This window comes from Zingiber officinale, chromosome 4B (assembly GCF_018446385.1).
Source record: "Zingiber officinale cultivar Zhangliang chromosome 4B, Zo_v1.1, whole genome shotgun sequence".
Classification (NCBI taxonomy): Eukaryota; Viridiplantae; Streptophyta; class Magnoliopsida; order Zingiberales; family Zingiberaceae; genus Zingiber; species Zingiber officinale.
In genome coordinates, this window is record NC_055993.1 from 130,554,212 (window position 1) to 130,660,474 (window position 106,263).

At 36.7% G+C, this 106,263-nt stretch overlaps 11 protein-coding genes and 1 pseudogene across 18 annotated transcripts; 3 read left to right on the forward strand and 9 right to left on the reverse strand.

Annotated features, from left to right (window-relative positions):
• Window positions 1–14,534: 14,534 nt before the first annotated feature.
• Window positions 14,535–18,588, forward strand: LOC121976757 (transcription factor SRM1-like). Its single transcript, XM_042529074.1, has 3 exons — window positions 14,535–14,774; window positions 15,119–15,599; window positions 17,760–18,588. Exons 2-3 carry the CDS (start codon window positions 15,229–15,231, stop codon window positions 18,253–18,255), a joined length of 867 nt encoding a protein of 288 aa, XP_042385008.1. The 5' UTR covers window positions 14,535–14,774; window positions 15,119–15,228; the 3' UTR covers window positions 18,256–18,588.
• Window positions 18,589–21,996: 3,408 nt separating this feature from the next.
• Window positions 21,997–22,350, reverse strand: LOC121978692 (mediator of RNA polymerase II transcription subunit 32-like). The gene has a single exon (XM_042531000.1). It carries the CDS (start codon window positions 22,348–22,350, stop codon window positions 21,997–21,999), a length of 354 nt encoding a protein of 117 aa, XP_042386934.1.
• A 964-nt stretch (window positions 22,351–23,314) lies between these two features.
• LOC121978693 lies at window positions 23,315–27,720 on the reverse strand (annotated as a pseudogene).
• Window positions 27,721–27,971: 251 nt separating this feature from the next.
• LOC121976758 (protein ALP1-like) lies at window positions 27,972–33,227 on the forward strand. 2 transcript variants are annotated; one of them, XM_042529075.1, is made up of 4 exons: window positions 28,009–28,279; window positions 29,357–29,884; window positions 29,971–30,196; window positions 30,301–30,917. In XM_042529075.1, exons 2-4 carry the CDS (start codon window positions 29,363–29,365, stop codon window positions 30,768–30,770), a joined length of 1,218 nt encoding a protein of 405 aa, XP_042385009.1. In that variant the 5' UTR covers window positions 28,009–28,279; window positions 29,357–29,362; the 3' UTR covers window positions 30,771–30,917. The 2 variants fall into 2 exon arrangements, with proteins under 2 accessions (XP_042385010.1, XP_042385009.1); XM_042529076.1 differs by lacking the exons at window positions 29,357–29,884; window positions 29,971–30,196; window positions 30,301–30,917 and adding exons at window positions 30,970–31,345; window positions 32,483–33,227 and having other exon boundaries at window positions 27,972–28,279.
• Window positions 33,228–38,110: 4,883 nt separating this feature from the next.
• Window positions 38,111–39,581, reverse strand: LOC121976759 (DNA-binding protein MNB1B-like). Its single transcript, XM_042529077.1, has 8 exons — window positions 39,425–39,581; window positions 39,285–39,342; window positions 39,059–39,169; window positions 38,921–38,978; window positions 38,779–38,823; window positions 38,633–38,713; window positions 38,432–38,551; window positions 38,111–38,342 (listed from the first exon to the last, which is right to left on the reverse strand). Exons 2-8 carry the CDS (start codon window positions 39,332–39,334, stop codon window positions 38,322–38,324), a joined length of 486 nt encoding a protein of 161 aa, XP_042385011.1. The 5' UTR covers window positions 39,335–39,342; window positions 39,425–39,581; the 3' UTR covers window positions 38,111–38,321.
• Window positions 39,582–42,214: 2,633 nt separating this feature from the next.
• Window positions 42,215–51,768, reverse strand: LOC121976760 (phosphatidylinositol transfer protein CSR1-like). Of its 3 annotated transcripts, XM_042529079.1 has the most exons (8): window positions 51,654–51,768; window positions 51,361–51,570; window positions 51,118–51,295; window positions 45,547–45,699; window positions 44,558–44,704; window positions 43,799–43,951; window positions 42,639–42,761; window positions 42,215–42,495 (listed from the first exon to the last, which is right to left on the reverse strand). In XM_042529079.1, exons 3-8 carry the CDS (start codon window positions 51,250–51,252, stop codon window positions 42,418–42,420), a joined length of 789 nt encoding a protein of 262 aa, XP_042385013.1. In that variant the 5' UTR covers window positions 51,253–51,295; window positions 51,361–51,570; window positions 51,654–51,768; the 3' UTR covers window positions 42,215–42,417. The 3 variants fall into 3 exon arrangements, with proteins under 3 accessions (XP_042385013.1, XP_042385012.1, XP_042385014.1); XM_042529078.1 differs by lacking the exon at window positions 51,654–51,768 and having other exon boundaries at window positions 51,361–51,645; XM_042529080.1 differs by lacking the exons at window positions 42,215–42,495; window positions 42,639–42,761; window positions 51,654–51,768 and adding an exon at window positions 42,954–43,138 and having other exon boundaries at window positions 51,361–51,645.
• Window positions 51,769–54,301: 2,533 nt separating this feature from the next.
• Window positions 54,302–55,971, forward strand: LOC121976762 (la-related protein 1C-like). The gene is made up of 4 exons (XM_042529081.1): window positions 54,302–54,820; window positions 54,923–55,481; window positions 55,566–55,713; window positions 55,812–55,971. Exons 1-4 carry the CDS (start codon window positions 54,551–54,553, stop codon window positions 55,945–55,947), a joined length of 1,113 nt encoding a protein of 370 aa, XP_042385015.1. The 5' UTR covers window positions 54,302–54,550; the 3' UTR covers window positions 55,948–55,971.
• A 5,954-nt stretch (window positions 55,972–61,925) lies between these two features.
• Window positions 61,926–74,376, reverse strand: LOC121976763 (secretory carrier-associated membrane protein 2-like). 2 transcript variants are annotated; one of them, XM_042529083.1, is made up of 12 exons: window positions 74,216–74,376; window positions 69,995–70,057; window positions 68,675–68,737; window positions 67,691–67,724; window positions 67,389–67,511; window positions 66,455–66,517; window positions 66,292–66,385; window positions 66,149–66,194; window positions 65,993–66,060; window positions 64,172–64,220; window positions 62,503–62,568; window positions 61,926–62,354 (listed from the first exon to the last, which is right to left on the reverse strand). In XM_042529083.1, the coding sequence occupies exons 1-12, from the start codon at window positions 74,270–74,272 to the stop codon at window positions 62,268–62,270; spliced, it is 813 nt and encodes a 270-aa protein (XP_042385017.1). In that variant the 5' UTR covers window positions 74,273–74,376; the 3' UTR covers window positions 61,926–62,267. The 2 variants fall into 2 exon arrangements, with proteins under 2 accessions (XP_042385017.1, XP_042385016.1); XM_042529082.1 differs by having other exon boundaries at window positions 69,995–70,060; window positions 74,216–74,375.
• Window positions 74,377–75,952: 1,576 nt separating this feature from the next.
• LOC121976764 (pentatricopeptide repeat-containing protein At2g38420, mitochondrial-like) lies at window positions 75,953–77,931 on the reverse strand. 3 transcript variants are annotated; one of them, XR_006110687.1, is made up of 3 exons: window positions 77,829–77,931; window positions 76,276–77,710; window positions 75,953–76,189 (listed from the first exon to the last, which is right to left on the reverse strand). XR_006110687.1 is itself a non-coding variant. In XM_042529085.1 (2 exons), the coding sequence occupies exon 2, from the start codon at window positions 77,665–77,667 to the stop codon at window positions 76,492–76,494; it is 1,176 nt and encodes a 391-aa protein (XP_042385019.1). In that variant the 5' UTR covers window positions 77,668–77,710; window positions 77,829–77,931; the 3' UTR covers window positions 75,953–76,491. The 3 variants fall into 3 exon arrangements, 2 of the variants coding, with proteins under 2 accessions (XP_042385019.1, XP_042385020.1); XM_042529085.1 differs by having other exon boundaries at window positions 75,953–77,710; XM_042529086.1 differs by having other exon boundaries at window positions 75,953–77,731; window positions 77,829–77,921.
• Window positions 77,932–78,859: 928 nt separating this feature from the next.
• Window positions 78,860–84,383, reverse strand: LOC121976765 (protein DETOXIFICATION 44, chloroplastic-like). Of its 2 annotated transcripts, none has more exons than XM_042529087.1 (13): window positions 84,061–84,383; window positions 83,833–83,942; window positions 83,461–83,619; window positions 83,216–83,379; window positions 82,730–82,865; window positions 82,430–82,526; window positions 82,218–82,315; window positions 80,236–80,399; window positions 80,059–80,130; window positions 79,827–79,943; window positions 79,653–79,748; window positions 79,456–79,577; window positions 78,860–79,393 (listed from the first exon to the last, which is right to left on the reverse strand). In XM_042529087.1, exons 1-13 carry the CDS (start codon window positions 84,282–84,284, stop codon window positions 79,321–79,323), a joined length of 1,632 nt encoding a protein of 543 aa, XP_042385021.1. In that variant the 5' UTR covers window positions 84,285–84,383; the 3' UTR covers window positions 78,860–79,320. The 2 variants fall into 2 exon arrangements, with proteins under 2 accessions (XP_042385021.1, XP_042385022.1); XM_042529088.1 differs by having other exon boundaries at window positions 83,833–83,985; window positions 84,061–84,180.
• A 758-nt stretch (window positions 84,384–85,141) lies between these two features.
• LOC121976766 (ran-binding protein 1 homolog c-like) lies at window positions 85,142–87,818 on the reverse strand. Its single transcript, XM_042529089.1, has 4 exons — window positions 87,572–87,818; window positions 87,339–87,490; window positions 87,134–87,259; window positions 85,142–85,715 (listed from the first exon to the last, which is right to left on the reverse strand). Exons 1-4 carry the CDS (start codon window positions 87,745–87,747, stop codon window positions 85,486–85,488), a joined length of 684 nt encoding a protein of 227 aa, XP_042385023.1. The 5' UTR covers window positions 87,748–87,818; the 3' UTR covers window positions 85,142–85,485.
• A 1,729-nt stretch (window positions 87,819–89,547) lies between these two features.
• Window positions 89,548–95,192, reverse strand: LOC121977972 (protein IQ-DOMAIN 3-like). Its single transcript, XM_042530369.1, has 5 exons — window positions 94,891–95,192; window positions 91,651–92,080; window positions 90,611–90,817; window positions 90,367–90,486; window positions 89,548–90,251 (listed from the first exon to the last, which is right to left on the reverse strand). Exons 2-5 carry the CDS (start codon window positions 92,035–92,037, stop codon window positions 89,670–89,672), a joined length of 1,296 nt encoding a protein of 431 aa, XP_042386303.1. The 5' UTR covers window positions 92,038–92,080; window positions 94,891–95,192; the 3' UTR covers window positions 89,548–89,669.
• Window positions 95,193–106,263: the final 11,071 nt, after the last annotated feature.

The following is a 106,263-nucleotide window of genomic DNA, read 5'->3' on the forward strand; positions in this document are numbered from 1 at the left end:
CGCCGAAGGCAGGCCGAGCAGCCGCGCCTGGTGTATACGCCGAACGGCTTACAGGACATTTTGAAAAACGGTGAGGCGACGGACACCCGCTCGGACACATAGTCCAGTCAGTCGGACTAAACGCCTCCTTTGACTAGACTTGAAGGGAAGGCAAGTGATCCGGTGGTAAGAATGGGGGACCCACTTCCAGAAGGGTCCCAGGCCAAGCTGGACGCTGAGAGGACTGGCCGATCGACGGGTGGAACCGAAGGGCCGAGCGGGTGGTCCGTTCGGCCAGGATAAGGGCGAGGATACAAAGATTAGCCGAGCGGCCTATTCGTTCGGCTCGGGATAGGGGATGTCAGCAAAGGCATGTCTGATGATTAGGCCGTACACAAGATTGCACGATGGAAGATCTCGCCGTCACATCATGGAGAGGTTGATACAGTAGTGGTATGGCCTTATGGATGCCCTTCTGACAAACCCATACCTGGGCATGGTCGAAAGCAGGTGATTGCTTTGATTGACGCGTCCAGGCTCCTTCGAGAGGTCTATATAAGGCCTCCATTTCTTCACCGGAGGTACGCTGGGTTTTTGCATCTCGGAAGCCACCTCTTTGTTATTCCTCGCCTGACTTGAGCGTCGGAGGGCCGTCGCCGGGACACCCCTCCCGGCTCGGTTTTGTTGCAGGTTCGCCGGAGCACTCGAGGATCCAGCAGGGAGCGTCACATCCCCAGCGTCCTTTGACTTCTGATTCGGACAGGATCACCAATAAACATAAATAAACACATATATATTCATAAATATTATTTACATGGTTCATAAACATTATTTACTAATGTTGTTCATGAACATTAATAAGTATGTATTCAAACTTTTTTACTTAGTTTAATGAGCTGTTCAAATTTGTATATTTAATAAATATAAATAAACTCCTACCAAATCGAATACTAAGTTTATTCATAAATATTTTATTCATTTATAGCCCTAGGGCACTGTTATATATAAGTTTACCATATTAGCATAATAACATCACTTATGAATTTTTGAACTCTTTCACTTTGATAATATTCAATTTTTTTTTAAATTTAAATTTTATATAATCATCAGTGAGTATCAAAATTCATTAATAAACTTAATAATCTAAGTTTTTTTAAAAATAATAATAATTTAATAAACAAAAAGTATGAAATAATGTGGGACATTAAACACAAGAATTCTGGCTAGTTTAATACTGCTAGAAAAATAGATTTTTGAGACAAAAATTTTAAGACGGTAATAAAATTAATCTCAAATACTAAGTTTACTTAAGATAGTAATAATAGATATCTTAAGATTTTACATGGAGACATTAAATTTAAGACAGTATTAAGATTTTATCTCAAATTCAACTAAATAAGATATCTAATAAAGATGATTAAAAATATAATTATATAAAACATTCAAATAAAAGGGTAAAAAAAATTGTTAAAAATTATCTTGAATATGGTTCGTCAGAACGGTTGTGATAATCGTCACGGATTCTATTGTTCCAGTTCCAATAACATTTTTTAGAACGGTCATGGCACGGGGATTGTATTATATATATATATATAACATAGGAAAATACATTTACAAATTTAACTTAATGAAAATTTTTAATTTATAATTTAAGAATTATAAAAATAAAATATATTAAAATGCATAAGTTCTTCATTTTTTTTTAATCATTTTTGCTCTATTATTAATTATATCATACAACCGATATGATTAAGTAATGTTTCTAATCTAGTTATAATAATTATGTTTATAATTTTTTTTTAACAAACTGTTCATATATCTCCTATAAATTATATAGGAGAATATTAATGTCCCTCTAACATATAAGTCTAAATATCTTAAATCTGTTGTGACAAATGGAAAAAGTGGAATAATCGAATTAAAATTGATAATTTTAATGGAAAGATGCATGACTCATTGTTAACCAATGTTCCTAATCGTGTTGAACTTGAGCAATAGAGGATTCTCATCGAGTACTAGAGCACATCAAGTAATTTCTTGTCTCAAATAACATTGTTTATGATTTTTTTTATTATTGCCATTATAACCTATTCAAAAAATCTCTATTTTTCTATTTTAAAGGAAATTTTAAAGAAAAATGCACTCAATAGAGAACTTGCGGAGCCAATACATAGGACCGGAAGGACTTCGATGCATAACTTCAAAATAAAAGTATGTATAATTATAATATACTATGTTTTTCTGGTAACAAATGTATAAGGATTTGTCATTTTTATATAGTTGGCAGTTCATGGAAAGTCAACTGATCCCTTAACAACATAAATTGAGGCTCATTGCAAAAATAGAATTCCAACTGATGCCGAAGCTGCAAAATTTAATAGTAAATACATTCATTTACAATTCTTAGATTGTTAAGACATTATCATTCTGTTTACTTGTGAAGGATCTATATTTATTGATGTTAATAAATATCTAGGTCAAATACAAGAAAAGTTATCAGCGGTACTTGTTGAGGATCAAACACCTAAGTTGAGATAGAAGGTTTTCAATAGTTTCATAGGAAATGAAAGTCATGATTATGTTCGTACTATGGGTTTAGGTCCTAGTCCTTCCGACATGCATACTCACCCCTTGTTATTCAATGAACATTCAAATGAGTTAATAAAAATGGCTATAGAGAAACTTGTAGCAGATTGTATGAAAGTAGTGACGCCTAGTCTAAATCAAATAAAATTCCAAATAGATGCACTTCAATCAAAGTTAGAAAAGCATGAATCCCCATTGACTCATCTTCGTATGGAATCTAGTGAATTTAGTAATCAAAAGATATCTTTACTTTATTTAAATAACTGACTTTTATAATGAATTTTGATATTTTTGTGATACGTACACTATTTTTTATTTAGGTTACAGATAATATTATTTCACATGTACAGGGATTGGATAACCAACAGGTACATTGGTAGTTGTTTCATAAGAATTTTTTTTTGCTTTATTAACAAATTTTGGTGATGTAGTAGTGTATATATTTTTTAAGTTGTAGATAAATCTATTTTACAGGTACAACAACTTGAAAGACATAAAGATATTGAGAAACACATGAATCATCATTTTTTATTATGAGATGAAGAGGTTTGTTTAACTTGGGGTTGTTTATGTTGTATATACACATAGTTGTAAGATAGAGGATTATATGTTGGATGATGAGATTTCTTATTGAAAAGTTCTATTTATTGATTTTTTTGAACAATATATATTGATCCGGTGGTAAGGACGGGGCCCCACGTCGGCGGTGGTCAACGACACGTGAAGGTCAAAGGTCAATATAGGTGGCCTCAAAGTCTTACCGAGCTGACAGAACATCTGACCGGTCGGCAGGGTGTCCTCCAGGCCGATCGGAATATAGCTTGACCACAGGTCGAGCTTCCAACACTTAAGGTAAAGGAGCTTATGGGCCGAGCGGACAGGCCACTCGGTGGAAGTACAGATCATTGAGGTGCGATCCCATCCGAGCACAGGACCGAGGATCTTCTCGCTCGGTCCAATACATACACGTACTCGAGTGCTGGGAGCGCCGAGCGGCCGGACCGCTTGGTCCTGGAACCGACAAGAGATGCAAAAAGACGAAAGGGACAGCTGGTAACATCTTCCTCGAGACGCCTGCCACCGACAAACAGCACGATCGGCGGCCAGACCGGACAGAGTATAGTACGGTGGAAGTTTCCACCGTCACGTCAGGGATATGCTCGGACGATTGCGGAATGACGTCAGACATGTTTTTCTGACACACTCATTTGGAGGTATGTTTGGGGAAGCGTGCCTGCGCCTCCCCGGGGTCCTATATAAGGACCCCAGACTTCATCGGAGGTATGCAGAATTCTCACCACTGTAGCCACAGTTACTCTGTCTGTTTTCTTCTTCGCCTGACTTGAGCGTCGGAGGGTCGTTGCCGGAAACCCCTTCCCGGCTCGGCTTCTTTGCAGGTTCGCTGGAGATCCACATCACCAGTCGGAGACAGCGGAGAGCGCCACGCCCCCAGCGTCTATCGACTCAGCGCTCGGATAGGATCAAATTGGCGCCGTCTGTGGGAACGCACCTGAATCCGAGCCGAGAAGATGGAAGAAGCTGGACGCCAACTCATGGTAACGCTCTCTCCCGAGGAGCTCGAAGCACTCATTCAAGCGCGAGCCGCAAAGATGGTTGAGCAACAGCAGAAGACCCAAGCAGAAAGAATAGCGCAACAGGCCGCCTCGGTCTCTGGAGGTCGAGCGGCCATGGAGGACCGACCGGAACAATATTCTACGTGGGCTCAGAACAAAGGGCAGACCGGCACACCGGGAGACACGCCGGCCGCCCCCATTCCGTTTCATCGGGCACTGTTACAGAACCCGTCGGAGCTGGCCCTAGCCAACCAGGGATCGTCCGATGAAGTGCCCGTGCGAGACGTCAGAAAAGGGAAAGCACCGCGTACAGAGTTATCCCCCGAGTGGGTCAATCGCCAGTTCTCTGAGACGATTTTACAAGACCCGCTCCCGAAGCATTACGCTCCAATATCGATCGGGGAGTATAATGGTGTAACTGATCCGGACGACCATCTCGATAAGTTCGATAACGCTGCCACTCTTCACCAATACACCGACGAAGTTAAATGCAGGGTTTTCCTTACTACGTTGTCCGGTTCGGCGCAACACCGGTTCCGGAGGTTGTCGGACGGATCAATTAAGAGCTTCAGAGATTTCCGAACGGCCTTCCTCCACCATTTCGCAAGCAGCAGGCGCTACCAGAAGACCAACGTCAATCTGTTCGCCATCAAACAAGGCTTGAAGGAGCCACTCCGAGCCTACATCCAGCGCTTCAACTAAGTGGCCATGGACATCCCAACAGTCACTTTAGAAACTATGATGAACGCGTTCACACAGGGACTTGTGGACGGTGATTTCTTCCGGTCGCTCATTAAAAAGTCACCTCGCGACTACGACCATATGTTGCACAAGGCCAATGAATATATCAACGTAGAGGAAGCCCAGGCGGCCAGAAGGAAGGAAGCACCGTCTGAGCCACCAGGCTCAGCCGAGCGGAAACCTCCCACTAGCTACCATCCACCTAGAGGACCTCGGGCGGAAGCAGCCCGACCTCATCAACAAGCAAGGTCCCACGCCGTTCAACAAGTAGCGGCCGATCGGCCTAAGCCAAAAGGGAAGATATGGACTCCCATGTTTTTTTCGCTCCATCAGTCAGCAACCCACAACACACGCGATTGTCGGAGCCTCCCCCCAATCGCTCATCCTACGCCAAGGAATTATCGCCACCGATCACCTTTGGCGAACCGGTGACACCGACACCAGAGCCCCGGTCGGCATGTAGAGAGGGAATCCCCCCAGCGGCAACGTCATCAACAGCCCAGGACTCAACCTCGGGCATCGCATGAGCATCCTAGGCAATCCGCTCGGGAGGAAGAGAATAGAAGCAACGCGTCCTGAGGAGAAATCAACATTATCGCTGGTGGACCAACCGGAGGTGACTCCAACAGGGCAAGGAAGGCGCATGCGAGGCAGCTTACGATCCATGCGGTTGGCTGTAGTCAGGAGCGGGCGAACGGGCCCGAGATCAGCTTTGGACCTAGGGACCTCGAGGGAGTCGAAGTCCCGCATGATGACGCCCTCATCATCCGAGCGATAATAGCTAACTATACTATTCACCGCATCTTTATTGATACAGGCAGCTCGGTCAACATAATCTTCCAGAAGACCTTCGACCAATTACAAATCGACCGAGCCGAGTTGTTGCCGATGACAACCCCCCTCTACGGGTTCATCGGTAATGAAGTTTTGCCGGTCGGACAGGTCCGGCTAGCTATCTCGCTGGGAGAGGAGCCGCTCAGAAGAACGCGGACTGCTAACTTCATCGTAGTCAACGCTCCCTCCGCGTATAATGTGATCTTGGGGCGACCAGCTCTCAACGAGTTCCGAGCGATCTTCTCCACCTTCTGCTAGAAAATCAAGTTCCCAGTAGAAGATCAAGTAGGGGAGGTCCGAGGAGACCAGCTGGCAGCTCGGCGGTGCTATATAGAGATGGTCCGAGCCAAAGCTAGAGGCGCTCGGAAAGTGCCACGAGTCGAGGTAAACGTTATAACTGAAAAACCCCCCACATTAATTTACAAGGAAAAAGAGGAAGTACAAATCCACCCTACCCGACTGAAGGCCACGACTTTCATAGCGTCCGACCTGAAGGCAAGCCAGAAGGAGGAGCTGATCAAATGTCTCCAACAAAACTGTGACGTCTTTGCTTGGTCCACTCACGAGCTACCGGGGGTCTCACCGAGCGTAGCGCAGCACGAGCTTCATGTCCGACTGGACACCCGGCCAGTGAAGCAAAGGAAGAGGGACTTCAGTACTGAACAGAATGTCATCATCTGAGCGGAAGTAGAGAAGTTCCTGGAGGCCGACCACATACGGGAGGTACAGTTCCCGAGCTGTCTGGCAAATGTGGTACTAGTCTCCAAGCCGTGCAACAAATGGAGAGTCTGCATCGACTTCCGGGACCTGAACAAGGCATGCCCGAAGGATTTCTACCCTTTGTCCCGGATTGACCAACTAGTAGACTCTACCGCCGGGTGCGAGCTGATATGCATGCTGGATGTCTATCATGGTTACCACCAAGTGTCGCTCGCCCGAGAAGACCAAGAGAAAGTCACCTTCGTCACCGCAGACGGCACTTACTATTACAACGTGATGCCGTTCGGGCTAAAGAATGTTGGCGCAACATATCAGCGGCTGATGAACAAAGTGTTCTGGGGGTAGATCGGGCGCAACTTGGAGGTCTACGTAGACGATATACTCATCAAATCACTTCGAGCGGCGACGTTAAACTCTAGAGTCGGACCGGCGACTATAAACCCCCCGGCTTGAAGACCGTCGAGCGGCGACGTTAAACTCTAGAGTCGAACCGGCGACTATAAATCCCCGATCGGAAGATCGTCAAACGACGACGTTAAACTCTAGAGTCGGACCGGCGACTATAAACCCCCCGGCTCGAAGACCGTCGAGCGGCGACGTTAAACTCTAGAGTCGGACCGGCGACTATAAACCCCCCGGCTCGAAGACCGTCGAGCGGCGACGTTAAACTCTAGAGTCGGACCGGCGACTATAAACCCCCCGGCTTGAAGACCGTCGAGCGGCGACGTTAAACTCTAGAGTCGGATCGGCAACTATAAACCCCCCGACTTGAAGACTATCGAGCGGCGATGTTAAACTCTAGGGTTGAAGTGGTAACCATAAACACTTCGCTCGGAAGGTCGTCGTGCAGCCGCATTAAAGCTCGGCACTTAAGGGCAGGCGAGCGGCTATCCTAAATCCCAGAAGGGATCAATGAATAGAAGCATTTTCGCATAAATTCCGCTCGGGCCATAAGGTTATTAATGACAACCAGGGGAAAACAAGATAACAGAACAAAAGTTGTATTCAGAAGTTGCATTCAAAAGTTGCATTCAAAAGTGGCATTCAAAACAAGAGTTGGCCGACTGAGCGGTAGAAATACAAAAGGCACTTCATTCGAGATAATCAAAAACGCTCTTCGGTATGGTGGTAAGAAGCATTGCATGCTCCTGGGTGGGGATGACAAAGGACTCCGGCAAGTGACCTTGGGCTTTCAAGTGGTCCGCAGTGGCAGTGATGGCCAACTCGAATGCAAGGATGAGCCGATCGCACACCTTCTGAACGAAGTCGATCGAGCGGATGTAGGACTGCCTCATTAAAGCAAGCGGCTCGGCTCAGCCTCCTAGTACTCTTTAAGGGCAGCGCGGGAAGCATCGAGAGCCTCTTGCAGGGCCTTCAGATCGTCCTTGAGAGCCGTCACCTCGACCGAACGACCCTTCCTTTCGCGGTCCAGCAGATCCGCCAACTCCTTTACTCGCTGTTCCAGGGGCGCGGGCCTCCACATTCTTCGCCTCCAAATCGGCGATAGCGGTATTCTTCCGAGTAGTTGCCAGTTCTATCTTACGGTCATAAGTTTTGACATGCTTTTCAAGTTGGTCTAGCATGTATGCCTGATCAGCCATCTTCTTCCATTCGGCCTCTAGCTACTCCTTGGTCTTGGCCAGCTCCTTTTGTAGCTCGGCATATGAAGGGCCCTGAGAAGAGGATGGTCCGCTAGAAATCTTGAGATGCTTCAGCTCATCTTCCAACAGCGCCAGACGAGCGACAACCGCTACGTCTTCCACCCATCGCTGACCAAAAAAAAAGGAGCTTTTTAGTGCCGAACGGGGGAGCGATACAAAGAAGTTTGAGGGGACAGAAGACTTAAGCCGGTGGCATGCTTTATGTGACTGTTAGCCAGCAGGCCGGGAGGCATTGTGGCGACGCGGGCTCGGGCATCTGCCCATACCTCGACGAGCGGCCCCCGGATGGCGATCATGTGCTCAGGGGCCTTGGGCCGATCCGACTCCACGAGGTAGTCCTCAGTAGGAAGATGCAGAGTGGCCTTAATGGTGCGGCGCCCGCCCGGTGTCGTATGAGCAAACACAGAGGGTTCAGATGCGAGGGCGGACGACTTCGAAATTATGACCGGAGGCCGGAGGCAAGGAGCAGACCGGCTGAGCCGCAATGGGACCTGCCGGCGATTCAAGCTGGGAGGGGGTCCGGTCGGAGGAAAGGGCTTTGACAGAAGGAGCCTTGCCTCGGGGAGACAGAGGGCTCGTCCGCTTGGACACTTGCACCGCGGAGGTAGCCGAACGAAGTGGCATCTCAGCGCACCGCCTTTTCCTGTTGAGTGGGAGCTCGTCCTCCGGATCGGAGTCTTCCTCCCAAACGGTCGGTTCCCTGCTGGAGGCTGCGCCACCCGTCACCTCCACGGGAGAAGTCTGAGCGGTCGACTCCCCCGCATTGGTCTCACTTTCACCCTCGTGAGAGCCGACCGGAGCAATACCCATATGCTCCATTTCCTTGGCCGCTGCCGCTTCGATCGCCTCCGCCTTTTTCTTCAGAATCCCGAACAGTACATATTCCATTACGATGTTCGCTGCAAAGAAAAGAGAAGGAAATCAGTTAGAACTCAAGGCAAAGGCTCAAGTAAATTTCTTACTAAAGCTGCTCGGGAGTTTGATTCGGCTCGGGCTCAAGCCGAACATGTACATCACTCATTCAGGGAGGAGCTTGTTGATGTCGAGCTTCAGACCGGCTAGCATGTTCACCGCTTGAAGGTAGTCCGGTCGGGTCTTATACCTCTTCAGTTCGGGAGAGGTGAGTGGTCCGACCTGCCACTTGGTCAAGAAGGGGAGCCGTCCGGGAACACGGAGGAAGAAAAAGAATTCCTTCCAATGTTTGTTGGAGGTGGGCATTTTATCGAAGAAGACCAAGCCGATCCGAGACTGGAATAGGTAAGTGTCCAACTCGGATTGCTTGGGGTAATAGAAGTAGTAAAAAACCTCCGGACAGAGGGGAATGTTGTGGATTTTGAACAACACAACAACTCCACACAGAAGGCGGAAGGAATTTGGCACCAGTTGGTCGAGCGGAATACCGAAGAAATTATAAACTTCGACGATAAAGGGATGAAGAGGAAATCGCAGACCGGCTGTAAACTGATCGCGGAAAAAACAAATAGTGCCGGGCGGCGGTTTGTACGGCCGAGCGGAAGGCGAGGGCAAAATAAGTTCGAAATCAGAAGGGAGATCGAAAGGCGTTAATTAAGTTCTCTGCGTCACGCCGATCTAACCGTAACTCCATGGTAGTATACCATGGGCCAGGAGTGAGATCTGCGGGCTGGGAAGAGCTAGTCATCGCCGGAACAGTACAGAAGGCAAAGGTCGAAAGGAAAGGCGAGGGGCTTGAGGAGAAAGATGAACGGAACAGTAACCGAAAAACACGACTACGGCGATGAATGCAAAGAAGAGGCGGGAACCAGGGAGCAAAAGACAAAGGATCTTACAGAAAGTATGGCAGGCAAAAGAAGGAGACAGAAGATCGCCGGAAGGCCGAGAAATCTGGTTCGCCAGAACGCTGAACGAGAGGAAGCAGAAGCCTTCGGATGTGCACGCGATATCGCGAAGCAGCCGAAGAGGAGATATGCTTATAAACATTGGGCTCAATCAACCGGAGCCGTCCGATCCAGGTTACGGGATCCAAGGAGGGGATCTGGCCATCGAATTCGAAAAAGCCAGAGGTCACATCAGACCTAACGGCTCGAGTGAACGGTGACGGATGCACGACCACGTGGCGCTCACTCACGGGTCGCATTTAATGGGCACCATCATGCGAGCATGGCCGCATGCTCAGCATTAAAGACGGTGATTTACTCAAATGCCGAGGAGTTTTCCAGGGATAATCAGCGTGACCGCTGTCGGAGCGACGGGGCAACGACAGGCAAACAAAACTTTCCAAGTACCAGCCGGGGACATGCCGAGCGGCGTTACCTACTTGCGTAGTCCCCGGACGGCTGAACACTAATCTCGGTGGATGAGTGGCAGACACACCACCAAGACTCACAGTCTAGTCAGTCGGACTTAGCGCCTCCTTCAACTAGACTTGAGGGGAAGACATGTGATCCGGTGGTAAGGACGGGGCCCCACATCGGCGGTGGTCAACGACACGTGGAGGTCAAAGGTCAATATAGGTGACCCCAAAGTCTTACCGAGCAGACAGAACATCTGACCGGTCGGCAAGGTGTCCTCCAGGCCGATCGGAATATAGCTTGACCACAGGTCGAGCTTCCGACGCTTAAGGTAAAGGAGCTTATGGGCCAAGCGGACAGGCCGCTCGGTGGAAGTACAGATCATTGAGGTGCGATCCCATCCGAGCACAGGACCGAGGATCTTCTCGCTCTGTCCAATACATACACGTACTCGAGTGCTGGAAGCGCCGAGCGGCTGGACCGCTTGGCCCTGGAACCGACAAGAGATGCAAAAAGACGAAAGGGACAGCTGGTAACATCTTCCTCGAGACGCCTGCCACCGACAAACAGCACGATCGGCGGCCAGACCGGACAGAGTATAGTACGGTGGAAGTTTCCACCGTCACGTCAGGGATATGCTCGGACGATTGCGGAATGACGTCAGACATGCTTTTCTGACACACTCATTTGGAGGTATGTTTGGGGAAGCGTGTCTGCGCCTCCCCGGGGTCATATATAAGGACCCCAGACTTCATCGGAGGTATGCAGAATTCTCACCACTGTAGCCACAGTTACTCTGCTTGTTTTCTTCTTCGCCTGACTTGAGCATCGGAGGGTCGTTGCCGGGAACCCCTTCCCGGCTCGGCTTCTTTGCAGGTTCGCCGGAGATCCACATCACCAGTCGGAGACAGCATAGAGCGTCACGCCCCCAGCGTCTATTGACTCAGTGCTCGGACAGGATCATATATTATAAATTATCTTTACATCTAATTAGAGTTTATTTTTAATGTTCAGGATTCTGATGAAGAAGGATTATAAAAGTTATCTTTAGATCAGTTGTTTAGACTTTCTTGTGTAACTTTAATGGGAATAGTAATTTTTTTCTTATCAAATTAATGATGCATATGTAGATATTTCTATTATTGGATGAATGTTTAATGATTGTAGAATTTTATATTATGTATATCACTTTTAATTTATAAAGAGATTTTTTCTTTTATTTTAAAATGACAATTCAATAAATCTTATCTAGATTAATTTGTATAGTAAATATTTTTTAAGATTATTATTTCTTGTCATAATTATTGTATCTAACAAGTTAAAATATTGGGGACAGTAATTTACTATCTTCACTTTTATTTGAGACAGTACATTACCATCTCAATTTAGTGTCTCTAGTTTTTTCACAGGATAAGAAATAACATTTGAGATAAAAAAAATAACTGTTTTAAATACTTTTGAGACGATTGAACAACCATCTCATCATAGTCTTAAATAGTATTTGAGACCGTACGACTATCTCAATATTTTTTTGAGACGCTTGTATTGGGGACGACTGCATTACTATCTCAAAGACATTTTGAGACATTAATTTTATAATTTAAGACATATTTTGTTGTGTCTCACAAGTCTAGTTTTCTAATAGTGAATGCGAATGAATTTACTGGTTTAGATATGGAGTTGGCATTTTTATTAATTCTAAATTATTATTTTATTGGGATTAACTAAATAAGCGTTATATAAGACATCAAAAATTGGTATAATGCATTAAGGAACCATTTAATCAAATGAATTGCTAGAGGTAATTATCACGGTACAATTTAAGTGTAGGCAAAATGATATATTAAAATCGAGACTGATTTGTCCATCGTAAACTCAACAATCCAGATCGCATTTTATTTGAGCTATCGTCAGGGGAACCTGATCCATCTATTTTGAATTCAAAAATCTATAATGTCTCCCCTGTTATGCAACGGCAGAGCTCTCATATGATCTCTTATGAATATTCTGTATTCATAGTATAATTTTTTATTTAGACTTAAATTGAGATATTTTTCTCCTATGAGATAACATACATTAAATATTGGATTGTTGGACTATCTGTTAAAAGTATTTCTAAATTTAATTTGACGATCGATAGAAAATTTTTAAGAAATCAAATCCATCATTTTTGGTATTAATCAATCGGAAGGATTGAATATATGATATTAAAAAAAATTGATCCGTCCACCTAAAATCCAACAAACTAGATTATGTTCTTTCCCATGTGCACTAATTGAATTATGTCATATCACTTATAAAGATAGGTTTCTCAAGCTCTTTACAAGGTTTGTTCGTACTATCCTGACTCTTTTTTGTTTATACGGGTATATCACATAAGGTTTTATCTTAATATTTAAGAGTTAGGTTATGATATGAACTATAAAATAAATTTAGATGCTCACGAGATGTATAAAATAAGAGATGTGGCAAAATTATATTGTTGCCTAATTTTTTTTATTTTTTTTATTTAATATTATAATTCAACTTCTAAATACTGAGATAAAATCTTAAATGGTATACTCATAACAATTTTTTTTTTAAAAAAAAAAAGACACACAAAAGAGGATTGGGACAGTCAAGTGACTGTAGGTGCAAAATCGAATGAACCCTTTACAACAACACAAACAATTTTTAAAATTTTTAAAATAAATAAATAAATTTATATTATAAAATTCAATAACTAACCAACTATTTTAAATATAAAAATTTAAAACAATCCAACATAAAAGTTTAAAATAGTCAAATAAATTTAAATTGAGAATTTGATATTATTTAAATAAATCAAGATCAAACTAAGTTTGAATCCTGCTTATAAAAAACATACCAAGTTAAACTTACATTTCAACAACCTAATTTATTTTAGGTTTAAATTTATTTAACTTCATTTTTTTATCAAATAAACTTGAACTCCATAGAACTTAGCACAACTTGATTCACTTATGCCCTAATTAGTGCTACACATTTCCCTATACCTCACTCTTTAGATAATTTCAGTTAGTCTTATTGGCTATCTCTGGGATGATCGGTTTGGTCCAATGAAAATTTTTCATCGATCATCAAGGTAAATCGGGAAGTACACGGGACAGTCAGGCCAGAAGCCCAGCATCCTTTGATCACGCCCCTTATTTGGAAGAAAAATTCCTACAACTACATCGTAGCTAAGGTTCGAACCATAAATATTCAGATGATAACTTAGATATTCCATCACGACACCATACCCCGAGGCACTACACATCTCCCTTGTAGGATATGAACATGAGTTAAATTGAATCGATTAAACTATAACAACATAAAAGATTCATGCCCTTTCCTTTCTAAGATAATTTTATATTCCTTCAGTTTCTTTTCTAAGTGTTTTATTATCTATAAATTATTTTAAAAAATCAATATTCTAAAATTATCTATTAAAAATATAAAATTTAATTTTTTCCCCATCATTTTCGAATTTTATTGTATAGAACTTACTCGAATTATTTTCCAAAGTTTTATTGATGTCAAACCCAATTTTCCAACGTTACAACTTCTGTGTGAACGAAGTTAAATTTTATTATCCTAAAAAATTATATTTAAGCTAATTAGGAATCAAATAACATAATCCATATAAATAAAAAAAAAGTATTCAATAATGTTAATAAATTAACAAGAACAATATTTACTATCTAGAATTGCACACTGTTTAAATAAGGAATTATATAAAATTTAATTAAATACTTTCTAATTAATTTAGTTTATTAAATACATTTTATTAATTAATTAACTTTTTAAGGGGAAAAAACGTATTTTGATGATTTCCCTTTTTTGATTCATAAAAATACTTGTTTTATTTTTAGTTAAAAATGATTTAACTAATCTAAATTAAAATCTTTCTTTATTTGCTTTATTTTACATGTTTTCCCAGTGTGTGTTGACTTTGATATATGGTCAACGAACAGAGAACACGAAAATCAGTAATAAAGAGCCCGTCTGAATTTTTATGGCTAAGATGGCAAAGAATTATTTTCGTGATCTTTCAAGATTTTCCATTTTTACTGCGGTAAAATGTCAACGGTAAGATTTACTCCCACAGCATACAATTTTCTTTTTCTTTTTCTTTTTCTTTCTTGGATTGTGCTGGAAAGTCCTTATCCACTGGGAGAGGCCACACCGGAGCTGTTGGACGTGTGACATTGTCCCTCCCTTGATGGGTGGATGCTCGGGTGGACCTTCTTTTTCCTCCATTGGCGACATTGTTGCATTCATTTCTTACCGGTTGATGTCGAGCTGCTTGGACTCTTTTGCTTGGGAGCTTCCGATTCAGAAAGCAACAAGTACTGAATGATTGGAGTAACAATCTCTGTAAAGATTTCCGCTCCCGATTGGATCAGTAGGTAAAAGTTTCGATTTTTACTGCAAAGTTCGCTCCTTGGATCGATCCCTAGGGTTTCGGCGACTGCGAGCATAAAAGAAATAGGTTTTCGAGCCCATTGACGTCGTCCACAAGGTTGCATCGACCTGGTCGTTACTCTGGTTTCTCCACTCCGTTTCGTTCTCCAAAACCCCAATTTTTTTTTCTTGATTGCAGAAAACCCTAATTTGTTGCCTAGTGCTGGTTGTTTTCTTCCTGGTCTTGTTTTAACCTAGTTCCACCTACCTTTGATTCCTCCCCGTAAATACTCCTTCCCTGCAGTTTACTCAGATATCTATAAACCCTAGGTCTTTGTTTGCTGTTCAGAAAGCCGTCAGATCTGAAATCGAAGCAAAAAAATCCCACCTTGTTCGCCGGAGTCGAACGATTCGAGGGCATCCCCCTTTCTTCCCCATTTGGTTTCCCGATTTAGCTCCATGGTGATGGAAGTGGAAAGTTGTGGCTCGTCCTGGACTAGAGAGCAGGAGAAGGCATTCGAGAATGCGTTAGCAACCCATCCAGAGGATTGCAGTGATCGGTGGGAGAAAATCGCAGCTGATGTGCCTGGGAAAACTGTTGAAGATGTAAAGAGCCACTATGACCTTCTAGTAGAGGATGTCAATAGCATCGAGTCCGGCAGAGTCCCTCTACCTTCCTACCCGTCTTCATCGGACGGCGGTGACCATGCCACTGACACCGGCGGCAGCGGCAAGAAGGGTGGGAACGGCGATGGCAGTCACAGCGGGAAAGCATCTCGGGCAGAACAAGAGCGCAGAAAGGGAATAGCTTGGACTGAAGATGAGCACAGGTTAACTCACTCAATTCGTTCCGTCTTCGTACTTGTCCAGTTAATTTTTTCTGATTCTCAATTGAATACCACTCGACTATTAAGCTCTGACTTCTCTGCAAATTTAACTTTGCGACATACTCTGAGGATATCTGAATTGTGTTAGTTTGCTACCTGAAATCTCTAGTTATTTGGTGTTCTTGGGCTACAATGGAATTTTCGATTGCTTCTGCATCATAACCAACTGTGACTTATCAGTGCCACTTAGATCTGTCTGGTTCACTTAAGACTTACGGTAAGACGGTGCTACGACACTTCTTAGTTATTGTTTGGTACGATAAAGATAAGGGTAAGCATTAGAAAATCTTGCTTTCCTGAGTGCTTACAAGGTGGATTGTAGGTTTTTTAAATGTCCGTGTTGAAATGAAACCGTAGGTGTAGATCCTTATTGTCTTGGTTGTAATAGTCCTACGGAGCATAAGTTTTGAAATGTTTCTTTGTTTATTTCCTTCGAAAGTTTCAAGTTAAATTATTCTTTTTCTATATCAAAATCCTACTTAGAAATTAGTGGTACGAGTGAAAATAGTTGAGGGATAGTAGATGGTTGCCTCTTATTTAGCTGGTACTGCTGCAAACTTCCTTGTTTACTATTTTGAGCAATCTTTCACTTGATCAAATATCGTATCTGCTATGAGTTTATTGTTGTAATGTGAACCAGTTTAAAACCCACACTGTCGATCGTTTCTTAGTGTTTAGATTGTCTTGCTTGACTTGCAATAATTTAATTCACAACACATATTTGTAAAATTTCTTCACACCAAGAAATAGGGCTATAAATGAACCGAACGTTCATGAACAAGCTTGGCGTTCGGCTTTGTAAGAGTTTGTTTATGTTCGTTTAATATACAGAAGATCAATTAAATGAACAAGCTCGAACAACTCATTTAACTAAACGAACAAGCTTGAACACATATGTGTTCAGCTCGTTAACGTTCATGAACCATGTTCGTGAACAACATTCGTGAACAATATTCATGAACCATTCATGTTCATCAATAAATTTTTTTCAACTTGCTAAATAAATTTAAAAAAAAATCAAAATGAACAAATAGATTTGTACTATCAAGCTCAATAACTAATCAAATAAGCTTAAAATTTAAAAGTTTCAAACAATCAAACAAGCTTGAATTTAGAGTTCGATAACATCTAAACGAACCAAACATAAGCTAAGTTCAAATCAAGCTCAAGCTCATTAAAAAAGAAACCAAGTCAAGCGTAAACAATTATTTTAACAGTTTGGTTTATTTTAGGCTCGGTTTGGCTTGGTTACCTTATCAAACAAGCATGAACACCGCAAAGCTTGGCTCAGCTTAGCTTGTTTATAGCCCTACCAAGAAACTTGGAATCTTATTGCTCTATCCAGTCATCCGCGGCTGAGTTCATATTTGAAACATAACTTGTTACAATTATCAACTTTACGTCACTAGAAGTGCTAGCCAAGTACTTTGCAAATATAATGATGCTTAGATACATCCTGTAGTATGTTCATTTATCGACTTTATCTAGCTAGAAGTGCTAGCCAAGTACTTTGCGAACATGATCAAACACACAAATGCTGCATATCATCTTGGTAATTTAACTGTGCGTTTATATCTTCAAAATTCTACAAACTTCTGTAACATGAATCTGCAGTTATGACTGACCATTACGAGTGGAACTGTATTTTGTTTAACCATTCCACGGGAATTATTCATGAATATCTATCGATCTTGGGGATTGGTTATCAAGATGTAAACGAATAGTTTACTACTTGTCAAACTAGATCAGATTAAATAAAAGAATGAACCATAGTAGGCCTCATTCTTGTAACTTGTGATATTAACTCACAGAATATGAGTTATGTCCCAGAGGCTGGTACGATATCGAACTGTTTTTGCGATAACGCAATTAATAGGTTATAGTGAAAGTATCGATTTTCATACACGGTATTTACATGGCAAATGCACAACCATCACGAAGGTAGTTTTTTTGTAGATATCAAACTACTAACTCCTTGTACAGGGTTTTTTTTTCCGATATTCTTGTAATGTACGGTTGATTAGTTGCTTTTGTGCTGTCGTTAGATGTTTCACTGTTTCATTGCCCGTTCTTTTCGAGTTCTAACTTTTGAATCAACTACAGATTATTTCTCCTCGGACTTGAAAAATACGGGAAAGGTGATTGGAGGAGCATTTCTCGCAACTTTGTGATATCAAGAACACCAACACAAGTTGCAAGCCATGCGCAGAAATACTTTATTCGGCTCAACTCGATGAACAAAGAGCGTAGAAGGACCAGCATTCATGACATTACGAATGTCGGCGGCGATGGAGATGTATCAGCTCCTCAAGGTCCAATCACCGGTCAGGTTAGCGGGTCGGTTACAAGTACAACGAAGCCCATCAAACAATCTTCTCAGCCATCAGGTGTGAATATGTTTGGAGCAACGATCGGGCAGCCAGTGGCCGGAGTGGCCGGCCCTCTTGGTCCAGCAGTAGGCACTCCAGTTAGTCTTCCTGGAGCACCTCACTTTGCATACGGCATTCGAGCCCCAGTTTCTGGAGGCGCAGCGCCCGGTGGCCAGGTGAACAGGCCCCCTATGACAAATCCAATGCCTCCAACATCGGCTAATAGATAGTAGTTGTAGCTTGCCAGGTTGCTTGCAATGCATCTCCATCGATTGTTTCAAAAATAAGTGGATAGACTGCAACAGCATCGTTTCTGAATTTCTAGTAGTTGCCGGAGAGTTCAAAGGTGCTTAATTACTGATTGCTTCTTCTCGCCGGCATTGAAACATAAGCATCGATCCATGTAGTCGATGTATCCAAAGCTTGTAACTCTTGTATTCTTCTTGTTACTTGTATGGTGACCCTCTCTCATCTGTTGTAGAACACAAGTGCAAAATTGAGATGTTAATGTTATTGCAGCACTTCACATGCAGTTTCTCAAGTAAGCATCAGAGTTTGAATCACAATGATGATGAATATTTTGAAAGTCGGCCTTTAAATGTGCATAAGTTTTGTTTTAGATTTACTTGATAGACAAATTAGGAGAAAACATCTTCTAACATCATGATTAGACGGATTAAATTGCTTTATACTACATAGTATCATTTTAGTAGGGCTGTTAGATCAAATTTTAGAGAATATTTGTAGTAGCTAAATTTAGTATGATCAAATTTGAGAAAAGAAGATCAACAGAAAATTCTCATAAGCTTCTGAGAAAAATAAAACTAGGATAAAAGATAAGAAAATGAATTTAAATCATTTATAAAAGAGAATTTTTGGTAAATGAAAGAAAAATACTAATATCATGTATAAATTACTTACATATTTTTTTTAAAAAAATAATATATTGCCTTAGAATTAATTTGAAAAGCTGTTATTGAAAATTGAAAAAAAAAAAAAATTAAGCTCGCGGAGAACATAAAACTTTTAAGAAAAAAATATCCTATATTTAAAAAAATCTATTTTCCTTCAAATTATCGTTGATTTAACACTCGATTACTATAATAAATATTTTTAGTCAAAACTACTTCATTTCAACTGAATTAATCAAAATTAATAGCAATTTAGTTAAAATTAATTAGATTTTTTCGCCTTATAGTAATGAAATTTTAATAAGTTAAACTAGTGTTAACCAGTAATTTTTAGTTAATATTGGGACAGTTTTATCAGCATTAAAATAATTTAATTGGGCAGTAACCATTTTTTTTAATGAGGCGTCGACGCGGAGCTCTTTTTCCGACGGCGGCTCTTCACTTCCTCGGCTGCCGCCGCCTCTTACCTTCTGTTTGGAAGGAGAGGGAAAGATAAACATGGGTAAAATGAATTTTTATTCTTGTTTGAGAGAAAATGAATTATGAAGGGGAAGGGGAGAGAAGGGTAAAGCCTCCCCTTGCATGCTCGGGAATAAACGAAATTCCTTACACCCTAAATTGGGGTGTAAGAAAGGGTAAGGAGAAATTATTACAATTATATCCTTATTTATTTTTTCACATACAGATTTATTAAAAAAATAAGAGGATATTTTTATAAATTTATATATTTAATCTTCATTTCATTCCTTTCCTCTCACATGAACTTTCCCTCCCTTCCAAATAAGGATAAGATAAATATATTACTTTCCTTTCCTTTCCTTCCCCTTCCATCCCTTTCCTTTCCCTTCCCTCCTCTTCCATTAACGAACCTTACCTCACCAGATCCAAACAGGCTTACGATCCCGAATCGTCCTCCTCTTCCTCCTCCGAACTCGTCTCCTCTGTAAACTCCACCATTCGATCGAGCCCGAGCCCGAGCCCGAGCCCGAGCGGCTCGTTGACCTATTCGAATCCGCCGCTTACCATCCCTCCTTCTCGGCGGCCGCCAAATCTGCAGATTCTCGATCCAGAAGCTCGTTCGTTGCTGCCGCCGCCTTGACCTCATCGAGCACATCTTCGAGGGCGCCAAGTTCGACTCCAACATCCCCAAGTCGAAGGCTTATCGATCCGGCTTCTCAACCTATCCTCCGGTGCCGGAATGATCGACCACGCCGTGCGCATTTTCGAGGCGATGCCCAGCCTCGGCTGCCGGCGATCTGAGCGTTCGATCTGCACTCTCTTGTCATCTTTTCTGAAGAACGGTCACGTCGACCGCTCTGTCGAAGAGCACAGCATTGCCCCAGGCATGACAATATCCTCCTCAAAGCTCAATGTTCTAGCAACACGGTGGAAGAAGCATTTACTTCGCTTGATGAAATGCCTGAAAAAGGACTCGAGCCCGACATTATCTGATATAACATTGTTTTGGATGGCTATTTTAAGAAGGGAGGCGATTCTGGATTGGATAAATTTGTCAAGGAGATTGCAGGAAGAAATTTAGCCCAAATGTGGGCACTTATAATTGTAGGATTGTAACTCTTGGAGCAAAAGGCAAGAGTTTCCAGGATCAAGAATTGTTGAATGTGATGCGACCGAATGAAATCTATCCAAACAGATTCAGCCTCAATACCTTGATTGATGGGTTTTGCAAAGAACGGAATGTAGATTCTACTATGGAGGTATATGAGAACATGAAGGGTATCAAAAGCCTGCTAGTAGTGGCAAGCCACCTGATTTCAACACATACTTCACTCTACTGAAGTGTTTGATCGAGAAAGAAGAGTTTCAGAAGGCTGTGGGGATTTGCGACCAGTGCTTGAACAAGAAATGGGCACCTCCATTTGATACTGTAAAAGGATTGATTGATGGATCGGTGAAGAGTTCACAGTTAGATGAGGCAAAGGAAATTATTGCAAGTGTGAGAAGGGGGATAATCAAAGGTGATGCTAAAGATGCTTGGAAGAAATTTGAAGAAGGATTTGCCTCATGATGTGTGTTGAGTTTATTGATGTTTGCAAGTAATATAATATTCATTGTAGCAAGTAATACAATATTCATGAAGTTAGTGATAGTGGATAGTAGAGCACCCAAATAATATGGTTGTTTCAAAGTCCCCTCATTTGGTTGCTGCACTTGTTTGTGGTTCCTGAAATGATATCAAGAATATTGTTACGTGCTATATAACTCATGTTGCAGAGTGTTTTACACTCTGGATACTGCATGAAATAGCTACAAATCTTCAGGTGTAACTGCTTGTAGTTTATGTATTTGCAGGTTCACTGTAGATTCAATGTGGTTCCTGATTTGAGGATGATTGCATGGAACAAGATTGCTTCCTGAAGACAAAATGCTGCACGCTTATCATTTTGGTAGTACACTCCAGTTTTGTTGCTGCTTTAGTTTGTTTTTATTTTACTTATCATAAGCTTTTCCGTGATTTATCAATTTTAATATGTTGCTAATACTGATTATACTGAACAGAACCATTCGAATCCATGATTTTTTTTTTTTGGCTTATGACATCTAATATATTAGATTAGATTAGATTGGGCAGCCTGTTGTCAAATGCTGCGAAATAGACATCTAATATATTGCTAATAGTGTGACACATTATTGTTTCAATGTAATTCTACAAATGCTAAACCTTTACATTTTGTGTAACATGACTGTCTCTTCCAATTAGGATTCTGCAACCTGTTGTCACATAATTTTGAAAAAACATCCAACATTTCTCAAAGTTAGAACTTTATTTACTTGAGGCTTGAGTTATGGCAATGATGTATTGGTTGAAGTAGCACTAGGGAATCAACGCCATCTTTTTCAGTACCATATTTTAAGTTTAGGCAAGGTATTAATTTATACTTCTTAAAGTTCTGTAAAGGTAAACCTAGTGCATAGTTTCAGTATTAAGATTTTTTAACGATCAAGTTGTTTATAGCAAATCCCACATACATACTTTATTTGGCACCTAGCATAGCTTCTCATGTAATTGCCCAACTGATCAGTTGAAGCAGGGGTAGCTCAATCCACCTTGTGAACCGGCAGCGGTCCCTGTTGGAGATTCCCAGTGAGAGAGTTAACAGTGTGGATCACCTGTTCCAAGTGGGGAATGCTAATGTGTGGTAACGGCAGTTCCACCAGTCCCCCTGGTGCCATCCCGGAGGCCATGTCCATCACATGATCGGCTGTGATTCTCCTCCTTGCCAACTCCACCATGCCCTCTGCCTTGTCACATGAGGCCATGAACAGCTGCCATCTCTGCTTGAATTTCTCAAGTCCTGTCCCTGACCGACCGCCAGACTGCTCAACCACCTCCATAGCTGCTGCTACAAGCTCCTCGTACTCCCTGCTCATTGCTTCAATGGTGGTGTCCATGACACAAGTGTAGCAGGTGGCTTCCTTGATCTATTCTCTTTATAGGAGTGGGTATGCATTACAAACTGTATCTTCAATGATTCTTAAGAAGCTCACGCAACTTTCTCAGCTTAACTTGCGCAATGGAAAAAAAGTTTACTGAAGTCTACTCAATAACTGCATTGGCTTCGATTGGTGGAGGCCAGTGAGATTGTTTCAGGTAGGCTTGTGAACTTGTGATCGAGTTAGCCAAGGATTGAACAGTGTTTCTAAAACCAAACTGGATCATCCAGTTGAATTGGGACCGACGATCAAGTTGATCGTAGAAATGACAAAGCCATCGTGGTTCAACTGGAGTTACCAAATGGTCCAATCCCCCTGCCCAGATTTGGAATATCTGGCTCTGCTGATTGCCTTCCATGGGATGTTTATTTGCCAAGTGTTGCTTTCGTGCAACAAACAACACGTTAGGTTGAAAGGGAGAAGCTTTTATCTATCCATGGAAACGTAGGAAAGTGAAGTTGTTTTATGCTTCTTATGGAGGCACACTTATTAATATTAATTATTAAAATATTTTCGGACCCAAAACTAAGAATGACTCAACTTGAGTTAGGTTGATTCTGGAGTTTTAGATCACCATCAAAATATTGACATTAATAAAAAACTGCTTAATGTAACCAAAGTAAGTTAGTATATAATAAATCAGAAATTCATAATTAAAATATTACAATACCTATCCTACTCAATACAATTTAATTTTAAACCCAAAGATATAAAATATATAATTCAGTAGAGACTGCAAAATTAGAACCATATGATTTTTAACTTTTTAATGATACTCTTTCAGTACTTCAATACTATTAACAAGTTGCATAATTCATGTGTTGTATGAGAAATATGTAAAAATAAAATTAAAAATAATTAATATTTGTAAAATTTTCAAAATTTTAAATATTTACTGATTGCAAAGAAGCTACTAGTGAGGTTAAAATCTACAGTTTGTCTCTGACTAATATTTAACAAAAAATAATAGGATGAGTTTCTCTGCCGTTTGTTTTACTTAGTGATTACTGTGCATTTAAGAAAGATTCAACATTGTTTGCTTCCATTTCACTTCAACTTTATACAAAGCTATGCATCAATGCACTATTACATGTTTGCTAAATGAAAAGCACTTCTCAGATGCCTGCAATGAAACCTGAACATTTTATGAAGCACTTTTATTCTTGTCAGTATTTGGCATCATCTCAGATTTCTTCCAACATCTAAAGGCTACTCGAGATACAAACTATAAGCAGAACACCTGAAGACCCACTTTATTTCCAGTTCTGTTTATGTCCTCCTTCACCTGTTTCATGAAGTCTCTGAAAGTGGCCCCCACGGGCTGGATCAGCTGGTTAGGTGCCTGCAGCTTGCCAATGAAGTCGTGGGGTCGAAGGTCGCCAATTGTACTCGGGGATAAAATCCTGGTCTGCTGTGCCAAAAATTCCTTTGACCCCCAGTCACCTATCCTGTCCAGCATTAACCGTGATTTACTCCCTCTGGAATCTTGTGGGGCCGGGGCCAGGGGGCCGCTAGGGTGGCGGTTCCACCTTTGCCAATGAAGTCTCTGAAAGTGAACTGCTTGTAGAAGGAAGGCTCACTGCAGCTCTCTATGATGGAATCCATTGGCGGGCAAAGGAAATAGGCAAGTGAGTATCTATCCGCCTCTGCATTGCTCATTACCTTGTGCTCTACACTCTTGTAGAAATCATTGCTTCATGCCTGGAACAAAACAGATTAATAATCTACATAAAGCTAAAGGGTCGATTCTCATCAATATCAGTTAGGGAAAAGAAAGGCTTTTGTTCTGTGGGTTAAATTCTATGCATTCGTGGATGAAACTACTACTTAATTCATGTCATGGCCATGGCTTGCAGAGCCCTGCAGCAATTATGGACTGTGCAGTTCCCCATCACTTCAGAAAAGTCACCTCAAAGATTGTCAATCAGTGAAGTGATTTGAAAGTTGAAAGTGCTACCTGAAAGAGATCGCCAATGTTGACTATAAGAGCATCTTGGTTAGGCTTGACAGCATTCCAAGTGGAATCCTTCCTCAATTCGAGGCCTCCAACCTGATCTTGACTGAGGATGGTGAGAAAGGCACTGTCTGTATGAAGCATTAGACCAAAGGTACCTTGTGAATGGGGGCACGAAAGATAATGGTTTAGGCTAAAATAGCTTGTGCTCATACTGCATTTCTCGGTGATAAAATCCCCTGAAAACTCCAAGTGCTCAGCTCTAACTCTTGCAAGCAGGTGAGCAAGCTCTGTCATTGCACTTCCTAACGTTTTCATTCTCCCTGAAATAAGTTATTTGCTGTTACTTTAACTGTATTTAAGTATTATGATTTGTCATTGTTTGATCATATTGATCATAAACAGTTTGTTTGCCGTTTATTTTATTGACAATTACTCTAACTTCCTAAGAAGAAGTCTTGCAAGTAATTGTTACCATGACTCAGATTATGTTGTCTCATATATCAAAGAAACCATGAAAATGTCTAACATAGACAATGGATAAGGAAATGAAAAGATGAAAATAATGTTTCTGGTTGCATAGGTTGTTGATGTGCATTTTAGACAGTTATATGGATGCAAATTGAGAGGGAAAGAATACCCAAGAGACCTGAACTTCAAGCTGCACCAGTCTTGCTCTTTAATAATCTTGCGAGAGGCACATGAAATTTTTCCATCCGTGACAGTTGAGTGAGAGATGTTTCCCCAACTGTAGGTGCCTTGTAGAATCTTGGAGCTCTTCTCATGGGAGCCAGGCGAAGAGCTGTTGCTGCGCTTCCCTCATCAACTCAAGTAGCTCAGACCTGATCCCACAGCTCACCACCATAAAGAAGCCCCATTGAGTTGCTGCCCTTGTGACGGCTGAAGCACAATGCTGCAGTGCTTTTTCATCAGTTGTCATCCTCAGCGTGCTTATGTCAATCAACGGCAGCTCATACTCTTCCATGACTTGCAAGCATTGCAGGTTGGAGGTGTTGAGAATCATACAAGGCTTTGGGGTACGGATCATGGTTAATTTTCCTAGTTTCAAACAAACACTATATTCACTTAGTGATGAAGGTTAGTAATGATTAGAGCCGTCAATTTAGGTGGAGCCCGTCAGATTAACCCGTCCCGCCAGACAATTTAAACAGATTAGATCGAAATTTATCAACCCATTTAAAGATGGGTCCAAGCGGGCCGACCCACTTGTTGTCCGCGACCCACACGGGTCAACCGCAGCGGGCTTGAGTTAGCCTGTGAGTTGAGGAAATAAAAAAATTATAGACAAGTTACCTTGAAATTGTAATTTATGAGGCATAACAAATTAAATTGTCTATGAATTAGGGACAATCATGGAACAAAAGTTCAAGTTGGTAACTAATTTAACAAATATGAATTATAGAATGAGTGAACATTTAGAATAGAAAGTTAAAATAATTTTTCATCTTCTAGAACCAACTCGCCTATAAATTGGATAATCCGTATAACTAGATTTCCAAATCTAGTGGTAGAGATTCAAGAGTAACTTAAAAAAAATGCAAGGGAAAATAAATTTCTCAATCCAACATATTTGGTTAGATTTAGATTAACTAAATTTTAATTTTTTTTCTATATATAGTTTTTTTTGTAGGCTCGTGGGTTGACTCGCCTAACAACAACCTACCTTGAGTTGGGTTAGGGATTTTCCAAGCTGCCCGACCCGCCTCATCACCGGCTAGCCCGCCCCGCCACGGGTCCCCCGTCCGACAACTCTAGAAATGAAGATGGGTGATCTTCTTCAAGACGATAACCCTCGTCCCCAGACCCTCGTCAGCTGACCCCACTTCCAACACGAAGGAGATAAATCATGATAACTGTTGAGGCAACTGGATGGCGGGGCCGAATATTTCCACCACAAGGTGCAGGGGTATTATTCCTTGCCAGCCCTGTGAATCTTCTTCTTCAAGAGAGACATCTGAGGGAGGATAGAGAGATGCAAAGAAAATTGATATGCCAAATTGGGATATCAAAATATGCTTCATTTGCTTTAGTATGGTTGTAGGAATTGGGATTGTGACAATTTAAAAGGGTGGATGAATTTGGATTGCCATTATCGATATGAGATGAATTGGGATAACGTGTGGAGGATGAAATATCGTTTTATTACAAGTCTTGTGTGATTGTTAAGCAAGTAATTTATTGGAGAAATGGCCTCAAAAACTTGAGTCATATCTATTTGGAAAGATGGAGGAAAAAGGCGAGTTAATGGGGATTTGGAATTTGAGGGGAGGTATTTGCTTTCTCACCAATGCACCAAATTCTGCACTTTCCCTAAAACACAAGGCAGTGTATCTAAACATATTTTGTTAAAGGGTACAGTTCGATTTGATTTAATTGAAAAGATGTATTTGTGAAGAGTTTGGGATTAGTACGAGACTTCTTAAGAAATCTAATCTGGGAGTAGAAGTTTATTAGAACTGCTTTGCAATTGGTCTACACATTTTGGCAAGAAACATGTGTCCTAAAGCTGATTCGTGTGAGATTGTGAATCTGATTTTGAAAAGGAGTCCTAAAGCTGCACGACATTAATCTTTGTTGAGGTCTTATCTCTCGTTTCATTTAGGTAAAACTGAAAGTTTTTTGGATTGTTAGTCTCGCTGCCCATTAACTTTCAGTAACACTGAGGACCTTTCAGAATACGTTTGATGGTCTACTGTGCAGTTAAAAATCTATATAGGCATTGGGCTCATGGTTCACTTGATCTTATTGTTCCAGCTGATCTGTCGAATAAATATTGAAATAACTTGATCATTTCTTTTCAATTGTTTACGCGGTTAATCCACCTAAAATGCTTTCATGATGCTCTCACTTCTCTAGAAAGTCTCTGACTTTGTTTATCCATAGAGACATTTCATCGAACACCCGCAGGTTGCGACCCGGATTGAGCGAAGCAGTTCCCTTTTTCTTCTTCGTCGTCAAGGGTGGGAGGGAGGCGGGCGCCTGGAGCGGAGGTAATCTTCTAGCGCCTCGATCTGCTCCCTCGAAGGCGGCTGGTCGTTGTTCTTGATGGATCTGTGCACGTCGTATGTGGTGGCTCCCAACACCAGCAGACTGCAACAAGTGCAAATCAAACGAAGGGAGGAGAAGAAGAAAAATTGATTTGGTGAATTTGAGGCTGACCTGCAAGCAAACATCACCAACTGCCTCGGGAAGATGTGTCTTCCAAACAGCTTCATCCGTTTGTTTGTTTGTTTCTGGTTGCGCTGCTTCAGTGGTAGCTAACTTTTAAAGTGACTTGAAATTTAATTTCAGGTTCGCACCGGCTCAGTTGATAATGTAATAATCAGGAGGTCAAAATTCGGTAAAGGCTTTCATTATTTCTATGGTCCCGTCTACGTCCTTATCAATTTAGGGAGTGTTTGGTTGGAGGAAATGAAAGTGAGAAATGGGAAAGGAATTGAAAGTTAGGGGGCGTTTGGTTTAAGGGAATAAAAGTAAGGAATAGGAATAGCAATCAATATTAATGTTTGGATTACAACAATGGGAATGAAAATGAGGGAATGATTCTCTATTAATGGGTAATGGCTTATTCCGGTGTCCCACCCCTTCAATCACCGATTCCTGAATTTGCATCAATCAAAATTTCTCATTAATTCCTAAAATGCCCTTAACCTAATATTCTCCATCGCATTTCTCTCCTCTCGTTGCAACCTGTTCCCAAACGACGCCAACGCCGCACCTCGCCCGACGCCGAACGTCGCCACCTGCCGAACGCCTCCACCTCGCCGAACGTCGCCACCTCGTCGGGGATTCGAAGATCCCCTTCCTCCCCGAATCTGAACGCCTCCACCTTCCCAGTATCGTTGTACCGGTGACCTAGGTTTTTCGACCGGATCACGAACCGTTGAATCTCCTCCCCACGCTCACCACCAGGTAACCCTTCAATGCAATGTCTTTTCCTCTCGATTCGAAGATATCTGTGTCCTCGAACATAATCCCTTCTACAATCGTTTAGAAAAGTTTGTGAAGTTAACAGAAAACCTACTTGTTTAGAACATAATCCCACGCTCCCCACGCTCACCACCAGAAAACCTGCTTGTTTAAAATGTTGAAGTTAAGTGCTTTGGCAACGTTCACATTCAGATTTTGGCTGTGACCTGATACGCTACTTTAGCAACCAAAGCATGACTGATGAAAAAAAGAATAGTATGTTGATAATCATATAAATGAAAAGTGGGAAGCGTGTACACATGAATTACATGTTGGTAATTCCTTTTTTTGGAAGTGTAGATCATCTCATTTCATGGGGCGGTGCTGTAGATGAATGATTAAGCAATCACATGTGCCAAAACAGAAAGGAATAAAGGCAAATTGTTAAGTGGTATGAAGTATATATGAAGTGCTAGGGCAAGGATATACAAGCAAATTAATTGCTTTAACTATCAGGATGTTACAATTATAGTACGAGTTCAGGTTTTAGAAAGGGCTTCAAATGTTTTGATCATTGCAAGCCAAAAAGGCTGGGTGGTAGGGCCCTCTTTGGATGGGGCAAGATCATGAGAAATGATGAGGATTTGAGACCCACAGTCAGATCTAGACAAGTGAACACCATTATTTAATCTACCTCTAAAAAAATTAGCACTTCCTTTAGTCGTTTGATTCAAGAGATTACATTTGAAACTAGATTATAACAAACATATAGAGTCATGACATTGTGTGAGATAATCTAATGTTGCCAACATAACTAACCAGTAGATGATTTAATAGGTAGAGTTTTATTAGGAACTATTTCAATATATGCTAGCTTGACCTTAATCGTGTTTAACTTGGTTCAAGATGCATGGGTCATACTTTAGATGTTAACATAATTTATTTTATCCAAGGCAGAAACACTTTATATTAAGATCAATTGATCTTTATTATATTGATCATGCATTTTTTTAATTCTTCTATTTTTTTTTGTACTTTTCAATCCCTTAATTGATGTTTTTTTTACTTGTATTGTTGTAGAAAAGCATGGCACGACCTCCTTTTAATAGCAGAAGTCAAAATTTAATGTGCACATTGTGGGTTACACATATTATACTTATGGCTGTTATGGTTCTCATATTCTATCAACATTCGTATCGAATATATCGACGTACTAAAATTTGCCGAATAAAAAATAAGGAAGAAAAACGAATTAAGCGAATGCAATGGATATTTAGCCTTACAAAAGAGAGTGATGCATTTTGTATTAGTGAACTCCGCATGGATAGACGAACCTTTGAGATATTATGTGATATGGTAAGAGACATTGGGGGATTAAAAGACACAAGAAATGCGTCTGTTGATGAAATTGTTGCATTTTTTATCTATGTTCTGGCACATCACAAGAAAAACAGAACAATTAGTCTACTTTTTCATCGAAGTCAAGAGACTGTGAGCCGTCACTTCAATCTGTGTCTTCATGCAATTTTGAAGCTTCACCACATATTACTCCAAACACCAGAACCTATATCCGAAAACTGTGAAGATGACAGATGGAAACCATTTAAGGTAATAATATATGATAAATATTTAGTAACATGTTAGGGTCATTATGTTTTAGTAGTATTTCTTATTAATTCATTTGAATAATATAGGGTTGCTTAGGCGCGTTAGATGGTACTTTTATTCCAGTAACACCTCCTAAAGAAGAAAAACAACGTTATCGTACAAGGAAAGGAGGTATAGCGACAAATGTGTTGGGAGTATGTTCCCCAAATATGCAATTTATATATGTGTTACCTGGATGGGAAGGTTCTGCTCACGACGGTCGTGTTCTTCGTGATGCCATTAGTAGGCCTACTGGGCTTAAAGTTCCTCAAGGTATATATAAAAAAAGTTGTGAATTAACTAATTACCTTAATTTTAAATTTCTAAATTAAGTTGTTTATTGTAGTCTTACATTTAATATTGTTTTATTGCCAAAGGTTGTTACTACTTGGTGGATGCTGGTTATTGTAATTCTTCTGGATTTCTTGCGCCTTATCGTGGACATAGGTATCATCTTAATGAGTTTGATGGTCATCGACCCGAGACTCCGGAAGAATATTTTAATATGAAGCATTCTCGAGCAAGAAATGTAATTGAGAGGTGTTTTGGTTTGTTGAAGGGGCGTTGGAAAATTCTAGCATCCCCTTCTTTCTTCCCAATACAAACCCAAGTCCGTATTATTATTTCCTGTTGTCTACTCCATAATCTGATTCGCAAATTTATGAGTACAGATCCTCAGGAATCTATAGAGGATGATGAAGAAAGCGAAGATGAGGAAAGCGATGATGATGATGAAGTGGAATACATACGAACAATTGCCCCAACTGACCAGTGGAATGCGTTCAGAAATAATATGGCAATTGAAATGTTTAATAATTGGAGAAATGGAGTTTTTAATATGGGATGACTATTGCATATGTTTGTGATTTTATTGTATTTTTATTAGAACATTTTCAATTTGATGTGGGATGTTGTATGACTCTGCTAGCTGTCTTATGTACTGCCTAACTGTTTCAACATTATTTGATATTTATATTTTTGAGTTGTTATATAATGTGTATAATTACATTATTATGCTTTTGGAATTTGTATTTTTTGAACCACAGTATGATGAAAAGTAGTACAGTGGATGTGCATAACCAAGAGACAAATGAAGTGGAATACGGAAGAGGCAAGAATAAGCGATTTTGGACAGAGGAGGAAAGTTGGGTTTTAATTAGATGTTTACAAGATATGGCCACTGATCCTCTTTGGAAAACAGATGGTGGTTTTAAGAACAATTACATGAATGAGATAAGAAGATTAATGGTGCAAAAGTTACCCCAGTTGATAATTGAAGTGAAACACATTGACTCTAGGATCAAGTTCTTGAAGGGAAGGTACCATGCTATTAATGAAATGTGCAAGCAGAGTGGATGTTCTTGGAATGATGTTGAAAAAAAGATTGCTTGTGAATTTACATGGTATACCGAATGGATTAAGGTATGTCAATTCATGTGTTTTAATTTGTAATTTTATAATATTGTCTGTTAGAGGTATATGCTGATGTTACTTTGATGTTGTACCTTTTTTTTTACACAAATTCACAATTGGTTTGATCCAAATCTAGCCCAATCCATGCAGTCTCTACCAAGGATCACCTTGTATGCTATCTACAATGCTTCTATTTTGACAAAACATAAAAATGCTCTTCTGACTATGATTTTTAATCCTGTGAGATGAAATATGCGCATGAATTTTAATGTGATTGACTCTTATAGATTGTGACATACCTCAGCCAATTAGATTTAGGTGAAATGAACAACGCTTATTTTGCTCTTGAAAACACATCAATTTGCTAATGTTCTTGACCCGAAATTGATTCATTCTAGCTTTGTAGAGTAGAACTTCATCACCAAATGTGGTGTGCTCATCAATTTACTATGATGTCAGTTTCATCTACTTTCGAGGGGAACACAATCTCGGATGCTTAAATTTTATAGGTTTGTTCTTTTCTTTTTTTGTTAGTAGTAATCCTTTGTATTTCCATGCTCGTAATCACCTTCCGACGTTTCAATTAATTTTGTGCATGTAATCGAGTCTTTGGTCTTTGTACATGTAAGTGAACAAGTGAAATTAATCTTTTTTTGATGATTTGTAATTTGTCAAGTTTGCTAAATCAAGTTGATGACATTTCTCATCTGATATTTTTTGCCGCTGTAGACTATGATTGGCATCCTCTTTTTCCTATTTGAGTTCTTACATGACCAACCACTAGCAATCCAGGTCTTAACTCTTGTATGGCTGTGTGAGTTATTTACGATGATGATCGGTAATATCTCTGTTTGTCTTGTTGTTAATGACTCTACTGTATTGACTTATGCCAGGTGTGCAACTTTAGGTTATACAGTTTGTAGCAAACAGAGTTCTAATTTTAAGTTGGAGTAGTAGCCATAATCAGTTATGTGTATTAGGTCCTCAACCTTAGTGTGCCTCCAAATGATGCAAAAGCTAGCATCTGGATATGGTGTATCAATTATGTGTTCAGCTATTCATGAATCTGTACTTTAACATGGCTATGTTGTTGTTTTTTTTTATGTAGAATCTAATTATAATTTTGGCTTTGTATTTTTTTTACAGATTCACAAAGATGCTAAGGGCTTATATAATGTCTCATTCCCTTACTTTACGGATTTGGATATGGTGTATGGCAAGGATCGAGCAACGGGAGATGTGGCTGAAGATCCACTTGCTGCTGAGCAGAATTTAGGAAATGCTACTGTTACTTTGACTGTGACAGATGAGAGTGATTCCAACACTGAAATTGAATTTTTATCTACCATGGAGTCACTGCCATCTAATTCTTCCAGTTCATCTGCTGCCAAGAAAAAATGCACTCATCAAGTTCATAAAGCTTCAAAGAAAACCAAGTTTGCACCAGTGAAGAATGCTGAAACTGAGTATAAGGAATTTAATGATGAAATTCGGGGTTTTATGAAGAGTCTTGATGGTCACCTTAGCACAATGTCAACTTGGATGCAAGGTACAACCTCAAGAATGCCACAAGTTCTTGAACTGCTAGAAAAGCATGGGTTCAGTGGTCCAGATAAGTACAAGGCTTCTAAAGTAATTTGTCAAGATCCTTTGAATATTGACTTGTTATTCAGTTTAGATTCCACTGAAGTGAGGGAATATGTGCTCACTTTAATATAACTAAAGTCGGTTAAGATCCTGATTTTGGCATTGTTATCCTCAACTATTGAGGTTAATGTTTATGGATAGGTTTATATTTTGCTTCTCATAGTTGGTTTTGCATTGAGACATTTTATTTTGTATTAAACAAGTAGATGATGTTTAAAATGGATATGGGCAGCATTATTATTGATATTGTTTTTGGTGATATTTTGAATATGTTACTTGATAATTGTTTAAAATGGTTTGGTGATATTTTGAATATGTTACTTGAAGAGAGACTCGGTTTGATGTGAAGTTGATTTGAACAGTGTTGCTTAAGTCTAATCTCACATATTTGTTTTCAAGGATTTTTTTTTATATTGTGAAGATGAGAACCTGAGCAACTACGTGTTGATGTTCAATATTTTACATTTTAAAATTGTGTGTTTCTATTTCAAATTAAAATGAATCAAATTTAAATACATAAATAATTAAAATAAAAAAATTAAAATGTTTTTGTGATTATTATAACATGTATGTTATTTTTAAAAATATAGATATTATTTTTTTTAATAATTTTTAATGCATTAACTAATAAGGGTAAAACTGGAAATTTATTTGATTCCCATTACTAATGTTGATTCGAAACAAACATTATCAATTATAATCATATCCATTCCAGATTTTGAACCAAACGCTGATAATGCAATCCTGATTCCCATTCCCATTGACCCTATAATCAAATCCATTACCATTCCGATTGATAAATTTAAACCAATGTTTGGAATGTTAATGTTTGGAATGGGAATGGTGGGGCCCATGGATTCAAACCCCTAAATATGGGATTTGGCCATTACCAAGTAAAATGGGGGGAATGGGAATGGTGGGGTCCACGGATTCAAAACTCCTCATTCCCATTCTTACTTCAATGAATCTCATTCCTAATCCCATTCCCTTCCACAAACCAAGCACACCCTTAGGGTGTGTTTGGTTCGGAGTTATTCTTGATAACCTTGGTTATCCATCCAAGGTTATCAACAAAAACCTTGTTTGGTTTAGGTATTCGATGATTCCCAAGTAATGTTCCATGCCCGACACGTTAGCAAAAGGGTCATGTAGCCTGGAATCGGAAAACCTCAGAAAACTAAGGTTTTTCTTGATTCCGGGGTTAACGAATTTTTTTTACCAAAAATATCCTCCGATAAGAAAAAAAGATGAAAAAAAAAGAAAAAATGTAAAAAAAAATAAAAAATGTTTTAAAAAATTTTAAAATTTAATTTTTTTTAAAAAATAAATAATTTTTAAAAAAAATAAAAAATAAAAATTTAAAAAATTTAAAAAATGTTTAAAAAAATTAAAATTTTTAAAAAATTTTAAATTTTTTTTAAAAAATTTTAAATTTTTTTAAAAAAATTTAAAATTTTTTTAAAAAAAAAAATTATAAAAATTTTAAAAATAAATAAATAAATAAAAATTAAAATTAAAAAAATGTAAAAAAATAAAAAATATAAATATAAATAATATAAAAATATAAAAACATTAAAAAATAAAAAAAAACACATAAAAAAGTAAAAAAATATACAAGAAAAATAAAAGTAAAAAAACATTAAAAAATAAATTAATAATAATAATAATAATAATATTATTATTATTATGTATAGTTAGTTTTGTAACTGAGGGTAATACGGTAAAATATTAAAGTAGGGTATTCATTAAAACCTTCAAACAAACAAGTTTTTGTTGCATTACCTAAGTTGAATCAAACAATATTTGGTTATATTTTATTCCCTATAACCTTGGTTATGTGATTACCTGGTAATCACATAACCAAGGTTATACATGATGACTTGACCAAACGCACCCTTAGATTTTTGTTAAACTCCTTTGCCGGCGTCACGATTTGAAATTTAATTTCTAGAAGAAAAAAATAAGAAAAGGAGAAAAAGATGCCCAACTTATATAAATGCATCCTTTTTCAAAAGAAAAATCAAAATTATCCACTATTAAATATTATATTTTTAAAATATCTCTTATTATAATATTATTATAATAATTACAGTCAGTTGATACGTTTAATATGCTAGTGGTGCAACCGTCTCAAGTTGCTCTTGAACGACTTTTCCCGGGGTCATGGAACGACGGTAGAATATTTAAATTATCATTCAAATATTCATGATTCGAACTTTAGATATAATGTATTTATAGAAATTTTTTCTTTCAATAGAGAACGCAACTAAAAGATACTGAGCTCCTGGACTGTTCACTGCGAGCGCTTCCTGATTTATCCTGATGATCGGTGAGAAATTTTCATGGAACTGAACCGATCACCCAGACTCGACATTACCTAGTCTGATTAATCGTTTTTTTTTCTTAAACGACTTCGTCAAAATTTGAAATCGGTGGAGCTTAAACCGACTTCATTTGAAGTCGAATTGTGTTTGAACTTAATTATTATTAGTTCAATGATTTATTGAGCCAAGCAAATCAATCAGTAATAATATATATTTTTATAATAAATAATATATAAATTTATTTACTAGAAATATTTTAATAAAATGAGTTATCTATAATTAAATATCAAACTCAAGCTTAACTCGAACGAATTCGAACTTGAGTTGGTATAAATCGAACTGAGCTTGGGGCATAGGCTCATTTACAGCTTGGAACATAGATGTAATATTTACCATTTAAAGTTTACAATTTAATTTTACTAAAGAAAAATAGACACTTTTTTTTAATGTTATAATAACTACCGATAGGTGATTGCAAATAAATCTAAAATTTTAAAATCTTATATTTTAAATTTTGAACATTAAGTTAATTAAAATTATTTTAAAATAATTATAAAACTACTTAAATAACTAGTATAGTTACTATAATAGCACAGTAAAAAAAATAATACTTAGTAATTAATGTCAATAGTAATTAGTAATAATTACAAATAGCTACTTTAATTCCGTCGAAATAAGAAATATTACGATAAAACATCTAAAGAGGTGACTTTTGACTCTCTCTTTTAATAACGTCTTTTACTTTTTGTAAAACATAAAAATTAAACATCTAAGTCTTTTGATTTAATTTTTTCATATCTTTAAGATTTTTACCTTATGAAATGTTTATTTTACTCTTTTATAATTTATAAAAAAACTTTAGAAAAATATTGGCTGATAAAATAGAGTGTATTATATTTATAATAAATATTATGAATTTCATTTTATAGATAAAATATAGAGCTATACTGTCCAACCTTCTAAAATACAATATAAAAATCTATTAAAAGGACATGTCGTGCAGTTTTTATAAATTTCTTTACAAAAAAACAGAATTATTAGATAATATAAAGATTAATTTCGCTATTACATGAACTCAAATAGAGATTTTATTTTAAAACTTATTTTTAAGAACACAACTTCAAACAAGAGAAGTTAGCATTTGACAATTTTTCGGAAAAGAAATAATTGAAAAATATTTTATGAACCAAAAATCAAATTACATGGAATGAAATTAGTGAATAATTATTTTATGAAGTAATGTAATATTTCAACTCTATTTAATTATTTTGTGAAGTAATGTAATATTTGAGTACGTATACTCACGCCACCATGATTCGGCTAAAGCTGCCAGAATTACATTTCTATAATTCTAAATTTTAATCAAAATAATTTCTATATTTAATTTTATAAAGAGCCCGCTCCTATGCCATATCATTGGTTATGCCCTATCTCTTTGGAGAGAACAGATTAAAACATTTTAAAAATATTTTTCATTCATTCAAAAGTCTAGCCGAATAAATTTTACCGAATCTCACAAATTGGGATAAATGACAAGAAACATTTCCCTGACAAAACAACCCTTCGTCCAGAAGGTCAAACCCACTGAAGCATTTTCTCGCCGAATTTTAGGTGAGAATTTCAAATTGCCTTTTGCATGATCACGAGATAATCAGTTACGCTGGCAGCACAAAACGAACGTCCTCATTTAAACACTGGTTGCATGTGAGTGAGTTCAAGGAATCAGATAAACTCTTTTTTTTTTTTTTGGCCTGGGTAAACTACCCACCTGAACTTGGTTTTATGAAGTTCGACACGTTTCTTATCAACCAGGAATTCATCAAATGTCATGCCTTAACATAAGCCCTATCAGATCACTCAAAAATGGAGGTAAATCAGAACCAACTCATTCAAATTATATAACTAACTGGTTAGCTCAACAAGTTTCATGGAGGTAGAGTAGCACTGCTGATGGAAGAATTTGGGATGTGGACTCTGTGGCACTGCTGGTGGAAGAATTTGGGATGTGAACTCTGTGACAACCAGTTGGTGTATTGCAAGTAGAAAGTTAAGGGAAATCATGGCATGGAATCTTTCTGTACTAAAGTCTCTAAATCTTGATGAACATGCCATTACTTGGTTCAGACCTCTTCAATTCAGTAAGTTCCTTCTCTTGTCACAGCAACAGAAAGACTTAGTAAATGTCGAAGGAATGGATGATGAATCATTGGATTGTCAAAAAGTTTAGACTAAACTACGACCTCAGGTAGACCATTAACAGAAATAATTGGCGTGCCCTTATCAACATTCTCAAATTCCATGGCTAGACAGTATCCATTGTGTTTACATGCTCTATTGTAGTTATAATCAGTGACCCTCTGGGAAACGGAATCCATTGTCACCATTGCTCTTTTATTGTAATTCCTTGCCTCAAAGGAATTTCATTTAAAGTTGGCACAGCTCTGCCACTGAGGGCATCTTTATGGGCATGGACAGAAGCTTATGACAATGCAATTTGCAGATGATAACACTTCTATTTTGTAAAAGCTAAACAATCAGAGAGAGATGCTCAATAACAAAGTCATTCTAGCTACAATCTCCCAGTCGCATGACTGGATTTAGACTACCTGGAGAACATGGAATGATAAACTTTTTGATAATTAGAGTTCAGGGAGCCTGAACCAATCTGTGAATAGAGAACTCTTGCAGAAGGTTAGGCAAAGCCATGGCCATGAAACACCACATGGATGTAACAATCTAATAGAGCAATAGATAAGAAATGAAACACATTATCATGGAAGACCACACAGATGATCAACAGACAAGAGCAAAGATCAAGTTGGCACTACATTAGATCAAATTAGACAAAAGTTAAGTACATTATGTTAGTTGAGAAAAGCCGTGACATGGCCTTTCCCATTAGAAAAGAGAAAGATAGTTTCTTCTGGTCACCAAATAGAAACTCCAACAAAGTAGGGAGAAAACAGAAAAAGAAATAGAGATACCGAGATTCAAGAGCTTTTGCTGCAACTCCCTCATTCATCATCATCCTCATCCTGTTCATCATTGTTTAACAAGAATTAGTAACAAAATTATTATGCAAAATACAATTTTTCTTTGTGTGATAACTTAGTACGTTTCTGACCTCATCTTCTTCATCGTCCTCATCGTCCTCATCATCATTCACCTCAGATTTGGACTTGTCGGACTCCTCGTCATCTTCTGCCGCTGCAGCAGCAGCAGCAGAACGACTTCCTCCTCCGGCCTATGAACCAATCAAAGGCAAAGAATTAAATGATTCGATAATGGAACTTTTAAACGAAAAATGGCGACTTTCGATCAATACCTGACCCTTATTGTAGGCAGCCATAGTTTTGGTGTAATCGGCTTTGAGCTTTGCTGCCTTGGCTACATATGGGGCTTTCTCCTGCAAAGACAGTTTGTAAAAGGGCATTCGATCGAACTGGTAAAGGAAGCGTAGCGATAAATTACTTCTTCCGACAAGGATTTCCACTTATCTCCTCCAGCTTTCCCAACCTATTTGGATGAGATTGATGCGTTTATACGGTGGAGAAAAACGAAAAAGGTAATACTTTAGAGCAGAAGAATCTGTGTGAGAGGAAAAGAATCTAACCGCTGCGACCGATTTGTTATTAGGGTTCTTTTCCTTGAATATCTTCCGGAATTCCTCCCTGTCAAACCGATCAACGTGTAAATAACTACGCGCAAAGAATAGCAAAACAAACCGATCATACGAGAAAAAAAATCTTACATGAAAACGAAGAAGGCACTCTGGGGCCTCTTAGGTTTGTTAGGATCCTTGTCGGCCTTCGACTTCCTCGGCTTTTTAGCCACCCTTTCAGATCCCTTTTTCACCGAAAGCCTTCAGGGCAAAAAAAAATAGTGTTACATAACCCAAAATCCAACCTTTCCAACACCGATCGATCTATTAAAAACACACATAAAATGAAAAAATAAAAAATAAAATCAGTTCTTACTTGGTATCAGCCTTCTTGGGAGCGTCGGTCTTGGATTTACCCCTCTTCATGGCGAGATCTGCAGCAAAAACAATCGGATCTGCCCAGGAAAAAAAACTACAAAACTACACAGATCATGAAAACACAAAACAAAATCTTACCTCGAGATTAGGCTTCTGCGACGTTGGAGAGAAGGAGAAGAGCCGATTGATGGGAGGCGAGGGCGGAAGCGAAGGGGATAAGAAGAGGAGGCGTGGAAGAAGAGGCAAAAATTGGAATCCGACGGCTCGAGATCGGGAGGCGCGAAGAGAAGGGGTTGCAGCCGAAGATTTTGTAGTTCGACACGTCAGCGATCCGTGGGATCGTTGCTCATTGGCTATCCGCTTGTGCTTTTCCCCATCTCCTGTTTATCCGGATTCGCTGCACCGCTCTGGCTTCGCAATATTTTAAACAGCCAATTGGAAAGCTGCTTTCCCGCTCCCCTGACCTGGTCCTCAAAATTGATTTTAAATTTATTTATTCTTGTCAAATTTATTTAGTAAATTTTTTATTAGACTTATCTAAGTTTATGTCTTTTTTTATTTTGTATCAATAATTAATTAAAATGTAAAATTTATAAATAAAATATACATTGTATTATATATTTTTAATATATTATAGATCTTCTGAAATTATAAAAAATATAGGCATTTTTAAATAAAAATAAAAAATCAATGTTAAAACTGTTAAATATATATGAATAATATAAATAGGATAAATGGTTAGAATCTTGTCAGTCAAAATCTAAATATAAATTTTTTATTATTACATATAATCTTAATTAATATATGTCAATAAAAAAAAAATGTAAAAAATTTCTTGACTATTTAGCATTGTCCAGGTAAATATATGAAATTACGTGTCTTATTTTAATTAATCGAGTTGGAATTTATAGTGTTAATACTAAGTTAATCCAAACAAACTCCTTTTGTAATCTTGTGGATTGGAGTTGCCTTGAGTATCCTAATGAAAATATTTAGAGAAAAATATTTCTCAAAACATCTCTCCTCGTAATTAATCTTTAATATAATAGGATATTTAAAAGATATTAAAAGTCACCGGACATAAATTTATATTCAATATTCTCTCTCTTGCAAAATTACATTTTATATTCAAAATTTTCATTTTTAGTGGTATGCAATCGCCCACTATAAAGTGGGCAATGATTTTTTTTATTTTTTTTATTTTTGTTTTTTAAATAATTATTTGGGAAAAAAATAAAAAATGAACGCTGCCGTATTTTTGTTATTTAAAAAAAAATCAGCTTTTTTAAAAAAAAATCAATTAGGAAAATACAATGAACATTGGAAAAATGAAGGTGGTCAACGTTCATTTTTGGAACAGGCAATTTCATTTTTTTTTCATATATATATATAGGTAAAAAATATCTATTTTTCGCATTAAACTCACCATTTATTAAAATATTCTTGAATATAAAAAATATTCTCAAAGACAAGTTATACAATATCATATCCCGATGAAATGTTATTTATAATGATAATATATAATCAACTTAGAGTGATTGAATTCATACCAGATTTAGGATCGCAGAGAATATGATATTATCACAACTAACCATGGTTCAACTACTGAATTTATTGAATACATTCGAAGAAATTCGGAATTATGTGATATTTAGATGCATCATCAGTTTCATCATGATTTGACTCAACATATTTGAAAAAATATGTCTGTCTAATTAATTTATCTATGAAATATTTAGTTATTTTAATTTTGAATTCGTGAAATATTTGTCTTCATAAATCGTATTATTTTTTTTTAAATTTGTACTTCTATATTGTAATATTTATATTTAAATAAAAAATAATATTAAAATACTTATATTAAATAATTATTAAAAATATATAGATAAATATTAAATAAAAATATTTATCGATAAATGACCGACGAAACATATTAAATTGAAGAATTAGAAAAATATAATTAATTTTATTTAAATATATAATTAGATGTAAATTAATAAAATGATCATTGTACCATAAATATTTTATTGATGAGATATTTGATTGTGAAATTTGAGATATTTAAGTGATATATTTGATAGATATTTATAAATATTTGTGGAGATTACATATATTTAAAAAAATATTTGGTATTATTAGGAATGCTTTAAGTACAATCAATCTAAATTTTCCACTTATTTTGCATTTTGTACTCTTAACATTTGCTCCAATATTCATCGATTGAATTGGTCATTCATAAATTTCTTCGGATACTCCAACTCAATCAGTTGTTTGATCCATCCTGGGACTATAATTCCATGATAAAATATTTTAAATTGTTATCCAAATATTTATAATTCAATCCTCAACTATAATTTATTTGTAAAAATTGTATCTTAAAATAGATCGTGTAATTAAAAGATATTTGACTTTGTATTATCCGCTACACGCTTCCAAATTTATTTTAATAGTAGATGGAAAAATTTCATGAGATCGATAGAAAATTTTCATAACACCAGATTGAATATCCTAGGACTAAGCTAACTGAATTTATCTTTTGTTTTTTTCTTTGATGCAACTACAGAACAACAACATCACAACGACCCAACTCGCAACATTCAACTTCGAAACAAAGACCCTAACCGCCAGAAAAGAAATTCAATTACCGCGAGATGTGTCTGGCTTCGAGTCATGCCCGATACGCGTATGATCTATTCGCACAAAAGTGAAAGTACTTTGACCTTGAAATGAGAAGGAGATCTAGCAACTGATAAACTAGGCAGAGACTACCTTGAAACCATGATGGATTAAAAACTCTGAAAAACATTTCGACAATCTAGTTCAATAGATGAGTTCAATAATAATTCGGATATTCTCCTAATTTTCAATTTGAATTGGGAATTGATCTTGTTTTCAACATGGATAATACTTTACCTTGTGGACCGCATGAACCGCATTAAGTCGTACTTCATGGAAATAAAAGGACATAATGATTTGAATAGTCTGATCTCAAATAGCACAAATATGACTTGACGATAATCAAGAATCGTGACAGATTCAAAGAAACAGCTGAAGGTTTCGAGGTTGGAAGGTGTCAACCAAAAATTTCCCGGGTCTTTGGAATGCAATAGAACTCAACCTTTCATCATAATTCAATCAAGGAAGTCTGGTGGAACTGTTGATTCTGTGAAGTACTCCTTTCTGACTGTCTCCATGTCGCAGAACCGAGCCTTGCAGAAGTTAAACAAGGATATACATGTAAAACAATGCGTAGAAGAAGAACAGGAAATAGTGTCCTTATTGCTTTTCGGAACACCAGCTCAAAAAGATTCAACTTTAAAATCAAAATATATTGTAGTGAATGATTACTCACCAATGAGGCATATGACTTCAATAAAGGTTTCATAAGCTGCCAAACAGGTCGAAACACCAAAGGAGCATTAACGAAGAGAACCTGCCCTAGCCTTTTCGGATAGTAATAATAGAACACATCAATCTGTCGAAAAAGATAACGAGTGAAAACATCGATCTTGTTGCATATGTTATAACCAAGACAAAGTTCTTAGCTTTCGTAAACAATTTGGAAAATTTTCAATCTTTAGACAATTCTCCATCTGCGAGCTGGATAATGCAAGAAAGCATGTGTAGACTAAGTTGATGGCTGCAACAACTGTAGCTATCATTAATAGTTTGCTAATGGAAAAAGTTCAATATGTTTAAGAAAAATCATATTGGTGTTGTCATAACTAAGAACAAGAAAATGAGTGAATTAACTTATTAACAATTTGCCTTGCAATATTGTCGAAGCAAAATTCCTGACAATAGCTTCTCATCAATTGCCATTGCAGGTATGGATGCCAATGTGGAGTAGAGCTGACAATGTTGAAAACACTTCACTTGTCTAATTGACATGCAAGAATCTTTAAGATTTATCTAAAGTATATATGTGATATGTCTTTTAGCGAAAAGAAACAAAATTCTTTAATTCATGCATAAGCTCTGAAGACTTTCTAACAAGCTTCCGAGAAAGAAAATCATCTCCTTACTGTAACTTTATAAGGATTCTATTAATGTAGATCTTGATTACATAGATGCAAAGAAATGAGGAAAAATAATGGATCCAATTTGCATCCTCTGGTGACACTCCACCCATAACCACATAGTCCACAATTACATCATGTTTTAACTGAATTGAATCTCCATCCTTTTGGTCTTCCTCACAAGTAAACAAAGAAAGAAACACTTCAAAATAATTTTATATCCTTTATGGTGGAAAAATTTAACCACATCCATCCTCAATACTTCCATCTTTTTTGTAGCTTCTATTCGTCCTATTTTGTATTTCACAAATAAACAAGGACTTAAAGTAGCAAAAGTGTGGTGCAAAAGTCATGTAGATTTTGCAGTTTTTCTGAATCATAGAAAAATACGTTCTTAATGAAAGTAGTACTCCTAAATGTGCCAATAAAACAATTAGTCAAATGCTCAGAACTTGCAATGGGAGAAGTGCTACTGGTAGCTAGCAGAAAGTACCAGAAACTTCAAAAATTTGATATCTGTGTTTTCTATTCGAAAGCCTCTTAGATCAATAATGCCCAGAATTTGTTCAACTCCAGGAGGAAGTTTGCTCAATGCATTCTCAATCATATGGACACAGAGTCTCTCATCCTCAATGAATTCCTGTTTCTGTTCACAAATTATATGGTGCATCAGAAATAATACTAACAGAAAACGAAGCTCTTAATAGAAAGAAAGGAACCAACACCACAGAGCTGTTATAGTAACTGATTCACATCAAGAGTTCAAAATAAAATCAATAACAAAGTTATCATTGTGTACATTCTTAGTGAAGTTGAGAATCTTCTGCAAAAGAAAAGAAACAGATTAACAAAGGGAAGCCATCAATAGAAGAGAATCAGACTACCAACAACTAGAAAATTTCTTTAACACTATGATTTCAACATAGAACCAGATAATTCAGTAAGGGAATTCATCCTCTCACTTCTTACAGTCTAGTAGACAAGCAAAATCAAGCAGCATGGTAAAAAAAAAAAAGAAGGAAATTTGTTAATTTTAATTCAGGCGATATGAAAGGTCAGATTCACCCAATTTTAACTTAAAAACTGGTCCATTATTTTGTATAATAAAAAGAAAGATTATAGCATCAACAAAAAAACTACAAGGGCACAAGTAGTTCATCAAACGTAATATTATGAGTTTATGACAATGAGAATACAGCTTGTTGTTCCTGAAAAAAAGAAAATAGAAATCATAGTTTACACTATTACCTACCCCAGGAAAATGTTTCCGTGCAACTACCACAAATACGGGTCTGCCCTTATTGTCAGGGAAGTCATGCACATAAGCCTTGCCAGTTGCATATAACTCCTGAACCGATTCCTGACACAAATTCGATACACCAAAATCCTCACGCCATTTCTGGATCAAGAGAGAAAATTTCAATGCATGTCAAAGCATGAAATAGCTTCAACATATAAAAGACAATTTAGAACTTAAGTAAAACTTGTAGTGATATGAAATAGCTACACAAGTATATATGTTGTGGACAGAAGGCAACTTGATGTAAAGAGGATCCAATATATTTCTAAGCCATAAAGACCTTTAAACAAATAAAGACAAACCTTCACCGTAGCATGATTAAAGTGAATTGTTATTCTTTTTGACATCAGAACATGCAAAGGTGCTACATATTTTACTCAAGCACATACCATTCTAAAATGTAACTTAATAGTTTATAAACTGAGAAGTTAGGAATTTGAAGGATAAAAGGAATCAATCTACTTACAACATCAAGGTTCTAAATTATGCAAGAGCTCATTTATGTTTTCTAAATGATAAGCAAATAAGCTGGGTATATTGTACAGACTAAGTAAATGACAAGCTCAAAGAGAAGATGGGTAAGATTGTCCTGGGAGACAAGTTGTGAAGAGTTCATAAATGGGAAGCTGCAATACATATATAAGCTCATTTTAATACAATCTATACACGTCATTGTTAAGGACCCATTTGTAAAGCAAAACCTAGAATATATATTATAGATATTCGTTATACTGTCTGATTGTCCAATTGCATGTCTTGCATAACTGCATTGTCCTCTTTTAACAAGCTCTTGAACATGATCGCAAATGAACTTTTAACAAATAGTATAAGTACTGGTCTCCATATAGATGCATCACTGGAGAGATACCAATTAAACATGTCATAAAAGATACAGAGAACATTAATGTTTAAAAGAAGAATTAGAGGTGACTGAAGATTACAATAGCCATAGACAATTTCATGGCAGCCTCTTCAACAGAAAACCTTCGATCCTTCAAAAACCAAAGGAGCATTTCTTCATCGTCTCTACCATTCTTTCCAATTGGGAGATTAGCATGCTCTCTTTGAAGTTTTTCCTTGACCTCCAACACAAGCTGAAGATTCAGAATATATAGAAAAACATAGGTTTATAAGCACAAGCTGAAGATTCAGGATATATAAAATAACATGGGTTTATAAGAACGTTTCAGATCTAAAATAAAATAAGAAATGGAGGACAAAAACATAGTAAATTAACCGCCTCATGCAATTATCACATATCAGGAAACAACATTGTATTATTTGCAGAATTACTTTAACTTATGACTAAAGTTATAAACATAATATTCACAAATATTGTGCCATGGAAAACACCAGATGCAGTTTCTTCCAAGACTGCAACTTTCCATCAATCATACATGTCAAGCAATTTTTATCTCAGAAAAATTTCCCTGTTTCATCTCTATTCTCTTCTAACCAATTTTACTAGTTGTCGAGGTTATTAGGATAGAATAGTAAAAGAATCTGCCATTTTCATCAGATTGCTAGGATTTGCGAAATCAGAATGAGCATGAAAATAAAAAATAAGAGATATAATGAAATTAGTTCATATGTGAGATTACAACATATGTTCTAAAATATTAAGAATCTAACATACAAATAATGTCATATTTATCAATATAAATTAGTAAATAATAAAATAAAATTATAATATTAAATATTCAATGTTATAGGTTTAATTAGGTCTCCAACTATGTTTGAATTAGTTTTTAGTTGAAGGAAAGGACAACTTTAGAAACGTTGTTGATTGAAAAAATATCAGTGCATCCTCTCTTATCCACAATAACCTCAACAATGAACGAGAGAAAGATGTGTGAGTTATAAAGTTCCAATGAGTGAAGGCAAGGAGCTTCAATGAGTGGTCCTTTATCTCTTGGTAAATCTTGAAGTTTCGCAAGGATAAGTAATTTAAAATAAGGGTGGCAATTAGGGTTAGATTCGGGTTGGCAGGTTGACAGTTTGGAACATAGAAACCCGAACCTGACCAAATTAATATTTCGAGTCAAATTGTTCAACCCGAACTCGACCAGTTTATCTATATTTGACCTGAACCTGACCTGAAATGACCCATAACCCAAATCCAACCTGAATCCGACCTGACCCGAAATGACCCATTTATAAAACATGTTCATCTTAATCCGAACTCAACCCGAACCCGACCTGAAAAGATTCATCTTATAAAAATATGCCTATTTTAACCCGAACTCAACCAAAATCTGACTCAAGCCTGACCTGAAAATATTTATAAACGAGTTCGCGGGTTGTAATCGTGTCATTTCAGGTTGACTCAAACCCGACCCGTTTATTAATTGTGTCATTCGAGTTGACTCGAACCCGACCCGTTTATTAATCGTGTCATTCAGGTCGATCTGAATCCGACCCGAACCCAATAAGACCTGACCCTAATCTATTTTTTTCATGTCCGGGTCATATTTTCGTGTCGGATCAGAAATTGCCACCCCTAATTTAATAGAACTATGAATAATGTTTGAGTTCTCTAAGAATTAAGGGGACGATTAAATTGGTCAAGTTTTTTAAACACATAACAATTTGACCAAATTTTAACTTGATTTCATCGATTTCGAAACTCAATTTGACCAAATTCCAATAGATTTCATCAATTCTCTCATATAAAGCTATGAACTCGTGTATAAATACAGACAATATTCTAGTACACAAGATCATATGATTTGATGGTTTGTTCAATTACAATTCTAGACCTTCAATCTCAAATAAGGAAATAAACGACAACCATGTCGTGAATTTCAATGCCTAGAATCATTGAACTCGAGTCATCTACACAATTTCAAATAAACTGTTCAGAGGCACTCAAAACTATATCAGCATATCCACGTACTGGTATGCATACCAAAAAATCTGGCAAAAGGAAGCCGTGTTTATTGGCACCAACAAGAACCAATCCTTGTGAAAATAGAACTAAGAATGGTAGAAGGAAGAATGCTAAAGTAGAATCATCTGTGCCCTTTTATTTAACTATCACAATGCTAGCATTCCAAACAAAACTGTCTTCGGGTCCAAAACAATCCCTCAAAACTCCAGGAAAAAACACTATTTAATGCTGCAATCACCTACTATGTAAGTAGCTCTAAGTTTAGCATCTACACAATGAATCAGCAAAACTCCAGATCATTTTAAGTGCAATGCAACCAAAAGGCAATCAAATAACTTCTCTTCCTATGATGGACCAGTTATCTTCTACCTAGCTCATCTGTAGTAGTGATTTGTGTTCTGTGTTCTATGTCAGACCGATCCAAGAAGATAGAAGGTAGCGTGCGATGAAATTAACTCTAGATAATGCTGGAGCATAGTTTCTTATGTACAGAATTCATGCCCCCGAGGCAATGGTGCAATGGTTAGACTCTTCAACAGATAACCAAGAGATCTATGTGTTAGAATGTATACTAAAAGCCTAGCTTTTGGTATAAATATTTATCTAGAAATAAGAATCACATTGGTTAAATGTCTACATTTATGATAAATGTAGTTGTTCAATTAATTTATATTGTAGATAACATGGTGTGTGGTGTCACACACAGAAGATCATGTTATCAGTACCTTATAAATTATAAACAGTAGCTCACGACCAAGATGGAAAGGAACAAACCATTGGAAGGTCGTAGTGTAATTAGGTATTAGTTTATCTTAACTATATAATTACACTAGTACACTTAGAGTGTATTGAGTAGGACCATTAGAAGTCGTTTCTTTTATACTGACTTTATAAAGGAACAAAGACCTCAGTTATTATGGAAGTGTGTGCTCTTAATCCTAATATAATAACAAACACATATATTTGATATTTATTTCTTTAATTTATCAATGGGTGAGATTTAGTTCGATAAATCAATAAGTCCGATAAGTTGGGAAATGATATCACTTATAGTGTATGTTGTTGATTATAGAAGGAAACTGTGTCCTAGTAATCTAGGTTGAGAATGTCCCCAAGAGGAGCTCATAAGGATTGTCATGTTAAGTCCGATATGACGATAAGGTTGAGTGGTACTACTCTTGGACTAAGATATTAATTAAATGAGTTGTCAGTAACTCACTTAATTAGTGGACATTCGACATCTTAAATACAGGGAGACTAACACACTCATAATAAGAAGGAGCCCAAAATGTAATTTGGGATTGGTGCGGTAGTTCAATAATATTTCTTTAGTGGAATGAATTATTATTGATGAAATTAAGTTGTGTGTTCGGGGCGAACACACGAAGCTTAATTTCATCGGGAGACTAAAACCAATTCCTCCTCTCGGTCCCTATCGTAGCCTCTTGTATATAGAGATTTATACCCACCACATACCCACCTTCTTACCCATCCAATGGGGTTGGCCAAGCTAGCTTGGAACCCAAGCTAGGGCCGGCCAAGACCAAGTGGATGAGCCAAGTTGGTGGCCGGCCAAAGCTTGGGTCCCAAGCTTAGGTGGCCGGCCACTAGAATATTAAAAAGGATTTTTTATTAAAATTATTTCTTATGTGGATATCATGTTTTTAAAAGAGAGTTTAAAAATTAAAAATTTTCTTTTATAGCTTTCTACAAAAGATTAAGAGAAGAGATTAATCTCTTTCCTTATTTGTAGATTAAAATGATGGTTTTAATTTTTGGTAAAAACTTTCCTTATTTGTAAATCATCTACATGTTTAAAAGAGAGTTTAAAATTTGAAATCTTTCCTTATTTGTTGATTAAAAGGTGGATTTTAAATTTTAAGAAAACTTTCCTTTTTAACCATGTTCATGATTTAAAAGAGAGTTTAAAAATTAAATATTCTCTTTTATAAGTTTCTACAAAAGATTAAGAAAAGATTTGATATGTTTCCTTATTTGTAGATTAAAAGAGATTTTAATTTTTAGAGATAATTTTCTTTTTATCCACATATTTAAAAGAAATATTTTAATTTATAAAATTTCCTTTTTACTAACCATGAATGGATTAAAATTATTGGAGAATTTTTTATAAATTTTTGGAGACAAATTACGAAGTTTTAATTAATTAAAACTCTCCTTGTTTTGGGGAGAAGAGTGACCGGCCAAATAAATTGGAGAAGAGAAAATTATTTTTAATTAAATAAATTTTTCTTTTCATGACAAAAGAATTAAGGAAGTTTTTATTTAAATTTCCTTATTTGCCAAGACCAAGGATTATAAAAGAGGGGGTAGAGGTGCCTTCATTGTGAACGACTCTATTCTATTTTCTCCCTCTTTTCTTCCTTGGTGTGGCCGGCCCTTCTCCTTTTCTCTCTTCCTCTTGTGTGGCCGAAATCCTTTATCTCTTGGAGCTTGGAGGAGGTGGCCGGATCTAGCTTGAGGAAGAAGGAGAGAAAGCTTGCATCCCTTGGAGCTTGGTTGGTGAAAAAAGGTTCTTCATCCTTTAGAAGATATGCTTGGCCGAAACTTGAAGGAAGGAAGAAGAAGGTGTCTTGGTGGTTCTCGTCTCGGAAGATCGTTGTCCACACAACGTCCGGGATTAGAAGAGGAATACTGTAGAAGACCTAGAGGTTTTTGTTTGCAAAAGAAAATGTATACTAGTATTTGAATTCCGCATCATACTAGTTTTATCTTCATGTAAAAATACCAAATACAAGAGGCATGCGATTCTAGTATTTCGAATTTGTTTTCGATGTTGTGTTCTTTTGTTTTTCTTTTCCTTGTGATTTGATTGTTCTTTTCGGTTGACCTAAAGTTATTTAAGGAAATTAAATATTAGCTTTCCTTAAAAGGCTTTGTCTAGGCGGTGGTGGTTGTTCCCATATCCAAGAAGGTCATGTGCCTCGCCATGCAGTCCTGAAAGTCAATTTTGGAAATTAATATTTAATGGAATTAATAACCTAGGTGATTTGGATCAAACGTGTTAAGTTCCGCAGGAGATCCAAGTCTAAACCTAAAAGAACAAATAAATTAAACTTTGGATCAAACGTGTTAAGTTCCACAGGCGATCCAAGTTTAATTTAAAAGAACACATAGTAGCTAGGAAAGGTTCAGACCTTTGTACAAAATTTTTGTACAGTGTAATCATTAGATTTTCCGAGTAGCAACCAACACTATGGTCCGAGTCTTAGCTGCAGCGCACTAAAAGGGATTTTCCCAATTTAGATACCAAGTGCCAACTAAATAAAATAAAATAATGTACAAGAATTCACAAACAATAAAAATAGCTGGATGACGACTTCCAAGCTTAAAGGCCAAAATTTCTAGATGGATCTTGATTTCTTGAAGCGAAAGAGCAGGAGGAAGGACAGACTATAACATGTCTGATAGGAGAAGGGAACCCAGATGCGGAAGATTGAAGACCGGGAAGGATAGCCAATAGGACTACTTCCACGAAGATGAGCAGAAGAATCAATAGAAATTCGAGAAAGCAACTGGCAGTGCAGAAGCGAAGGAACTCACTTCGTGAGAAATAATGTTAGGGAAGCCATGCTGCTTGGAACTAGAGCATAAAGTAGAATACCTTGTTAGTATCGAGGGCAGCGGGAGCCTGGTTGTCGCCGGAGCACCTCAAGCGCCTACTGCCAAGCGAGGAAGAGGATGAGTAAGAAGAAAAGGGAAGGCGAAAAGTGCAGCGGAAAGGATGAAGAGCCGTCATCCGCCACACTTCTCGCGAATCACAGCTCCTTTTTTCCTCCTTCCTGCGAGAAAAAACAATCCAAGATAACCCGACATGAAGATGGTTGATTAAAATCAAAGCTCGTACTTTTCTTCGTTATCTAGTCAGATCTGGCGTTTGTGACGGAGATAGAAAGGGCCCATCAAGCTTGACTCGCGCAGGACGCAACCACCAAGCTGCTGCAGCGTCCCTTTCGTTCGCCAACCGCACCGCCCTCTGCGAGAGATCTCCGGGCAAACTCGAGCCCTCCGCCGTCGCCATCGCCATCGCCGATCTCGACCGCCGTCACGCCGACGCCTAGTTTTCAAAATCCGTCCAAACGAATCGGTCATCAAAACGGCAAAACCGAGAATTAGATCAGTATTTGGCCTAATACTTACCAGTATTTAGGAGTCTAACTTAATCACTTGATTCATATAAAATCATCTCTTTGATAATTCAGTTATTCGAGCTGTTCGACTAATTTAAAAGGGCGACAGTCTTTAGATAGTAGAAGGTGACGTTTGATTGATAGATTTAGGAGTGACAACATAAATTTATTTTTAAATTTTGTGTTTGGTTGATGGGAATAAAATTAAAATTTTGAAATGAAATCTAGAATTTTAGATATGGATTAAACTCACCCTTCTCTCTTGGGTTTTTATGGAATGAGAATGAGAATTAAGTTTTTGACGGAAATAACCTTAATATATTTGTTCAATTTTTCTTTCACTTCACTTTCTCTTTTTGTTTTCTCTCATCATACTTTTTCTCTCCTCATTCTATCATCACACTTACATATTCTTTACAATTTTCTCTCTATATTATCTCTCATCACATACTCTCTCTCGCATCATTTTCTCTCTCTTCATTCGCTCCTCATTTTTCATCAAACGTTCTCTCTCATCAATCTTTCTTACCATACTCTCTCTCTCCATATTTTCTCTCATCACACTTTCTCTCTCTTCATTTTTTCCCCAACACACTTTCTCTCTTTAATCTCTCGTTTTCTCTCTCTTCATTTTTTTCCCATCACTCTTTCTCTCTCATCAAACTTTTTCTCTTCTCAATCTCTCATATCACGCTCTCTCTCATCGCACTTTGTCTCTCTTAATTTTGTTCCATCATACTTTCTCTCTCATTATTCTCTCTAATCATATGTTTCTCTCACGTTCAACTTTCTCTTCTATCTAGTTTTTTCTCTTATTTTCCTCTAAGGATAAAAAAAAAAATTAGGTTCATTCCGATTGAAAATATTTGACTAATCAAATATTATTTTTAAGAATGATACCCAAGCTTATACCCGTTATCATTTCATAATACTATGATACTCATTCTCATTCTGATTCCTAGGAGAGAACTAAATGTCACCTAAGTAAACTTAACTTAAGTATTATTTATTAAGACTAGTCATGACACACATGCTATAAGGCCCCGTGTTAAGTGCTAAGGTTGAGTTGGTTAGTACGGAATAAAGTTATTATCATAAGCAAAGATTTGAATCTTAGTAAATTCGAGGAAAAAACCTTTCCTTCGCATTGGCCAACTATAACTTCCTGATTTACCTCTTCACATATGGTCGTGGGGCCGCTTGGATAATAAATTTCAACTTTTACTACCATATACTTATAAAAATAAATATTATACTAACATACTACATTTGATTAGTCAAAATGCCATAGAAAGCTGTCTTCTAACATCACTAACCCAAAATATTTATAGAATTTGCTCTCAATCTTAAAATATGGGAATAAAAAAATTGATGATAATACATATTTTTTTATATAAAAAATGGGAAAACATATTAATAAGTCATAGAATTTTTTATGTGAAAAGTAAAAAAATATCAACATAATTTATTTTAAAGTTCATAAAAATAGTTAGTAAAGGTCCATATTCATTTTATTATTTAAATATATTTATGTTTTTTATAAACTCAATTATCTTATACTCTTAGATTTAGTTAATTATATTAGTCTACAAACATTCATCATAAATATTTCTCTCAAATATTTATGATCTATTTATATCATCAATCAAATGTCTTAATCCTTTTTATAAAATTTATGATTTAGAAATATTTAGAGAAATATTTTCTCTAAAATTTCTAATTAATCTTGGATTGTTCTTCATGAACATTTTTTAATTTATCCTGATAAATAGTAGAATTTTTTTATAAAATCAAATCCATCGTTATTTTGTTTAATATTTTTTATATAGAAAATCGATTGTTTTTCTTTGTCGGGTTAATCTATTTTGTCCGACTTCCCAAATTAATTAAATAAAGAGCATTTCTTTAAAAAAACTAAATCAAAAGACATCTCATCATTAGAACATGTAAAAGTTATTAGATAAGCGTCTAAAAATTATTAATAACTTTTACAAATTACAGTAACTATTTAATATTTATTATAATTGTTTTTCAAGTGATCTTAATAGATTTAAAATTGTTTAGATGAAGTTTAAAATATTTTGATTAAATTGGTAAAATATATTTTGATATGATAGTCTTTAGGTTTATGATTTAAAATCTCAGTAAAATTAAAATAGGTTTCAAATAGTTGTATTGCTTAAGATGATAATAGATCAAATTTAGGATAGATTTTATATCTTCTATTTTTATACCCAACTAAGAATTAACTATCTATCCATATACTTATACCCATTATAAAATTAAATATCTTCTATACTAATGTTTGTCGTTATTCAACTAAAACATATTAAAATTAACATATTATATATATATATAATTAAAAATAGTTTAATTATAGCTTGTTTCTAATATTAAAAAAAATAATTAATATTTTTTTAAAAAAATTATATATATATATATATATATATTATTTAATTAGATATTCAGTAGAATATTAGATATGACTAGTACTTCCATACTAGGGGATATCAGATTTTTCATTGAATTAGGAGGAAATTATATATATTAAAGAGTCAAATTAGAATAAATAAAATGCTTAGGGCTTTAAAATAAGAACCCGAAAAATTGAAAATAGCATAAGGGCGAAAACAAAAAAGAGGTTACCTTTAAATACTGTCGGGTGCGAATTTTCTCCAGGCGTGCCCTAAACCAGGGGAGGAGAAGGGCAGGGAAGAGCGCACGCGGCGGAGTTCTTTCCGCCGCTTCGTCTCTCGTCCAAGATTCCAAATCTTTGGAAATTTCCTCATTTTGACCATTTTTGTGACTTGTAGATCTTTTATTCTTTGTAGATTCAAATTTTCCGCTCTCCTATTCTTGGAGATCCCTGATTCTCGCAGAGGCGGCACAACCCTGAGTGACTCGGTTATGTCTCCCATTGACTCCTCGTCGTCCCCGGCCTCCCGCCAGTTCGCAGCTCCACCGCCGCCGCAGGATGGCGAAGATCGCGCTTGCGGTGCAAATTTGACCGGAAAGAAGCCGGCCTGGAATGTCCAGATGAATGGGGCGAGGAATGGTGCAAGCGTGATCAGTGACGGTTCCTGGCCTGCTCTATCCCAGTCCGCTACAGGGATCTTCAAATCTTCGCTATCGGACGCCACCAAGCCGATCCAGGATCAATTGATCTCTGCGCCCTTAGTAAGTCTTTTGAAAATTTCGTTGTTAGTTTATTCTATTACGTAAAATGTGTCATCTTGATGTTTCCTGCTCGTTGATTTCTTTGTCTACGTGTGGTTTTAGGGTTCTGTTATGACGGCATCTCAGCCAGTACCATATTTTCCCCTCCATGATCCTAGTTCTAGCCCAAGCTTGCTGAAACCCGATGCAAAACTTAACTCGGTGAATACGGGTGATTATGTCTGTAGCACTGGTGTGCCAGCCATTGTTACACCTGAGCCACCTCAACTGGCTGCTTTGGAGCAGAGGACTAAAATTTGTTTAGATGTAGTTTCAGACTCTTCTCTCAAGAACCCCCCTAAGGGGAAAAACAACTGGGATAGGAATCTGGGCGGCAGCTTTGCACCACAGAACCGTAACACTACTGATCACTACGGTAGGTATAATGGAATCAGGAGGACACAAAATGGTGGTCGGGTTTCCCACCAGGGAGGCTATGGGAAACGACAGGACCACAAATTGGGACGTTATGAAAGGAATTTACCCCCACATGCAAATGTGCTACTACCTCCACCGCCTGGTTACTTCAGGCATTTCATTCGGGCACCTCAACCTGCCATGGCACCTTTTTTTCACATGCCAGTGCAGGTTCGCCCTCTTGTAGATCCCATGGGCTACCCCGGTAAGTAAAACTTGTGGACAAATATTATGACTTCCAGTGGATCACATAAGTTTCTAGATTTTGATCCTTGCGGTTTTCTTTCAGAAGCTCCTATGTATTTTTTCCCACCACCTCCACCGCCTGAGAAACTGAGAAATGTCCCTTTCGTCCGTCATCAAGCACCATCTACAATAGTCAGGCCGGTGGATAACTTGCAACTTATGATACTGAAACAAATCGAGTACTATTTCAGGTGATTGTGTTATTCTCAAGGCTTTAAACTTGCCATATAAGTCATAATAAAAGTTTCCTTTTAGTAGTTCATTCCATATGCCTGTGTTGTTTGTGCAGTACTGAAAATTTATGCAAAGACTTTTTTCTGAAAACTAGCATGGATAACCAGGGATGGGTTCCTGTCTCCTTGATAGCAGGCTTTAATCGAGTGAGTATCACTTTTTTGTTATCTTGTTCTTGCTTGCTCACTTAGCTCAGTACAATATGTTTCCATGTGCTTCAGAATAATTTTGATCTAATCCAGGTTAACATGCCGTAAAATTGTTTGTGCTTTTCTCTGTAATTTTTTTTCTTGCAGTATGTTTATCTTTAATTATGTTTGTGTTATAGTTTTATGGCTCTATTTGATGAAAGTTAGGTTTTAGTGTTGATTGGCTTATCCTGATACTATACCATATCTATTTTTAATGCCAGTATATGAAATTTGGTATTTTTTATGGCCCAAACCTGATTCATATATTAACTAGTATGAGGTTTTGCAAGAAGTGTCGGAATGATTTTTTGTTATGGTTAGCTTGGTAAATCTCAAATTCTTTCTGTTATGCTTTCTTATTAGTTAGCGTTTCTCCTGAATCTTAGCGTTAAGGGCTATAAAAGCTTCGTTTAGCATTTTCGTTATTCACACAGCTATTGTATTTGTTTTAATCCATTTTTTTATTGATCTAACCCTCATGGTGTTGTGGAATATAAATTATAACTTCATTTTGGATTGACCCAAATTTTCAAATCAGATTAGAGAGGGTAGAATTGGTAGTATGACAAAGTTCAGTTTGTTTTTCCAATCTCAAGGTTAGTTTTCAACATACAATTGATTGCACTGGTGATGATGTGAAACCAACAAACTCAGCTGGATGCATCTTCCATTTTTATTTCAGTGTATAACCTTGTATCCTTTGTCTTCCTTAACTGGTACTAATTAAACATCCGCAACAAGTTTATCTTTTACGTTGATCATTATGAAGCTGTGATTACCTTCCTTGTAGGCTTTATCTTCCTTAATTGTTAACATTAACTCAGTTGCAAATCAAATAATTTAACTTTCCCCTTTAACCATCATTGTCTATCAACCTGTGTTAGTTCCAACTAATAGGAATTAGGTCCTTGGGTCTTATCCTTTTTATTAAACTCTTATGCCTATTCAATTGTAATATCCAAATCAATTATTCCTGAGCAGTGAAGGCTCCTCATATCGCTTGCAGGTGACAATCTATCCTTGTAACATATAAAATTATGATCAATGCTCATAGATATAGACACTTTTAATGCTAGTTGTCAAGGTTTAATGCAACCGTCAACCTTTTCGTTTGTGTTGAGACCAACATTGGTGATTTTATCTTTCCTTTGATTATGAATCTTAAATCTGGAAGACTTTGAGATCCGAACATGTCTTTGCCTCATGTTTCTCATTTAGTTATGTCAAAATCTCCATATCAATATTTTCCAATTTCAAGTCTTTTGCCCATGCTAAAACATTTTGTATACTCTCTGGATCTTCTAATTGTGTGTGTGTGTGTTTTTATTTTTTATTTTTTTATTTTTGAGAATATAGGTTCTATTTCTCATTCTTGAAAATCTTTCTTTATCAAAGAGGAGACTTTCCCCGTTTGAAATTCATTGATAATGAAATGGTAAAGTGCAGATAACTGTATACCTTAATCAAAACATACTAACGAATTAGTGATTTGCAAAGCATGCAATCAAGTTTCAGTTATAAGATACATTGTTATGGGACTAATATATCTTTTTTGGAGAACCAAATGCACCAAGATCATACGATAGCAATATTTGTATTATACTTTCAATCTATCATGTTCTCTTCTTATCATCAACATAGCTTTTTTTTATTTTCAAGTATTAGACATCTTCTAGCTAAGTAGCACATTACCTTTGGTCTGAAGTGTAATAATAGAAAACACTGGGGAGGGGAGTGAATACTATCTAACGTAACCTTTTGGTTTTGATCTTCTGTGTGGTAGAAAGGGCCAGGAAATATAAACTACACTTCATTTTGGATTGACCAAAATTTCCAAATTCGATTAGAGGGTAGACTTGTTAGCATGACAAAGTTGAACTTTTCCAATCATAAGGTTAATTTTCAACATACAATTGATTGAACCTAGATGTTCTAAAACCAACAGGCTTGGTTCGATAAATCTTCCATTGTTTACTTAGAAGTGTATAATTTTGTGGATTTTGTCTTCACTGTTAATAACTATACATCTGCAACAACTTTATCTTTCACCTTGATCATCGTAAGGCTATTGTTGTCTTCTTTTTAGGCCTTGTCTTCCTTTATTGTTAACAATTGCTCAATTCTAACTAGCTTGACTTTCGTTTTAGATCATCATCATCTATCAACCTGTGTTTGTTCCAACTATTTGTAATTTAGTCTCTGGGTCTTATCCTTTTATCAAATTCTGTCTATATCAACAGTAATATCTATCCTTACAGGCAGTGACCTATCCTTATAACAAATACAGTTAAGATTCATTATCATAGATTCGACACTTATACTGCTGGCTGTCAAGGTCTAATGCAACTGTCAACTTTTTTCATTTGTATTTGAGACTAACATTGGTGATTTCATCTTTCTGTTGATTATGAATCTTAAATCTGGAGGAGCCTGGAGATCCAAGAATGTCGGTGCTCTAACATTTTCATTTTGTTCTATCAAAAATTCTTCATATTAATATTTTCCAGTTTCAATTCTTTTTATCCTTGTAAAGCTCTGTATTCTCTCTTGATCTTCTAACTTGTGCTTTTGTTTTTGAGTATAGAGGGTAGATTTTTTGTCCTTTTATCTTTATTTTATCAAAGATGAGAGTTTCCCTGCTTGAAATTTGTTGAGGATGGAATGGTAAAATACAGAGAACCATATACCTTTATCTGGACATTATAGAGGATTATCGATTTGGAAAATGATCAATCAAGTTTCAGGTATAAGGTACAGCATTATGATGCTATTATATCATTTATGGAGAACCAAATGAACCAAGATCATAGGATACCAATCTACTTTCGATGTGTGAGGGATGACAATGAAGTGGTAGATTATGGATAGAATTCTTAATCTCCATCCGTGTCTCACTTCTCTGTGGGTCAAATTTGGGTGGGGCAACGAATATAAGATAAAATATATATCATTATCATAAAATTTATATATTATAAGCTATATTTTATACCTGGTGAGGCGGATTACAAAAATCCAATCCCGGGCTCGCCCCATCCCACATAATCACCTATCCCCTTCCAATTTATTTATTCGGGTAGTGTGTAACAAATGTCATCGTGAGACATGTTGTGTTGGTAAAAATTCCAAAGTCTCTCCTTATTTTCGTTAACAAAATTAGCCATTTTTAATTTTTTGCAAGACCAAACCCAAGTTTAAATCAAATATAGTTTAATTTAATTTATTACCATTTACTTAAGTTTAAAAATTATTTTAAAAGTTCTAGACCTTCTAATAATAATTTTAAAACCACTATAGAATTATTCTACGATCAACCATCAATCCATCCCAATTAAATTTCTCATTTATCAGACTAACTAACAACTAAATTATTTAAATTTCTAATTGACAACTAATTAATTAAACTAATACTAATTCACTTAATTATATGCCATTGGGTTCCATAAACCATTTTTATAGTGGAATTATTTTGCAATGCAATTCGCTTATTATCCGTATATCATAACGAGTTTTTGAGACTCGAATTCGTGTTTGTCCCGATAAGTCAAGTTCAAGAACTTTTTCTACTTTGTTGTGATCTATCGGAAAGTATGCATAGGTTTAATCTAATCGTCTATGGTTACACTAGCAATGCGATATAAACTCTCATTTACTAAGAAAGGCACTTACAACCCTTTCAAAGAGCCAATTCTTTTGCATCAAAATAATTGAATCCTTATGCATCAAAGTATGTTGATCTTCTTATAAAATAAATGATAATTTCGACTTTAAAGCTATTTCAAAGATGCTACACTCATTTAAATGAGATTTCAAAAATACTAGATAATATATTAAATGGACATTCTTTAGTTTTACTATGCTTCTTTAGACATCTCTATGTCTACAAGTGTGAAATCTAAGAATAACTTATTGTATAATCACAATTAATCAAGTTGAAAATGGAATATTATGGAGATTAGAAAAAAAAATCACATCACTCTCTAGGATCGTAATTAATAATCGATGATAGTTCATAATGCTCACAAAATTTTTATTTTTGTTTTTTATAATAGATAGACAACTTTTTCTTAGATCACCTACTAGATAAATCTAAATATAACTTATACACACTCAAAAGTCTGACATTTAAAATATTTATCTGTAGTAGAATTAGAATCTTAATTTTTTTTTATTGTTCCTTTGAATGTTTTACCACTCACACCCATAAAATTTTTAGTTCCATTATGAGATGGTCAAGTACAAGGGGAAAATGTACAATAATGAAATGTGTAAGGCCTGCTTGTGATATTGCATAACAAAAGTGTATAGAATAGGGGTGAGATTAAAAGTAAAAAAATTGTGAGGACCAAATTGCCATATTGGCAATTCAGTGAAATTTGTGAAATACAAAATTGGAAGGGTCCATTTATATCGTACTTGGTATGCTTTGTAAAAGAAAGGATAAAAATGGCAATTAGGAGCTAAATTATAATTTTAGAATTTACATATACTTTATGAGATTGAAAAAAGGAGATCTGAAAAAAAAAATCGAGGGTAATTTATAATATTGTCGCTATGTAATTTAATTAGAAAGGTAGTCAAATTAATGGCAAAAATGCTTATTATGAAATTTATAGTGCCAACAATTAATAAGATTATTTAAAAAAAGGAAAAAAAAAAAAGAATAAGGAGAACAAGGTCCATTTTTCTATGGACTAGGAGATATCCATTTATAATTATGATCGAATCGTGATCATAATTTATTACAATTTCTTCCTGAGTTCATCATCCCCTCTAGATTATAATTTGATTCAGAACGGATGACGGGAAGTCACTCCTCGCTCGGCGCTAAGCAACCTGACCACTTGTCCACCACTGGTGGCCTCCAGACGCCTCCGACGGTTCGTTCTAAACCAAATTATAATCTGAAGGGAGCGATGAATTTAAGAAAAGATCACAACTAATTACAATCGGATTACGATCATGATCCAACTGTAAATAACCCAAAGTAGTATTCGAACATGTCAAATATTGAACCATATTTCTTTAGTGGCAAACGTGGTCTAAGTCGATATCCATTTATAATTATGATCAAATCGTGATCATAATTAGTTACAATTTCTTCCTGAGTTCATCATCCCCTCTAGATTATAATTTGATTCAGAACGGATGACGGGAAGTCACTCCTCGCTCGGCGCTAAGCAACCTGACCACTTGTCCACCACTGGTGGCCTCCAGACGCTTCCGACGGTTCGTTCTAAACTAAATTATAATCTGAAGGGAGCGATGAATTTAAGAAAAGATCACAACTAATTACAATTGGATTACGATCATGATCCAACTGTAAATAACCCAAAGTAGTATTCGAACATGTCAAATATTGAACCATATTTCTTTAGTGGCAAACGTGGTCTAAGTACCGACTCTATGTGTATATATATTATCACTAAAAAAATACCTAATTTTTTTTTTAAAATATTAAAACAATACAGCTATAAAAAATATCCTAAAAACGTTTGTAATAACATAATTGCTAATATCAATTTTTTACCCTAATAACTTTTAAATAAAGCTCTTATACATGTAGCCTATATCAGTATTAAAACTAATTTAATTAAATTATAATAATTTTAATCAAATTAAAATAATTTTAACTAAGTTAAATATATATATTAATATAATAATACTTAATATGTGGCAATTTAATTAAAGAAAAATAATTTTACTTCCAACAGTATATAGTTTAGGGAATGAAGAATAAGAGGAGGCATAATTTTGAATTTTTTTTTAAAAAAAAATAAAATGCCCTTATAATAATAACAAAAATAAAAAAGACTCAAATTTTTACCCTTTGTTAAATTACTGAGTCAGGGTCGAATATTAAAACTGAATGCACAAAGCTCCCGCTAGTATGAAATCCGAAGAATGATCGGACTACATTAGATCTATTATGCAGTCTAATCTTATCAGGTATTGAAGCAATTCTACTATTGTACCAATAGTGATAGTCTAATGCTGCATTAAAATTTTGATTCTAGATATGTTCTAACCAGCATTGCATGTAACAACAAATAAATATGGATCATAACTCGTTAACAAACACACCACAAATTTACAGGGAAAACTGAAGATAGCAAGGATGAGTAAGAACAGGGCTTTGGAGAAGAGCTATACACGCACTAGATGATTCCCAAATGAAAATAAACGACGAAAACTGTTATGTGACTCGAGCAACCAAAACCTGAATGGTATGATGACTTGCATGAATGACCGAGAAGAAACAAGCAAACTAGAGCACAGATCAAATACACGCTTGGTCGAGAGAGCACTGACAACGATGATATTCATATCGCCGCTCTCATGGCGACTTGTGCTGCTTCACGCTGCATCTCTGCTGCCTTTCCACTCCCGCGGAAGTACATGTACACTTGCTGCATGGGATTGTGAGAACAGTTGAGCAAAAGAATATTTTAAGATAGAATAAAAGAAATTTGTTCAAGCTCAAACTTCATGCCAACTTTTGTAGTATATTTTCACAGTACATAGTAAATAGTAAATAGAAAAGGAAAAAAAAATCACCTGGATGACCCAAACACTGATCAGCGCCTCCAGGCAGAACAAACCAAATCCAACAAAATAGAAGATCTGAAAACAACAAAGAACGGTCAGAAAAAAAAAACTTTTTTTTTCTTTAGAGTCTGTTTTAGCTTTTCTTCCATGTAGCAAAAAGGTGATTACGCTCACCTCATGTGCCCCTCACAACCGTCCCTAGGTTATTAAGGGAGGTAAATCATTCTAACTTTTCTTCCACAATTTTATGGAAGGGAAGTCCCTTGCATTAATATGTTGTTATCTTGTATCCTTATAGCCAACATAAATAAAGGAAAAGTAATTGCTGCTCAATTATAACAACCTAGTACAGGCTCTAGTACCCCAAACTTAATCTGTACAGTTCGCGGTAGCATGAAGCTAGGTAGCCTTAATATGTCAAATGAGAAATTTCTTTCATAAAAGCAGAGAAATGCAATCACAAATGTGATCCAAATTTAAGAAAACAAAAGTCTTGTTTCAGAGATTATTTCACACATAATTTGTGATGATATTACATTCAACACTTGACCACTACTACTCTTGAGGAGTAAATCATCCAAAGGTAAATAAGTACGAGAAAATGAAGGGATAAATGAGTTTGAGTGGATGAATAAATCCACATATTTACTATAAGTGAAATGATTTATTCATTTCCTTTTTATTCACTTGAATAAGTATAGGTTGGGTATTGCCAGGCTTGTGTATGAAAAGCTTGTAAAGCATGCTTGCATCAAAATTATATGGATGGATGAATAAAATTTGAATTGCAAATACTAGCGAAGAAACTATGCCTGGGAATTGCAGATGAAATACAAACTTAGTTGTCAATATATAATTATCAATTGCACAATCTAGGGTGAAAATTTATGTTAATCATATCATAAATTGATCATATCATTTGGGTCAAAAAACATTATATTAAATAATACAAACATAATTGCATATTTTTAAAAATAATTTTATAAAGTGTACAATTAAATAGTCTCGTTTTATACGAGATAAAAGTTATTAGTGTTTTTTAAAATGAATTATCTTCATAAACAAGTTAATTTGTGTCAACTCATTATGCATTCAGGTTGTGTCTAATATTGTTTGCTCTAGTACAACCAAACTGAAGTGGCTTATTCCAACCACATGATAAGCTCAATATTATATATATATATAACAAATTAAGGAAGGATATTGTATGATCATATCATCTTTAGCGAATAACATGAGACTAGTTTAAGCGAACAACTTAGGCAACATTAGCAATCTCTCCTTTGTTTCATCCTCACAAGCCAGAGTATATATCGTCATCTTCACACCACATCAATGCCTCTCTTCATCTACCTTGGTCCCCTTTCATTTCTCCTATCGATTTTTTTCTTAATGACTATGATTCCTTCAATTATATCTATGTGCAAAAGAGGAGCCCGGTGCACGAAGCTCCAGCCAATGAGGAGTCCCGGGGAATGGTCGGACCATATTGGATCTATTGTATGCAATATTATCTTGCATTTTGTAAGAGACAGTTTCTGCAATTATGTCTCTGTGCAGTATGAAGAATTTTTGAGAAATGGATAGATTATATAATTCCAGCATCGACCAACAGAATGAACTATGATTTCAAGAATATTAGGATGCTAAAGGCATTTTATTGCACATGAGAACTTACCCCAACCAAAACTTTGTCACCGATAAGATCCACTGCTGGCAAGATACCTCTGCAGCAGATAACATGGACATGAAATTTTGTTATGATTTTTATAGAGAAAACAAATTATCCTCAAATTTGTATAGTGTCAATCTCCAATGAAACATTATGTTAAAAAATTTACTGACAATTCGTTATGCCTACTAGCAGGATTAAGGTAAACAGGTAAAAGAAACAAAAAAAAAAAATCTTTGCAGATCAGCTCAGGCCATCAGATTTGAAGTAATGGTGTAACATTTGCTTATTGCATATGTGCTTCTGAAGAGTTTAAGTTGCCAGAAGTTCAAGCTTTAAGGACTTGTGCAGAAACCAGCATTGTTCAACAATATATCCAATAAGGTCCATGATTCAATGTGAATTGCTAGTAAGCATGGAAAATTAGAAAAGATATATTTACCAAATAATGGAATGCATCGAGCTAAACAACTAAAGTCTATTCTTGTTGTAAATTCCAAGAAAACTATATACTAGTAGTTACATGGCAGGAAATCTAGACAGTATCAGTATGCACCATCACTAGGCGACTGATTTACAAAGACACAGACAGAAGGCACCTTTATTTGTGGACACTCTCACAAGACTACTATAGTAATTTAAGAGGACAATAATGTTACAGGAAAAGAAACATCCAAATTTTTATCTAGGGAAATGAATAAACTGAAAATGAAGGGTTTTATTGAAAAACATTTCCTAATAGAATCCATCATGTTAGGAGTTTGGATAGGAGAAAATTTACTCATATTTCACTGAGTATGAGGATAAGCATACAAAGTTGGAAGTCTGATAATTGCAGTATGGATTAGAAAATTTTAAAATTATGTTTATTCTAGAATGCCGAAGATCATGATTCCGTTTCATACCAAATGAAAAGGCGAACGGTTTCTGATAGGTTCTCCAATGCAACTAAATCCAAGACAAATAAGGAGAACGAATAGAAGGGGGGAAAATGATAACCACTAAGGCCATCAAGTGTTGACAAGCAAGGAACCTCAAGCAGCCAAGAGAATATCCTTGCACAGCCAGGAGCTAGATTCAACTATTTACCATATATTTTCTTTCAAGAATTTAGAAAAATTCAACAATCCAATAATTACAGTTAGTAGCATGATAATAGCAGCATGTTGAGGTCTTGCTAGTATAATGATGAAGAAAAGGAATCAAATTGAAATATATTTGAATTTTAAATTCCAATTTGAGTTGTTTGGTTTTAATTCGAGTTGTTTAGTAATTAGTTTATTTAGATTTGTTATCCTTCAATTTGGATTGTCCATTAGTAGTGATAATTGTAGTTCCTGATGTGCTTTTAATCATTAAGATTTTACACTATGAATTCTCCAAGAGATTTCCTCTGTGTGAGGCTTAGTTCTGTTTTTGTTCTATGCCTTATAGCATACATCAAGGATCAATCAATGAAATCAAGGGTTGAACAAGCCAAGAATCTAATTGTCTTAACAATCAGTAAAATAAGATGGGAACAGTTGTCTTTGCTTTTTACTAAACTTCACGAAGACTGCTTGCAAGGTACATGTATCAATTTAACAACACAAGTAAAGCAAACCCTTATCCTGGATGTAATAAGCTAGGGATATGACCAAAAGTTCCACTTCGTTTCATGTGTTAGATCAAATGAAAAACATAATTAGATTAGTAAATAAGTTGAGATCAAGCTGCAAGTAGTGATCTTTATCAGAAAGAAGTTTGAATTTAAATTATCAACAAGATTCATATCAATGGCAACAGATCATTAGCCATCTAAATTTCCTAAAAAATACTAACACTTACGTTAAAGATTTTCCCTTGAAAAATATTGGAGGAGCAACAGCAGCATATATGACAAAAGCAATATGAAGCTGCACACAAGTCAGAGACACAATGAATGAACCATAGAACATCACTGAATTTGAAAACCTGATATATAATGAAAAGACAATAACATACCAAGTAAAAGAGGAAAAACCATCCAAAATTTAATGCGCTTTCCGTCCTATGTATGTTGCAATGTCATTTATACTATCTAAAAGATAGGGCTAGTAGATGGTAACTCGAATGGCTATAGAAAAAAGGTTAACATAGAGTTGTACCTCATAGCACGATAAAGAGGCCTGTACCATAATACGTATGCACCAGGAACACCTGAGATGAAGTATATAATCGCAAGAAACCAGATCTTGACGTCTACATGTTAGAAGCAAGTCAAATAAGTCCAGTTCTGATATGAAGGCATCCACTCAAGTTTCAAAATACCTTGTCCTTTAATCCATGCAGTTGTAACTGCTATGATATTCCAGAATAAGCACAACGTTAGACCTGCCAAACAAACAAAAAACTCCCTGAACATTTAGAACTCAATAGCTAAACATAATGAGTAAATACTCATAAAAGAAATTTATTTTAAGCTAGTGAGAGTCTCAGTTAATATAACCATAAAATAACTCCAGGCAGCATATGCATTCAGAAACAACTATTTGGGCATGGACGAGAAACCACACTCTAGATGACATAATGGCAGATGAATCTCAACAAAACTATAGAAGAACTCCAGCCTGCTTATAAATTCAATACAAATTTATAACAACAAAAAGCAGTGCATCCTAACTATTTGGGACATGGATCTTATCTGCCATAAAATACCAGTCAGTTAGAAACCTTTAATTGTCAGCAAAATTTATTTTGGTCAACTCGAATTCATAACCTAGATTCAAGCTGCCTCACTCTTAGAATGTATCAGTCATCTTTCAATATATTCACATCTTTAATCTTATTTTTCCTGATTTATCATCTACCAGAACAACTCATACTAAATAATTAATATTACTCTCCAAGTAATCCCAAACATCAATCTCAACATTTATTTCTGCTCAATTTGTTGTTTCTTTACCACCAAAAACTAAAACATAATTCTTTTTATCTACAATGTCAATCCAGCATGATGATGAAATAAAATCAATCTAAATGTAGATATGGATCTAGAGTGTCAATATAAAAAGGTAAAAATAAAATATCATCAGCCATAATGCTTAATCAAGATTCTTCTCTGTTCTACCTTCATAGTTCGCTTAGACCATTGAAAAAGATGCAAGCTTATATGTGCTCTGAGTTAAAAAAAGGAAAGCAAGCCAAATTCTAGAACCTTAAAAATAATGGAGAAGGGCCCACTATGATAAGAGGTTATACATACCTAACAATGAGGCAAACGCAAGGTATTGCAATCTTTGCAGGTGGATTGGTATCTCATTTGCGATATCATGATGAATAATAGGAAAGAAAGGTGGCCAGTTTTTCTCATTTATAATAACTCCAGCTGCAAGAAAAACAAAATGTATGGCTTCGATCAATTTGGGGTCAAACAAGTATCAATATACTTGGAAAAACAACAGTGGTCATTGAAAGAGAGTGAAGTCATTGACTTGCCTCCTACTAAGAAAAACAACAATACTTCTACTATAAAAAAATATTAATCTTTTTATGAAGGAAAGTTACCTTGTGCTGCAGCCTCTTCTTTCCTTTTCAATTCCTTACATGAAAAACAGTAAATAAAAACAAAATAAGTGCACACTCTCTAAATTGACACGCATAAAATGTATATCAATAATTGGCAGATCAAAAGTAGATGTGCATCATCTAGAAAATGTTCCATTTAAGATATAGGCTTCAACCTTAGATCTAAACGGTTCTTACAAACACTTATTAGAATAAACACCAAGGAATAATTTTTATTTGCACTGTCTACTTTAATCTATATTATTTATGGCATTGTCACCCATATATTCTAGAAAAGTCATATATCAAAAAAGTGTGTATCTGTGTATATATATGAACAAACAATAGAAATATCAAAATGTGGCTCATCCAACCACACAGTCAATTTTGTCAAGACAACAGAGCATCATATTTCTTTGCATCCTTTGCCATCTATTTAAACCATGGCAACTATGAGTGCTGCTTAGTCCAATTAGAATACGTAATGATCAAGCATTTAAAAATTTAACACAACTTTCTTTCAAAGTTAGAGCTTTAAATAAGATACTTGAGACTTTTGCCAAGAATATTAGTAATATTATTTTAGATAATATTTAATTTAAGTAAGACTGAGCTATGATATGGGTGTCAATTGTTTTTTACTTCTAATTTATCCTGATTTAAAATTATCAGTATATATTCAAAAATCATCCATTATGCATTTATATGACACACCAACTTAGCACAAACTAATGCAATCACCCAAATATTTCTTCATCCATAGGATGCTCTTGGAACAAATGAACAATCGACCTTACATAAAACAAGAAGCTTATTGACCAACTAAACAATCGACCATTCAATGAATTAATTTGTGCCATGTAAATTGACTTCAAAAAAAAAAACTTCAACATAGCCATTTAGAAAAAAGAAAGAAAAAAAAACTAAACAAAACATCAGGATTAGTACAAATTTGCATTTTAAGAGTCTAAGACACTGACTCACCTTTTCCCTCTGATTTAACTCTGCCTCCTTGGCTTGTAACTCCCTTTCCTTTGTCTTCAGATCCTACATTAAAAAGCAAAGATTGTGAGGGTATAGGAAATAGCAGTACCTCTAAACCAAACACTACAAGCAATGCAATCAATATTAGAAATTGATGTTAAAAACAAAGACTATTGTCTGAAGATAAGTGAAAAATGGTTTTTATTGTTGTCTCAATATCTATGATGCATCGAAGATATTTATGGCATTTTGTTATGCAACAGACATAACAAAAATAATCTTAGGTCAGAAACACTACACCAGTAGGAAGATAAATATTGATGAACCACTACATTAATTGAATTTCTGTCACCTACTATTTACTAGAAGAAAAAACATCCAATAACTGCTACCAGCAAACAAACTCCCAAAGCATAAAAAAAATAAATTGAAATTGACGAAAACAACAAATTGAATTCAAACTATTTGGTCCAACTACATAAATCTTATCTCTCCATTGAATTATACAACAGTAATATGCTTAGTAAGTCATTAGTCATTCCAAGGGGCAAATGCATGGATCCATTTGTAAAAATCTCCAATGGTAAGCAGACCCCTTAGCTTAAAAATTGTAAGAAACCTCAATAGGATATTGAAACAATCAAGAACAATATGGGTGGGTATAATTTCATTCTCATATAGTCCCTAGTCAATCTAATTTGCCAATAAATTCACATTGGATTATTCACACAACATCATTGGAGCCTCAACTGAAATGAAAATTGGTTTGATTCATGGTTACTAGATCATAATGAACAAACTTAGGCGAACTAAGCATTATATAGAACTAAAATAATTTCCATTCATATTATTTTCTACTAACTGGTAAGTCCTTGCAATTTTGAAACTGATAGACAGAGGTTAGTGCAGGAAGTTTGCGTGACATGACTATTTCTCCTGATTATCTTATGTAGGTTCTTTGGTCTTCTTGTGTCCTTCATACTTTAAGTCTAACTAAGTTTGACAAAATATGAAACTAACCTACTTTCTCATATTTTATCATCTTTTGGGAAATTTATAAATACACGAAAATGAATAGGTGGAAATTCTTAATTCAAAATAACGTAATGAAAGTAAATGAGATGAGTGATACTGTTTTTTTGTTTAAATTGGCACCCGGAGTGATACTGGTTAAGGTGTATATGTGAGCAGGTGATGCTTGATCAATTTTTAGACATTAAAATTTTAATCAAATTCAAAGAAAGAAGTATCCTTAATTCGTAAAACCACAATCGAACTTGACTTAGGTTACATAATTGCATGCGCATGCAGCATACATACTGTTGAACTTAGTTTTCCTCCACCATAATTTGATCCAGCTGCTTTTCCTCGTACACCAGGATCCTGCTGCAATTATCACCAAATAATAGTAATTCCAAAATCTATGTGGAAACAAGTAGACACTTCAACATCGTTTCAGAAATTAATTAAATTAAACAAAAAACCACCAAAGAACCTTATAACATAGGGCAAAAATCAAAAGGGTGTCCCTTTTTCCAAAAAAATCAAATGGGCACCCCTCCCATGATTTTATCCCAAATCACCCCTTGATTCAATGCGTAGAAGCTACCCAATAGCTATTACAACATATGCAGTGTGAGTTTGGGATTTAAGATTTAGTGTCTAGGATTTAAGATATCTGAATACTATTATATCAAAATAGTTTCTACAACTGTTTTAAAGTTATTTTTATAAAGTTTAAATAATTTTAACCAAATTGGTAAATAGTATTTTAATATAATAATGTTCAGATGTCCTAAATCCTAAACCCTAAACTCACACTAAACACGTTGTAGCAACTACTGAGTAACTTCTACACGTTGTAGCAGTTACTGTTAGAGTGTATACTAAAAGCCTAGCTTTTGGTATGAACATTTATCTAGAAATAAGAATCACATTGGTCAAATGTCTACATTTATGATAAATGTAGTTGCTCAATTAATTTATATTGTAGATAACATGGTGTGTGGTGTCACACACAGAAGATCATGTTATCGGTTCCTTATAAATTATAAACAGTGGCTCACGACCATGATGGAAAGGAACAAACCATTGGAAGGTCGTAGTGTAATTAGGTGTTAGTTTATCTTAACTATATAATTACACTAGTACACTTAGAGTGTATTGAGTAGGACCATTTGAGGTCGTTTCTTTTATACTGACTTTATAAAGAAACAAAGACCTCGGTTATTATGGAAGTGTGTGCTCTTAATCCTAATATAATTACAAGCACATATATTTGATATTTATTTCTTTAATTTATCAATGGGTGAGATTTAGTTCGATGAATCAATAAGCTCGATAAGTTGGGAAATGATATCACTTATAGTGTGTGTTGTTGATTATAGAAGGAAACTGTGTCCTAGTAATCTAGGTTGAGAATGTCCCAAGGGGAGCCCATAAGGATTGTCATGTTAAACCCTGCAGGTAGTCCGACATAACGAGGAAGTTGAGTGGTACTACTCTTGGAGCTAGATATTAATTAAGTGAGTTGTCAGTAACTTACTTAATTAGTGGACATTTGTTATCTTAAATACAGGGAGACTAACACACTCATAATAAGAAGGAGCCCAAAATGTAATTTAGGATTGGTGCGGTAGTTCAATAATAGTTCTCTAGTGGAATGAATTATTATTGATAAAATTAAGTTGTGTGTTCAGGGCGAACAGGATGCTTAATTTTATCGGAGACCAAAACCAATTCCTCCTCTCGGTCCTATCGTAGCCTCTTAATTATAAGTACTATACCCACCTGCCCACCTTCTTACCCATCCTATAGGGTCCAAGCTAGCTTGGAGGCCAAGCTAGCTGGAGACCAAGCTAGGGACCAGGTATGTTCATGGGTGAATTCATGTGGCCGTCCTTATTAAAATAAAAAGGAATTTTAATTTTAAAATTTTTCTTATGTGGATAATATAATTTAAAAGAGAGTTTAAAAATTTAAATCCTTCCTTTTATAAGATTCTACAAAAGATTAAGAGAAGAGTTAAAATCTCTTTCCTTATTTGTAGATTAAAAGGTTGATTTTAATTTTGGTAAAAACTTTCCTTTTAATTATATTCATGATTTAAAGAAAGTTTAAAAATTAAAAATTCTCTTTTATTAGTTTCTACAAAAGATTAAGAAAAGATTTAATATCTTTCCTTATTTGTAGATTGAAAGGAGATTTTAATTTTAGAGATAACTTTCCTTTTTAGAAATTATCCACATGTTTAAAAGAAAGATTTTAATTTATAAAATTTCTTTTTATTAACCAATCATGAAGGGATTAAAATTATTGGAGAAATTTTTATAAATTTCTAGAAACAAATTAGGAAGTTTTAATTTTTGTTTTAATTAAAACTCTCCTTGTTTTGGGGAGAAGAGTGGTCAGCCATTATAATTTGAAAAGAGAAAATTATTTTAATTAAATAAATTTTCCTTTTCAATGGCAAAAGAATTAAGGAAGTTTTTATTAAATTTTCCTTATTTGCCAAGACCAAGGATTATAAAAGAGGGGGTAGAGGAGGCTTCAAGGCTAACGACTCTATTCTATTTTTCCTCTCTTTTCTCCTTGGGTGTGGCCGGCCCTTTCTTTCCTCTCCTCTCCTTTGTGTGGCCGAAACCTTCTCATGGTGGAGATAGCTTTGGTGGCCGGATCTAAGAAGGAGAAGAAGGAGAGAAAAGAAGCCTCTTTTCTAGCATCCCTTGGAGCATGGTGGTGGTGGCCGAACCTCTTCATCCTAGGAGAAGTTTTGATGGCCGAAACTTGTAAGGAAGAAGAAGGTACTTGGTGGTTCTCATCTCGGAAGATCGTTGCCCACACAATGTCCGAGGTTAGAAGAGGAATACGGTAGAAGATCAAGAGGTCTTTCTAAAAGGTATAACTAGTAATTTTTGTTTCCGCATCATACTAGTTATTTTTGGAAATAATACTAAATACAAGAGGCATACGATTCTAGAGTTTCGAATTTGTTTTCGATATAGTGTTCTTTTGTTTTTCTTTCCCTTGTGATTTGATTGTTCTTTTCGGTTAACCTAAAGTTATTTTAGGAAATTAAATATTAGCTTTCCATAAAAGGTTTTGTCTAGTCGGTGGTGGTTGCTCCCATATCCAAGAAGGCCATGTGCCTCGCCACGTCAGTACTGGGAACCAATTATGGAAATTAATATTTAATGGAATTAATAACTTAAGGTGATTTGGGTCGAACGTGTTAAGTTCCGCAGGAGACCCAAGTCAAAACCTAAAAGAACGAATAGATTAAGTTTTGGATCAAACGTGTTAAGTTCCGCAGGCGATCCAAAATTTAATTTAAAAGAATACATGGTAGCTAGGAAAAGGTTCAGACCTTTGTACAAAATTTTTGTACAGTGGAACCTCTAGGTTTTCCGAGTAGCAACCAACAGTTGCTGGGTAGCTTCTATACGGTATCAATATTAAATCCTAAACTCACCCTAAATACGTTGTAGCAACTATCGAGTAGCTTTTACACGGTATAAATCATAAATCCTAAACTCACCCAAAACATGTTGTAGCAGCTACTGTGTAGCTTCTATACATTGTAGAAGCTGCCCGATGGCTGCAACACGTTGTAGAAGCTAACTGCTACGATAGCACTGGGTCAAAAGGTAATTTCGGGATAAATCATGAGAGGAGCGCCCATTTGCTTTTTTTTGGAAATAGGGGCACTCAGTTGATGTTTCTCTTAATTTGGGACGCCTTTTTGAATTTTGTCCTATAACATATATGTGCTGGTTTTCTTGGAAAAAAACGCTTTTTTCACCAAAAGTTTTTTAATCATTTTCCAGAGGAAAGGGATATTCCTATCACACACAAAAAGAAACTTAACGGCATTCTGAAAAAAAACACTTAATGTTGGATCAATCATAGTACTTTGCAGACATTAGAGAAGTTAGCGATGGGACTGCCTAGATACTAGTTTAGCGTACCTTTCTACTCCCAGAAATAGTCCCATAAGAATCTAGCAAAGCATGAATTCTCAGTTCAAGACCAACAGTCTTGGCTTCTTACAAGTCATAAAGCTAAAATAGTCTAAAGACTGGATTGGCTGCTTAGTCCAGGTCAACGCGAAACTTTATTATCAGTATGACATAAAACTTGATGAACGGAATAAAAACAGTAAGTATTCGATTCCAGGGTCAAATTTTTGTGGCGCCGTTTCTCATATTGGAAGGTTAGATCGCGAAACACTAGATATATTTCATAGAAACAACACAATAAATAAGCACATTATAGGGCAAACCCTCAATTCAGTATCAACTCAACAGAACACGAAAGAAGACATCTTTCGCATCCGGCGTGAGACTACCAAAACCAAAAGACGTCACTGACTCACAAAAATAAAAAAAGAGACAGCAATCGGAAAACAATCTCGCCGAATCGGAATCTCACACTTCAAATTTTCAGCTTTCAGATCTGGCACCAAATCTAACGTACGGGCCAAGGGCCGAAGAACTACAACATTGAGAAGTAACTGAGGACAGATGAGAACAATGGACTCACTGCGAAGGGATTGACGTCTTCCTCGTGGAAGGGGTCGGCATCGTATCGCCTCGCCATCAGACTTCAATCCGCTTGTTGGTGCGTGCGAGAGAGAGAGGGAGAGGGAGAGAGAGGAGTATGTTGAGCTGTTGACAACCACTCCACGACTGGGAGTTAGTGTCTGTTGTACAGGTCTGGGTTAGTGGAAAACAAGTGATCTTTGTTCAATGTATGAGATTGTATCAGAGGTCAACGTGACTTCGGATGGAAGCAATTGCAAGGTTAGAATCGTACAACAAGTTGTAGACTATCACATGTCTCAGCATCAAAATCAAATGGGATTAGGCCCCTTCCCCGTTCGATTGAATTTTAATCATTTTGACTGATCCTTCGTTTTAAAAAATAAAGTGTCCCCCTATCTCCTCATGATCGGATGATCATGATATTTTTATGATGTGCACTATATGTTTAAGATATGATTTAGTCCGTTTAATTAACAAGGAGACATGAGAACGTATTATTTTTTGGGATCATTCTCTGGTCCATAGAGGATCTCAACTCAACACTTAATTTTTCCATCTCGATGCAGATCCTCTGGTCCGTATTTTGCAGATTAGGGAATGATCTATTTACCTGTATTAGTAGAAATTGATGGTTTCTATCTATTTTACAGGTAAGGACTATCAATCTCTACCAATATATATAAAGAGGTCATCCTCTGATCCATAAAAGTAAATCAGAAGATCTCATCTGTTCCATCTCCAATGGAATTTGAAGATGTGGTATTTTAGGGTTTAGCGTAATGTAGCATAAAATTGTAACTGTGTGATTCAAGGTTATGAGTTTAAATTATGAAAATAATCTTTTATAATATAAGTAAGACAATATAAGAAGACTCAATGTTTTCAAAATTTCTATCTCTAGTCATTTGAGAGTCATCTTTAAATTGATTTTGTAATTTATTTCCCTCCTTGAAAATTGACAGTGAAAATATTTGAGAGGAATAAAATCACCTTGTGTTACTATGTCTCTAAATTCCACATTGACGAGAATTTTCTTTTATTTGGCTTAATATATTGTTAATTTTTATATCAATTTTTTATGAGAAATTTCCAAATAGACGTAGAAGTTATTTCAAAAATTAATCTCATAAAAATAACGAAAGAAGTCCAATTTTAGTGGTGCAATTACGAAGTACTTAGGGCATCTTTAATACTAGAACCTCAAAAATAGCTTTTTTATTTCATAATCACGTTGAAAGTAAAAAATCTCGTCATTCTCTTCACTAAGAAAAAAATTCCATATACCTTTTGTATAGACCTTACACTCAACAATTCACATATTTTTTAAAAAAAAATAATTTAATTAAATCAATATTATCAATCGAATTAGACTTGCACCACTACAGTATTGATTTTCAAAAATCAATACCACAATATATACAGATTTTTTAAAATCAACATCACCACCAAAATATTTAATCTAGGAAAAGGTTTAAAAAAAAACATGCTCTTACAATAATAACAGGTTTTTGACATGATTTTTGAAAAGAATTTTATTTTTCAAAAACTTGCATTAGAGATCTCCTAAATCCCTGAAGCTAGGATGTGCCCTAAACAATGAGGATTCAAATATCCTCCAAGATATATTACACCTAGGGAGTTTGGACCATTTGTATTCACTTGTGCTTTCCGATTTATGCTTGTGGTCAATGAAAAATTTTTATAAGACCAGATCAATCATCTTCAAAATTAATTGGATCGTAAGAATTGAATATCTGGATTATTAAAAAAATAAAATACTTACAAGAATAACTAAGAAAATCAAAATTGAAATGAATATTTTCGAAGTCGACTACATAAATTATGCTCCAAATTTATTACGACTTAAGAGGAAAAGTCATCTACCTAATCTCAAAAAATAAAAATAAAGATTCTTTAATCAGCTTCACATTTGATTTGCTCCACTAAAGCATAAGCTGAGATTCAACAGCATCTGAAATAGAAGATCAGAACACACTGTTTTAAAACCACTAAAATGCACAACTGAAACTCACATAAGATGCAAAACAATGATACAACCTTGAATCAAGGATCCAAGATGATTTGATTCAATGTAATCAAGGATTCATGGGAGGTGAGTTAGCATAATTCTTTGTCAAGAATGAAGGACACCCTTCTCAAATTCCAGTTGCTTCGGAGTCTAAGACTTCAGGGAAAACCCATCCTTGCCATTTCCATCAATAGCTGGTGTGCTTCCTCCACCTGATCTTCAGAAACCAATCCATGCACAAGGTTTCAAAAGAAAGTGGTGTCAATTATAGGCATTTTCTCGCGAACCTCCTGCATAAGCTCCTTTGCTTTAGCCATCTCCCCTGTTTTCGCGTATCCATCGATCACAGCACTGAAGGTTTCGACATCAGGTTTGCAACCGGCTTTCTCCATGCAGATTAACATCCGACGAGCTTTTTCGAGATTGCCTTGCTTGCAAAGTCCATGTATGTAGGTGTTGTAAGTAGTAGAACAAGGTACAAGACCTATCAGAAGCATTTCGTCAAACAATTCATCAACCTTCTTATAATCATTTGCCAAGATGAAAGCATCCAAAATCCTATTGTAGATCATGATATCAGGCCTTTTGCCCTCCATTCTCATCATCACTAGAAAGGAATGTGCATCATCGGCTTTGCCTTCATCGATAAGTAAGCTGATAACATGGCTATACTCCAATGCACCAGGATCGAACCCGGCATTTCGAATCTTCTCCAAGAATTCTATCACCTGAGCAGAACCTCCCTGTTTGCAAAGTGACACAAACACAATTGAATACAATCCAGCATCAGGATCACATTCATGGAGTTGCATCATCTCCAGAAGCTCCATTGCAAAGCTCAACTTCCCGTTCCGGCAAAGAGCTTCTATGAGGATGGAAAAGGTTGTTGCCTCGAACCGAATGTTCATCTCCGGCGCCTTCGACAGCACATCTCCGACCATGGCAAGGCCCTCCTTGCTCTCGCAAAGAACAGCAAGCAATGCGTTCAATGAAACCACAGAAGGCGTGCTCCGAAACTTTGGGATTCTGAAGAAGAGATCCACGGCGTCCTGGAGTCTGCCTGTTTGGCCGAAGTTCTGGATCACAGTGACAAACATTCCTTCTGGAACATCAAATCTCTCGTCTTTCTCGAGATGCTCGAGGACAGAAGATACGTGAGCGAGCATGCGATTTCGGAAGAGATGTCTGATGACGAAGGCGTAGGCGGATGGGCTCGGATCAGTGTCGTAGCTGCGGAAGCAATTAGTCAAGATGGAGATGTGATTGGTCCCGTCGTTTGGTTCTTCGGCAATTTTCTTCTTCAAGGTATCCATTGCCAGCTGCTCGCTGAGACTCCGCTGCCGTTTGCCGTTGCGGGAGGATGCAAACCATCTGCAACTTCTCATACAGATGTTCCTTGCACAAGAACTGGACATGATCATCCTGTCCTTCGCCTATGCTTTCTTTTTCCTCGGTTGGTGATTTCTTCAGAGGAAAAACACAAATCTTATCCGAAGATTGAGCAAGAATCATTAAAGGGAACAAACCTAGAAGAGAAAGGGGAAAGACCTTAATATCTCAAGATCCAATATTTCTTACTTACCTTGAAGAGAAACACTAATCCGCGCAGTAAAAAAATCTCCGAACAGCTCGAGCAACGCCCGGCCTTCCGCTGCCGTCCTCTGACGCTCTGCACGGCACTAGAGATGATCCTTTAGCATTTTATCCGTGGGAATACTTTCATTCTACCTCAGAGTTTTTCTTCGTGTGCATCGCACCCCTCAAAGTTTTCATAAAGTAACTTTACAACAAAATTTGATTTAAGTTAAATTTAGATACTAACTTTGTAAATTACAAGTATTTATGAATGCATTTGTACATGTTTAGATGCGTCCGGTATTATGGTGTCAAATTATCACTCAGATAAATTATTACTGATAAATTTTAACGGTGTAGGAATACCTCAATAATATATATGTCTTCCTATATAAAGAATTGTTCTATTGGCCTATACCTTCATAATGTATCTCTCTTTTAATATTCATTGGATAATTTTGGAAGAACTCGGAATGAAGATTATCATCTTCTGCCACAGATTTATACATGTTGAGATACTCAATTTATGTAAATTACAAGTATTTATGAATACATTCGTACATGTTGACTCGTTTCATGTTCTTCCTTTCTTTTTTTTTTTTCTTTTTTTTTTTTTGCAAAAATAAAATGATAAAAAAAACTATAAAAACATTTTCCTTTTATCAATCTCCAAATTCTGAGGAGCAGTTTGAAATTTCACCTTTTTATCAATCTCCAAATTCTGAGGAGCAGTTTGAAATTTCACCTTTTTATCAATCTCCAAATTCTGAGGAGCAGTTTGAAATTTCACCTTTTTCTTTACTATAAGGTATAACAAAATATCATAAACTTTCATGAATAGATCTTGGAAAGCATAATAGAAGGGTCTATTCCCGATAAAATCGAACAAATAATAATTATAATTTCTTAATTTATCTCCCCATATAAGGTCCCCCATATAAGGTCATTAGACCGACCGTATGAGACCACTTGGGTGAGAAATTCCCCCTTTTACTATAATGGGAAGCATAACAGTGGATGAACAAAGAGCTTGCAAGCTCGTAGAAAAAGAACTAATACAATGATCAACTTTTCTGAAAATGTAGACAACAAAATAAGAGATCATTCACTTGAAAAAAACAATCTTGGAACAAAATGGATTCTAGTTCATGTTGAATAGTGTTGAAGTATTCTGTAATAACAGCAGTGGCAGAAGGCAACAGATAGTTTTCCTTCACTGTGAGCTCTGGCGACCAGAAGCTGTGTTAGCTATCGAGGATGAGATCAGAATAGAACCCAGTGTATGATGCAAACAGGGTTGAACTTCTCCATGCCTTTTTTGAAATGATTTGCCCGATGACCGCAATTGTCAGTATGTCGGTTAGAGTTGTTAAACTTACTGAAACTTTCGAGCATCTGCAAGTTTAAGTCTTTCACAATCATCCTTGTCCAGTGATGCTGGTTTCATAGTCCATTCGGTGTGCGTAGTTAGTTACCGTCAAGATTGTTGATAGTTTATTTCATGACTCTTTTATGGATCCTATCTCAGTATCTGACCATAATATTTTCCACGGGCCACCTCTGGTTTGTAATCTGAAAGAGAAGATATTAGTGTCACAAAAATATGGATGTCTGAGGTAGATTGGTTTTTGTACCTCCAAATTCCAGCAATGGCTCTTAGACTCATAAAGAGAACCAAGCCAGCCCACACTCCAGCAAGTCCAAATACAGGAGAAACCACGAGAAGGAACGCAGATGAGATTAACCCTATGAACACCTACGTAGCATATATTTAAGGTAAATGGATGGTAAGCGAAAAAATACTATTGTTCGAGTGTAAAAGAGATCACACCATTGAATATGCAGCATATGAAAAGTCTGAAACGCCATAGTAGAGCCCGTCAATCACAAAAGCAAGGGCATTGATTGGTTGAGATATGGTCACGAACTGCAAATTTTCAAGATTCATTAGAGACAAAGAAAGTGTCCAAGTTTTAACGATTATGCAAAAAAAAAAAAAAAATACCAGAACACCAGATCTGGCAATTTGGAGAACAGCAAAATCGGTGGTGAATAGAGTTGAGAATGGCTCGAATCCAAAGAACAATAACACACTCAGTGCAATGCCAGTTGTGGTTCCAATCTGTTGGTGATTCAAAGGATGATGAAAAGGATTTAGGCTTTAACTAGTAATCATGGACTCATGGGCACTGATGGGCCTTCATAGAAATGTGTTCCACTAAATGCAATGTACAAACCTGTAGAACCCTGTACACTATTATACGAGCTTGTTTATAGTTCTTCACGGTATATTCACTTGCAAGCAGAGCCTGTGAAAAAAGTTTGTGTTTTCTTAATATTATAAATAAGCTGAAAATGGAGTTATCCTATTTCTTGATTTCTGAAGAATGAAGAGGTTGATTAGGATATTTGACCTGACCAGCAAGTGCTAAAGCATCATTAAGCAAAGATACCGCCAACCAAACTTGCAGGCATATCTGGTGACCAGCCATGGGAACTGGACCTTCTTGTGCTGCCAGCGAAGTTGAAATTGTCATGGTTATGAGCACTGCAATGGTTCTTCCAACTAAGAGGCCAACTGCATAAGAATAGCATTAAATGTATTATCCCTCAAAGAAAATGTATAGTATTCAGATTTTGTGTTCTATGTGGTTTATAGCCATTCATAGATATATAACTAAAGCAATCACAATAAGCCTAGAATGGCTGGTACCAAACGAAAATCCATAATCCCTTGTTTGTGAAGATTGTCAGCATAGAAAACAATTTAACAAATGTAAAAGAATTTATGACATCACCTAATTGGGTCTCATAATGCTTTCCACTCCACCCATGAACTCATCTCATACAAAGTGGAATTTCCTATTCACGATATACATATATGATATCTGAATATGCCTCATAAATAGTGGAAATTATGCCTGATTTTGCCAACTAATACTTTTTTGTCTTAATTTAGCTCTCTTAGCATTTATAACCAAAGTAGATATAATCTTGCAAAATTGGCATCATCAACAGTTTGGAAATGGAACTTGAGAAATAGTCCAGCATGCAATATTCAGAACCATAAGATCCCAACTTTAAGAAAACAAAAACAAAATAAAAGAAAAGAGAGAAAAATCCAACTAATTTCATTTTAATTTTGTGATTCTCTAAAGATCAAAATGACACTTTGGAAGTGCTTCTTCAGCGTGTTGGGTTGTCTTTTGGGGAGGTGATCTAAGATCACAAGTGATCACAAGTTAGCAATATCACTTCTGGAGACTCATTCAACATTCCAACAGAACGTTAGAGTAGAATATTATTCTATAGGGATTAAAAGTATTGCACTTTCATTAAGAATATATTACTCATCTGATGACATCTGAGACCTTGATTCTGTAACTGCTTAAAGAACAGGATGTGACTTCTGGAAATGTTTCCGACCATGCTAGCACAACTAAAAATAATAATAGATTATACTATTTTATATGTTTATAGCCTTTATTTTTCAGATACTATATATTAGCAAGCATAAATTCATAAAGTTCGTGATTTTGAAAGATTGAGTCAAAGATGTGACAACAAGAATTTTTGTTGATTTTATTGCTATCTACATGAGACAGGGAATTTTTGGCTGACAAAAGATACTGTGGAATCTGGGAATGCATATTGTATCACTTTCGTACTTTTGACCGTACAAGTATTTAATTTTTGCATTAGTAGAAAGTCTATTCATGAGAAGGGGAGCCTTGGCGCAACGGTAAAGTTGTTGCCATTTGACCAAAAGGTCACGGGTTCGAATCCTCGAAACAGTCTCTTGAAAAAAGCAGGGTAAGGCTACGTACAATGGATCCTTCTCCGGGACCCCGCATGGTGGGAGCTTCATGCACTGGGCTACCCTTTTTTTTTTTTTAGAAAGTCTATTCATGTTGGACATGTTGTATTCTGCTACGGAAATATGTGTATGCTACTGCCACAATAAATAATTCCTACTTTTGATAAGTGAAATTGACTCATATACATTTTTTTTATCACTTCACACAGAGAATTGTCAAATTCCGGCATCATACTGGGGTAGATCAAAAGCTTGAGAATCAAAGTTCACATATAATATAACAAGCACAATGTCAGTAGGATATAGAATTTAAGTATGGAATTGTAAAGTGAAATAAACACATGAGAAGAACCAAGTTAAGAGAGTGAAATTTTTTGCCTCGGGTGGTACTTAGCTGTGTTTAAGGAGCCTTTGGTAGAGGCAAAAAAAAACATTGGTGCATCCTCACATAACAAGCTTCCCTTACTACAGACTTCAAAAATAGTAGTAATCCTAGTTTTTTTCCTTACTATGAAGCACTCAAAAATATCATTTTACATATCTTTGTTTATTGCTATTAAAATGATTTAGGCAACCTACCAGATTTCAGATATTGACTCATTCCTTCCCCATTTATATTTGCAGATAGTATAACTTTCTCATTCAGCTTCCAGAGGAGAATACCAGCTATCAAATACCTTCAAGAGAACCAAGCATAAAAGTGACTTAATTAATGGCAAAAGGGGAGAAGTAAGAAAACAAGAACCATGAATTCATTGGTTTGCCAAAAATATCAGATTGCATACACATACTCAGATGTAACTGTAGCTATAGCAGCACCACCTATGCCTAGACCAAGTAGAAAAATCAAAATGGGATCAAGGATTGCATTTAGCAAGTTTCCAGCACCTGATATGCAAGATGATTGTAGATGTTGCTCAGTGATGAATATGGCATCGACAAAATAAGATGTGAACAATAACTAGAAAAACTAAGTTTAATGGTGAAGATGAGATAGAGGGAGAATTAAGCAATCTTCAGTAGCACTGGTAAAGAAACAACCAAGTAAGCATAAGTTACATAAAATCAAATGTCGAAAACATAATACTTACAGACAGCATATAGTGGTGTTTTTGTATCCTTAAAGCCACGAAATGTTCCTTGTGCAGCAAGTGTCAATACAATTGCAGGAGCACCAAATGCTCGTAGGGTAAGAAATTGTTCTGCAGGTAGTCGCATAGGTGAATCCTGCAACAATCATAAGATGGTGTCAATTTCCATAGAGGCATAAGAAAGCATTCAACTACCATCCTTTATTGCATTGCAGAAATACTTATTAGATTCTTAGCAACAGTTCTAACAGTTAGCTTCAATTCCATGGCTCTCCTTTAGGGAATTTTCTACGTTCCAAAATCATCAATATAGGAAATCATGTTTTAACAACAAAGAATGTAATTATATTTCCTTGACTTTTTTCAGTATGCAATATCCATTCAGTTGAAAAGAAAGACCAAGAGTTTACTTTAGTTGACTACAGTTGTGTAATGATGATGAAATTTCTAGAGTAACTATTGTGACTATTGCCTGATTGTACATACAACAGCTATACCCATGAAATCCATCAGCGTTCTCAAGCCAAAAATTAGACCGATTGATTCCAAAATCCCAACTGCAGCAGCCAAAGCCAAAGAAGTCGATACTGATGGAAGAGACTTCCTGCTCTCTCCATCAACTTCACCGTTGGGCTCGAGTTGCAAAGATTCTGTGCACAAACTACAATCTTGACTAAAATATGATTCCAAAAGTTATCCATCTACTTTCACACAGAGATAAAAACTCCTACCTATTCCACCAGCAAAATCTTTGTCCCCAGGACGAGGCTCAAGAGCCTGCTGAGCAGCAACAAAGGACGTAGTCACATTGAGCAAAGGAATGTTAAACAACTTCGATACCAGATTGAAAACCGAGACTGAGACACCAATTGCTGCTAGCTCAGCTGACCCTATTGAAGTGTTATACAACTTTACATGGCGAGAAGAGAAACGATTAATAAATAAATTAGCAACATGGCATCAAAGTTCCGCCAAAATGCTCCAATTGAAGCAATCCATGCATGAATGAAACAGTCAACCCAGAAAAACTGCAAGCTTTCTGCCAGACAATGGCAAGATCCTCAAAGATAATAAATTTTGAAAGAAAAAAAAAAGACCAATACCCAAATGTCCTACGAAGGCGGTGTCCACAAGCAATGCAATGGGGTCAGCAGCAAGGGCCAACATAGCCGGAACTGCAATGCCCAGTATCTCCAAATTGATATCGTCGCCTCTAGGAATCCCCAATAGAAAAATCAATTCCTCAACTCAAAACGCTTGACCAATTGGAAAAAAAGACGTAAATTTCGGCAGGCGGGCCAAGGAACCTAGAAGAAGCACATAACAAATACCTAATTCGATCCAGGAGGCGTGAGACCGAGCTGAGGAGAGGTTGGAAGGTGTCCGAAGGCCGGTGCTTGGCTTTCTGACGGGGGCTGCGCCGGTTCTGAGTTCTTAAGTGGGTTGTGCGGCGAAATAGGAGATGCTCCGTGTTCGGTGTCCTGGTAGGTGGCGAAGGGGAATAAGAGAGACGCGAGAAAATTCGGACGGGAGCATGGGCGGAGGCGATGGCCATGGCTGGGAAGAGAGCGAGAGACCCTGTGGATCCTAGCTACCGCGGGCGCTTCGCGACCATAAGCTTGAAGCTTCGTCTCATCTCAGGGAAACGTGAAATATCTTTTTTTTTGTTATTTTTCTTTTAAAAACATTCCATTATAATTAGGCATTAGTATTTAGAGAAATTGTTCTAAATTCCATGGTGAGTTTAATTTGCACGTTTTTTCATTTTTGAAAAATTACATATATCTTTTAAAAAATAGAAAATGACTTTTTATCCTTTTCTATTTTCTAGAAAACACTTTCTATTTTTTTTTAAAATAGACACAAAAAATACAAATCAAATATCATTTTTCAAAAATACATATTTTTTTTCAGAAAATAAAAAACACACAAATCAAATGCACCCATTATTTTTATTTTTTTTAAATATATAAAATTTAATACATTTAAAAATATTTTTTTATCAAATTAAAGAGACTTTATTTTAATTAAATAATATTAAATTTAAGAATTTTTACCGATATAAAAAAATTATATCTCATTTTTAATTTTTTAAAATGAGATATAATTCTTTTTAAATTTAATATTATTTAATTAAAATTATATATGACAAAATCAGTGCTCAATTTAAGGAATGGGAAAAAAATAGGTAGAAATTGAGGAGTAGTTTAGTTTTGCCATTAGAGATTTTAGAATAATTTACTGAAATTGCATATTTGACCACCTTTTCATTTTACCTCCCGTATTTTAAAATATTATGTACCATATTGTGCAACGTATAATTTGCCTTTCGATTGGAGGTGTTTAGGTGGAAAGAATTCTTTTGAATTATTACACAACATCAAAGATTTGGATCTAATGACTTAGAAGACATAAGGAAAATAAGGTTCAGGAACAAGTTCAAACGACAATATTCAATATATTACGATCAATTCCCCTAGTCAAAAACAAAAAGCTGAACCCATGTAACGTAAGAGGGAGTAATGAAATCATGCAACAAGAATATAAACGGCAAATTCCATGATGAAACCAAACATGATTTGAATGCAAATCAAATTCCATCGAGACTTCACTTTCTGATGTCAAATATATGCTTACCAGAAGACCACCAACCTTGATCCACCTCTTCAAACACCTGAACAAATTTGAACTGCATATGCAAGGTCTCCATGTAAAGGGGCCAGCAAATACTACATTTCTAATAAGCTGGACAAGTATCACTCCTTGGGTTGTTCCTCATCTTTGGTTTGTGTTGTTGATTTGGCGTCTTCTGGATTGATTGAATCATCAACAGATAGAACCTCTGCGGCCTTTGTTTCTTTGCTGTCATCTACCCTCAAGTTAAGCAAGAGTTCAGCAGCATCTGCGGATTCCTTGCTCTCTTCTGCTGCACTCTTTTGAAGAGACTCTGTGATGCCCTCAACCATCTCGATGAAGTTCCTACAGTCTGTAGTAGATGAGGAATGTGATAATAAGGAAGGATTGGGAAAAGTAGTAGTATTATTATAGAGACTAAATATGATGGATACGTTAATTCAAATGACATAATAAGACTCAGCACTCTAATGAAATAAACAAGAGAAACGAATTTTATTTCTGCTCAAATTCAAAGAATAGCAAGCTTCTACAATAAATAATAACACACATGAGGCCTATTCCTTTAAAAAAAATGGTAAATTAAGAAAGGTGAATATGTAAGGAAAAAAAAGGACAGACAGACATAAAAGTTATCCTTTGAGTTGTCTCCTTTAGAAGATCTATATATAAAGGATGGATTACTTTTTCAGATATAACATCTGAAAATTAGTTTTCTAACTTGACAGAGAGTTACAAAGGGCGGATGTTCAAATCTATCTTTTGAAATATTTATCTTGCTTCTTTATTTGACAAGGAAACAAGAGACACAAGGTCCATCCTTTGACTTATAGCTTCAAGAAACTGACCCTAAATGACATCGTTTTCTTCCTTATGATTCTGTCAAAGCAAAAAAAGATGGATGCAAGTGGACGAAAGAATAGGAGGAGCAAGAATTTAATTCTATCCAATATCTTAATTTCATTGCCGACCTCATCTATATACCTTCATTATATTTGACCAAAAATGAGTGAAGGGACATTATTTTTCCCAAACGCAAACTACTTTATTTATCTTTACTTCTACTTCTACACACCTTCATGATTAAACTACTCCCTACACTTATTTATCTTCACTCTTACCTCTCCTTAAGTAAATATAAGGGTACAGCAAGAATAGTTCTCGGGAAGTAACCATGTAAAGTTGCTGATAGAAGTTAGGAAGACTAAACTACATTTATGTACAATATCTAGTTAATTCTTACTACATAGTCTATGATGATCAATAATAAGGTTTATCATCAGAAGGAAGTTCAAAAATAATCAGGATTGAAAAAAAATCATAAAGCTCAGTAAATAGAATCAAAAATGCCTAGAAACAAACAGGAAGAGGTATGCAGGCTGATAAGCAAAGTAAAACGTAGGTGATATCTATATTCCACCTCAATCAACTTGAAACATTGGCTTGGTATTCAAATTAATCATTAGAAATGTAACTAGGTTATATGCTGCAACTAATCATGAGAGAGCCTCAAGTGTAATATTTCTTTAAAAAAAATCTAGCTTAGAAGCTAAAAGAATACGCTTAATATTAACCCTGTATTATTCATAATCACAAAATAAAGATGCAGCTGATAAACGAACTATGTAAATTATAACTATGTACGAGTATGGATATAGTCGAAGTGTCTTTAACTAAGATTTAGCAGCTTCAAGCATTTAAAGTTTAATCACCCAATCCAACTTGCATGAAACACAGGATTATTTGTTCGGGATAAATTAAAGATCTCACTTCCTACAGAACCGAAGCGAAGACAGAACATCTCTTCCTTCAATTCCCCATCAGCAAAATCCGCAGCATGCCACACGCACGACTTATCATTCCCCGCATGCTCCTGAATCTTCATCGATGGAATAACTGAAATAGAGAAAAGGAAAATTGTAGATCCAGCGCAACAAGAACTAAAAAACAAATACAAGAAGAATCGACCACTCACCGAGATGGTTGGCGCAGATCTTGAGCGTCTTGTCCTGTCGCATCACTAAACGAACCTTTCCGGTCTCCCGGTGCTTCAAAAGCTTCACATTACCCGTGCCCCTCTCCTTCCACAGGTTGCCTTCCTTGTCGAACCGATAAAGCTTAGATTTCCTGACGACAAACAAGCAGGTCAGAACTAAAGACCCCGAATCAAAAAAGCACAAAAACGATTCAAGAGAAGTAACTCCTTACAGATCGAGCAGGACGTCCTCATCCTCCTCGCCGGTGGTGACGGAGACCTCCGAGAGAATGACGATAGGTGCGATTTGAGCTCCGGTATCCTCGTCCTCGACGGCAGCGGTCTCCTCGTCCTCGACGGCAGCGGCCTCCGCTGCCTCGCCCTCGAGATCGGGGTTGCTGCTCGCCATGGAATCCCAATCGGCAATGGCCGGGACCAGAAATGAATACGGATCGAAACGGGGGAGATATGGAGTTACCGAGTTAGGGCATGATCTTATATAGGAGGAAGCGTTGCGGTGAGAGAAAGACAGAGTGGGGCAGTCGCATGGATTTCTATGCGGACTCGTCGTAAAAATGAAAAGCAGGCCAGTTATGCGATCTCAAAAATAAAAAAACGTCTTTTTAAATTTAAAAAAAACATCAGGCTCTTCTTTCATTTTTTAATCAAAAAAGTTATCTAATGTAAAATGACATAATTGCCCAAGTATATAGAGTGTATTATTCTTTTTGGCATGTATTAAATGCTTCGGATCAATCAATTATAAGAATAAGATAAATTCATAAAAACCATAAAATTATAATTATTACATATTTATAACCGTTATTAATATTATTGAACAAAATAAATTTATATAATAGTAGTTCTTAAATCATAATTGTTATCATTATCAAGTGCAATGAAAATATTGTTGAATAGATTAAGTCCATCTTATCCGTTCAGAATGTAAATTTAAAATCGGTCCTTCAAAAAATTAAAAATCTATCAAAAACTAAATTTAAAGACAATCAATCAAAATCAATCGGAAATTATACATAAGGATAATCTAATCATTTTATATATAAAGAGAGAGAAATGATAGCCTACGGACTTTTATTTATAGAATGGTACGGATCATCCGGCATGTCATTTTTTTCATAAAATCTTTTTCTTTTTTCCTTCGTTCTCTCACGAACCGAAGCAACTCACCGTGCCTCCTTGCGCGCCCGCCACCCGCCCGGCCGCCGGCCATCTGCCCAGCGCCGACGGCCTCCGACTACTTAGACCCACCTACACTATAGCCCAGAGAGTGAACCCGTCGAGGATCGCTGCATGGATTCCGGCTGCTGCCGCCTGCCCATTGTTCTCGCCGAACCGAAGCAGTTCACCGCGCCTCCTCGCGCACCCGCCACCCACCCCCACCGCCGTCCATTTGCCCACCAGCGGCGGCCTCCGGCCGCCTGGACCCACCCACACTATAGCCTAGGGGGTGAACCCGTCGGGGATCGCGACATGGATCCTGTCCGGAATCCGGCCGCGATCGCGCTAGATTGGGTTCCTTCTCAGCTCGATTCCAGCTGCGATCCAGCGCTATCGCGACCGTGTTGGGCAGGCGACCGGATTCTGGCGCCATAGCGTCCGGATTTCGGCGCCATCGCGGCCGGATTCCAGTGCCATCGCGTCCGAATTCCGACGTCATCGCGTCCAGATTCTGGCGCAATCGCGTCTGGATTTCGGCACGATCACGGCCGGAGGTAGTGGTCAGGCGACCGACCAGAGGCGACGAGTGCTGGCACAATTGGCACATAGCAACGAGAACGATGATGGTAAAAAAAAAAAAAAAAAAAAAAATCAAATTGTGTGGATCGCGGACAAATCCGCAAGTGCATGTCCGTATTTTAACAATATATATATATATATATATGTTTTGCCCTTTTTATATCTGTCTGAATGATCGTTACTCAATTATTACTCAATACAAAGTTAGCTCCTACGGCTCCCACGATGATCCAGTTGATATTTGTAACAAAGTCCCTAATTCCTTCCAAATCATATAGAACAGTCCTAGAGAACTATCAGGATTATCACTTTTTTACTACAATTTTAATTTTTGGAGGAAAAATTCAAAAGAATTATTTTCATTGTCATAAAAAAAATGGTATATTAACTTAACTATTAGATGATGGTTATTAATCAAATCCATATGATGTCCAAATTTTGGTTACCAGAACAAATCAAGGTTCATCATGAAAAGGAAAACCATGTTTTCATATTCTTACATCTCATTCAAGAACAACCTTAACACATGGTCACGTAGGCGTGCAGTTGGTACAAACCCAATCATTGGCTTCTTCAGTTGCAAAACGACAACCGTCGAATCCTGGCTGCCGGCTGCTCCTTCACCTTCCCGACTGGTCCCTTGTCTTGCAGGCTTGGAAGAAGCCCGGACCTTGGCTTGGCAGTTTGGGTGGACACTGTGTAGTTCTTCTTCAGATCCCCTGGGGATTGGCTGAGCCGGTTGCAGTCTATCGCTGTCGGCAGTCCAGCAATGCTGTGCCGCCTCAATCGCGGCCTCACCTCGCCTTCGGGAGAGAATCTGCTACCTCCGCAGAAGCTCAACGAACCTTTCCTGCTGCTTGCAGTCGATGATGCCTGGGAGAGCAGCTTTGTGGGGGAATGCACAGTCAAGTTGCACCCCGAGCTTGAACCGGAGTCGCTGCCGCTTTTGGCGGTGGTGGTGGCTCGTCGAGCTCCTCCAGCAGAGCTGAGAGTTTTGGAGGAGGCATTTTGCTGGTTCTCCCATGGTTTTCCTGACATCAAGCGTGCCAACCAGCTCCATCCCAATTGGGGATTGCTTGGGTCTTGCAGAATGAACTTGCCACTTCTGTTGAAGCTCAGTACTGGGACTGCTGCAGATTTGGATGGGCTTTGCCACTGCATCAAAACATAAATATTAATCTTAGTTCGAATCGATGTTTTTAAAAATCGAACTGAAATGAACTGACGGCAACATTTGCCTTCAGTTCTCAAAATAACCAGTTGTTATTACCTGATGAGAAAATGCATAAGCTAAAGCCCTTTCTCTTCTTAAAGCAGCTTCTTTCTTGTTCAATTGCATCGCTTCAGCTTGTTCTTTGGATTGAAAACTACGATTCCACCCCTCTCCTATCTGTCACTGAACAGTAGCCATTAGCAGCCAACAGAGAAAAAAACTTAGTTTAGAGGAAAACTGTTTATCACAATCTCCATTTGTGTTCCGAGATAAGAGACGAGAAAAAACAGATGCATTCTACCTTTTTCTTATTGTCTTCCTTTTCAAACGTTGGTTGCTGAGGAATATGGATTTCCTCCAATTTGTACCTCGAAGGAAGTTGCATCTGCACTCTTGACATCGTCTGCAAGGAGTACAAGGTTTTTGTTGTTTGCGACTTGGCAGCAATTCCATCGACAACTCTCCTCAACCTATCCAACCCTTTTGAAGCTCGGAAAGAAGCCCTTGCCTTGATGAATCCATCATGAGTTAACAAGGTCTCAGTTCAAAGCACAATCAAGTAAGGAATGTTCATAATATGAGAATTTCTGTCTATCATTAATAACAAAATATCTTGAACTTCCATTGTCTGAGAAAACTTAATATGTTCTTGTGATGACAAGTTCTTTATTGAGAGTTAACTAAAATATCGAGCTTCCATTACTTCCATTACGTGAATAACTCAATATTTCTTTGGATGAAGCAGAACTAATATTTTGAAATCGACCAGCTTTTCATTTGTACATAGACATGGAAAAAGCTATATATTTCATGATAATGTTATGTTTATAAAAATTTGATTATCACCGAGATCATATTGTAGAGTCAACTTAGCAAGGCAATAAACTGTAAAGTGATAAAATTAATGCTGAAAATAAAAGCATGTTAGAACTTATAAACAGTTGCCAAAGCAAATTTTATGTTGAATGAAGACTAAAAACAACTAGAGTTTCCATAATATAGGTTTTCAAGGTAAAAAACAGAATAGCTGGGTAGATTGTACCTTTTCAAGTATAATCAAAATTCCCACATGAATCACAGACAAGATCTCAGATTATCAAATCCAAACTACATTGTTACTACCATAATCAAGATAAACCAAAAAAATGATGATTAAATGATTTTGGAAAAATATTTGTTGATTAGGGGATTAAGAAGATGAAGTATTCGTATCTGCAATAAATGATCACTTTTCAATCAATTCAGAAACTGACTATTTCAGCTGTGATAATGATTTCATTATAGCTTGCAAGCTGAATCAATTGTAGATCCTATGGATGAGGGAAATAACCAGATCAATACCTGGAGACCTCTGAATGCAGTCTGGATTCTAATGGAAGCAACATCTTCTGTTGGTTTGCTAGAGGACTTAGCCGTTGAGGTGGTCAAGTGAATGGCCTCTGCTGCAGCCCGAATGGCAGCAGCTTTAGCCTCTGCAGCAATAACCGTGGCAAGCGCCACTGTGTAGGTGTGGGTACTCTGCTCGCTCTCCGTGACCATCAGCTTATCCTCCATGGAAATGGGCGGCAGCAGAGAAGTAGAATTCTGAATACAACTCTCCATCTCCTGTGAACCAAGGAAACCAGAATGCTTGGATTTGTCATTTCCCTTTCTGAACTCTGTTTTCAAACACTGGGGGAGCAGAGATTTCCTCAAAGAATTGAACCATTTTAGTTTGTTTGCCATCATCCTGCCTACTCTTGGTTAATAGAGCCCTCTGGCTCAGTAAATCCTGTGAGAGAAACATGATTGGATAAATGACCAACCAGAGCTTAAGCAAGAACAAATAGCACTGAATGTGTTCTTTGAAATCATGTGAGAGAAACTTGATTGTATAAATGACAAATCAGAATACAAGCAAGAACAAATAACATTAAGCAAACTTCCTGTGAGGAAATGTTATGAACCTTAGATAAGCCCATTTGGAGCCCATCAAATACAACTGAAACACACATTCAGAAAGAAGGATATATATCAAGAGAATTGATTCAACTATAGTAATTGATTTTTATTTAAGTCGAGTATCTTTTATTTTTAGTAAGATTAAGTCGAAATATTTTATTTTCAGTAAAATTGAGTTTAATATCGTTTATTTTTAGTAAGAATAGAACCTTCTTATTTAGTGTTTTTTTTCTTCCTTCGACGGGAAGGAATGTAAGTAGTTGTATTTAAATGACTGAAATAATGCAATAAAGATTACGACTGCGTTTACAAAAAGAAATCAAACCCCCTAGATCGAGAGGTTCTCTAATCCCAACGAGCCTCAAATTATCCCTACAACCATAGGTTGTCGAGGTCGTAAAACCAAGAAGACAAAGATTGATTCCACTGATCAGCCGATAAAACATCCCATTATGTGATCCAGATCGAAGGGTCATAACAAATTAGTATAAGAGCTCGTCGTAATGGGTGACTCACAAGCACTTTAACAATGCTTTGATGCTTTTCTCAAAATTTATTAGGAGGGCAAAGCTGCCAATGAAAAACAGCTGCAACTCATCCACGCTCAAGTAGAGGAATTGTCCAAAGGCTTCTCTAAGCTACACTCGCACAACAATCATCCAGGTGAAGAAAGCAGCAACCATCCTGACCCACAAGGGCACCGTTCGAAAGGCTACCATTGTAATGAGGATGGATCATCATATATACCACGGTACTCGAAACTGGATTTCCCATGTTATGATGGTCAGTCTGATCCCTTGGGTTGGTTCAATCGATATGCCCATTTTTTCGCCATCAACGCACTCCAGAGGAAGAAAAGGATGGCCTAGTTTCGTTCCATATTGAGGGAGATAGCCAATTATGGCTCATCAAACTAGAACGTGATCGACCTCATATTCAATGGGAGGAATTTAAAGATCAGTGTAATATGAGGTTTGGGCCACCTATTCACAACAACAAATTAGACGAACTTGCCAAACTTCAACAATCAGGATCCGTGGAAGACTACCAGCGAAAGTTTGAACAATTGGCGACACAAGTGAGTTCTTTAACATCAAAACAAGAAGTTCAAATATTCATTAGCAACCTCTAAGATCACATCGTTGTGGAAGTCAAGCTTCATCACCCAAAACATCTCACGTCGGCTATGAGTTTTGCCAATCTTTATGAATACTGCTCTAACCGATCTGAATCTACCGTTACACCACGATGCACCCCCATCCAAGTACTGAAACAACCATTTATCAAATGATTAAATACAAAGAAATGGAAGAACGACGTGCCAAGGGCCTTTGTTTGAATTTCGATGAACTTTACACTCCCGATCACCGTTGCAAACGTCTTTTCTAGCTTGAGGGATTAGAAGATTCTAATAAACAAGACCACGTCGAGAATATTGAAATTTCCCTCAATGCGATCATAGCCACCCACGCTCCTCAAACCATGTGGATTGATGGGAAGACGTGGTAGCTAACAGTGAACGCTACCCATCATTCATGTTTGCCGACAAACTCATTTTTCAGGGAGGGAGTAATGTTATGGACATCTGGAGTTCATCAAATACAAGAATACACACACGACAAATTTAGAAAGAAGGATGCATATCAAGAGAATTGATTTAGCTATAGTAATTGATTTTTATATAAGTCAAGTATCTTTTATTTTTAGAAAGATTGAGTCGAGTATTTTTTATTTTTAGTAAGAATAAAACATTCTTATTCAATGTTTGTTTTCTTCCTTTGTCGGGAAGGAACATAAGTAGTTGTATTTAAATGACTGGAATAATGCAATAAAGATTACGACTGAGTTTAAAAAAGAAAGCAAACCCCCTAGATCGAGAGGTTCTCTAATCCCAACGAGCCTTAAATTATCCCAACCACCATAGGTCGTCAAGGTCGTAAAACCAAGAAGACAAAGATTGATTCCACCGATCAGCCGGTAAATCGTCCCATTACACGATCCAGATCCAAGGGCCATAACAAGGACCGTGATTGGATAAATATCAATCAAAATTCAAAGCAAGAACAGATAACATTAAGCAAAATCCCTGTGAGAGAACCGTGATTGGATGAATATCGATCAAAATTCAAGCAAGAACAGATAGCATTTTACAATTCCCCTTGGCTTCCCATTCACCTATCTACTCTCGGTGAATTGTGTTCTTTGATCAAATAATTCCGTGAGAGAATCTTGATTTGGTAAACAGCGATTATAGTTCAAGGAAGGACACTAATGTTGCTATATATCCTAATCGTTTCTCATCCTCTACGAAGCCATCATAGACCAAAAAGATTCTTATTTTTTTCATCACAAAAAAAAATTGCATTTTCCCCTATTTCAAGGAGAGAGCATGAATAAAGATGCCAACCTTATTACGTGGAAAAATCATAGCTACTGTAGCTAACGTTCGAAGGAGAAAATTTGGGGAAAATAAGAAACGGACGGTAGTAATGACCTAATTCAATTGGTTTCAGAAACATCATCGGAACATTTAACAGGACATACACAAGAACACGAAGTGCAAAGAAGAACCCAAGAGGACGACGAAGGGAAGAATCAAACCGGTAAAAGAATAACTTTTTTAGGGTATCCAAACCTCACCTGGCGCACCAATCGATGAAAATGCAATTGCGTCGGAGGTAATGATCCCGGTTCGATCACGTCAGAGGGAGGAAAAGAAAGAGAGGATGCTCTCTCTTTTCCCCTTCTCTTCGAGGGGCAGGAAGAGAAGGAGAAGGAGGAGGAGAAGGAGGAGGAGGAGAAGAAGAAGAAGGTGGCCTTGGATGCGCGAGCGAAGCGGAGGGGAACGTCCCTTCTCTCTCTCCACCGTGGCGAGGGAGGGGGAGCATTCGCCATTCGCCAAAGCTCAACCATCGATCTCAGTTGTGATTGAGCAGGGGAATGCAGAGCGCGAAGGCGAGCGCGAGCACCAGCGGGCCCCGGTTTCCGTTCTTAAGGACCTAATTGACACCAACTTATTATAATTTTGTATTTTAAAATAATTAAGAAAATTATATATATATGGACTATTTCTTACGTACGTATTGCTACGGACTATCTCGTGGCGGGTCCATCTTATTTTTTTTATTTTTTAAATATAACTTTTTCTCTGTTTTATTTTTTTCGTTCTCGTTGAAGTTGCTTCTTGTGCTCATCGTGCCTCCTCACTCGTCCACCACACACCCACCTCCGGCCGCCTAGACTCATCCCAACTGTAACCTGTAGGGAAGGTGAATCCTAAGGGGATCGGTGCTACTCTCGTCGATCGTTGAACTGCACATCTCGTCGAAGCTTGATCACAGCTGGAATCCAATGCGATCGTGGTCGGAATCCAGTGGCTGCCAGACCCCGGTCGGTTCACGGTTGATTGCAATCGGAATCCGGCCAAAATCTGGCTGTGATCCGACCACCACGCTAGCGACTATCATGTGAACTGCATATCTCGTCGAAGCTTGATTGCGGCCGCGACACCATCGCGGCCTGTTACGCTATCGCAAGTGCACGAATACGTCGTCAGTAATAAAATATTATCGATCCCACGAGGACTGGTTATAAGCACTAGCAATTGTACACGTAGAATTAGCTAAACTATCGATGGTGGTAGGTGAACTATTTCTTAAGAAGAAAATAACTTGGGAAGTAGATGTAAGAACTAGTGAGAGAGAGAGAGTTTTACTCGGCTTGGGAAGAGCACTAGGAGTTCAGTTTCGTTGTGGTGGTAATTGATGTATCATGTTCTATCCTTTCTTCATTGTCAATCAACACGTACTCATCGGACGTTCAAGTTACTACCCTTAAGTACTAAACAGAGAAGATTCTTGTGAAATCCTGTTACGGTTAACCCCTGTCACTAGGGCGCCTCGGTAGATCACAAGAATATGAATCTGATCGGTATCATTAAGGATAGATATAGGGGGGTTGGTTTAGTTTCCTACTTCCTTGTGTATAATTGCCTCTCCTTACAAGGCAGTATCCTAGATGTCCGTAAACGGGTTACCCCTGTCACTAGGGTCCCTCGGGTACACGATCTAAGATCTCATCTTTACGAAATTAGCAATTCCTACGCAATCAATTAATACGACATAGTAATCTGAAACAAGTTTCATGCATATCAAATAGAAACAAGACAAGTGAAATTATTCAATGAGAAAAAGATATAAACATGAGTCTTACATCAATACCTATCCACAACCACTCCATGATCCTAGAACAAAGAATCTACTCCATAGACGCGGGAGAAAAATCCGAATACATAGTATAATTAGACATATAATCCCAAACAAGAAGAGAGAGGGAAAAGAGATGCTTATTCAATGTCGTCCAATGATTTTCGGATCCAATCATTTTCTTCTGTAGTTGATGCGGTGATGGAGGTGATCTCGGATCGTCGAACGGAGGTCTGGGACGGCGTGGAACGACACCAAGGTATATCTCTCTCTGATGGCTCGCCTCCCCCGGAGAAGGGTTAAAGCCCCCTTCTTATAGGCTAGGGCACGGGCGCCACACGACTCGTGCCACGGCCGTGCGAGATCCACACGGCCAGCTCCTCCCTCTCTTCAGGTGGAGTGGCACGGCCGTGCGAGATCCGCACGACCAACTTCCTCTTCCCTTCAAGTTGAGTGGCACGGTCGTGCGAGATCCGCATGGCTGTGTCTTCCTTCAGCTCGGGTCTGCATTGCATGGTCGTGTGAGGTTCACACGGCCGTGTGCTTCTTGGCTACTGATCGTGAGGCACGGTCGTGTGAGGTTGCACGACCGTGTGCTGCTCTCTCTCGGGAATGGCCACACAGCTATGCAGGGTTGCACGACCGATGTCAAGTGGCTCCCTGCTTTACTCTGATGCGTCGACAATCGCTGTTTTCGCTCCAAATGTTATCCCTGTCAATACAAAATCAAACAAAGAGCATATCTCCGACAAAAGAGTAATTAATGCAGAATAAACAATAGGAGAGATGATCGTGTAAACAATATATGCAAATTAAGCAAGTGAATGTGTGTTAAAATATGCATAAAAAATCATAATATCTACGCACATCACGGCCGGAATCCGATCACTGCCAGACCCCGGCCGGTTCGTGGCCGGATTGCAATCGGAATCCGACCGAAATCCGGTAGTGATTCGACCACCACGCTAGCGACAGCATCGCAGCCAGATTTTGGCAGGATTGTGGCGGGATTCTGGCTGCCGGCAGGTGGCCGGCGGCGAGGAGGCGAGGAGGCGGGGTGGCCGGTGGCGAGGCTAGCACGATTGGCACACAACAAGTGGTTTCAACGATGAGAGAACGAGGAAAAAAACTTGAAAAAGTTGTATTTAAAAAATAAAAAAATGACATGGCAGGTCCACAAGAGCAGTCCGTAACAATCTATAGGAAATGGTCCGTAGCATAACAAAATTATATATATAGAGAGAGAGAGAGAGAAAGGTTATACTGCAGAACCTTTCATGCAGACCGCTGCGGACCTACCTCGTGGCAGGTCTGCATCATTTTTTTCAACATATCATGGTTTTTTTGTCTGTTTTTCAAAAGGTAACTACAACAATCCTTATCTCTCTCGCTGATTGATTCTTCTCGTTGCGACGACTCTCACAGGCCCCCTCCCTCATCGAAACAAGTCGTGCCCGAAGCTAGGGTTTCCCCGCCCCTTCCTCCTTCGTCACAATGCACCCGCGGTGAGGAGAACCCACAGGTGCCTTCCCTCGTCGTGCCCTCGCGATTCTTCGGCGTCACGCCCGAAGCTCGTCGCGCCTGAAGCTAGGGTTTCCCTGCCCCTTCCTCCTTCGTCGCAACGCACCCGCCCTCCAACGATGGCTTTTAAAAATTAGCAACAAACCAACACCACCATTGTGGTGGTGGTTTTTAAAGACCAGCACCACCTGCACCAAGGAAGGCCAACACCACAATGGTACTCGTCTTTAAAAATCAGCACCAGTTGCTGTTGGTTTTTAAAAAATAGCACTATATGCGATGGTGTTAATTTTTAGAAAATAGCACGACAACGGTAGTTGGTGTATTTAAGCTATAGTGTCAATACCACAGTGGTTATTGTACGCCATCAAGAGAGAGAGAAGATAGAATTTTATTTTAATTTAAGAGAAAAGAAAGAAAAGTTATTGCATATAAATGAGAGGGATTAAAAAAATCACTCAAAGCTGTGTCAGGTGGTCGCTTATATAAAAGTGGATAGGATATATATAGGTTTCTAAAGACCAACACCAATACTAACCAGCACCGACACTGGTTTGAAACGAATACCAGCCAACACCACGTTGGTGTTGGTCTTTAAGACCAGCACCAATTTCAAACTAGCACTGGTGCTAGTCTTGAAAGATCAACACCAACACCGGTACTGATCTTGAAAGACCAACAACAACGTGGTGCTGGTTTGAACCCAACGTTGGTATTGTCTTTAGAAATAAACATCAATGTGGCACTGACTGGTGCAAACCTGTGTTGGTGCTGATCTTTAAAGACTAGCACCAACGTGGTACTGCCTAGTGCTAGTTTCAAACCAGCATTGGTCTTGTGCTAGTCTTTAAAGACCAACACCAACATGTCGTTGGTTGGTGCTGGTTTCAAACCAATGTTAGTGTTGATCTTTAAAGACTAGCACCACCTTGCAAACTAGAGAAAGACTTGCATGTAGGAGAGAGAAAAGTTATAGATGACAAAGGGAAATTAAAAAAAAATGAGTAAAGGTCGTGTTAGTGCATCCACATTGGATGTCACTTACAACTGTGCAGGATAAGTTGTGCAAATATATATATATATATATATATATATATATATATATATATATATATATATATATATATATACACAAAAAAGGTTACGTTGCGGAACCTTTCGTGCGGACCTGCCCTCATGGCAGGTTCGCGTCATTTTTTTCAACATGTCATGGTTTTTTTGTCTATTTTTCAAAAGGTAATTACAGCAGCCCTAATCTCTCTCGTCGACTGATTCTTCTCGATGCGACGACTCTCGCAGGCGCCCTCCCTCATCGAAGCAAGTCGCGCCCGAAGCTAGGGTTTCCCCGCCCCTTCCTCCTTCGTCACAATGCACCCGCGGCGAGGAGAACCCACAGCCGCCTTCCCTCATCGCGCCCTCACAATTCTTCGGCGTCACGCACGAAGCTCGTCGCACCCGAAGCTAGGGTTTCCCCACCCATTCCTCCTTCGTTGCGACGCACCCGCCCTTAGTCGCCACCTCAAAGCTAGGGTTTCCTGGCTGCACCCTTCCATTCAAGTCGAAGCTAGGGTTTTCCCGCACCTCATTCCCCTTCTTTTGTTCTCCTCGATGGTACACTCTATTGCTTAGTTTTCTTTTCTCCAATCGTTTGCGACCTACAGAGATTTGTGCCCTTCATCTGGTTATTTATGTCTTTGGTAATGTGCAATATCTTGAATATCTGTTAGTTCGATATTGATTAAACCCTAAGTGATTCATTAAAGATATTCCAAACATTATAATCTAATTTCTTACAAATTAGATTAATTTTATCTCACTCCAAACATGATTATCTAGGTATTACAAAATATGGTGTGCCATAAAATTTAGGTATTCTAATGCAAATTATGGCTACTTTGAGTGAAGTTTGTCAAATTTTTCATAAAATTGTGTAATTTTTCATTACTTAAGTAAATTACTATTGTTTAGCATAATTTTGTCAAAATATACTTTTTAGGTCGCTATTGAATGACATTATCAAGTAACAACAGCATCAACCATACTAAATATGAAATTGTACAATGCAGGGACTACGGACTAAGAGCATTGGCGCTAGTTTCTAGAGCGATCAAGAACCCAGGAAGATTATATTATGGATGTAAACAGCGTTGATGTTTAAAGTGAGTGAGGTATGATACTGGACTAAATGAAGACACCAATGATATATGTTTTAGGATGTTGCCCAGAGTGGAGTAAGGGTAGGAAGTGAACACATTGCATATCCTGGATATAATATAGGAAATTGGAATATACCGCTTATAGTCTGAATATTAGTTATAGTGAACTTAGTTTTTTTTGCTATATACTTGTTTTGTTTGTTGTTTGATCTAATTAAGTAGTACTAGTATTATAATATGATAAAGAAATATAATTATGGATGTTATCGACATTTGATTTTTTTTATTTATGAATAGATATTAGTTCTATACTGTTAGTATTTTTATCTCATAATTACTCTGTTGCTAAAGAGGGCACTTGCAACCATTGAGTTGAGTGATAATGTTGATTCCATCCCCATGCATTCATATTTAGGAAAATTTTGTCATTATTAAGTGAGGTGGAATAAAGGAAAATGTAATAAGAAAGAGGAACATATACCTGTTGTATAGGGCAAGTCCAAATTGAGGGAAAGAGTGTGGAATTTACCAAAAGAAAAGTACCATAATTAATAAAGAGGCTAATATATGATATTTTGATCCTCAGGTTCCTCTGAAGGAAAAGTTAATAAATGTGCACAACCAATCAACTTTTTGCTAACATTTTAATTTTGACACGATTTAGAGCTAGATGACATAGAAGATCTTCACAAAGTTGCAAGGTATCAGATGTTATTACTCTTCATTAAACCTATCTTCTGATAACTTAAATTATAATGCAAAGGTCCTGAAGTTTTATGCTATAACAAAACAGTTGCAATGCCCTTATTTGCTGGTATATCCATTTTCACTTATGACCAAATTAAGATATCATCAATCCAATAAACAATCGGACAATTTAAGCATATATTCTTATGAAGAAAACAGAATAAACTCTCTCACAAGCACTAGGTCATCTTCCAGCATTGTCTTGCAAACATAGGTATTTATATGTTAATATAGAAGAAGTTTGGCGCCTATCGATCTAGTGAAAAATTTTCAAATCAAACCAAAAGTATAAAATTGGAATTCTTCAAGATGAAAATAAACAAGGATTCCAAACCGAACTGAAGGGTGTGTAATCGCATATAAAATTGAAAAATTTCTGTGCGAGCTTGAGAAAATCTGTGTGAAGGGCATGTAATCACACATTATTATTGCCTTTTCATAAATTTGATTGACCCAAATTTGTAACTTAAGTTGGTGTATGTGAGTGTATCGAACAAATTACATGTGAACTGACAATAAGCTATTGTAGTGTTTTTTGTATACAACAACAACAATAATCAAATTTTTTCCCATTAAGTGGGGTCGGCTGTATGAATCCTTTTACGTCATTGAGCTCTATCTCCTATTATATCATCATCTATATTTAAATAAATTTTATCTTATTTTATTGTTGCTAACCAAGTCTTTTTTGGTCTTCCTCTTCCTCGTTTGATATATATGTTTATCATAGTTTCACATCGCCTAACTGGCGCATTTATTGGTCGTCTAAGTACATGTCCGTATCATCTTAAATGTGTCTCTCGGAGTTTTTTCTCAATAGATGCAACTCTGACTTTCTCTCTAATGCTCTCATTTCTTATTTTGTCCATCTTCATATGTCCACACATCCACCTTAGCATCCTCATCTCTACAACTCTAATCTTCTGCTCATGTGCTCGAGTCATAGTCCAACATTCAGCTCCATATAACATAGCAGGTCTAACTGTGATTTTATAAAATTTACCTTTAAGTTTAAGTGATATTTTTCGGTCACATAAAACACTCGACGCTCCCCTCCATTTACTCATCCTACTTGTATTCTATGTAAGACATCTCTCTCAATCCCTCCATCATTTTGTAAAAATGATCCTAAATATTTAAATCTCTCGGTTCCGAGTAACTCGCCCACTCCTATCTTAATAATTGTTTCATTACTTCTAATATTGCTAAACTTAAATTTCATATATTCTGTCTTTAATTTACTAAGCTTAAAATCTTTCCCTTCTAGTGTTTCCCTCCAAGATTCTAGTTTAGTATTTACTCTTTCACGTGTTTCATCTACCAAAATAATATTATCTGCAAACAACATGCACCATGGTACTGTGTCTTGAATGGGCGCAGTGAGTTCGTCCATAATTAGTGTAAAAAGATAGGGACTTAGAGTCGATCCTTGATGTAACCCTATCTTTATTGAAAATGCTTTAGTTACTCCGCCTGAAGTCTTTACTCTGGTAGTTACATCCTCATACATATCCTTAATTAGTTCAATATATGTTACACTAACACCTCTCTTTTCTAAAATTCTCCATTTAATTTATCTTGGGACTCTATCATAAGTTTTTTCTAAGTCAATGAATACCATGTGTAGATCTTATTTTTGCTCCCGATATTTTTCAATTAATTATCTAAGAAGATGTATAGTTTTTATTGTCGACCTTCTAGGCATGAACCTAAATTGATTTTCTGTCACTGTGGTCTCCTTCCTTAATCTTTTTTCTATTACTTTTTCCCAAAGTTTTATAATATGACTCATTAGTTTAATACCCCTATAGTTTGCATAATTTTGTATGTCTTCCTTGTTCTTATATAAGGGAACTAGAGTACTTATCCTCTATTGATCAGGCCTTTTTTTCATTTTCAATATCATGTTAAATAATTTTGTAAGTTATTCAATACCTTGTTTCCCTAAGCACTTCCATACCTCTATCTGAATATCATCTGGTCCAATAACTTTTCCATTGTGCATCTCATTTAAAGTTTGTTTTACTTTTGAAGTTTGAATTCTATGATAAAAATTAAAATTTCTATACTTATTTGACCAACTTAAATTACCTAAGTTAAGTTTGTCACCTAAACCTTCATTAAAAAGTTGATGAAAATACCTCTTCCACTGCTCTTTTATTTCTCCATCGTTTACTAATACCCTATTACATTCATCTTTAATACATTTTATTTGGTGAAGATCTCTTGTTTTCCCTTCTCTCACTTTAACTATTCTATAAATGTCTCTTTCCCCTTCTTTTGTATCCAATTTTTTATATAATCGTTCAAAAAAAAAATTTTTTACTTCACTCACTACTTTCTTAGCTTCTTTCTTGGCTATTGTATATTTTTTTAAGTTTTCCTCGTTCTTACAAATATATAATTCCTTATAAGTTATTCGTTTTTCCTTCACTTTCTCTTGTACTTTCTCATTCCACCACCAAGATTCTTTACTTAGTGGTGCATGTCCTTTGACTCACCGAGTACACTCTTAGATACTATTTTCAACTTTGATATCATCTTATCTCATGTTGTATTAGAGTCATCGTATATTTTACCTAATGCTTGTACTTCTACCTTCTCCTTAAATATATTTTGCTTCCCATCCTTTAACTTCCACCACTTAATTCTAGGAATTGTATATATTTTCTTTCTATTGATTCTATATTTGAGGCGTATATCCAACACTACTATCCTATGTTAGGTAGTTAAGCTTTCTCCAAGGATGACTTTGCAATCTTTACAAATCTTTCTATCCTTCTTCCTAACCATAAGAAAGTCAATTTGTGATTTATTATTCCCACTTTTAAATGTGACTAAGTGTTCTTCTCTTTTCTTAAAAAACGTATTAGCTAATATAAGGGATCATATCGCAAAATCTAATATAGTTTTCCCTTCCTCATTCCTCGTTCCAAACTCATAACTCCCATGTACTCTCTCATATTCCTCATTTTTTACTCCGACATGCCCATTTAGATCACCTCCTATTAAAATCATTTTATTTGGTGGAATATTTTGTAATATTTCATCTAAGTCCTCCCAAAACCTTGATTTGGTAGCTTCATCTAATCTTACTTGTTGTGCATATACGCTAATTATGTTCATAGTTTCTTTAGCCACTATTATCTTAAGGGCTATAATTCTATCCCCTTTTCTAACTACTCCTACAACTTCATCTTTTAACAAACTATCGACAATAATACCCACTTCATTTCTTACTTTACTCTTTCTAGTGTACCATAACTTAAAACTCGAGTTCTCTATCATCTTTGCCTTCTCGCCTGTCCATTTTATCTCTTGTACACACAAAATATTAATTCTTCTCCTAATCATCATATCTACTACCTCCATTGATTTACCAGTGAGAGTTTCTATGTTCCATGTTCCATGTTCCAAATCTTAGATTATTAGTTTTCCTATCATATTTGTTCTTATCCAACCTATGGTGTGAGAACTCTTTCCTATTTAACACTACACCCAAGTTCTCATGGAGATGTAGTGGTCCTTACTGAGATGTTATAGTCGGACCCTGTAACGCAAACTCTTCCATATTTAGCACTACACCCGAGTTATGGAGATGTAGCGGTCCTTGCCGAGACGTTACAGTCGGACCATGCAACGCGTTCCTTCCGAGGAACAACCTAGCATTAGCACAATAGTTTAATAGATTCATTCATTGAATATTTGTCATAGTTTGACGCTGGCTAGCAACCTAACGCTGCCCTCCTCCTTTATCCGGGCTTGGAACCGACCATGACCGGTCGTCATAGGCAGAGTTTATTTTTTGTATACAAAAAATATATATGATTTAAAAAATTAACCCAGATTAAGAGTAAAGTAATTAAGTCACAAATAGATATTTATTCAAGAGTATCTAGTGAAATCTTAATCAACATTATGTTATGAGCTATGTTTAGAATATACCTTTTTAGTAAATTGCTTAGGGCATAGTTGTCGAAAAAATATACAAATTCATATCATCTGTGATAATGTTGATGACAATAAGCAATGGATCCAAATGTTCTTAAGGCATCAAACAGTATTCTATACCAGATTCAACTTCCAACCAAACAGATTTTAGAAGTCCAAACCATAATTGTAAGCCTCTAGCTTTCTAAGTTTATACAAAATAATCAAACAAAATTGCAATTTTTTGATGACAACCCCGTGGTTTTGGATTCACAAAATAATCAAAGTCTTCTATATCAAATTCAACTTCCTCACTGAACTATAATTCTCGATGAGTGAAAACTTCTCTAACACTGGAGCAAAGGGAATAGACCTCATCAAAACCAAAGCCAAGGCAACATACTACAACCCCATGGTTTTGGATTCATTGAAAGAAAACACACATGAAGCTAAATACAGACAACAAGAATAGAAATATTTAGTCTTAAAATACAGAAAAAACATACCTTAGAAGGAAAGAGGTCCTTTCCATTTCTATAAATAAAAATTTGTGTTTGTCGCCTCAGATACTGGTGATACCCACAGCTATTATTGCAACAAATAAAGTTAACTAAATACAAACAACAAAGTCCTTTCCATGTATGAATTCTAAAAAAGTATGCATTCTCAAATAATATTTGTTAGAAGTATGCATTCTTTAGAATAGTTTTGGTTTCCTATGAGCATGTAAGCTGAGTTATGCCACGGTTGATACACATAGGAAATGCACTAAACCAAATAACAAATATCTCAATACAAGAAATGTACTAACCCAATTAAACATACAAACAAAGGAAATAAATGAATACCGACCATAGATAATTATAATATCCTAGCACATGTTATTAGAACCTGTAACAATAAAGATAATTTATTAATCTCATTTTCTCAATAATCAATAAATCACTATAATTTAACAAATTAAAACTTGATAGTACCCGCTATAGATTTCAAATCAGGTTCATATGTGTCGTCAAGACTAATATAATAATTATCTTCAATTGATCTGATAATTGACACATTTTCCTATACAAAATATAATAAAATAAATTTGTTTGAAAGAAAAAATATAATAAAAATGAAAAATTGAATCGACATAAACTCTTGTTACAAATTGGGACAATTACGCTTGTCATGTGATACTCCTCGATGTCCACATCCACGACAAAGCCTAGAATTTGATGTAGATTTCTTCTTTGATGATTTTAATCTCTTTCCGCATCCCTTAGTTCTTATTACAGAAGGATCAATAATACCAAGGCTCTCATCAATGGATTTCTTTCTTTGACTTCTATCACTGCATTTTGTACTAATTGACATCTCTTGAATTTTATTGTAGATGCAATCAAATTATTCATTCAAGAAGGTTGTCCTCTTATTACTCAAAGATGCATCATCAAGTAACACTGAAGTTT

Coding starts and splice junctions, on each gene's coding strand:
- LOC121976757 (XM_042529074.1), top strand. CDS start 15,229: ATGGTGATGGAAGTGGAAAGTTGTGGCTCGTCCTGGACTAGAGAGCAG. Junction 15,600..17,759: donor TGGACTGAAGATGAGCACAG/GTTAACTCACTC, acceptor AATCAACTACAG/ATTATTTCTCCTCGGACTTG.
- LOC121978692 (XM_042531000.1), bottom strand. CDS start 22,350: ATGGACACCACCATTGAAGCAATGAGCAGGGAGTACGAGGAGCTTGTA.
- LOC121976758 (XM_042529075.1), top strand. CDS start 29,363: ATGGCACGACCTCCTTTTAATAGCAGAAGTCAAAATTTAATGTGCACA. Junction 29,885..29,970: donor ACAGATGGAAACCATTTAAG/GTAATAATATAT, acceptor TGAATAATATAG/GGTTGCTTAGGCGCGTTAGA. Junction 30,197..30,300: donor TGGGCTTAAAGTTCCTCAAG/GTATATATAAAA, acceptor TTATTGCCAAAG/GTTGTTACTACTTGGTGGAT.
- LOC121976759 (XM_042529077.1), bottom strand. CDS start 39,334: ATGAAGAGGGGTAAATCCAAGACCGACGCTCCCAAGAAGGCTGATACC. Junction 38,824..38,920: donor ATAACAAATCGGTCGCAGCG/GTTAGATTCTTT, acceptor TCATCCAAATAG/GTTGGGAAAGCTGGAGGAGA. Junction 38,714..38,778: donor GGAAATCCTTGTCGGAAGAA/GTAATTTATCGC, acceptor CTGTCTTTGCAG/GAGAAAGCCCCATATGTAGC.
- LOC121976760 (XM_042529079.1), bottom strand. CDS start 51,252: ATGACGGCTCTTCATCCTTTCCGCTGCACTTTTCGCCTTCCCTTTTCT. Junction 42,762..43,798: donor TCAAATTTTTGAAGTTTCTG/GTACTTTCTGCT, acceptor CTTTTTCGACAG/ATTGATGTGTTCTATTATTA. Junction 42,496..42,638: donor TGAAGTCATATGCCTCATTG/GTGAGTAATCAT, acceptor AACTTCTGCAAG/GCTCGGTTCTGCGACATGGA.
- LOC121976762 (XM_042529081.1), top strand. CDS start 54,551: ATGTCTCCCATTGACTCCTCGTCGTCCCCGGCCTCCCGCCAGTTCGCA. Junction 54,821..54,922: donor AATTGATCTCTGCGCCCTTA/GTAAGTCTTTTG, acceptor GTGTGGTTTTAG/GGTTCTGTTATGACGGCATC. Junction 55,714..55,811: donor CAAATCGAGTACTATTTCAG/GTGATTGTGTTA, acceptor TTGTTTGTGCAG/TACTGAAAATTTATGCAAAG.
- LOC121976763 (XM_042529082.1), bottom strand. CDS start 74,272: ATGGCGAGGCGATACGATGCCGACCCCTTCCACGAGGAAGACGTCAAT. Junction 67,512..67,690: donor AGAAGAGGCTGCAGCACAAG/GTAACTTTCCTT, acceptor TTTTTCTTGCAG/CTGGAGTTATTATAAATGAG. Junction 66,518..67,388: donor TGCGTTTGCCTCATTGTTAG/GTATGTATAACC, acceptor TTTGTTTGGCAG/GTCTAACGTTGTGCTTATTC.
- LOC121976764 (XM_042529085.1), bottom strand. CDS start 77,667: ATGATCATGTCCAGTTCTTGTGCAAGGAACATCTGTATGAGAAGTTGC.
- LOC121976765 (XM_042529087.1), bottom strand. CDS start 84,284: ATGGCCATCGCCTCCGCCCATGCTCCCGTCCGAATTTTCTCGCGTCTC. Junction 82,866..83,215: donor ATTTCATGGGTATAGCTGTT/GTATGTACAATC, acceptor TGATTGTTGCAG/GATTCACCTATGCGACTACC. Junction 82,527..82,729: donor AACACCACTATATGCTGTCT/GTAAGTATTATG, acceptor CTTGCATATCAG/GTGCTGGAAACTTGCTAAAT.
- LOC121976766 (XM_042529089.1), bottom strand. CDS start 87,747: ATGGCGAGCAGCAACCCCGATCTCGAGGGCGAGGCAGCGGAGGCCGCT. Junction 87,491..87,571: donor GAGGACGTCCTGCTCGATCT/GTAAGGAGTTAC, acceptor GTTTGTCGTCAG/GAAATCTAAGCTTTATCGGT. Junction 85,716..87,133: donor TCGCTTCGGTTCTGTAGGAA/GTGAGATCTTTA, acceptor CATCTACTACAG/ACTGTAGGAACTTCATCGAG.
- LOC121977972 (XM_042530369.1), bottom strand. CDS start 92,037: ATGATGGCAAACAAACTAAAATGGTTCAATTCTTTGAGGAAATCTCTG. Junction 90,818..91,650: donor CTGCATTCAGAGGTCTCCAG/GTATTGATCTGG, acceptor GGATTCATCAAG/GCAAGGGCTTCTTTCCGAGC. Junction 90,252..90,366: donor CTTATGCATTTTCTCATCAG/GTAATAACAACT, acceptor GTTTTGATGCAG/TGGCAAAGCCCATCCAAATC.